This window comes from Ascaphus truei, chromosome 1 (assembly GCF_040206685.1).
Source record: "Ascaphus truei isolate aAscTru1 chromosome 1, aAscTru1.hap1, whole genome shotgun sequence".
Taxonomy (NCBI): Eukaryota; Metazoa; Chordata; class Amphibia; order Anura; family Ascaphidae; genus Ascaphus; species Ascaphus truei.
Window position 1 is genome coordinate 72,700,894 of NC_134483.1, and position 144,179 is coordinate 72,845,072.

The window sequence follows — 144,179 nt, forward strand, 5'->3', positions numbered from 1 at the left end:
CAGCTTTCATTTATGCACTATTAAGTAACTACTACTTGGCAACATTTATACAGCATATGTATTGATATGAGAGTAAGGGAAGTGGTACTACTATTCAAAGGGATACTATTGAATAGATGGTTACTATTTGAAGCACTATTTCAGTGACTTGTATCCATTTATAAAGGCTATGCTGCCTCATGTATGTGACACTATGTGGTATTAACTGCTTAGGATTTGATGGTATCTAGGGTTTAGTATAATTAGTCTCAATGTGGGACAGCTACAAAGAGCTCTTTTTACTTTGTACTAATACCTTTAGACCCGCTTTCATCTGATTGCCTATTACATGTTACATTACATATACAGGCAATGTGTCAATTTACAGCCTAATTATTATGGACATCACATGTTGAATTTACATGCAGGGGAAGATAGGGTTATTCTCTGATAATAATAATATCTAAATAACTATTTTGAATGATATACCCTATCTGTTCTCCACTGCTCCTCTGAGGGGTTCTGTTAACACATATTTTAAATTTTGAGTGTATTAATTAAATATGTATTAAAACTTTTTTGTTTTTCGTCGCCTTTCGCTTTTAGTCCCTGGTCTAGGGATTTTTTCTTTGTGGTCTGAGAATTACATACATGTGGTTTAGAGTACATATAGAGGGGTACCTTTGAACTCTTGAGTTCACTCTGTGTAATATATGTTTATTACCTCCCTTGCACCTACCGTTTTAGGACCTTCTATCCAATAGGTGAGCAGTTTTCTACATAACCTATGTGTAACCTGTGCAATACCAGGAAGAATGGTTTATAATAAATCTGTCAAAATTAGTTGCAAAGTTCTAAGTCTGATTGAAGCTCTTATTAACCTGTACATTACCAGGAAAATCACTCTGTATTAGATTTGTCACAATCAAACTGTAAGCAAGCAAGATCCCCTGAGAGTGGGGATATAACTATATATATATATATATATATATATATATATACATATAACTATAGGGAACCATGTTAAAAATGGTTTTTGAAGCAAAAAGTGGCACTGAGTGCTCATTTGCATGTCATTTCCCAGAATCCTTTGCTGCAGTGGAAGTGCTGTATGCTGGGTGATAATGGTGAAAGGTGGGGTTGCAGACCTGCCTAAGACATGCAGATGAGCATACAGTTGTATTTGCATATTTGCTTTCCTGTGGAGGGTTTTTGTCATTTTTTTTACTCACCATAACTTAACTCAGTATTATGGTATAGCCTATCCCATAGCTTCTTTGCATACCCAGTTAATCAACCCCACACTGATGAGACCTATCAAGGTCGAAACAGCTGTCTGTGGGTATCGCTTCTCGGCCTTTTGGCTAAGATCAAGTGTAGGGTCTGTCCTGTGAAGGATGGCCCTAGTTGCATCACTTGGTCTGGTCATGGGCTGAGAGGGCGGATGCAAAGTAGCCCGGGCTTTTTAATCTTGCACCCCAGGCCTGGAAAACCTGTCGGAGTATCACTTGCTGCACTGTGGTTGGTCGTTTTGGGCGTCCGGCCTCCACTTATGAGCACTTGATCTGCACAGATTTTTTTGCACCGTCCCCTATTTTTCCCGCACTTTGGCCCCCCTTATTGTCTTCCGCTGAGGGGACAAGCCAATTATTTTTGTCACCGCCTGGCCTTGCAAAGGGCCGGGCGTGCACTCGTGCACACTTTTTTGTATCGTCTGTCAGAGCACTTCCTGCACTGCATCACACAGCGCACAGGAGCACTTGCACCATGGATTTTTGATGTTTCGTTTGTTGGGTTATCGTCACCCCTCTCTCCGGAGAGCAAAGACTGAGTGCTGGCTAGTAGTCGCCATCCCTTTGGGGGAAGATTGCGGTGGGTTAGTAGGCGTCAGCCGAACACCCTAAAGACTTGGACCCTCCTGCGGCGTCAGCTGCACTAGGAGGGAACAGGATGGACGTCGGATTCCTCGGATGACGAAGTCGATGTAACAGCAGGACTCCAAGGCTTCGGCTGGAGAGGACTGCTTATGGCACGGACTGGCCTACTCTCCGGAGCGGACTTTGTCACAAGTTTTGAGCACCTGGTCTCACTTGACCACGAGCACGGTTTTTGAGGTGGAATCACTTTTTCACCACCCGGGCTACAAAAGGAAAAAAAAAAAAGCTGTCTGTGGGTATCGCTTCTCGGCCTTTTGGCTAAGATCAAGTGTAGGGTCTGTCCTGTGAAGGATGGCCCTAGTTGCATCACTTGGTCTGGTCATGGCCTGAGAAGGCGGATATGTAGCCCGGGCTATTTTATCACGGCACCCCAGGAGTGGTTAACCTGGTGGAGTCATTTGCTGCTACACTGCACAGCACTTGACACTTGCACGGATAATTTGCACACCCCTACATTTTTCTGCACTGGCACCCCTTATTGCCTTCCGCTGAGGGGTTCGCCACTATTTTTTTACCCTCCAGGCTTCCGGGTCTGGCGTGCACTTGTGCACACTTATTTTTGTTGTTTCGTTTGAGCACCTCCTGCACTGCATCACACAGCGCACTGGAGCACTCGCACCATCAATTTGTTTTCCTTTTTTTGGGGGTTATCAGTCACCTAATTTTCTTCGGAGAATGCAAGACTGTGTGCTGGTCGGTGGTCGTCATCCCTCGGGAGAAGATTGCGGTGGGCGAGTAGGCGTCAGCCGAAAGCCCTAAAGACTTGGACCCTCCTGCGGCGACTGCTGCACTAGGAGGGAACAGGATGGACGTCGGATTCTTCGGATGACGACGTCGGTGTAATCAGAACTTTTCCTGGCCCTCGTGGCTGAAGAGGACTGACTATGTCATGGACTTGCAGCTCTCCGGAGCCTATAGTCACAAGTGGAGCGCACCTGATCTCACAGCGTGGATCACGAGCACGGTTTTTGAGGTGGAATCACTTTTTCACCACCCGGGCTACAAAAAAAAAAAAGCTGTCTGTGGGTGGTTTTCTGGGTATGCACCTTAACTCTAGCTGTGCTCAAAGCTGTGACCATGCAGCAAGCTTAAGCCTATAGGGAACCATGTTAAAAATGGTTTTTGAAGCAAAAAGTGGCATTGAGTGCTCATTTGCATGTCATTTCCCAGAATCCCTTGCTGCAGTGGAAGTGCTGTATGCTGGGTGATAATGGTGAAAGGTGGGGTTGCAGACCTGCCTAAGACATGCAGATGAGCATACAGTTGTATTTGCATATATATATATATATATACATATAACTATAATTTTGGATATAACTAACTAAGTAGCTCTTACAGTCATTTATCGCTGCTATTTACCTCTTTTGGGGTTCAGAGAGACATTGTCCGGACTTTTTCGTGTGACGTCATCAGTCATTTTTGCGGCAGTGATTGCCTTACGGCAAGTCGCAAATCAGCCGCAAAAACTGCACGGAGTTCCGGAGAGACGAGCCTGACGGCGGCTCCAGCGGGCACGGTACCGAGACGTCTCCACAGACTCCACACAGCCAGAAGGAGGGACTCTTAAAGACAGCCCGTGACGGCCTAAGACGGCGGACGATCAGCGCTACCTCACCTATCCTGGTGACACGGCGGTTGCTGTGGTTGTACGGTTCCTGTGCTTCTGGTGGTGCCGGGTAACATGTTAACCTAAGTGCACGATATGCCTACTTTTGTCCACATTGATGTACGCAGATATCATACCTTTTAATATATATTAATCAAATTGAACATACTTCACCATACGCGTTTGCGCTTGTTTTCTTTTGTTTTATGAATTCATATCTTCCTGACTGCTGCGGCCAAGTTTATTCGAGCATTTGCCCGTTCTTGGCCGCAGCAGTAGCCTGGCGCGCGCCCGAGGGTGACGGGCGCGCGCCGAAGCAGCGGAAGAGCGCCCTCCGATCGGGGCGCTCTCCCTACCGCTGCCGGGTCCGCCGGGTCCCCCGGAACCCCCTGTCGCCGTCCCGCGCGTCCCTCGGGGAGCCCTGGACGCGCGTGCAGGGGGCGCACGCTCCCGAAGACGCGTGACCGCGCGTCTATGACGCGCGGCACGCCGAGGGGCGGCCACTAGCAAGCCGGGAAATCTCCCGGCTTGCGGTACCGGCCACACTTTAATAAAGTGTGTCGGTAGTGTGATATGCCATAAAAAATATTACAATTTAAAAAAAACAAGGAGTAAATAGCAGTAACAAAATGTGTTTATTCTTAAAATGATGCATCAGTTCTATTATTAAAGAACGAAACCACCTAGAAAAGTGTGATTAAGCTGTGTGCAATCATAAGTCTGTGTAGCACGTTCACTATCTTTTATGATTTCTCATAGTCCCTCAAAAATATTTTTCATTATTATTTTTCTAAAAAATACATTTTCATCATTATTATGCCGAAACAGCGCAGTTTACAATGAAGTGTGCGATAAGGAGGAATAAGTGAAAGCAAGAGTAGCTGATTATGCATATCTTACACTTCACAAGCCCGTGTTCTGCTCAGTGAACAGCAGTATTAGATAAGACACATTCCTGAAAGCAGCTACTGTAAGTCTGCATATTGTGGGCTTTGCAGGAGGTGAAAGCAGTGGGCCATATTCCCTAGAGAAATGAAATCACTACGTGGGAGTTGATATGTATGAAGCAGCAAGATGCACATGAATACAAGGAGCAAATGGTGGACTAGGGAGATAAACATTAGGTGATTCATAGAGGATGGCAAAGGGAGATGGCAAAGGGGGAGAGAGAAAGAGAGGGAGAGGGAGGGAGAAGGAGAGAGAGGGAGAGGAAGAGGGAGAGGAAGAGGGAGAGAGAGAGACAGAGAGACAGAGAGACAAACAGGACGGACAGTGATCTAAAGAAAGCACAATGTGCATGGTAACCTGAGATATACAGTATAACTTATTTCTGACTGAAGAGGGATGAAATTGAGGAAACTGTATCTTATCCTCATGTCTGGGGACAATGAAAGTATTGGTGTGCAATACAGGCATCTTTGTTTAGCCACATTGATAAAACCATTCTGTATAATGCTGTTACAGGCATAAATACTCTGAGATCTTTCAGTACAAACACACCTTAAATAAGTTATGGTGGGTACAAAAAAGTGACAAAAAACCCTACAGCATACAGCAAATAAAAATATCACTTGTGAGCTCATTCACGTCTCAAACAGGTCTGCATCCCTGCCTTTCACCATTATCTCTTAGCATGCAATGCTTCCACTGCAGCTAGGGATTCTGGGAAATTACTTAAATGAGCACACAGTGTCACCTGATTTGCATGTCATTTCCCAGAATCCCTTGATGCAGCGGAAGCACTGTATGCTAAGAGATAATGGGGAAAAGCAGGGTCACAAACCTGTCTGAGACATGTGAATGTGCTCACAAGCGATATTTTTATTTGCTGTCCAAACACACAAATGGAAATAGTAAGTTTATATAAAAGAACACATACTGTAAATAAACTGTGATTGTTGTTAAGCAAATGCAGGAAATGTTAACGCATCTTCATTTCTTTTATTATATTGTATCTTCTTTTCTTTTATTATATTGATTAGACTTTAGAGCATCTTCATCACCTGCTACCTACATTAATCAATAGCATTTAAACCCTGATGATGAAAAACTTATTAAGCGCTCTCAATACATTCTTATTTTTAATGTCATATATCTTATGTGTCAAATTGTTATTGTGTATAAGCTTGGAGGCTGATAACAGAAGATAAATAAAATTTTTAGGGAAGCTAAAAAAAGAAAGGAAAAGTACAATATATCACAAACAGAGTTAGGCGATAGTGAGCTAGCATTTGGTGGAATGGCTACGTACATTACAAGCTTTCATAAGAAAGTGCGCTTGTGAACATGTTTTTAATATGACAGAGCAATAGAAATAGGTTGAACTGGAAGGAGTTAGGCTAAATAATCTTTTTGGTATGCTATATGAATTTATGTATAAATATTACTTTCCAAAACTAAAAATAATTAAATTAATTACTGGGGGCAGATCTCCTGTTCTGAGTGCACACAATTAGATATTCTCAAAGTCCTTCTTTTTCTCTTTTTCTTTTGATGTTTAATGTTAATGTTGCTCATTTCATAACTTTCATCTTAATTTTCCCTTCACCTTCAACTCTCGACGGTAAGATAGACTTGAGCTTTCTTGAAGCTGTCCATGTTCTGTCATCATGCTGTTACAATAGCTGATGTTAACGATATATATAATCCTAGCTGAGGTGCATAGTACATTCTAAAATGGAGAGCAGTAGTAGTCATGTACAGGTGACATTATAATATCATGAAGGCATGTTATGTATGCCGTATAATATCACAGGAAAGCGCACAAACCTACAGGGTGTAGGAAGAAAATTTTAATTCACCCTCTCACACTGAAGAATTGATTTGATTTCAAATGGAAAAAATAGAAATACAGAATTTAGGCATATTTGTACACAGGCCTCAACAAAAAAACATGGTCGCTTCAATATGACACCCAGTGAAGCTCTGTCTATAAAGAATCTGCGGACAAATACAAGTATTGTAGTACGTGAGGCAGACAAAGGGGGGAAGGGTGTTGTGTTGCAAGATAGAAAAGATTACTGTTCTGAAGCAGAGAGACTCCTGTCTGATCTTAAGTCATATAAAAAATTAAAAAAAGATCCCACGGGTGAATTTCTCCTTTCTCTCAAGGCGCTACTTGATGAGGCTCTTGTACAAGGTATATTGAAAAAAATGGAATATGATTTTCTATATACTCCATTTCCCACTGTCCCCATATACTACCATATTCCAAAGATTCATAAATCTATTATAAATCCTCCTGGACGCCCCATTATATCGGGTATCAATTCATTAACGTCCAATTTATCCCAATATTTAGATTTTTATTTACAGCCTTTAGTTACTGAGTTGCCGTCTTATCTTAAAGACACCACGGCGGTTATAAAATTATTACAACAAAACCAGTGGAAGACAGGCTATAGACTGGCCACTTTAGATGTACAATCATTGTATACATGCATCCCCCATCAGGCGGGCTGCACAGCGGTCAAGTTCTTTTTGGACTCCTGTAATTTGATAGAACCAACACAAACTGAGTTTTTATTATGATCAATAGAGTTCATACTAACTCATAACTATTTTCTTTTTGAATCTGATTATTGTTTGCAAATACTTGGTACCGCTATGGGTACCAAATTTGCAAATTTGTATATGGGCTGGTGGGAAAATCTTACTGTGGCTGAGGTACCTCCTCCACAGTTAATTCTGTGGAGGAGATATATAGATGATATCATTATCACCTGGGATGGTGATGAGATTTCCCTCCTTGATTACATTGCTCAATTGAATGTTAACACATTTCATTTACATTTCAGTGAAGAAAATAGTGATTCAATAGTACACTACCTTGACCTTGAAATTTTCATTGAATCTGAACAAATTTGTACAAAGACCTATTTCAAGGAAACCAATGTGAACTCATACATTCATCCCTCTAGTTGTCATTTCAAACCTTGGATTGCAAATATACCTTTTAACCAATTTGCTCGACTGAAAAGGAATTGTACCCATGAGGGGCAATTTCAAACTCAGGCGTTATTCTTAAAAGAAAGATTTTTACAGAAAGATTATGACAAAGATCTTTTAGATTGTGCCATGGATAAAGTCAACCTTGCCAAAAGAAACAATTTACTAAAAAATAAGAATAAAAATAAAAAGCCCAAGAGACATGACTTTAGAAAGGGAGTAGACACTCAGACAACACAGGTTGTGGCAGAAACTACATCTATATTAGATGAGGTCACACGTGTCAGTCAAACAAAGAGTGGGAATTTTCCAGAGTTTATTGCTCAATTTAATGATCAACATAAGGCTATACAGCAGGCTATTATTAAACACTGGAAGGTTTTATCTTTGGATCCAGTGCTAGGTGCACATATCTTATCCAAACCAAAAATTGTCTATAAAAAAGCTCAAAATCTAAAAAGATTAATAGCTCCCAGTCAATTGCGTTCTGATTCTAGTCATGAGGGTACTATGAGATCGTATTTGGAACTAAAGGGCAATTACAAGTGTAGTAAATGCAAAGTATGTCCCAATATGTTAAATAAAAAAGAGGTAGTTTCTTTTGCTACTAAGCGAAGTTTCAAAATTAACCATTTTATTAATTGTTCCACCACCCATGTGGTTTATTTGCTTCAATGTAAATGTGGGTTTCAATACATTGGTAAAACCAAAAGAAGTATGAAAATTCGGATTATGGAACATATGAGAAATATAAAAAATGTGCAAAAAAGTATTGATAAAAATATGCCTTTAACCCAGCTTTTAAAACATTTTAAAAATTGTCATCAGTGTGACCCTAGTGGAATATCCTTTATGGGTATTGAAGTTATCACTGTAGACAAGCGTTTAGGCAACAGGGAACTACGTTTAAGCAGAAGGGAATAATACTGGATATATACCATGCAATCCAGACATCCTCAGAGATTAAATGATTATATAGAATTGGTTCCCTTCCTTAAAGTATAGAATACTAGTTGGTTTTTACATTTTATGGTGATTTTTCTTCTTTTTTAATTTTTAATTTATAAGAGGTTATACTACTGTCTTCTTATTTAAAAGAGTCTATATTATTGTTTTTTGTACTTTTATGTAAAGGATGGTTTTCAATATCACTATTTAGATTTTTGATATTTAGAGTGTGTTGCATGTTATGTGTTTTTAAACTCAAAATTTTTAAAGATGTTTAATTGTGATTTCTGTATTAAGTTAACACACAAGACATAGTTACCCTGACTGGGTTAAACTTTCAATTGAGATCGTGGCCTTGGCTATTCATGTGGTAGCTGGGAGATCAGAAAGTATGATTATAGCCCAGTGTTTTCAATTGCTATGCACTCAGGCATTCATTGGCTACGGTACGTTATTTAACTCCAGGGACAGTGTCAGCACGTGACCTCCTGATGAAGCACTACGTGCGAAACGCGTAGAGGTCACGTGAGACTGTTCCCGTGGAGTTTGTAGGCGGAGGCTGTGCAGGGCTCTTCGCATTTCCTTGCCTGGCTGGTATGTACATTGATCGGTTCCGGATCCCTTCCTTGTATTAGTGTGGATGCGGTATTGTCCTGCTCTATATCTCCGCCTTATGTTGGTTAAACCCGGTTTTTAACCCCCTTATTTGTAACCCCTTTTTAACCCCTAATTTGTCACCTTTGCTTTTTATGTTTATTTGGTATTCCTCTATTTTTATATTGGGATATATCATTATTAATAAAGAGTTAATGTCCCTTTGTGCGCCTGTCTGCCATTTCTTTTTCTGTCTGTGAGCTCTCTTCCAGGAGCTCACGTTTATAGAGGGCGTGTGGAGTACCTCAGACTGATGGCAGCAAGAGGGACTATATTTACGAACAGCTTTAGCGCGGAGTGACATTTTTGTTCAACAAAAAAAAATTCAACAAATATTTTTTCCCCAGCATTCTGGTGGTATAAATGTTTGAACAGCTCCATTTCATAATGATGTTATTGCATTGTATGCTCTAATGGAAAGGCAATATGCATAAACCTTATGTAACCCCCCTTTCGGATTACTAGGGCATTAAGGGGTTGACTGTGTGAGCTCACACATAGTAACGCCCATTCCCTATCCCATGGTGCTAGGGTGACTCAGCAGAATTTAAGCCCCTCCCCCCTTCTGCCTGGAGAACGTGACATCAGACTTGGATATAAATAGTAAGGGGGAAGCTTCTGGAGCGCAGATCCCTGGAGGAGACAGAGGAGGGATCTCATTGTATATAGTAAGTGTTTATCTAAATAGATAGGATAGGATGGGATAGGATCCCTTTTTTTATTTGACAGTTAGGAAACGTGTCCCATTTAGATAGTGACTGTAGGAGGACGCGCACAGAGGTATGCAAGGGAGACTTGTTCTGGTGAAATTAAATAAGGCTTTTATTGCGCCTGTTTCCTTAACATCAGGAAACCATCCAAACAAAGGGGTCAAACAAAGCTTCTATTCACTTGGGAGTATTTCTAGTGAAACCTATGCAGTCCACAACTCCCTTTAGATAAGCATGTCTCCCAGCCCCAATCATATATCATGAAATGAGCAGATATAAAAAGTCTTATAAAGGAAAGTCTTATCTGTTCCTTGTAGTTAGAGGGAAAGTCTTCTCTGTTCCTGGGTTGCTACCTTTTCCTCAGGTTTATCAGCTTTCAGGTTTAGAAGTTTCCCCTGTGTCTTGCAAGCAGGTCTGCTACAGTATTTCTTCTGCCAGGCTCAAGACATCTGTCCCCATGGTCAGTCTCACGAGTTGTGAAATTCAGGCACAATCTCCCTTCCTGTCTCAAAGGGAGTTTTTTCTAAGGAACCTAATCAGCCAGGTGGTGTTGGTTAATTGACTACCAGCAATTAACCACCACACTGCTGGATTAGAGGCACATTTCCTGAACAGGGATAACTCCCCTGTTACAGTGACCTTAAGAGTGGTTCATTGCTACTCTCTGAGTTCATATGGCAGCAGTCAACAGATAGGGTTGCTAGGTGGCTTCTCCAAAAATACTACCCCCACCCCACCAATACATATAAAAATAGCCCCAACCACCAATACACATAAAAATACCCCCACCACAATACATATAAAAATACCCCTCCCCCCAATACACATAAAAAATACAGACTTACCTTGGGGAGGGTCTCAGGTCTCTGGCCAGGCCCCGTGGCTGCGGGGGGCTCGGCATCTGGCAGCAGTTGCTGCCAGGCCCCTGCTCTCCGCCTGCTGCAGGCTTCTCTCTCTCACTGACTGTGTCCCACGTTGAGCTTGGGACACTGGCTTAGCGCCGGGGCTCTCTGACATCGGCACGCCGGATTAAGCTTGATTTAGCTTCCGTCACGCGCCGACATGAGAGAGGCCCGTCATGAACCAGCATCACAAGCTCAACGTGGGACACAGTCAGTGAAAGAGAAAAGCCTGCAGCAGGCGGAGAGCAGGGCCCTGGCGGCAACTGCTCTCCAGCCACCTGGCCCCCCCATCCACCGTCTTCCACTGTACGTTCTGAGAGGTAATACTGTACACATACATGTCCGTTATTACCTCTCATTTTTTACCGGATGCAGGAGGCAAATACTGGTCTGTCTGGTTCAAAACCGGACACCTGGCAACTCTGCCGACAGAGAGAGAGAGCACAAGGCCCAAACAGGGGCCCTAAAGAGATGAAAATCTGCCAAGGCCACCCAGAAGATAGCCACATTAGGTACATAGGAGATCAAGCTTCAGCACTGATCTAGCATGCCGAGATTGGGGCAGGTAGGGAGAAAGGTTCAGACAGCATCAGGAAGAATTCAGTTATGTCTATAACAAGATCATTGTGTGTTGAGGTAACAATAAAGCTGCTGTTGAATGAATAAAGTTCCTGCACCAATCAATGCTACCACATCACCCAGCTGCACAAATCCAGCACCCTGACAAGGTAATGCACTATTAATAAGAGACTTTGATGTAAACTCCCTAGGATCCGAATAGGGAGGGTTACACGTATATTATTAAAAATGAGCTCATTGTACCTGCATTATATATTTAGACATTGCAATGCACACTGCCATGTTCTAAAAATAACAAATTCATAATCTATATATAGGTATTGAAATATGTCAGTTTGGCTCCTATTGTTTTATTTTAGAATATGGACAAAGGTCAATCTTAACCTATATCTCCAGTAATTTCATTTTTCACTCTAAATTGATTGAGATTATGGATTTCAGTTCTGCCGCGATGATGCTAATATTTCAGAATTGTGATACACAAATGTGCTCCTGATTAAGCACTTCAGTATGACACCGATTTTTCATTGGCTAATCTGCAAAGTTTTATTGCCAATTTTGATATTAATAAAAAAAATTGTCTCAAGTTCCCTGAATCTTGGAGGACACACTATGAAGAGAAGATTTCCAAAAGTCATTATTTACATTTGCTGAAACCACAAGCTCCAGAATGGATTAGGACATTTTAGTGGCCCATGGGTTTCCTTCAGTGCATAATTTATTAATAGATTGGATATTAGATATGTCTGAAGACATGTTTAACCCTATGCATACAAATAGAAATCCACACACATTTATAGATTCAAGGATGTGGATGAAAACACAAAATGTGCTTTAGTCCTTCTAAACATCCAGTGTTCCTACTTTGACCCAAGAAACATATTTCTAAAGTAATTGGGGGTCATATTTACTAAGAAGTATTAAGTCATAATTCACCTTGCGTTCCATTTACAGTACTTCAATGGGATGTAGTATCTTATGACTAGCTCTGCTTAGTAATGACCCTAAATATGTATGATAAATGAAAATAGCTAAAGTTTCCATCCCTCTTAGTAGCTGTGTATTTTTGGAGCTTTATGGATTAGATAATGCATTTCGGTGAAGGTTACCCAACTGACAAAAGCACATTTCCTTTCTGGTTCTATTTATTGATCTGAGGACATGGGGTTGAATTTCCATCATTAGATTCTGTTGTTAAAACCCTCTCAACATAGTGTGCAGAAAATTCAACCAACAGAGAAAAGTTGAGCCACAGACTGCAACCTTGAAGTACTCTATGTAAAATGTGAATTAGCAGAAATGCAATAACTATAACCACTTTGCTTTACACTTAACAGTACAACTAAGGAAAATCAGAGCATGTTTGTTTTATTTAAAATATATGAAGTATTATTTTATATTTGTGTTCGATTTCTTTGTTAAAGCAACAATCTCCTTCTACCCCTAAAATGAGAAGGAACTGGCATAGGCTATCCTCATTATTAATAAAAGGTTATCTTCACTGCACTTCACAATGGAGAAATAATGGAGTCCGTAAACACAATATGGTGGTGGTTGCTCCACAGGGACTGTGATTGTGTATACAGTCAAATACATCAAGTATAGCCACCCAAAACAATAAAATAGCAAAGAACATTACAAAAACCGTACAAATCTATTGTATCATGTGGCAACAAGCCAACATTTTGAACATTAGACAAACCTTCCCCAACTGAGGAGAAATTAACACTAAGGACTTAAAAAGGCACCTGACAAGTCAGTGAATAAGATGAACACGATGCACAGAGCCAGATGTAGACCTGTGTGAGGGACTTTATGACTCATTTAACCTGTTCAGTGCCTTAATGACATATGGTGTATGTCAAGAAAAATGCCAACCCCAGGGGCACTTATGACGTACACCATACGTCATTGTCCTTTGCTAGTTTTTTAGGGGCTGTACACGATCTGCGCTGATCATGATGACACTGAAGGGGAAAGGGGAAAAGAGAGGAAATGGGGGGGAGGGTGGGACCTCCCCTCAGCATCACATCCGGCCCAATGGCCGGGACCCAGTACTAATCACGTGATTGTTCTGAAGAGTGGTCACATGATGCGGAAGTGTCTGGGGGTCAATGGTCACGGAGTTGACATATTACCCTCTGGCACTGGAAGGGTTAAGTGATGGGTTATAAAATGCCTTATGGCTAAAATAAGGCCCATATCGCCTCCTAGGAATCCACTTTCCTTAACCCATGTATACTGTATATTTCCTGAAGGGGCTCCTTTTATGTGGGACATAATAGATTATATAAAATACAATAAATCTGGAAGGGGAGGGGTGTTGATCTAAATTGAATTGCATGAATCCAGGTAGATTGATTCATGTGATACAGTAATTTTCAAATAAACATATCACCAACAAGAGGCATCCAGAGGCACAATGTATACTAGTTAAATAAAATGTTTTAAAATGCAAATGAAATGTAAATGATTTTCTCTAGTGCACAAAACAAAACGTAAAAATACAATGTGTTGTCTGCTTAAAATAGCATGTGCGGTACTGTATATCATATAATGAAGATGCAATTTACACAATATAATAATGATTATGTTTCTATTTTTCTGCCCTTGTGTTGTACTTTGCAATGTCACCTAAATCTTCTGTGCGTAAATATTATTATTATTATTGAAGTATTTAAACTTTATACTTATTACTTTATATGTTTTGTCAATTGGATGTAGCATTGGGCACCCCTGTCTTTTGTTTGTATACATTGGCCACTCAGTAGCACTCTTTTTGACATAAATATTTACAGTTAGGTCTGGAAATAATTGGACACTGACACAATTTTCCTCATTTTTGCTCTGTACGCCACCACAATGGATTTGAAATGAAACAACCAAGATGCAATAGAAGTGCAGACTTTCAGCTTTAATTCAAGGGGTTGAACAAAAATATCGTATGAAACGTTTAGGAATTGCAACCATTTTCATACACAGTCCCCTTATTTCAGGGGCTCAAATGTAATTGGACAAATTAACACAAACATAAATAAAATGTTCATTTTTAATACTTTGTCGAGAATCCTTTGCAGATAATGACTGCTTGAAGTCTGTAACGCATGGATATCACCAAACGCTGGGTTTCCTCCTTTGTGATGCTTTGCCAGGCTTTTACTGCAGCTGTCTTCAGTTGTTGTTTGTTCGTGGGTCTTTCTGCCTTAAGGTTTGTCCTCATGGTCAATCGGATTGAGATTGTAACGCCTGTATGCCCGCAGACCTGGCCAGTCCCCAGTACTGAGGTGGGTAAGGGTATAACACGCACCCACAGCAGAGAGGGCGTGCCCAGAGTGTGGTAGTTGCTTTGCCGGGCCTGGTGAGTAAGGGTTAACGTTATACTTGCTGAGTTCGGGGCGCCAGAGGTCGGAAGGTATTGTCCAAGAGCCAGAGTCCAGGGATTGGAGAGGGCAGCGTAGTGATGTCCGAAAGCCAGAGTTCAAGGGCAGGAGAAGGCAGCGTAGTCAAAGTCCAAAGCAGAGTTCAAGTTCAAACCAAGGGAATCCAAACAGGGGCAGGGACAGGAACCAGAGCTGAAACAGACAAGGGAGCTGGGCATAGACACTGCACACACAGGAGCTACAGGAAAGCTATGGAAAGAGAGGACAGACTGGGGTTATAAAGGAGGGAGGACAAATAGCAGGAAGGGGTGGAGCAGGGGTTTGTATGGGAGCTTGCAGGGATAGGTGTGAGAGAGCAGGGGAGGAGACAGGGAGGTAATCTAAGGTAATAGCCTGCAAGCTCCGGGGGGCAGATCCAGTACCTGGGGAGGGTTGGTAAGTAGAGCGGGTGCGCGCACCCTATGTAACACAGTCGCGCGCGCGACGCATGAGTACCAGGGCGTGGAGGAAGGATCGCGGAGGAGGTGCTCGGCTGGGGAGTATGAGAGGGGAAAGGAGCGGAGGAACCAAGTAGGGAGACGGAGGTACGCTGAGGGGCGTGAGTCCCCTGACGGGAGACCAGGGACTGGGAACGTGCGCACAGTGAGGGGACCGCGCATGTGCGCAGACCGCGAACCGGAGAGTGACCGCGCCGCGAGGGAATGAGGTAGAGATCGGGAAGGCAAGGAAAGGGGAGGGTTAACCGGAGGAACCAAGGTGACAGGGACACGCTGGGAAGAGCGAATCCCCTGATCCGTTACAGAGATCAGGTGATTGACTCGGCCATTACAGAATATTGCACTTATTTGCCTTAATAAACTCCTGGGTTGCTTTCGCAGTATGTTTTGGGTCATTGTCCATCTGTAAAGTGGAGCGCCGTCCAATCAACTTTGCTGAATTTGGCTGAATCTTAGCAGACAATATAGCCCTATACACTTCAGAATTCATCCGGCTGCTTCTGGCTTCTATCACATCATCAATAAACACTAGTGACCCAGTGCCATTGTAAGCCATGCATGCCCATGCCATCACACTGCCTCCACCGTGTTTTACAGATGATGTGGTATGCTTTGGATCATGAGCCGCTCAAAGCCTTCTCCATACTTTTTTCTTTCTATTATTCTGGTACAGGTTGAAATGGTTTCATCTGTCCAAAGACTGCTGTTCCAGAACTGGGCTGGCTTTTTTAGATATTGTTTGGCAAAGTCTAATCTGGCCTTCCTATTCTTGAGGCTTATGAATGATTTGCAACTTGTGGTGTACCCTCTGTATTTGCTCTTGTGAAGTCTTCTCTTTGTTGTAGACTTGGATAATGATATGCCTACCTCCTGGAGAGTGTTCTTCACTTGGCTGGATGTTGTGAAGGGGTTTTTCTTTACCATGGAAAGGATCCTAGGATCATCCACCACTGTTGTCTTCCGTGGACGTCCATGCCTTTTTGTGTTGCAGAGTTCACCAGTGCGTTCTTTCTTTCTCAGAATGTACCAAACTGTTTATTTGGCCACTCCTAATGTTCTGCTATCTCTCTGATGGATTTTTGTTTGCAGCCTAAGGATGCCCTGTTTCACTTGCATTGAGAGCTCCTTTGACTGCATGTTGTGGGTTCACAGCAACAGCTTCCAAATGCGAATGCCACACATGGACTCCAGACCTTTTACCTGCTTAATTGATGATGAACTAATGAAGGAATAGCCCACACCTGTCCATGAAACAGCTTTTGAGTCAATTGTCCATTTACTTTTGGTCCTTTGAAAAAGAGGGGGCTACATATTAAAGAGATGTAATTCCTAAACACTTCCTCCAATTTGGATGTGAATACCCTCAAATTAAAGCTGGTGCGTAAGGTTTCCGGCCTGTGCCTGTTGCCCACTCCCCCCCCCCCTGCTCCCAACGTGGGACGGAGGGGAAGCGCCATGGCGTGCCCATGCGTGCCAACCCAGCTTCCCCCCCCCTCCATTTCCTCATTGTTGCTTTCCCTGTCTTTTCCCCTTCCCCTGTGTTGTTTTCCCACATTGTTTGCATTTAGAGGGTAATTTTTGTACTTGTGTGATTTTCACTTGCATTGTTCCAATTTATATATCTTGTGCTTCTATTATTAAACTTTTTCATTTTTGGCATATTCCCACTTTTTATAGTATTCTATCAGTCAGTGAGTCCTGGAACACAATTTTATATTTTGGTTATTATTTGGAAGGAATTAGGGTCCTCTTTGTTCCTTTTATAACCTGCTTTTGGTTTATTGTCAATTTGAGTGCTGTCCATTTTGTTACTTACTGTATATATATTTCAATGTTGCAAAATGGTTCACAGTACTGTGGTTTCGGTCTAACTATGAGCCCTTCCAATTTTATGGTAGACTCTGTTGGGACATCGGTAACACTAGAGAACAGTGTATGATGGTAATCCTCTATGTCTGCTTGTTCAATGCTTTCTAGGACACCTCTCATACAGATTTATTGGGTCTGCCTTATTATCCAAATCTTCAGTTTGGTTTAATAGAGTCTGTATGTGGTCGTCTTCTTTGAATTCTGTAAATCTTGAGCCTGAGCTAAATCTTTCTGATATTTCAAAATAATCTTCTGTGTGGAATAATTTAATGTACTTCTTTGAAGGTAACACTTTATGCACAGATATTTGTTGTTAAATTATGGTTCTTTATTCTAATTCTTCCCAGGATGAGGATGGAGCGTCTGGATTAGGCAGCTACCTCGCTGGGGGTTTACCCCTCCCAACAGTGTTTTTAAAACCTCTTTGATATGATCATCTTTGTAAATGTTGCATAGCTTGCGTTCTGTAATACAAATCACTGTAGAACAAGGTTTCTCAAATGCTTAACACATAAAAATAACCATAATAAGAACCACCACAGGTACTTAGCTTTATAAATATATTTTTATAGCAGTTTAAGAATACTCGAACTTAGTCCTCAATAGTGCTCACCTGGAAATGATAAAGTAATGAGCACCAGGACACAGCTGCCTACAATAAATTATGAAGGCTTCAGGGACAACCAGCATTCTAGTAATCACGGTTGGGGAATGCCACAATGTCACTTGATAAAGACCGCTAAGGTCAAAACGTTGTGTTTGGCTCAATAAATGAGTTTAGTTATCTCAAGTCCATTGTGCCCTGTGTTCCTTCTGCTACCATATGCATTGGATTGACAACAGGCTATTGTTCAAGCACGGGAGCATCGGTAATTGTATCTTTGGTTATACTTTATTTTAGGTGTGCAGCATTTATCTTACATGATAGAAATGTGAACAGGTGATCTGCGCTCAGAATTCTGTGATTTAAATACCTATGTACTTTGGTTAAGAATACCAATAGCCCAATATTGTGCAAATTATAGTGAAAGTACATACATCAACTATTAGTGATAGTGAGTGTTATACACAATAAGAAGTGCTGTGTTGGTGTAACAAATAATAGATTTTTTATAAAAAGCTGTTAACAAGCAAATGATTATAGGGAGGTTGCTGCTGTGCTCATGGATTGGCTCCACAAACCGTTGAACTATAGCAAAAAAACAAAAAGAGAAAACAGTGCAAAACCTCATAGTGTAGTATATAAAAAGTGTACTGATATATATCAGCAGGTGAGTATTGGACGTACATCAATCAATATAAATATTAGCATGACATGTTTGGGACATGATGCCAAGAAGTCACGGAGCGCAGTACACCAGTGAAGACATGTGGGGAAAGAGCACACACAAATAATACTGCAATTCTGTATAGTAAGATGATGATTATCATAAAACAGCATGTGAAACAGCATAAAAGAAACACGAGTCCATGAGGCTAAGGAGAGGCACACAATGAATAGAGATGCTACAAGAATAAGAGAAACATCAGATATATTCATCAAGCAAAAACCATGGGGTATACAGATGCAATGGGGACTTACAAGAAAGCCCCAAAATCAGGCAATGTGTATGAAATACAGTGTCCGTTGTGGGAGGTGAAAATCTGTGAGTGATGAACTGCTGCAGGTAGTAAGGCTGCGCCAGCGATTCCTCCGCTGCAAGACACCACAGAACTTCTGGGTTTGGTCCCTGTCAGGGTTCTGCTCGCCACAAACCAGGGTCGGACCGCGAGGCTGAGGTGGGGTTGTAAAAGCACCGACCTGAGACCGCGCAGGCTGATCCGGATTGCGCAGTTCGTAGTCATATGTCGCAGGATCAGGATTGGAGAAGACAGCGTCGTCGTTGTACAAGCCAGGGTCAGAACAGGAGACGTCAGGATAAACATTGTCCATGCAGGAGTTCGGCAATAAGGAGATAGGAGAAACCCGCTTCAGCTTAGGAGCGCGGGGTTGGCCTTTGCGCGAGCGACGACCATGGCCCATGGTGCTGGTCACAGGAGATGGTAGGCAGACCAGAATAGCACACCGTCTTGCTGCACGGGTGCACCAGTGCTACAGCGCAAAAGTCCTGAGCGGGCAAGGGAATCCACTGTTAAAGCGCAGGAACCAGGACACGGCCTCTCTAGATTAGGGAAAGAGTAGGCCCCAGGAACCAGGAAGCTGTAGATACAGGGAAACCTCTGCTTCAGTGCAGGAATCCAGGAGACTGCAGAACACAGGGACGAAACCACTACTTAGTGCAGGAATCCAGGAGGCTGAAGGACGCAGGAACGAATCTCTGCTTCAGCACAGGGGAACAAGCGGCTTGAAGGGAGCTGAAGGATGCAGGACGTGACCTGGAATCAGCATTGGAGAACAAACGGCTTGAAGGAAGCTGAAGGACGCAGGGCGTGACCTGGTATCAGCAAAGGGGAACAAGCGAGAGCTTGTGGCAAAACAGTAGACATCCAGTTAGGACTATGCTCGGCAAGGAGCATTATGGGTAAGCAATACTTAAAGGCCAGCGGGCCAATCCCCGGCGGGGGTGTGAAGGTACTGCCCCTAATGAGTGAATGCAAGTATAGTTTGCAATGAAAGGCTGCACAGCTGCAGTAGATACCAGAGGGAGTGTGTATTGCTTTGAGTGAATCCAGGCTGCAGCAAACCTCAGGAAAGCTGTTCCAGAACTGCACCGGTCTGCAAGGTAAGGTAACCAGTAAACCGTGGAGCGGATTCCTTACAGTCCCCCACTCAGTCTTCCGCTCCACGTGACAGCGTCACACTGCGGACAAGCTCCTAATGGCATAGGAATCAAGACTCAACGCGTGGGCACTTCTGCGTTTCGCTGGCGGCTTCGTCAGGAGTCTTTGATACCTGCCATAGGTTGGCTGCAACATATGCGGAGGCACGTCCAATTGGGAATCATCTAAGATGTCATAAAGCCAATCGGCTCGATCTTAGACCTGTCAGCTTCATGTGGGGTGGGTCTAATTTCACAGTGTATATACTAGAGCTGCTCTACAGAATCTAATAACTTTAATAAATTAATTACACAACATAAAAACAAATAAAGAAAAATTCCCTATATATTTAATTGCTCTCAAATCTACAATACAGACATTAAAAAACCATAATATAAAATCAGTCCTAAAGCAAAGAAAATTGCGATTAAAATCCAACATTGAATCACATATGAAACAACATCTCCAGGGGGTGGGGGGGGGAGAAGAATGGGGAGACAGGGCTCACAGAAGACCAATACAGGGAAAAGGGATTTAGTACAAGACTCAATATATGATTATTAAATGAATAAATAAAACACAACATGTTCCAGCAGTCATTTAAATAAAAGAGCCTGATGGAAATATGATAAAAATGCCAATAAGAAAAAGAGTTTATCAGAGATCAATAAAAACCATAGCAGTATTCTTATAAAAATTAAAAAATCCTATAAAAAGGCAGAGATATCAATATCAATATTGATTGGACCATCAGGCTCCAAAGTTTTCAATTTAAAAATCCAGTAGCTCTCTCTCTGAATTAGTGTCCTGTCCCTATCCCCACCTCTCCAATGAGGGTCTACACACTCAATAGCTCTGTATGTTAAGCCTGCAGGATTTACATTGTGTGCTTTCAAGAAATGTTTCGGCACACTATGTGTTAATAACTTCCTCCTAATGTTCCCCAAATGCTCAAGAATACGCGTCCTGAGAGGTCTTATAGTCTTGCCCACATATTGGAGGCCACAAGGGCACTCCAATAGGTAGACAACAAAGCTAGTCCTGCAGTTTGCAAAATGCTTCATTTTGAAAACTTCGCCAGTTTTATTAGATGTAAAATCTGTTTTGTTAGTAGAGGCAAAAGAGGAGGCCTTACAATTAATACATTTATAAAAGCCTTTTGGTTTTGTTAACCACCCATCTTGTGATTTAGTTTTAAAAGCACTTGGAACTAACTTATTTTTTTAATTTGGGGGCCCTTTTAAAAATCACCCTAGGTCTATCTTCAAGCACACTACCCAACACTGGATCTTCTTTTAGAAGGTGCCAGTATTTATTGATGATACCTTTAATTACTCTAGCTTTCCTATTATATGGCGTAATAAATGCTGTCTGGAAACCTGTTTCATTATTTTGTCTCAATTTGGGGTGAAGAAGGGAGGCACGATCTATTTCATTAGTTTTTTGTAATGCTTTTGTTACAGTTGATGCATCATAATTCCTATCTAGGAATCTTTTTTCTATAATTGTTGATTGGCTCTGGAAATCCGCATCCTTTCTATAGTTACGCTTTATACGTTTCAACTGCCCAAAGGGTATATTTCGTATCCAGCCTGGATGGTGACAGCTGGATTTTAAAATGTAATTATTGGAATCAACTGGTTTGAAAAAAGTTTTTGTATTCAGCTGATCATTCTCAATAAAAATCAATAAATCTAAAAACTCAACCTGTAGAGAACTGTAATTACTAGTAAAGCGAAGATTAAGGGGATTATCATCTAAATATTGTAAAAAAACAGTTTAAGGATATCTCATCCCCTCGCCAAATGAAAAAGATGTCATCTATATACCTGTGCCAGAGGACCAGGTTCGCACCAAATGGGTTCTGGGGCCAGATATAATCTAGTTCCCAGATCCCAATAAACAGGTTAGCGTAACTTGGTGCGAACCTGGTCCCCATGGCAGTCCAGACTGGTCCCCATGGCAGTGATGACTTGCTTTGTGAGGATCCTTCAGCATACACTCCTTCTGGTCCACGCAGGAAATCTTAAACCCAGTTGCTGCAAGTATATCCAGTCACGATTTGTAGCAGTCAGTTACATACTGTAGTACCCACAGGGTTACAGATGAAGAAAGCAATGGAGCAAACAGCCATCTACTTCCTGAGTGGTAACATGTACCCTAAACATGCCCTGCTTCTTTGACTAAGTTTTCTTGCACCAACATCTGTTCCCTATCGAGGTTCCTAACGGTTCCTCGAGCGCCGACGGAACTCTCGGAGACACACGTGGAGTTAGTACCTGCGGTGGAGATATACGGAGACTGATCGAGCTTGTCTCTGGGGGCTCTGAACTTGGGACTTAACAAATTCCGCTGCCCTCACCGCACCCCACCTGTGGACTAGCCTCTGTCACTGCGGTGACTTGCGAACTGTCCTTACTTGTGGAACCAGGTGGCTGATGATCCGTGACTGTCCAGGTCTTCGTGTCGGTGTGGCGCATGGGTAATTTGTCCCATGAAATGCTGTTTTAATATTTCCCTGATGTACGCACAATACCTATCCTTGGTTTAATTAATACATTTTAATTTTGATATACGTCACTATGAGCTTTATGCGCTGTTTTCTTTTTGTTTTACCTGTTTTAGCTTTTGGTGGTGCTGAGCCACCCCTCATTCAGCTGCAGACGCTCCCTCATATACCGTTTGACGTATAATTAATTTATTTATTAATATTTGTTGTCACTTACATAGTTCTAGTGCACATTCACACTATAGCACTAATTTTAGCACTATTTATGGTTGCACCCTTATCTAGTCTTTAAGGAAATCAGACCCCTTCTCTCTCAGATGGTTGCTTTTAGGGTCCTGTCGCTTCTGTCGGTGCACGTCTCACTGAGTGGAGGAACACTGCTACCATAGGTGCGTGGTGACACAGGCTCTTCACAGGCACTAGATGTCGGATCTCCGGGAGCACCCCAATGATGTCATCGAGACTCCGTCGCGTCTTATGCAAATTTCGCTGATATAAATGTTCACATAAAATCACTATTTGTGATGCAAGGATAAGTTCTCAATTCTTTTGAGCATAGGCTGGAATGCGCCCTTTTCGTACGCGTTTCGTATAAAAATACTTCGTCAGGGAATGACTGGAGGTTCTTATTGGGCACTTCTTATAGCTATAGCTCTCTCGTGATTGGCTGTCGGAGGATGGGGCAGCCCCTCACTTAAAGCCATTACAGCTGCTGCATAATCTAATATACACACTTTTATGTACACAATCCCTAACTAAAGGGAAAGGGAGAACACTATAATATTATAACATTTTAAATATATAAAAAAACATATCAACTTTATTTAAAACATATAGACCATAAATCTCTAAAAATAAAGAGAAAAAAGATTAGTGCACAATTTAAAAAACTAAAATAACTTCATAGTTAACTCGTTCGAATTAATGAGTGAATATACATGGGAAATTTAGAAAAAGAGAATGGGGCTTTGATTCACAATGTTTGTAACATCAAAAGATGTATATTAGCATATATAAAGCAAAATGAACACAGGAGGGAACTCATAATTTGATATATTAGGGCTAAATTATACCCATATATATATGTATAGGGAGCTCATATGGATTCTAATCTATTTCGATTGTGAAAGTCTATGGCTTCATTTTGGAACCATTATTGTATCTGCCATGATAAGAGATATTCCAAATTATATCAATAAAATTACTAATACATATTCCATAGATCTTATTAGTATAAAATATGGAGAATATATATATAGAAAAAATATATAAAATATAAAATTGAATTAAAATATATATTTTTTTTTAAATGATTAATTAAAATGTATTTATTTATGAATTTCCTATTGTTTTTATTTTCAATTACTGTGGAAATAACGTTGTTACATTCAAGATCTCTAAATAGGATTTTTAGAGTTATAGAGATAATTATTGATTTCAATAGTGACCAGACATCAATCTCCTCGTTGAGGCCTAATGGTGCTACTGTCTGCATTTTATATATCCAAAAGCTTTCCTGTTTGGATAGCATTTTATCTCTATCGCCACCACGTCTCCCTATGGGCACAACCTGGATGCCAATATAGTGTGTCTAGACACAAGATAAAACATAATTGTGATTCTACACTCCTCAGATATATTGGCATCAGTTTGCTCCCGGAGATCCGACATCTAGAGCCTGTGAAGAGCCTGTGTCGCCACGCACCTATGGTAGCAGTGTTCCTCCACACAGTGAGACGTGAAGCGACAGGACCCTAAAAGCAACCATCTGAGAGAGAAGGGGTCTGATTTCCTTGTCTGGCCTCAACTGATGTGACGGGATGCAGTAGCTGATGTGGTAACTTGTCCCAAACATGTCATGCTAATATTTATATTGATTGATGTACGTTCAATACTCACCTACTGATATATATCAATATACTTTTTATATACTACACTGAGGTTTTGTGCTGTTTTCTCTTTTTGTTTTTTGCTATTTATCTTACATGTCTGGAATCTCTTCTGTAGAACACGTGTTTCTATAACCACGTTAGAAGAGTTTCCCAATGATATTACTGCCATTGATGCCGGTGAACCTGATTCAATACCTTGCATCATATAAATTTTCTGTGCTTTTGTCACACGAATAAAAAAATTCAATTGTAAAATCCAGAGAATTTTATTGGTAAAAGTCTACATACATCATTGCCTACAAAACATCTTAATAGGTGTTCCCTGACTCTTGAATCCATATATTACAACTTCCACCCCTGTTTTACACCCTCCTCCACCCAGCATCATATTTGTTCAACAGAGAAAGGCGAGACCTACAGTATTGATTGTAGACAGCAGTATGAAGCTTATGGTAGAGGGTTCATGCTTTGGGGAACAATCCTGAATATACTGTAGCTCACCTGGAAGCGATAGTCATAAGCACCAGGACAGCACTGTCTACAGTAAATTAGTAAGGCATTAGTATCACCATAGAAGTCTTCAGTGACCAGTGGTGTAGTAGTCACAATTTGAGAAACGCTTCTGTAGCACACACATGATTTTATAACCCCTTTAGAAGAGTGCCCTAATAGAAAGGTCACTGCTGCTGTCAGTAACCCCAATTCACTACCTATCATACTAATGACCTGTGCTTTGCCACCCCAAAATAAAGATCTTGCAAAATCTAGAGATGTCTATTGGCAAAAGTCTACATACATCACTCATTACAACCCAGTACCATATTTAAAAAAAAAAAATTAAATTGTAATAGGTGATCAATGACTAAAGAATCTATAATATTTATTCCATCCACATCCTCCTCCACCCAACATGTTTGTTTAACAAATAGCCAAGAACGCCTGTTTGTTGAGACTGCAGTGTGAAGTTTATGGCAGAGGGGTAGTGGTTTGGGAGACAATCCTGCATGTACTGTAACTCACTACATTCTTTAATTTGGACCAAACATTTAGGGTAATTTTACGTAAGTGCTTTGAATATGTCAGGAAGTAAAGTGTTTATTTTTCTCCACCACAGAATACTTTGACCTTGAAAAGGGGATACACCTTTACATTACAGAGCAAATGTGTGCATGGTCCATACTATCGTAAGTCAATAGGGGTTCCAGGAGAATTAAAAAGGGAGCATACAAATATTCAGGACACAGCCCCCCCCCCCCCCCCCAAAAAAAAAAACCCCACCATCAGAATTATAAAACGAACAGGTCAGGTAATGTAAAAAATACAAAAAGCGTTTGTGTATCAATATATTCAACCAATAGATGGCTGGCTTCGTACAGGTTGCAGTTACCAAAATTACTAAAATTGTGTCTCTCCTCCCCACCCCCCACTTTCCTTTAATACCTTATGATGCACCAATTCTACGCCCCCTCTCCATCATTCTATCTCCTCCTGTGAGAACGGACTTACTCTTTCCATCTGCTTTCTGTGTAAACATTATAGGTTTCCGACTCTCCTTATATATAAATACTACATTATCTAGTATCTGTAGCAAAATCAAGGTAAATCCTTACAGTGGAGTCATGCTTTGTTTCCTATGGTACAAGTTTCAGATTTTGCATGGTATAAATTAGAAAGCCATCATATTAACTTTTTAGGTCGTTTAGTAACCTTCCAGATGTAGAGCCAAGCACCATAATCCGAAGGGATAGAGATAAAATGTGCAGCAAACGATCTCTATCAGACATTGTCCTTCAAACAAGGGGAAGTGGGATTGGTGCTTTACATTGTGTAAGGTGCATAATTAAAAACAATACCACTTCATTTGTATTTTCATTTCTCTTTATTGCCAACAATGTATACTTAAAATATTTAAGTCATAAAAGTCATAAATAATACTTCACTTTGGGCTGTAATAAATTATTTTGATAACTAGGAATGCACTTGTCCAGCCACAAATGTGGGTATCTAACAGAAGAAAAAAATAATAATATGGCCATAATTCACAGTTCTGCAGCTGAAATCTGCATTAATCACAGCTATTCCACAATTTCAAAACATTTGTTTTCCTCCACGGTTGACATCCATTCAGGAATTATAAAATGTTCACAGTACAAATCCTCCATAAGTATGCTCTCCACAGAGCTAAACGTAACATCACCCACTGTCGGATTTTGCTCTTTTCCTGCATATGAAGCCTATATGCGCGAGTGATTCAATCTCTTCCACAAATCAAGAGAACTTCATCCATTAACAAGAATCCAACAAAGCAGGATTTTTGTCAGCCTCAGTCTGGTTCCAGCCCAGCACACCAGAAACTACATTTGTTCCACCCCTTATCTTTGACATACCACGTGCCAATGCTTCTTACGGACGTTCTCACAGTGAAGGACATTTATCCTTTAGGTTTCCAACAGGCCTCAACCAAATTAATTACATCTTTGAAGCAACATGTTCAACGCATATTCCATTCTGTTTTTAAGTTCATTTGAGCCACCAGACACAAGAAGCGTGCTCAGATGGAATGTTGTAGACATCCTATCCTCGTTGATGTAGGTGAGTAAATATTCCTCACTTTGGTTGGCAATTATGATCTTTGTATGATCATGGTAAAAATTAACCTGTGGAAGGTAAAATAAATGATATAAATGAATGTGGAAGGTTAAACTGATATTACATAAAAGGTAACAATACTAAGGCCCTTATTCTGTGTGGTGTGATAGCACGTCATCTGTGCTATTACACCTTACAGAATAAGGGCCAACGATAGTTTACCACTTGCCCTTTATGTCTGCAGTCTGATCCCCTCCCACTTAGCCTAGTTTATAATCACACCCATGGTAAATTAAAAATCAAGTGCATTTACCTGAAATGTGCCATCATTGAAGAGCATCATAAGAGCTTTGTCAGATTTTAGCCACTGGAGAAGATAAAGCCTGGGTCTGCACACATCTGTTACACTGGGCAAGTCTCCACCCTTAAAAATAAAAAAAATAATCAAAAATAAGGACCTGCCATGAAACTGTAATTTGCATGGTCATTAATAAGACCTCCTTGGCTCTACAAATAGATCTATATCAGTGCAAACAAAATGGCCACTAGGTAAGGTGCCTGAAAAAAAAACTGCAATTGCGGTGCATGGTAAAGGAAGGCAAGTCCGTTTTGATCACGGCAGTGATCAAAAATACCAGCATAACACAGGAGTAGAATAAAAAAGTGGTATTTATCTGACCCTTAAGGGCTGTTTGCTTGCTATAAAGAATAAATACCACTTTTGTTCTATTCCTGTGTGGTCCTGCTGTGATTAAACAGATATCAAAGGCACAAAATTAAACTTAAAAAAAATAAAAAAACACAACCTCTACATCATTTTTTTTAAAGAAAAATACTCTATAGCTCGATTAGTTGATTTAAAGACAATTTTGCTTGATTTAGATAGATCTAACACAAAAAGGTTAAAATGACTTAAATGCTTTCAATGCTGGGAGAATTGTGATGTATGCATCATCAAAAATTTTGAAAAAAAAGAAAACATGGGGCTATGGCACATTAGAAATGTTGTAACAAGTGAACTGGATACTTACGTCCATCAAATTCTCCTCCATATAATGGGAAAAGTATTTCAGCACTGTTACTTGACTGGTGAATTGTTCAGGAGCCTCAGTAGCTGGAAAAACTGAACACTGTCCAAGCTCAGCATAATAATGGACGGTTCTGTGGGAGAGAAAAAAAAAGCCCCAAACATAAGATAACTAAGCCAGGTAAACATGGAAGTTGAAGTGGAGACATTCTGTAATCACATGGTGCCATCTTGCAATACTCACTTTTTGTCTGGCAGAAAGCTCATGTGTGCTCCATTATTAAACAATACGCCAACTGTGTGATCCGACAACTGGTAACCAAAGCCGTATTTATTGGAGTAGTCAACCCACTTTGTCACCCAATGGAAGGAAGTGCTTATTTGCTCTTTAGGGATACAGTCTGCGTCTGGCATGTTTTCTAGACAACCTCTTAGAACCCGAGCAACTGTATCTGCAACACTTCCCATTGTGCTATCTTCAAGACCTGAAAATAAAGAATGAACATTTTATTAATACATTTAGCGTCATCACCCTTCGATCTTGAAAGTAACTTCAAATCTGGCTACCACCATTCGAAGAAAACAGCGGAGGATTGGTGGGACAGCAGACCCATACAAAAATGTTGGCACTCACCAGCAATTACAAAAATAAGAGAGATGGAATTACATTGTGTAATTTTGTATTTCTGCATTATGTTTCATATTGAATTTTGTAATTTAATAAATATTTTTTATTTTTTGTAATTGCTGGTTAGTGCCAACATTTTTTTTTTATGGGTCCGCTGTCCCAATCCTCCACTGTTTTCTTTAATTTGCTCATAATTGGAGAGACGCCCTCAGGCAGTACTGGTTCATTTGTTTGCACTGCATGCTGATTGAGCATTGCGCCATCAAGGGAGAGATGGTGGTAGTCAGGAGGCAGCTCAGCTCCACACCGCATTGGACACAGGGCTAGACTACACCGTTCAAGGTTACGTTGTGAAGGCAACATTTACTTTCTCAAGTATCTGGCAAATTGGTCTTTATACCCTTAGTGTCTTTTTGGTTCTCGCTGCCCTCAATCATTTCGGCTTGTGTTACAGCATTTTTAATCAAACATGCTGATTGATGGTGTGTACCCGTGATTAACATATTACAGTGGCTTTCCTGGAGCTTACACGTTGCTTTTTTGCTTTGCTACTGTACCACCATTCGAAGCTTTATTTAAATTCCCAAATTGGGTCAAACCTAATGCAACTGCAGGTCCTTTGGATATTAAATGTGCCAAGGGAATTTTAATTTCACAGAAGTAAACTGCATTATAAAGACGGAAAATATTTCTACCAATACACTTACTCCAACATTACATGAAGCTAACAAAATGTCCTTTCTATACATGTAACTGTCTCTAGCCTGCTTTTTGTGCCATTCTATTTGCCAGTGATGTGATATGGTTACTTACATTCACTGCTGCTGCTGCAGCTTCCAAGAGTACCTCTAACAATCATTCGTATAGTGTCACCCATCTGCTGTTTGTCAGGCTTGTCTGGTATAACAATCGATTTGGATACTGTTTTGCTCTCCTAAAAAAGCAAGAACATATAAATAAATATATGTCATGTCAAATAATTAATGTTCCAACAGATTCTAAAAATAAAGCACAATTTCTGAACTTCAAGGTTTACAATTCCCTTCCCACCCTAGCAATTTACGAATTCAACCAACCTCGTCCGTTCTGGGATTCAGAGGCTGGTGAGATATAGAGGTTTTCTTCAGATCCTGTCTCAACTTGTAGATTTCCTCATCATCTTTTGTCAGTTTATCTGCAAACATACAGTCTTGTTAGCAAGTCTTTGCATGAGTCAGTGAACAAAATGAAAATGGTGAATTCCTGAGTGCCGCTATTTAAACAGTGTAGTAAAATAACAAAAGAGGGAGAGGGTGTAGGTGGTATAATAACTACTTGTTGGTCCAATAAAAAAACAGATGTTACTAGCTTTCGAACCTCGGGGTTCATCAGGATTGAAACCTTGTAACAACTACTTGGTGGCCAAATAAATGTTATATCACCTACTCCATCGCCCTCCTTTTTTAAACCTCATCTACTATGTAACTATGTAATTTTATTACATGGAAGGACCAACACGGCTAGCAACTCCACATGTGCAAACATTAAAAGTTGCCCCAGCCATATTCAAAGTGTCTGGAGTATTTATACTTCTTACAGTCTATTTCAGATCAAATCAGCCAAAGGTGAAAAACTAAATTACAACTCTTCAAGTTAACTTCTCACACTTCATTGCATGAAAATTAGTAACCACTAGAAAGGGGGGAAAATGATGCTTAATGCAACTTACTGTGATTATCCAAGTATTTTGCCTTTTCTTTCTTTCCACCAAACAAAGCAGCAGCCGCCTTTTTAAAGAAATTCTTAGCTGGACTTGATAAGTGAAAATCAGGGGCACTGTGGCAGCAGCTTGATGAAAGTCTTTCTGGAGTAAAGCCCTGGAGAACATAAAAACAAGTTAGCCACCAATAATCAGATATGAAATTCAATACATGTAAAAAATGCAACAAATACCGAAACCATGAATTACAAACCTGTGTCAAGAAATCATGCTGCATTATGTCATCCAGGCTGGGTCTATCCTCTGGGTCCCTTGACAACATGCTTGCTATGAGATGCTTTGCAGGAGTCATTAATGAAGATGGCATAGAGTATCTGGCCTCCCTGATACATCTGTACGTTTCTTTAAGATTTGTTGTTTCAAAAGGAGGTCTTCCTAGTAACATGGTATACCTTTAAATGGCATGAGAAAAAATACGTTTTAGTTCACATTTAAAACAAAATTATAGCTCTGCAAATACAGATTAACAGTTTCCCACCATTAATACTATATTGCCTCCTTACACCATAGGCAATGCTTTTAATTAGCATCAAACTCCTATCCTGCTTTGTTAAAGAGTATACAGAGTTCTTTATTAGCTCAACATGTAGCAATTAACACCCTATAACAACAACATAAAAGCACATATTTTACCTGAGCTCATTACTATAAATGCATCTTTTGTTGCTTTAAAAAAAAGATTACAATTAGCAGTCACTGCTTCCCAGGGATACTTACATTACACATCCCAAAGCCCATACATCTGATTCACAGCCATGCCCTTGTTTGTTAAGCACTTCAGGAGAGAGATAATTTGGTGTGCCGCAAATTGTTCTGTAAAAGAATTTAAAAAAAAAAATGGGATTCAGTTTCACGTGACCACTTTAGTACGTTTATAACTAGACCAGAGGATTGTGCAGATACGCAGCCAATGCCTCAGGTTATAATGTTTCAAATGTATCTTGTATTCTGAGCAATCCTACCTCCTCCTTTGTTCCAGAGGTTCCAGTCTAGCAGCCAGACCGAAGTCCCCCACTTTCAGTTCCATGCTTTCATTAACAAAAAAATTTCCTAGAAAAAGAATAAATATGAAATGTGCCGTCAATATTCCGCCAGTAAAATCTCTACAGGGTTTAGTATTTTTCTATTCAAACAATATTTAATCTATAGATTTAAGGCTCTGCTACTGAACCAGTGATTAATGCAAATATAGAACCAAAAGCATAAATCCATTGCCATTAGAAAATATATTTAAATAATCACCTAATTTCAAATCTCTGTGGAGGATTTCTTGCTCATGTAAATATTTTAGGCCAGACACGATCTGCTTAAGGTAGTATCTCACTTCTGGATCTGTCAACACTTTCCTCGTCTTCAGCACATGGGCCATAGACTAGAAGAAGAGCATTTGATTTTTTTCAGATACAGGTAGTAGGAAGCGCTTCAATACAGCGAAAAGCCTCACTGAGAAGGATTAGGAAAGCAAAGCGGCAAATTAGACGATTCTAGAGATTGATGCTTACCCGTCTGCTGCAGTACTCCAATAAAATGTAGATATTCTCTTTGTCTTCAAAGTAGTGGTAAAACCGCACAACATGTCTGTGATTAAGGGTACGGTGCAATTCGATTTCTTTATCAATCTACAAATAAAACCATATCTTATGTTAGATTTTTGTCATCTGAGGTGTACATGTCAAATTGTTGAATAAAATCAAGATAATTAAGATCAGATTACAAAAAAAAAATTTAAAAAAGGGGGGGAGAAGAGCAGGAAAATATAAAAGACATCAAGTATTTACCTTTTCCCTTTGATGAGGTTTGGATACTCTGCTGTGGGGGATAATTTTTGCAGCATATACTTTGTTGGTTGTCAAATCTGTCATTTCATAACATTTTGCAAATCCGCCCTAGAAATTAAACCAAACAAATAAGGTTGAACTAAACAAATAAGATTAACCACAAAAATGTATACAAAGCATTGCACTGGCTGCAAAAAAAAGGTTAAGGGAGATGACAGCATTCTAGCATAAAATGTTGCAATATGAATATACTAACAATGCAGCTCAGGTGCAACGTGCATTGGTGGCAAAAACAGCATGTCCCAATTTACAGCACTGTTTGGTGTTACAGTCAAGTACTATTAACATGGAACAATCATGACACACACACACACACACACACACACACACACACACACACACACACACACACACACACACACACTATTCCGTATTTAGATATACACGCACACACTGGAACAGTCAGCATTATTTCTACTTCTCTAGTTCAAGCCATTGTTTAGACCTAGTGTATTGCTCTGACACCAGCCAAAAACATGAGAACCAAATCCGTAATGTACAATGTAAATGCCTGAAACTGGATTAATAGGTCTGTCTGAATCCACAGCTGTACAACGATTATCAAACCCATTAGCAGTCATTACACTGGGATGATGATGGTGATCACGGCAGTCAGTGCATTGACATGCTAAGTGATGCTCCATCTCACACATTGGCATGCAGCAGGGCTACTACCAGACAAGGTCTACATTGTAGCAAGAATATGACAACAGCAATAACCAGCAAATCCAACCAGGAAATTCTATTCTCGCCAGTAAATGAAGTATGATGGTATATCAAAACACGCCAAAGGATTACGATTATATTCTTAAATGGGAAATAATAACGTAGAACATCTCTACCGAATATATATATTTTTTGGTGCAAGTGTCCAAAGAACTCTGCCTCCATATTTTAGCATAGCACTGCTACTATGAATGCCTCGCTATCCATATATACAGAGCTGAGAAAGCCGGAGAGATCCAGGTCCGGTTACCTTGCCGAGGACTTTCCCTCTGCAGTAGCGCCGGCCGGTGCTGGAGTCGGTTATAATCCTGGAGATCTCAGTGGCAGAGGTAGGACAGGTGTGGTGAATGCGCTCCGCTTCAGCCGGGAACTTCCGCCTCCTACTGGAGTCACAGACCCTGCCCAGCGCCTGCTCGCACATCCTGCCCCCGCTGCTCGGCTGGTAAGCGATAGTCCTCAGTAATTCCATCGCTCCCTGTAACAACTCCCGCCGCTGCTGCTTGCCGAGCGCTCTGTCTGGGATCCCCAGCGCAGGCACCTCCTTATATAAAGAGTCACTGTGCAGGACACGCCCCCTCCCTCTGTGACGACACAAACCAACCTTTCTCTCACTGCAGACGCCTTGTCATTCTCCCCTCTGTAGGTCATTGCCTGGGCATATTCCTGCGGGTTCTGTGATCCTCACATAGAGGCTCACACAGGCACATACCATGAATAGGTGCAGCCCTGCTCAACACTCATGGGAACCCCAAGCAGTGACAGTTTTATGTAGCTACTGTACGTCAATGCCAGAGGGTATTCTATGGCGCTGAGGGGGTTAAGGGATTATAACCGTGGGCAAGGACTGAGCAAATGCTCAGGGAGTAGGGGTGGAGAAGGATGCCACTGTAGGTCTTTAGGCTTTACATGCTGTACTGGCATAATTTGGAGGGCAATTGTTCAGTTTTCTGTGGCAGTATTACCCATTGTAAGTGCTTGGGAAAAACAGGCACTGGCACCTCAAAACAGTGCAGCTTTGATACTGCATGATGGCTGCCGACAATTCAGCTCCCTTTATTCTGGAGGGCTATACACAATTGCACTTGCCTTTAACAAGCTGGTTTGTGGATTTGCACATTATCTCATATACATATGTTTGCTTGAAGCAAAAAATAAAATAAAAAAAATATATACACACACACACACACACACACACACTGTATGTATGTAAATATTATTGTATTGTATTGTATGTCTTTATTTATATAGCGCCAAAAGTGTACTCAGTGCTTCACAAACAAAACAGTACAGGGAATTATAATTATACAATAAGTGCAGCAAAATCATACAATAGGAAAGGAAATCCCTGCCCCGAAGAGCTTACAATCTAAGAGGTTTAATGGGAAACTTACAGAGACAGCAGGTGAAGGAGTAAGTGCTGTAGATGGCAGTGCTTGGTCACCATGTGTGGCAGGAGTGACTGAGTGTGGGACATTAGCCATGAGGGCAGGCTATTGGGATGCTTGATTTGTGGGGTAAAATTTAAGGAAGGTCAGTGTTAAATGAAAAGGTTAACACCATTTACAGGGGAAGAGGTGGCAGGGAGGCATGAGTGAGATCAGGTGTGTATGCCTGGCTCCAGGCTTAGGGGAGATCCCCAGCAGCAGGAAGGAGTAGATAGAGGGTGTGAATAGAGGATTTGTGTGGGTGTTTTTTTATTGAGGGGTAAAGAAGTTGTTGGGAGAGAGGTGTATAAATAATGGTGCAGTGGGGAGTGGGGATGTTGTAGAGAACAGAGATGTTCATAAAGGAGTAAGGAAATAGTAACCAGAAAAAGAAATAGGGAGGGCATAGTGAGATGCAGGAGGAGAGAGTTCCAAGGTACTGGAGGATAAAAGTGTAAAAATAAATCACAGATGTTAAAAGTTAATGTCTCACAGTGGCAACATTGTAATGCAGAGTCCAGATCTTCCTCCAATCTTCAACTCCAAAATTAACTCTTGTAGACACTTTTCATGTACACTTATGATGTGATATATATATATATATATATATATATATATATATATATATATATATATATATATAATATAGCAAATGGAAATATTACTGTATACTCATTTGCATGTTTTAGACAGGTCTGCAACCCCACCTTTCACCATTATCACCCAGCACACAGAACTTCCACTGCAGCAAGGGATTCTGGGAAATGACATGCAAATGAGCACACAGTATAATATATATATATATATATATATATATATATATGTGTATGATCCAAAAGGTCGAAACAGCTGCCTATGGGTAGGTGTACTGGCTATGCATCTTAACCCAGGCTGTACTGAAAAGCTGTGAAATGCAGCAAGGATAAGCTTAAATGGGTCCATGTCCATGGGAGGGGGGGGGGGTGTAGTAGAGTACCGTCTGTGTGAAGTTCACAGTGGCAAGGTTAAGCCCTATAGCAGCTACCCGCTGGTACTTCGAACCGTTCCCAGCATGGACCCTTGATGTCAAGGATTTACTTCCCTCATTCCCGTTGTTCCTGGGCCTTCTGGCTAAGGAGGGACGACATTTTTTTAACCCGCCTGGCCTATTTGGGTCGGGGTGCTCTGGCACGAACTATGCACAAGGCTTGTCACCGTCCCTCTTCGGAAGGAAAACGACAAGGTGATTAGGCTCCGGACGAAAAACAAAAGACTTGGACTTTCTTACAGGCCTTCTGGCCGAAGGGACAAAGAGGACATTCGGAATCCTGACGGAGGACAACACCAAAGACCCCAAAGACCTAGGCCTGCCGGCTGAAGATTTTTTTGGGAAAGTATCAAGGACTTGTTCGACTTCGGGAGGACAGTCTCAAGGGGAAGCACACAGCCACTGAAGTGGCTTGGGTTCAAGGGAAGAAAAAAAAAAAACCTGTCTGTGGGTAGGTTTACTGGCTATGCATCCTAACTCACGCTGTGCTGAAAAGCTGTGCAATGCAGCAAGCATAAGCTTATAGGGGTCCATGTCAAAATGGACTTGAAGCAAAAGGTGGCACTGTGTGCTCATTTGCATGTCATTTCCAAGAATCCCTTGCTGCAGTGGAAGCACTGTATGCTGGGCGATAATGGTGAGGACAGGGTTGCAGACTTGTCTAAGACATGCAAATGAGCACACTAGGAACGTCTCAAGGAGAAAGTTCCCAGTGGGGACAGAAACGTTTTGTCAATAAATAAAGCCTGTCCCGTTTTCCCTTTTTCTGTATCTTTTTGGACCGTATGCACTCTCCCTTTACCTTTATTTTATATTTTGTTTTGTGTGTGCCCTGTTTCTGATTATCTATCTATCTAATTTACTTATAACTAAATGTATTTATGAAATGTAGGTATATACATACAAAGGCACCCTCACCTAGCACCACCTCAAGATAAAAAGCTGTATAGAGCTATTTTCTGGCATTGATATGACTATGGACGCTATCCATTCCCATTTCATGAGAAGAACTATAACACACAAAGGGGCTTATGCAGAGAGGATAGAGAAGGGAAATAGCACCATATTTTGGAGAAAAAACTTCCCAGAGAAGCTTCTCCTGCAGAGAACATGGAGAGATTCATAAAATTCTCCACAGCAGGTTTCTTTACTTTAAAAATTGCCAAACACATGGAGAGATTGGTAAATTCGCCATGTTAAAATAGGGTGGTATGCAGGTAGCATAGATGCACTGCAACTCGCCATTCTGCCCTATATTATAGTGAGTTCAATCTAGCCAGAAAAACTTGGCAATTTTGAATCTCATCAGAAAAATGAGGTAACGGAGCTTTCTGCATACGACCATAACTTGCTCCAATTCTGTGGCTATTTTCTTGCCGTTTTCACATTAAATAACGTTCCTCTCTGCATAAGGCCCAAAGATTGTTCTGCATTCCCCTCTTCATATGTGACTTGTCACATGAGAATGCCAGTGAAACCACTTGACATATGAAGCTGTCTAGGAAACATGAATGCGGGTGGGAGGAAGCAGGAGTGGGCTAGTCACTGACATTAATTGTTTGTTTTTTCCCTGATGTCAGGAGCACAGATCTCCCACAGCGAGCCTCTCGGAGCAGGAAGGACTGCTGCTCGATTATGTGTAATGCCAGGAAGACAAGCTGGGGCATGTCCACACCTCAGCTGTCAAACCAGAACAGTAAAACAAAGGCGATGTCTCTTTGATCTGATCAGAGCATGGACTCTGTGAGAATGTGGAAGCTTAAGTGTATATCAAACCCTATTAAGAAGAAGGGCATGGGACACATTGTGTTCAACAATAAATAATGTGCTGCAAACTGACCTGTCTAAAGGCTGTTGCAGCTAGTATGACATGTAGCACACTGTACATCAATAGCACAAGACAACATGCCTTTTATCCCTTATCCCTGTTGCGTCCAAAAGAACAATAGACATTTAAATGTCAATCCCTGCTTCATAGCCAAAAAGAACTGCAAAGCATTACAAAGCAATTCCAGATGCACACAAGTCTGTTTAGTCCTTTAACGTTTCAACTGTGCAACCCTCTCTATGATTAGGGGAAATACATAAATATTCAAATGAGAAAGAGAAAGCTGCAGTTTAATATTCACCAGTTTCTGCTCAGTCTCGTTTATGATGGATTACCATGTTTAATTAGGGCCTTTGTTCAGAACAGTAAGAGTTTGATTAGCATACATTTTATAGTCTTTTCACTTTATATCATTTTGGATTTGTTCCCCAAAGATTTAAACAGACAAGATTAGCATTTTATGAGAACTAGAGTAGTAAAAAAAAAATATTTTACCTATTATACACAATACACTCTTCAAAGGAAGCTGCAGTAGTGGAATGGGTTTTTGTTTTGATCAGGGTTTCATGTATTTTCAAGATTGAGACAAATGTTTTGAGCTAAGTATCTCTGTTCTCACGGGTAGGAAGAGCCTTTTGTTTATAGAATTTAAAGAAGGTGGTGAACTTGAAAATGTTCCCATCACGTACGTAGGTAGCCTGAAGCAAAAGAAGGAGGCAGACACTGTAATAAACATACTTGTGCTGGCATTTGATGTGGAGCTCAAATTCTTGTTGATTAGCAAGACGGAAGGAGATAAATATCTCCCCACATTATCTTATTGCTAACTCAATGAGTTTACCAAAACAGGCACCAGCAGTTGGGTTACCATTAGACAACATAATACACAGGCCCTCATTCTCTTCTGTTTCCACTATTGTAACCTTCTATTGTCCGGGCTTCCTGCCTTTCGCCTGTCCTACAATCGATTCTAAACGCTCCTTCTAGAATCGCTTTATTCTCCCCTAAATGTCTCAGTGTCTCACCTGCTTAAAACCTCTCCTGGCTTCCTATTCAATTCTGTATTACTCTCAAAATTCTCCTCTTTTTTAAGGCTATACATTCGTCTAATCCTTACATCTCAGCCCTAATTTCTCGCTATACACCATCCTGACTCTTGCGTTCTGCTCAAGGACGTCTTCTCTGTACCCCTTTTATATCTAAAGCCCTCTCCCACCTAAAACCTTTCTCACTTACTGCCCCACACCTCTGGAATGCCCTTTCTCTCAATATCAGACGGGAACCCTCTTCGCTACCTTTAAGGCAGACCTTAAAACACACCTCTTTAATTAAGCATTTGGGTAGCTCCATTGGCTCATACTGTACATCTCATATGCATTTACGATGACTCCTTGCAGATGTACTTACCATAAAATTCCTCCCCCCCCCCCTCCTACTGTCTCTGTACATTCTCCATACATAGCACTTAGATTGGGGCAAAGACTCATGCCACTGCCACTAGTACACATTGCTATTAGTAGGAATTGCCCCTTTACAGCCCTTCATTAGGAATGGGATGTATTTAAAAATAGGTTCTGAGTATGATGTCTTTCTATAAAACTGTAGCAAGTTAGTACCCTACAATCAATGAGCAGCCTTCTTCTCAAAACTTTAATTACTTTAAGAAATAAAATAGCAACATTCTGTGACAATTTAACTTTCAAAGCTTCCATGGATCCCATGACATGTCTATTTTTCCATCTACAGTTCTGTATTTGAAGGATTAGGAAATCATTTTCTTCCCAATGTGCAGTTGCTATGTAACGAGAGTGAAATGCTTTCCACCAAGTCATACCTCTGTGTCATATATCATTCATAAATAATTTCTAACAGACTGAAAAATATCTGTAACGTTTAGATATATTTGTGATGCGACATCTTGTGAGTTGAATAGCAATGAACCTGGAAGATGTGACCTTTATGATCATTATTATTACATTTTCAGCAAGACTTTTAGGGAGATTAATGGTCTAATAAAAAATATACTTTAGGGCCGAACAAACACAGAATATGTACTTTAGTAGTGTACATATTTTATGTTTGTGGAGCCACATAGGTAACACTGCCTCTCTGCCCTAGACCTACCCTTGCTGCAACTGACTAGACCAGTGTTTTTCAACCGGGGTTCCTAGGACCCCTTGGGTTCCTCGGGCATCTCTAAAAGGGTTTTGTGCCATTTTCAGGTCATTCGAAAATTGTACCAAATGCAGAAGGACTTACAATGCAATTGATCGCAGATGCGCTATTAAAAAAAGGGTGGGGTTGCTCAAGAGGATTTGGTGTACAGGGATCATATGTGGTGGACGTGTCCAAAGGTTACTAAGCTATGGAAGGCCACACATGGTATGGCACAGGCAATTCTCGGGTTTGTCTTCCCCTTAGGTCCCTGGACAGCTTTGCTATGCAGACCAATTGAAAATATGGAAAGGAATGAAAATAAGCTAGTGACACAAATGTATACAGCCGCCAGGTGTGAAATAGCTACGGCCTGGAAACCGAACAACAGCCAGCTCTAGATGCAGTAAAAGCGAGGCTATGGAGGGTCTGATTTATGAAAAATTGACGGGATACAAAATGACACAGTTCAGACATTCTTAAAAGTATGGGAGAATTTATATAGGAAATAGATATCTTACTAGGGGAACTCTCCAAATTTGAAAAACACAAAATAGGAGTAACCCCCCCCCCCCACAAATTAAAAAAGTATAACTCTTGAAGTAAACTCAGTGCAATGTGATCCGAACCTGTATAAAACACCATGGTGGACCCGGAGGGTATTCCATATTCCACAAAGGTATGACTATTAATATGTACTCCCTATCTGCCAGAATGTGGAGAAATATTCTAAAAGCAATTACATTGTTTCCTTTTCTTTTCTCCTCTCCCAGTCTTATTAGTTGATTTTTTGTATTAGTTATTTTTTGCGCTGTTCTAACAGTGATGTTGTTAATGTCCTACCCCATTAAATATGTTACATAGGCATGTATACAAATGTACAGTATGTAAACTAAAAGTAACACTATTCTCTCTTATCGTTCTGTATCCCATCCCCCACCTTTTTTTTTTTACAGAAAATTCAAATAAAGAACAAGTTTATAAAAATAAAAAAAAGGTTGGGGCTCCTTACAATGCATCTGATCTCAGACACACTATTAGAGAGGGTTGAGGATACTTACAATCCACTTGATCTCAGACACAATATTAGAGAGTGTTTGGGTTTCTTACAATGCATCTAAACTCAGACACAATATTAGAGAGTGTTTGGGTTTCTTACAATGCATCTAAACTCAGACACAATATTAGAGAGGGTTGAGGTTCCATACAGTGCACTTGATCTCAGACGCGCTATTAGAAGGGTTGGGGTTCCTTACAATGCATCTTATCTCAGACGCGCTGTTAGAGAGGGTTGGGGTTACTTACAGTGCATCTAAACTCAGACACAATATTAGAGAGGGTTGAGGTTCCTTACAATGCACTTGATCTCAAACGCGCTATTAGAAAGGGTTGGAGTTCCTTACAATACATCTGATTTCATACGCGCTATTAGAGAGGGTGGAGGTTCCGCAGAATTTCACCATATAATTATAGGGTTCCTTAACCAAAAAAAAGGTTGAACATCACTCTACTAGACAGCCAAATCACATATATTGCATTCAAATACAACAATTCCTTTTATTTAACCCTACTGGGCCCTCTAGTGGTAAAGTAGTAGGGAGTCATTTGTAAAACATACTCCTGCCTTCAAACTGGTGCAAAAAGACATCTGCAGACTTGCACAATAAATAACGTACTGCAAATTATCTTATATTGTTTTGTGACCTTATAAAAAAAAATCAGCAATGTTTTAATGATTAAATACTATAGTGACACTGGTTACATACCCTCCTCTTTTTAAAACATACGTGCCAATTAAGCGATTTCTATACCAAGACAAATTTCCCTAGCCAATTCCAATCTGGGTTTCGTCCCAAACACTCCACCGTAACTACCCTGCTAAAAGTTTGCAATGAAATCCAGTGTGGAATGGAACGGGGACAACTCACTGGTGCAGTATTCCTAGATTTTGCAAAGGCTTTTGACACAGTTGATCATGCTATCCTGCTTAACAAACTCCAGAGCTCTGGAATAGGGAAACATGCTTTAAACTGGTTTCAGTCCTACCTATCAGGAAGATCCCAACATGTGTCCATCTCAGGCTCTAACTCCAACCCCCTGGATATCACCTGTGGTGTCCCGCAAGGCTCTGTTCTGGGGCCCCTACTCTTCTCAGTGTTCATTAATGATCTTCCCACAGCTTGTAAGGAAGCCTCAATACACATGTATGCAGATGACACAATCCTATATGCACACAGCCATAGCCTCTCTGACCTTCAACACATACTTCAGTCTGACTTTTTGAGACTCGAAAACTGGATTTCACAAAACAAACTGTTTTTAAACACTGACAAGACTGTAACAATGGTATTTGGGACCAAGACTAAATTTGTAAAGCTTCCAGTGACTGAGCTCCTGATTAGAACCAACGCTAACACCACCCTAACACCTGTCACTAGTTTTAAATACCTGGGCTTATGGTTTGACTCCCACTTAACATTCGGGATGCACATTGATACCCTGACAACCAAGACCTATGCCAAACTAGGGGTACTTTACAGGAACAAATCCTCCCTAAGTCTCCTGGTCAGAAAGCGTATCGCACAGCAGATGCTAATGCCAATTATTGACTATGGAGACATAGTATATGGCTCGGCTCCTCAAACCCACCTTAGCAAACTTGACACCCTCTACAATTCAATTTGTCGTTTTGTTCTCCAATGCAACTACAACACACATCACTGCGAAATGCTCAAAGAACTAGATTGGTCAATACTAGAGTCTAGGCGCAAAGTTCACCTTTCCTGTCTTGCCTTTAAATTCTTCATGGGCAAGCTACCCAGCTACCTGAACAAGCTCCTCACCCCTACCACTTGCAGCACTTATCACCTGAGATCAGACTCCAAAAGACTATTCATGGTCCCAAGGCTCAACAAAGTATCCGGACGTTCCTCCTTCTCCTGCCGTGCACCCCAAAACTGGAACAACCTACCAGAGACTCTCACATCCACCACCAGTTTAAGTTCTTTCAAATCTAAGGCTGTCTCACATTTTAACCTGGTCTGTAACTGTTTCATACGCTCATAATATATATTTTCTTTAACTGTGCACGCAATGTGTGGTATATAATGTATACCCTGTTCATTTATGTAACTGTACTTGTAACCATGTATTATTTGTTTTACTCTGTGCCCAGGACATACTTGAAAACGAGAGGTAACTCTCAATGTATTACTTCCTGGTAAAATATTTTATAAATAAATAAATGTTAACTATTATAATTCATCATCATTAAATGTTATTTTCTATAAATATTTGTTTCAAGTGCAAGTCTACCATGATTCATTTTGAAATGTATTATGCAAACCTTGAAAAATAGCCCATCGTTAAAGCTAGTACACATTTTACATGATAAAACATGAGATTACAATCAAGGAAGAGTGAAAATGTGGAATGGTTTAAAGATTGTATTTTATGATGCACAATAACCAGAAAAGCATTAGAGACGATGCATGTCAGATTTGTCTTTTACATTCCAAAGAATATGGACATCTACAGTAGTGAGCAAGAGTGACATCTAGTGGGCAGTGAAGCAGATCTGCCAGGAAAACATTTCAATATGAAATATTCATTGTATGCTATAATTATAGGCTAAAGCAGTAAAACTCCGGGCATTATTGAAAACCCTGCTCTCTGATTGGTTAAAATTCCGGGCATTATCCAATCAGTAATGCCCGGAATTTAAGCAGCTTCAATGTGTTTATTTCCAGCCAATCAGCTTTTAGAACAGAAAAAACTTCTCACTGACGAGAGAGAAGAGACAGCGGGCACTGCTAGGCAAATATTGAAGGCTGGACTACGCTGGTATAAAAAATTATTTATTGACCATATGCAAACAGGGATAAAAAGGGAAAGTCCCCCGTAGTAACTCTAACACGTTTCACCCCTATGGGGCTTTGACGCTGTCTCTTCTCTCTCATCAGTGAGAAGTTTTTTCTGCATACCACGAACAGCATGGAGCACGCATATCCGGATTACCAGATGCAGTAAGTGAATTCATATTCAACATTTACGGAGTGTCCCCAGGAGGATTGGTTTTATGTGCGGTTATATACACTGAAGGGGTCCGGTGCCGGTCGAGAGAGGGAAAGACAGCAAGGAGGGGTGAGGGAAAGACAGCAAGGAGGGAACAGGGTGAGACAGCAAGGAGGGGAGAGACAGAAGGAGGGGACAGGGAGAGAGCAAGGAGAAGAGAGAGCTAGGAGGGGACAGGGTTAGACAGCAAGGAGGGGAGATACAGCAAGGAGCGGAGAGGGAGAGACAGCAAGGAGGAAAGAGGGAGTGACTCCAAGGAGGGGACAGGGAGATAGAGCAAGGAGGGGACAGGGTTAGACATCAAGGAGGAGACAGGGAGAGACAGGAAGGAGGGGGCCGGGAGAGACAGCAAGGAGGGAACAGAGAGATACACCAAGGAGGGGAGAGATACACCAATGAGGGGAGAGAGAAAGGAGGGGACAGGGAGAGACACCAAGGAGGGGAGAGATCAAGTGGGGACAGGGAGAGACACAAAGGAGGGGAGAGCGCAAGGAGGGGACGGGGAGAGGAGAGACAGCAAGGAGGGTTGAGGGATAGAAAGCAAGGAGGGGAGAGAAATCAAGGAGGGAACAAGGAAAGACAGCAAGGATGGGAGAGACAGCAAGGAGGGGACAGGGAGAGAGAGGTTCCATATCAACTTAAGCTCGGAATTTCCAGACTTTTGAAGGGTTTGCTTAGAAACCTTAACTAAGTTTTTTTTTTTTACAATTGAACACACACACACACACACACACACACACACACACACACACACACACACACACACACACACACACACACACACACACACACACACACACACACACACACAGAGTACTGGAATGTTTATATATACTGTACTGCACTTAAATGAGAGAATATGCCTTCTTTGTGCTGTCTGCTCTGTTTTTCTTTGTTTCCCCTATGCTCAGTGTCCCTCTGCCCTAGGTATGTCTCAAGCTGACAGCACCTCATGTGGCCTTTCCTACGTTCACTTCCACATTCAATATTCAAGCAGAAGCTGGAGACTACAGTATAGGAAAGTAATATTCTACTTATTATGACTAGGTGAATATGTCCGTATTTTTCCCAGTATGGTATGATTTTCCTTCTTGATTTTATATAGATGGACACACTATTCATGTCTGTATAAACCTATAGAAATGCATGAGTTAAAAATCTATTGCCAACTTTTGTGTTCCTGCAATCTCTGCTGATTCACTGAAAAGACAAAGAGAAGTCATGCTACAGGATTCTTGAAGATAAGCAGGAGGGATCCAGCAATTAGTGTGCCTTTCAGAAGATAAGCACGCTGAGCTGAATTCATGCTCTAGAGATTATGAAACAAGAGTGACCTCTAGTGATCTAAATATGGAGTGTTACAACTTCATGGTCAACATGGAATATATTCATTTACTGACACTGCAAGAAATATTGCTGGTAATAGCAGGACTTGGGAGTTGCTTGCCATGCTAAAGAGACATTGACATGGTTGGCTGATGTGTTAGGGGAACTATAACTAACACAGCTTTTAGTCTCTTTAGTAGTATGTATACTGTAACAAGGGCTGTTGTGGTTTGCACACACACTGCAGTAAATATTTTGTGATGCCTTATTAGCTGAATACATATTACTTATTGGACTATGTTGTCCATGTGACTGGTATCCAGGTATTTCCCTCATAATCGAAATTAAAGATTTGCCCTGGTACTTCAGTGTATGTAATAGTGTTTATTCACCCCCCAAAAATCAACTTTTTTTTTTGTATGAATAAGCACTATTAAACTATAAACACTATTATATACACAGGAGAGCCTGTATAAAACTATAGGTGCTGCATGACCTAAGCAGTTACTGACCTAAAAGTAAAGATAAGGTACAGCATAACGTAACAGTTATGACTTTAGCCGCATCTTCTAAAATTTTGAACGTTACAGAGGGGTCTCCTTTGGAAATTTAAAGCGGGGACATCAGATATCGGATATTGTGTCAGGGTTTCCTTCTGTCAACTCTACTGTGTGGGGTGATATTACTATTGGGGCAGATTCTCAGGCCCTCTGTAGCTTGCAGAGAGTTATTCTTACCTGGACTTGGAAGGGAGGCATTCCTTCTTTTAATCTAGGGTGGGGTTTGCACCAACAAAATCGCACAATTTGTGAGGGGTATATTCTTTTGCACATTTAAAATGACCTGCTGGGGGTGTAGCTTATGGGATTATCCTACAAAGTTTTATAATTTTTCAGATGTGAACAAATAAGATCGTAGTTAATCCTACTTGTTACAAAATCTATGCATTATTTAAAATATTTGATAAAATGTTTATGCCCTGCTGAATTCAGGAAAGTATATTTTTTATATTTACCATTATATGCGTTTGTGACTGTTTCCAGTTTGAGTAATCCTTTTGTTGCTAGATTGACATACTACATTAATCATTCAAAAGCTAAGTGGTTAATAAAAGTTTAGTAACAAAAAGCCAAGAGCCTATTAAAAAAAAATAACTCCATATTTGTGTACAATATATTACTTTGAAAAAATTAGCACGTTTTGACAGTGCATACTATTTCTATGCCTTCCCAAAAATTACATGGCAGAACTTTGTCTTGAATAGGAAAACAAACACCAATTTTGATTTTCCCGTATAAATGCTTCCATGAAAAAGTGGTGGATTTCTGCATAATCAAGCACACAACTAAAACATAAAAGTGTGTTTTTTGTTGTTTAAAACTTTTGGCTAATAAAAACCTATTTTTTATTTCCCCTAAAAATATGTCTCCTCGTTTAAAACCTCTACACACATCTCTTACGTACATACCGTTATACAGTAAATGCCTGTCAGCTGTGAGTAAAATGTTCAACAAATCAGTATGAAACCATGCCCTTGATACAATGCCATTTGGAAACCCTCTGCCCGTGCCGGACTACCTTGAAACTTTTCCATTTATCTGGTGTGCTGTACTTTAGTTTGACACTTATTGAAATATGTGCTAGTTCCTAAATTAACCTGAACATAGGATTGTGTTTAGAGGGGAAGTTTCTGTATGTTTAATAGCAGAAGTTTGATATTACATTTTATACATGTTGATCCTTCTTCATATGCTTACTTATAGGCGAATTTGCATAGCCTGGGGCAAAACAACATTTCTGCCATTAACCTTACAGTATGCTAACAGGGTAATTGTAATCCTGTATTTGAATGTCAGTGTATTGCAATGTTACTACTTTGCTCTGTGTGCATAGGCTTGCAGATTGAGGACCATAAATAGGAGTCACGGAACATATGACAATAGAATGTATTATAATGTGTGTTTCTGTACATATTTTGTCCTGTTTCTGGTAACCGCAAAACTCTGCCATGTCTGTGCTGTCAAAAACTTTCCTAGCTAAAGACCTGTGTTAAATGTATGAAACATACAATATGCTTTTGATAGGTCAAGCAGAAAAACAAAAATAAACATGTCTATGCATCAAAACTTTTATTCGGATGGATACATAGACAGACCCCTTTGTGTTTATCACATGAATGGACACAATTTCCAGTATCCTTAAGCTTCATCACAGCCATACGAATTAATAATACCATTCTAATTTATTTATCTTCACACATGATGTCTCAAGTTTCTCTACCAGTTTGCTTTAAGATGATAACATTAAAAACACATTAAAAAAATATATATTTTAAGCATAAGATCTCAATTATACCAAGTGTTTAGCTAATCTCTAACTCAACATGTTGGCACTGATTCAAGATATTAAAATTAATAGTTTGTTCAAAAAAGTACATTCAGCGTTTTACTTGACTTCATGTTTATCTATTAGCATTGAGCAGTGCTTTTCAGGATGGTGTGTCTCCTCTTGTTGAGGAACAACATATCATAAGCCCACACCTGGTCCAATCCAAAACCCTCTGTGCATGTTGGTGACCAATGAGGAAATGGAAATCTGCACACAATGATCCGAGCATCATCAGGTAGCTCAGCAGATAGTTTCTCTTCCAACGTTTCCATCTTGAAAAGAAAAATAATGGTTACAAGTGAAAAATGTTATGCTATGAATAAACAGTATTTTAAAAATGTATTTAAAAACAATTTGATAAGCCCTAGAAACCTGAACAATGAGCGCCTATCAAGTAATTAGTACATATCTTTTTAATCATTATGTTCTCTGGGGAATAACTAAAATAATGATGCTGCTTTCTTCAGGTTCCCTGAAAATCATGCAAATAATATTTTTTTTATAAGTAACATAAAAAGGACATCCTAAGTGTATTTCCCACATGACAAAACAAGAATATTTCCTTGAAATGTTTCCATGAAATGCACCAAGGATTGTAAATGCTTTGTTATGGTTCCCTGACACATCCATGATCTTAATTTATTATTTATTATTTATTTATTTATAAAATATTTTACCAGGAAGTAATACATTGAGAGTTACCTCTCGTTTTCAAGTATGTCCTGGGCACAGAGTAAAACAAATAGTACATGGTTACAAGTACAGTTACATAAATGAACAGGGTATACATTATATACAAGACATTGCATGCACAGTTAAAGAAAATATATATTATGAGCGTATGAAACAGTTACAGACCAGGTTAAAATGTGAGACAGCCTTAGATTTGAAAGAACTTAAACTGGTGGTGGATGTGAGAGTCTCTGGTAGGTTGTTCCAGTTTTGGGGTGCACGGAAGGAGAAGGAGGAACGTCCGGATACTTTGTTGAGCCTTGGGACCATGAATAGTCTTTTGGAGTCTGATCTCAGGTGATAAGTGCTGCAAGTGGTAGGGGTGAGGAGCTTGTTCAGGTAGCTGGGTAGCTTGCCCATGAAGAATTTAAAGGCAAGACAGGAAAGGTGAACTTTGCGCCTAGACTCTAGTGTTGACCAATCTAGATCTTTGAGCATTTCGCAGAGATGTGTGTTGTAGTTGCATTGGAGAACAAAACAACAAATTGAATTGTAGAGGGTGTCAAGCTTGCTAAGGTGGGTTTGAGGAGCCGAGCCATATACTATGTCTCCATAGTCAATAATTGGCATTAGCATCTGCTGTGCGATACGCTTTCTGACCAGGAGACTTAGGGAGGATTTGTTCCTGTAAAGTACCCCTAGTTTGGCATAGGTCTTGGTTGTCAGGGTATCAATGTGCATCCCGAATGTTAAGTGGGAGTCAAACCATAAGCCCAGGTATTTAAAACTAGTGACAGGTGTTAGGGTGGTGTTAGCGTTGGTTCTAATCAGGAGCTCAGTCCCTGGAAGCTTTACAAATTTAGTCTTGGTCCCAAATACCATTGTTACAGTCTTGTCAGTGTTTAAAAACAGTTTGTTTTGGGAAATCCAGTTTTCGAGTCTCAAAAAGTCAGACTGAAGTATGTGTTGAAGGTCAGAGAGGCTATGGCTGTGTGCATATAGGATTGTGTCATCTGCATACATGTGTATTGAGGCTTCCTTACAAGCTGTGGGAAGATCATTAATGAACACTGAGAAGAGTAGGGGCCCCAGAACAGAGCCTTGCGGGACACCACAGGTGAACTGCATTAGGCAGTGAGGCATTTAAAGTGAGGTTTTTAAGTGATAAAAACAGTTAGACTACAGTTAATATATATATATATATAGTTAATATACTCACTTTCTTCATGCAAGACCAATAACCAATAACCTCAGCTGATATGACATGGATCTAATTGCATTCTCTTCACAGGTATGTTCCTGATGTTGAAACCCTGTGTATAAGACTGAATCTGGCCTTGTTGAATTGATATATAAGTATGTTCCTGATGTTGAAACCCTGTGTATAAGACTGAATCTGGCCTTGTTGAATTGATATATAAGTATGTTCCTGATGTTGAAACCCTATGAATAAGACTGAATCTGGCCTTGTTGAATTGATATATAAGTATGTTCCTGATGTTGAAACCCTGTGTATAAGACTGAATCTGGCCTTGTTGAATTGATATATAAGTTAGTATGTTTGAATGTAAAAAGTATTTTTTTTTTCCCCTCTTAACTCTGTGCTGTTAATTGACCAAATGGAACAAGCTGACTGATTGGGGAGGGGGAGGGTCATGTGACTGTTTTTTGTGTATAATACTAACACCTTTGCTGCATTGGGCAGGAACTGCATTAGGCAGTGAGGCAATTAAAGTGAGGTTTTTAAGTGATAAAAACAGTTAGACTACAGTTTGACTAGAGGGACTGGATCTACTGCACACTCTTTTACTCAAGACAACAAACGGTAAGCTATTCAGTTCACACTATGATCCCATGCTTGCTAACCTGCATAGTTTAACCCCCCACCCCTTTACAACTTCTTTCACTGCAGCCTCTCCCAAAACTGACTGCACAAAACACTGAAACCCTGAATTGACCCCAGCATTGCAATGCAGCAAAACACTTGAAAAGGTACAGGCCCACCCCTGCTGTTTAGTCTGCACACACTCACTCTGCTCACAACAGCTCCTTGTAGCACTTCCTACCTCTGGCATCATGAACCTGCTATGTCTTCTAACTTTTTTCTTTCTCCTGGCCTCATGGAGATGTTACTCCCTCTATCCACTACAAACTCCTCCATCCTGGCCCACACCCAACATCACCATACACCCTGGACTACTCAAAAGCCTTGCACTATCTACTGAATGTTGGTGGAGAACTCTAAAAACCAGCACACCAACCACTGCTCACTCTAATGGAAAACACCACAAATTTACAACTTGCAAACAACTACCCAAATTTCTACTCATACTATTACTCTCTCTAGCAGGTGATGTTGAAACTAACCCAGGTCCTCCCATTTCAGCTCTGTCCCATGCCCCTGAGAATTCCACCTTTAAATTCCAAAAAGGGCTATCTGTCGCCCATATAAGCATCCGGAGCCTGCTGCCCAAACTGGATGAACTAAGGGCATGGTGCCTTATGCATAAACCCAAAGCCATCGTTCTTACAGAAACATGGCTATCCTCTAAAACCCCTGATGCAAACATCGCCATTCAGGGATACTCCATTTTTAGGAGAGATAGGTCAAAGAGAGGAGGAGGGGTGTTATTTTATATTGCAGACACCTTACAATTTACACTGTTACATTGCCCACCAAGTCCACCCTCTTTTGAAACTCTAGTTGGCAAAATCTGCCTCCCCTTTTCTAAGCCCATCTTGCTTGCTGGCATCTACTGCCCCCCTAAAGCCCCTCTACAATCCTTGACTGATATCACCCAATTTCTTGCCTCCATTTCCTCTCTGAATGAGAAGAGTGAGCTGCTAGTTCTAGGGGATTTCAACTTCAATTGGCTTGACCCTAAAAACCACAAAATCCAGATACAACTCAAGTCACTTAACCTATCGCAACTCATTTCCCAACCCACACGAATAAACCTGAAGTCGCATAACCATTCCTTGCTAGACTGGATTCTCTCCTCAAACCCCAGCAGAATCCAATCCTCTGGCATCCTTCCGGACATTTTCAGTGACCATGCAATAGTGTACTGTGTAAGGAAAATTAAACCGCCCCATTCAAGCCCTAAAGTTCTCCTCACTAGAACATTTAAAAACTTTAACCCACAACAGTTTCTGGATGACCTTCCCAACTGCCCATGGCACAGAATCGATTTAATTCCCGACCCTGATTCTGCGCTCGACTATTTCCAATCCGAGTTCTTAAAACTCTGCGATACCCATGCTCCACTACGTAAAATAAGGGTACGGGGGGCCCACCTTCCATGGGTTACACCTGACCTTATAGCACTCTACCAGTTCAGGGATGCCTTGTGGAAAAGCTACAAAGTAACTGGCACTACCAAGGATCTCAATCACTACAGATGCCTGCGGAACGTGTGCACAAGGCAAACAAGGTATGCAAAAGCACAATATTACTCTGACAATCTCCACCAAAATACATCAAACCCAGCTAACTTCTGGAAGGTTATCAACAATATATTCCAGGCTCCTAACCATCAACAACCAAGTAATATCACTAAGGGGGATATTACTCTGACAAACCCCACTGACATTGCAAATGCAATCAATGATTACTTTGTGGGGTGTGCCACTAACTTATTAGCGAAACGCAGCACAAACCCCAAACCTGAATCTCATCCTGGGAGTACCCCTATAGTCCCACCCCCTCCCAACACAGCCCACAATTTTCAATTTAGCCCAGTATCTGAAGAGATTACACAAGCGCTCCTCAAACTAAAACTAAGCAGCCAATGTGGACCCGACTTACTACAATCTAGGTTCCTACGACTTGGTGCCCCAGCCATTGCCAAACCAATTGCGTCCATAGTCAACTCTATCCTGTCTGCAGGCCATATCCCTAAGACCTGGAAAACTGCCAGAGTTGTCTCAATCTTCAAAAGTGGGGACAAAAACACTGTCTCAAACTACAGGCCAATCTCACTTCTCCCAATTCTATCCAAAGTTATGGGAAAATGTGTCCACTCCCAATTAAGCGATTTCTACACCAAGACAAATTTCCCTAGCCAATTCTAGTCTGGGTTTCGTCCCAAACACTCCACCGTAACTACCCTGCTAAAAGTTTGCAATGAAATCCAGTGTGGAATGGAACGGGGACAACTCACTGGTGCAATATTTCTAGATTTTGCAAAGGCTTTTGACACAGTTGATCATGTTATCCTGCTTAACAAACTCCAGAGCTCTGGAATAGGGAAACATGCTTTAAACTGGTTTCAGTCCTACCTATCAGGAAGATCCCAACATGTGTCCATCTCAGGCTCTAACTCCAACCCCCTGGATATCACCTGTGGTGTCCCGCAAGGCTCTGTTCTGGGGCCCCTACTCTTCTCAGTGTTCATTAATGATCTTCCCACAGCTTGTAAGGAAGCCTCAATACACATGTATGCAGATGACACAATCCTGTATGCACACAGCCATAGCCTCTCTGACCTTCAACACATACTTCAGTCTGACTTTTTGAGACTCGAAAACTGGATTTCCCAAAACAAACTGTTTTTAAACACTGACAAGACTGTAACAATGGTATTTGGGACCAAGACTAAATTTGTAAAGCTTCCAGTGACTGAGCTCCTGATTAGAACCAACGCTAAAACCACCCTAACACCTGTCACTAGTTTTAAATACCTGGGCTTATGGTTTGACTCCCACTTAACATTCGGGATGCACATTGATACCCTGACAACCAAGACCTATGCCAAACTAGGGGTACTTTACAGGAACAAATCCTCCCCAAGTCTCCTGGTCAGAAAGCGTATTGCACAGCAGATGCTAATGCCAATTATTGACTATGGAGACATAGTATATGGCTCGGCTCCTCAAACCCACCTTAGCAAACTTGACACCCTCTACAATTCAATTTGTCGTTTTGTTCTCCAATGCAACTACAACACACATCACTGCGAAATGCTCAAAGAACTAGATTGGTCATCACTAGAGTCTAGGCGCAAAGTTCACCTTTCCTGTCTCACCCTCAAATACTTTCTGGGCAAGCTACCCAACTACCTGAACAAGCTCCTCACCCCTACCACATGCAGTACCTATCACCTGAGATCAGACTCCAAAAGACTATTCATGGTCCCAAGACTCAACAAAGTATCCGGACGTTCCTCCTTCTCCTTCCGTGCACCCCAAAACTGGAACAACCTACCAGAGACTCTCATATCCACCACCAGCTTAAGTTCTTTCAAATCTAAGGCTGTCTCACACTTTAATCTGGTCTGTAACTGTTTCATACGCTCATAATATATATTTTCTTTAACTGTGCATGCAATGTCTTGTATATAATGTATAGATGTTAATACTAATGATATTGACAAACAATCGATGCCAGAGTCAACCAATAGGGAATGTGTTCATTCTAAATTCAAGCCCAAATCCAGCTTTTTCCCAAAATTTGCGAAGGGTAATCACCTGGAAGTTTTCTTTCAGTTAATTACAAAGGACTTAGAAACCTTATGTAGTAATAAAACACGGTGTCATACCAATTTAACAAAAGAAGAAAAATTAGCACTAGATGAACTCTCAGAGGATACAAACATTGTGATTAAGCCAGCAGACAAGGGGGGAGGGGTGGTGATCATGGATCATGACTATTATATGTCTGAAGCTAAAAACATTCTGGGTGATACAAAAACTTATCTTAAATTATCATCCAACCCCTCCACCTTGTATAAAAAAGAATTACAGACTCTCCTGGAGGATGGAAGAAGACGGGGAGTATTGGAAGAACATGAATTTCAATTCCTAAATGTGGAGGATCCAATATTCCCCGTCTTCTATTTCTTACCAAAGATACATAAAGATCTTACACATCCCCCAGGACGCCCAATAATTTCTGGGATTGGGTCATTAACGGCCAATCTATCTGAGTTCGTAGACAGTTACCTACAGGGAATTGTTAAAAAACAAAAATCCTATCTGAAAGACACAAGTGACGTCATCCTTATGTTGAGAGAGATCCAGTGGCAGGACACCTACATCTTAGTCACCACAGATGTCACGGCTCTATACACATCAATAAGACATGATGATGGTTGCAGAGCCGTTAGACACTTTTTAGAAAAAGAAGACAAATTCCCTGAAATACAAATTGACTTTCTTGTGGAGTGTATAAAGTTCATTTTGAGTAAAAATTTCTTTTGGTTCAGTGATGTCTATTATCTGCAACTCTGTGGGACCGCCATGGGGACCAAATTCGCGCCCAGTTATGCTAATCTTTTGATGGCCATGTGGGAGGACCAATATATATGGTCTTGGCCTGGACTGGACGCGAATTTGGTCACATGGCGGAGATATATAGACGACATTATATTCGTCTGGAAAGGCACCCTGGGAGATCTAAATATGTTTTTGGAATATCTGGATATGAATGAACTAAATTTGAAGTTCACATCCACTATTAGCAGCTCTACTGTCAACTTCCTAGATCTCACTATATATTCAGAAGGCGGGTTAATTAAAACCAAAAATTATTTTAAAAATGTAGATGCCAACAACTACATACTACAATCTAGTTGCCACCCTAATAAGTGGATAACTAATATCCCGTATGGACAGTACCGTAGGTTAAAACGTAACTGTACTGATAACCACATATTTGAAGAACAATCAGAAGTACTTTCTAGGAAGTTCGCAGAGAGACATTACAAAGAAGAAGTTGTTAGACAAGCATTGGCTAAAGCTAATGATACTACCAGGGAATCTATGCTTATCCCAACCCCTAAGAAACATATTGAGAACAATACTCTACAAGTACCCTTTATTACGCAGTATAATAAAGATGCTGGCAAAATTAACACTATTTTGAATGCACATTGGTCAGTTTTAAAAAACGACCCTATTCTGGGGGAGTATCTACCCGATAGAGTAAAGATGGTTTACAAAAGAGCAAGAAACATCAAAAGCTATCTATCCCCAAGCGCTCTAAAAAACACTGCAAAGAGATGCCCAACGTGGTTAGATCCCCCTAAAGGCTTTTATGAGTGTAAAATGTGCACTGCATGTCAGCATAGTTCTAAGGTGGTTCAAAGTTTTAAATCAAATATAACAGGTAAAATGTATAATATAAAACAACACCTAAACTGTCGATCAACCTTTGTAATTTACCTGGCAGAATGCGAATGTGGTCTACAATATATTGGGAAGACCACTCGCCCGCTTAGAACACGCATATTAGAGCATCTCAGTAATATAAAAAGGAAACTCACAACTCACAGTGTTTCCAATCATTTTTTAATAGCCCATAATTCTAACCCCGCCAGTTTTACTTTTAAGGCTATAGAACAGGTGATGCCTCACTGGAGAGGGGGTAATAGAGACTTATCTTTGATAAAAAGAGAATCCTTTTGGATGTATGAATTGAAAACCATTGCCCCATTAGGATTGAATCTTGATTTTGACATTAAACCTTTTTTGTAATCCTGTCATGTAATCCATTCTAATTTTGCTTTTATATCTCCCTATTAGAATGCCTCTTGTACCTCAGCAATCTTGATGAACAATTAGTCAGTCAAATGTATTAGTATATTTCTTGTTGTGTTTATTAAATGTTTTTTATTATATATATATTTTTATTATATATATATATTTTTTAATATTGTTGCATGTATTAATAAATTTCTGCATTTTTGGAGTCACACATATGTCTTGATGTGTGACTATGAATTTAATTACACGTATTATCTCTTAATTGATATACCTATGTTATAGCCAGCACCCGATTATCTAATTAGTATAAACCAATGGGTCTGTAGCACAGCGTATATAAGTCCACCAGAACCAGTCAGCAAATCACTCCTGAAGAAACCGAATGCGGAGAAACGCGTAGAGTGACGCTGACCAGACCAGACCAGAGAGATTCCTAAGCGAGTGGAGCCCCTGCAGGCTGATGACGTCAGTTCCGGTTTCCGGATCCGGTGAGACGCACCGGTGACACGCACGCCGATATACAGGGGAGGCAGAGAGCACACGCTTCGTTTGCCGAGATCCAGATCGCAGGATCTAAATGCTTTTTTAAATCTACTACCATGTGAGTGTATCCCTTACCACTTACCTGCTTTTATAAATTGTCCTTCCAGTCTGCACTATGTCCGTTTCTTTTTATATATAAGGTCTCCAGAAGCTCCTGGTGTTAATCATCCTTGGTGGGCTGAGATTTAAAGATACCTTTTTGTGAACAGCACTCACTATATGTTTGTGAGTATTTTGCACACAGACCTTTATCAATATATTAACTCACGAATTATCACGTGTACTGCACCATCAGACTTTTTTTCTGTTTTCCATGGCTTGCGCTTCCCGATGACTTACACCACTTGTATATAATGTATACCTTGTTCATTTATGTAACTGTATTTGTAACCATGTATTATTTTGTTTTACTCTGTGCCCAGGACATACTTGAAAACGAGAGGTAACTCTCAATGTATTACTTCCTGGTAAAATATTTTATAAATAAATAAATATCCAGGGGGTTGGAGTTAGAGCCTGAGATGGACACATGTTGGGATCTTCCTGATAGGTAGGACTGAAACCAGTTTAAAGCATGTTTCCCTATTCCAGAGCTCTGGAGTTTGTTAAGCAGGATAGAATGATCGACTGTGTCAAAAGCCTTTGCAAAATCTAGGAATACTGCACCAGTGAGTTGTCCCCGTTCCATTCCACACTGGATTTCATTGCAAACTTTTAGCAGGGTAGTTACGGTGGAGTGTTTGGGGCGAAATCCAGATTGGAATTGGCTAGGGAAATTTGTCTTGGTGTAGAAATCGCTTAATTGGGAGTGGACACATTTTCCCATGACTTTGGATAGAATTGGGAGAAGTGAGATTGGCCTGTAGTTTGAGACAGTGTTTTTGTCCCCACTTTTGAAGATTGGGACAACTCTGGCAGTTTTCCAGGTCTTAGGGATATGGCCTGCAGACAGGATAGAGTTGACTATGGACGCAATTGGTTTGGCAATGGCTGGGGCACCAAGTCGTAGCAACCTAGATTGTAGTAAGTCGGGTCCACATTGGCTGCTTAGTTTTAGTTTGAGGAGCGCTTGTATAATCTCCTCTTCAGATACTGGGCCAAATTGAAAATTGTGGGCAGTGTTGGGAGGGGGTGGGACTGTAGGGATACTCCCAGGATGAGATTCATGTTTGGGGTTTGTGCTGCGTTTCGCTAATAAGTTAGTGGCACACCCCACAAAGTAATCATTGAATGCATTTGCGATGTCAGTGGGGTTTGTCAGAGTAATATCCCCCTTAGTGATATTACTTGGTTGTTGATCGTTAGGAGGCTGGAATATATGGTTGATAACCTTCCAGAAGTTAGCTGGGTTTGATATATTCTGGTGGAGATTGTCAGAGTAATATTGTGCTTTTGCAAGCCTTGTTTGCCTTGTGCACATGTTCCGCATGCATCTGTAGTGATTGAGATCCTTGGTAGTGCCAGTTACTTTGTAGCTTTTCCACAAGGCATCCCTGAACTGGTAGAGTGCTATAAGGTCAGGTGTAACCCATGGAAGGTGGGCCCCCCGTACCCTTATTTTGCGTAGTGGAGCATGGGTATCGCAGAGTTTTAAGAACTCGGATTGGAAATAGTCGAGCGCAGAATCAGGGTCGGGAATTAAATCGATTCTGTGCCATGGGCAGTTGGGAAGGTCATCCAGAAACTGTTGTGGGTTAAAGTTTTTAAATGTTCTAGTGAGGAGAACTTTAGGGCTTGAATGGGGCGGTTTAATTTTCCTTACACAGTACTGTACACTATTGCATAGTCACTGAAAATGTCCGGAAGGATGCCAGAGGATTGGATTCTGCTGGGGTTTGAGGAGAGAATCCAGTCTAGCAAGGAATGGTTATGCGATTTCAGGTTTATCCGTGTGGGTTGGGAAATGAGTTGCGATAGGTTAAGTGACTTGAGTTGTATCTGGATAGATTAATAGATTTATCTCAAATTGATGAACACATAGACCTTGTCTAAAATGTACAGGCAATATTCCATTATATCATTTAGCATTCAATGATGAATCTAAAGCAGTTTTGGGCCATATTTGCAAAGCAGTACTGTATGCTGCCAAAAGACACATTCTGGTGCTGGAAAACACCTTTACAGACCATTTAAGTCAATAGGCTGTAAGGTGTCTTCCAGCACTGGAAAGGTAAATCTGGGCTTATACAGTATGTTGGAGCAAATGCAAAACCCTTGGGTAGTCAGCACACACAAAAAATGATTGATTGGCTGACCTTAATTCAGCAATGGCAACCTTTGTCATGTTTGTGACAGACCTCCGTGTAAGGGTGTAAAGCCAAATAACATGAAGGCCCATATTTACTTAACAGTCTTCTCCCATAATACACCACCAAGTGGGGGAAGACACTTTAAAGCCCTTTCAAGTAAATAGGCTGTAAGGTGTCTTTCAGCGCCAGAAGATATCTTATGGCAGAAGACTGGTCAGTTAAATGAGCTTGTATGATTTAAGCCAACCATTGGCCCGATCTAACACTCACAGAATTCATCATTATCTACAGAATTCTATAAAATGACTAACATATAGTAAATACTTAATACATGGAATTCTAAGAACTATAGAAGGCCAGAGAGCTACAGATAGTTTGATTAAATCAGAACCTAAAAATCCTACCAGGTGTATTTTTTCTTTCTCAATTTTGATAATGTAGTTCTCAACAACCTATTGGAGTTGAGTTAGTACAATAAAGGCATAATGATAACTGTATGAAATGTGCGTGCTTTACACAGCTAAATAAAAATAAGTACTAAAAACATACATAATTTAACTGTAATAAATTAGAGTTTATGGTCCCCTGACCGGCAGGCAGAAAAAAACAAAAAACATAGAGGGTAAGTTGAACCTGACGGTCTCCTGTAAAGAATCATCCCAATTAATGATACCAGCATTTTTGCTTGCTTAAAATGGGTGCAAATTGGAAGCTGCCAACGAGACATCAATAATGACCTATGAGGTCATGATTCCTATCTCACGGACAAGAAGCTGCCCAGCGGCTATCTTAGAACAGAGTATATGTCTTCTTCATAAATTAGTTGAGTCTGAAAGCAGTTATACAAGAGATACATTTTGAAATGTAAAAAAACAAAAAGAGGAATAGTAAAAAGACAGTCATGTTGAGGGCGATGAAGGTATAGCAGACCCCTTAAAAAAAAATTTGGTCAGTCTTAACAGCTGAAGGTCAAGAAGGCAGGCTACAATTAGGAATATAAATAGAAAGGAGATGGAAACAAGTCCATATACAGGATAAAGTGCTACCGGAACTTTCTAAACTGAAAGTGGACAAAATCGATGGAGCAGACGGGATACATCCAAGCATAATAATATAACTTGGGGTTGTGTGGGTAACACCATTGACATGACCAGTGGTCAACAAATTACCAAAAAATCTACTCGCCACCTAGAGCCGCCCCCAACCTGCCCTAGTCCTGACCCCAACCCTGCCCTAGTCCCGCCCCGCTTTAAAAAAATCAAATAAAATAAATTGAATAAATTCCTGGTAAAAACAACATTAGTTTTTGACATAAGTTTATTTATTGTATTATATTATACTACAATTAGTCCTTGTTACGTGTGTGTATGTGTGTGTGTGTGTGTGTGTGTATATGTGTATGTGTGATCTTACCTGATCCGCAGTCCAGGTACCTCATTCCCGCAATGTTATATGTTGGAGGTGAGGTGTTTCTTACCTGTCTTCTGGGTTAGGGGGGATTCCGATGTCTCCTGTGTGAAGCTTGAGTCAGATCTGGAAGTAAGCAGTATAGGTTATTTCGGTGTAGGTATAGGGCAGTTAAGATATATAGGGTAAGTAAGATATCCAGGTCCAGAGTGTGAGAGAGAGACAGAGAGTGGGTGAGAGAGAGAGAGTGACACACAGAGAGATAGAGCGACACAGAGAGAGAGTGACACAGAGAGAGAGAGAGAGGGCAACACACAGAGAGAGAGAGCGACACACAGAGAGAGAGTGACACAGAGAGAGAGAGAGAGGGCAACACACAGAGAGAGAGAGCGACACACAGAGAGAGAGCGACACACAGAGAGAGCGACACACAGAGAGAGCGACACACAGAGAGAGCGACACAGAGAGAGAGAGAGAGCGACACACAGAGAGAGAGAGAGTGACACAGAGAGAGAGAGAGAGGGCAACACACAGAGAGAGAGAGCGACACACAGAGAGAGAGAGCGACACACAGAGAGAGCGACACACAGAGAAAGCGACACAGAGAGAGAGAGAGAGCGACACACAGAGAGAGAGAGAGAGAGCGACACAGAGAGAGAGAGAGAGAGACACAGAGAGAGAGAGAGCGACACACAGAGAGAGAGAGCGACACACACACATAGAGAGCGACACACACACACAGAGAGAGCGACACACACACATAGAGAGAGCGACACACACACACACACAGAGAGCGACACACACACAGAGAGAGAGCGACACACACAGAGAGGGTGAGAGAGAGAGAGACCAAGTCAGTCATCCTACTCACACACACACTCACACACGCACACACTGACACACACTGACAGACACACTGACAGACAGACACACACACACACACACACACTCTCTCTCTCTGACAGACACACACACACACACTGACAGACACACACACACACACACACACACACACTGACAGACACACACACACACACACACACACACACACACACACACACACACACACACACACACACACACACACACACACACACACACACACACACTCTGACAGACATATACACTAACAGACACACAGACACACACACAGACAAACACACACACTCTGACAGACACACACACACGCACACACACACACACACACACACACACACACACACACACACACACACACACACACACACACTGACAGACACACACACTCTGACAGACACATACACACACTGACAGACACACACACACTCTGACAGAGACATACACACACTCACTCTCTGACAGACACACAGACAGACACACACACACACACACACACACACACTCTGACAGACACATACACACACTGACAGACACACACACACACACACACACACACTCTGACACACACACACACACACACACACACACACACACACACACACTGACACTCTGACAGACACACACACACACACACACACACACACACACACACACACACACACACACACACACACTCTGACAGACATACAGACACACTGACAGACACACACACACACTCTGACACACATACACACACACTCTTACAGACACATACACACACGCACACACTGACAGACACAAACACACACACTGACAGACAGACACACACACCCACCCACACACACACACTGACAGACACATACACACACACTCTGACAGACACATACACACACACTCTGACAGACACACACACTGACAGACACCCACACACACACCCACCGACACACTGACAGACACACACACTACCAGAAACGGCGCCGGGAGTCCCGCTCACCATCGGAGGTATGTTGGAGTCATCTGGAGCTTGCGGGAGACATCGGAGGTTTGAGGGGCTGCGGGGGTTTGCGGGAGACATTGGAGGTTTGAGGGGCCCAGTGGGGGCGTACATCGGCCAATGGGGTTATGCGGGGGCCTGCGGCGGCAATTGAGGGTATGCGGCAACCATTGGGGGTATGTGGGGGCCATTGGGGGTAAGCGGGGGGGCATTGGGAGGTATGCGGGGGCCTGTAGCGGTAATTGGGGGTATGTGGCGACCATTGGGGGTATGTATGGGCCATTGGGGGTAAGCGGAGGGCATTGGGAGGTATGCGGGGGCCATTGGGGGTTAGCGGGGGGCATTGGGAGGTATGCGGGGGCCATTGTGGATATGCGGGGGCCATTGGGGATATGCGGGGGCCATTGGGGATATGAGGGGGCCTGCGTGGGCATACGGCGGCCAATGGGGGTATGCAGGGGCCTGCGGCAGCAATTGGGGGTATGCGGCGACCATTGGGTGTATGTGGGGGCCTGCGGGGGCAAGCGGGGGGCATTGGGAGGTATGCGAGGGCCATTGGGGGTAAGCGGGGGGCATTGGGAGGTATGCAGGGGCCTGTGGGGGCATAAGGCGGCCAATGGGGGTATGTGGGGGCCTGCGGCGGCAATTGGGGGTATGCGGCGACCATTGGGGGTATGTGGGGGCCTGCGGGGCCATTGGGGGTAAGCGGGGGGCATTGGAGGTATGCGAGGGCCATTGGGGGTAAGCAGGGGGCACTGGGAGGTATGCGGGGGCCATTGGGGATATGCGGGGGCCTGCGGAGGCACTCTCTGGCTGCTACGGGGAGGAGAAACGTGCTCAGAGAGGCGGGGGAGGAGGGAGGGCACTGCTCAGGGAGCTGGAGGCGGGGTAAGCTCCTGCAGCAACATGAACCCGTCTCCGGCTTTTTTTTTTTTCCCTCCACCGCGAGCGGTGGAAATTAAACAGCAGCGCGAGCAGGGAAAAAAAAAAAAAAAACGTGTCCTGCTTGGGCCAATAGGAGCTCTCCACTGTGTTAAATCCACTCGCCCGGGGCATGCAGATGTATAGGTTTGTCGAACACTGGACATGACCATGTAACCATGGTCATCCAAACAGGTGCCTTGCACCTAAGAAAGCCTAGATTTTCCCCCCAGACCCACAGTAAGTGTATTTTTAACTGTTTCTTGTGTATTTCTTCTTGTTGTACGTGGGTTTACCAAAATAAACGCAATTTGTTTTTACCATCTTGTTATGCCTAATAAATGATCCCGGTAATCAAAAATGGTGTAAAAAGTACCTGGTCTCCCGTGACATCTATGCAGTATGAATTTACTACAGTAGGTGTAGATCATGTCCAACAAACGTCATTTATTAAGGAAATATTGAGGTAAAGGTCCCCTCAATTAACAAGTGCTGCAGAGCGTAGTATCCACTTAAATAATGAATTGCTGCATCCGGGTAACATAATGTTATAATGAAATGCTGTGTGGAGCTATGTAGATTAACCCCTAGTTGGGACATGGTCCGGCAGGAATGTGAAGGGTTGTCTGGGGGAAGTCCTGAGACCCACCCAGACCCCATACATGAATCAGGCAACTTAATGAACCAGTACACCTGGGGAAGCTCCCACTTAAGAGATAGTAACGAAGTATCACATATGTCCTTACTTCATCCGGGTTTGTGTGCTCCACGCTGTATGCAGACACAAGAAGAAATCACCACCGCCGAGGAGGAGAGTGAATCAGCGGGCACGACATCGCAGCAAAAATGGCAAAGGCTGGACTGAGCTATATAAAGTCTTTATTAAAGCATGGATTTAAAAAACAAGAGGAGGGGTAACAGCCCCCCGCGCCTCTAACGCGTTTCACCCGCTATGGGTTTTCTCTTTGATTCACTCTCCTCCTCGGCAGTGGTGATTTCTTCTAACGTCATTTATTATTTAACATGAGGGTGGAGCAGTAGATGTAGCTCACCTAGATTTAACTATTGCCTTTTACAATGTCCCACATAGAATGATAAATTGCAATACTTGTGTTTAAATTCTTAGGTGGTTGAATGGATTAGATATTGGTTCAAGAATAGGTGACAGAGGTTGTGGTAAATTAAGTAAATTCAGAGGAGTTGAAGGGATAGGTGCCCTTTGATATCTTGATCAATAAAATTACAAATGGTCTGGGAATTTAGGAAAGTATGCGCTTTTGCAAATAACTGCAACAGGGTTGACACTTAAGGGTCTTAAACAAAATGAATAACGATTTACTGTAGGTAGATTAGAGGAGAGGTCAAGAGTGGCAACAACAATTTAATGACAAGTTACAAACAGTGCATTTGGGTCGCAAAAATCCAAAAACAGAATATAAGGTTAATTGCACTACAATGTAAAATAATATAGAAGAAAGGGACCTGGGTGTTATTTCTTTTAGCTGACTTAAAAGTAGGCAAGCAATGTAACAAAGCACTGCAGAAAGCCAGCAGGATGCCAGCATCTATAGTGAGAGCTACAGTATTAGCAGCAGAAAGAGAGAGGTACAGTAGTGATGCCACTTTATAGATCATTGGTGAGACGTCACCCAGAACTATGTTCAGTTTTGGAGACCATACTGTATCTCTACAAAGACATAAATAAGATTTTGCCAAAAGGGCTACTAAAAATGGAGCATGGTCTATAGCATAAACATAATCAGAACCTTAATACAGTATGTACAGTTTAGAGGAGAGAAAGGCGAGAGGGGATATGATTGAAACTTTCAAATACAAGGGTTTTAAACAAATTATAGGAGGGCAGCCTTTTTACAAAGAAAGAAATGCTAGAACAACGGATCACTCTCTGAAGCTGAAAGGTGGAATGCTCCAAGGGCTAATGTGAAGAGGGTGCTTGATTTGTGGACTAGAGGCTAATACAGTAAACAAAAAGGCTTGGGATAGAAATCAGGCTACAGTAAATACAAGAGAAAGCCAAGAATCAAATAGGGTCTGAGGTAATACTGCATATAGGAAAATGGGCAGACTAGGTGGCCCAAGTCTATGAGCTTTCAAGGTGTACGATTGCTGCAGTGATACACTAGGAATCTTACTTGTTCAGGAAAATAGAAGATATTGCAGCTTTAAAAAAAAAAAACAATGTCATCCTATATTAAACAAGCGGAACATTTAATTTGAATTTCAGTAACAAAATGCATCTACTTTCACTGCTTTACAAAAAAAGATTAGGACGTCATTGCTTTGTAACCTTCTTTTCCTGGCAGGTGCTTTCGGTTCAGGCAATCAACAACAAACTGGCTGGTACTTATTGCCCATGTAATTGCATTTACAAACTTAGGAGAAAGTGTAATTCAGTGCTTGTAAATTAGCTGTTACACGCATTCAAGTAACTATTATATTATGAGAGGTTGAACATAAAGTTAATGAAGTGCTGAATTGAACTCTACATACTAGCGATATTATTAACCTTTGTGGAATAAAGTACATGCTTAATAACAAAAATCAATTCGAGGAAAATGCAGTCATCTGTGAACCACGTATTTAATTAACCAGCATGAAAAAGCTCATTGTTTTTACACTTTTCATGGCCAAGGTTTTAATGTACATATGCACTGCACCGTTGCAAATTAGACTATAATTGCATGGTGAAAGGGACTGATTCAAGCTACCATTGGATCTTCAAAAAAAAAAAAAAAAATAAGGACTAAATACTTACCACGCTAGGAGACAAAAAAACAGTCACATTATTGTAGCTTGAAAGATCTGTCTATAAAACAAATAGAATAATTATGTTACTTCTGCTATTTTAAGTTAATTTGTTTATATTTAACAATCCTAATTACTCAGGATTCCAGCAATCAGTGATGCAGGTAATAGGTGTATAGTATGTAATAGGGAGCTACAACAGTACAATATTAAAGTGGGAGACCAACTATAGGAAACAGAGCAACAAAATAAAAATAAGATCTACAACGGTTCGCCACTTTTCTAATAGTACGTCACACAACACATTGATACCTACTCCTATACATGACTTCAGACTGTGTATTAAACGCTCAAAAAGTGTGTTAAGGATCAAAGAAAAAAAGGGAAAGTGAAGACTTAATGGTTTGCGCACTATGTTAAAAAGTGTGTGTGTGTGTGTGTGTGTGTGTGTGTGTGTGTGTGTGTGTGTGTGTGTGTGTGTGTGTGTGTGTGTGTCGATTCGCATGTGTCGCGCATTTTAAGTGAAACGTCTGTCTTTTGTCACACAAATTGTATTTGTGATGGTGATGTTTTTAATTAAAGATCAAAACACAATTTCAGTGACAAAGCACAAAGAAGTGTGACTTAGAACGCACGTGCACAGCACACAACCACTGTTTTAGCTATTTGCACTTCTATATTTATACTAACTGTGAATTCCTCGTGTGTGTTTTTGTGTGACTGTGTGTGTGTGTGTATGACTCTGTGCCTGTTTCAGCACCGGGATCTCGGGGGAGTATCTGTATGCCAATTACCGTCAGATCAGGGAGATCTGTCACACACCACACCCAATCTGGTTCACCGGTAATTTATGACGTTTTTTTTACCCTCAACTGGTATTGATAGACTGCTGTCTATCTACACTATATACCATTTGATATAATCCTGCTAACGAATGGAGGTTTATTTACCCTCTCTCGGGTGAAATTCTCTATTGATATATAAAGGGTTTGAAACCTTCACTGGCATTGTTATATGTGCACACAACAGTGTCAATAAATATGCACTAAGGGATATACATAGGAGTGCACCCACCCTAAAGGATTCTCTCTTTCGCTCTCGTATATATATTGAAACTCGTTTCCCCCATTTTTATAGTATGTGCCACATAATTGATCACCTCCTTGTTGCTGTAATACAACCTTTAATAAACAAAGTCGTCTTTTACTGCCGAATAAGGCGACACCTCACCGACCACTTAAGTCCAGAACGGCTTAGTAAATATGGCCCTACCGTATATCTTATACCTTGAATAAATAATCTTGCACAAATAGTAAGATTACAAGTAAGGTTGATTAACTCTATACATAATAGCATTGATGGAACGTATGCATTGTCTCTAATAGCTCTGCCACTAAGCTCTAATACTGTACACAGTAGCATGTTTTAAATGCACAATTGTAACTCATAAGGTAATTAGGGCAAAACACATTCATGCACAATTGATTTTTTTTCATTGAGATTGTGCTTAGCCACCTTGAATGTTTATAATGCATTATATTTTCCACTTACAGCTATCAAATGCATCGATATAGAAAAATGTTAAATGTTATGTGAAACGGCCTCCACGCAAATAAACAATAATGACTGATTGAATAACTGACAAATGTAGCTACCCACATAGGAACTGAACACAGCAGAACATTTAAAAAAAATGTACACAGCAGCGCACTACCCCCAAAAAATGGGGCAGATGGTAAAAGTGAAAAATGTATTGCCCAATCAATATGACAAAAAAGGAGGTGTTGACTCTCCTTTGCGTTTCACACCAAATGTGCTTTATCAAGGATTATTATCCTTTTTCTGTTACCTTCAGGAGATATAAAAAGGCAAGTTGAACCATTATTTCTCACCTAGTAGTATACCCACTCCTACAATAGAAGCCATTAGCTTCACGATATTCATTATGGATTACTGTTAATTGTATTTCCGGGACTATTGGAACACCCATTCATTCTACAAATTCTGGACTGCCACACAGGAAGTGAGCTGACAGCAATTAGTAGTGAGCCAAGCCATTAGTTGTCCTAGAAGTATTGGACCAGAAACTAATTGACATTGAAATTATGAGAAATACATGATGGATACAAGTCATATTTACATATGTATTTGGGTGTAAAGACATAACCAACACTGACTTTAGTATGTAGAATATTTACTAGTAGTTTAAGTAAGTAGAGGTAAAGAAGGAGGCTTATACACACAATAAATACATACTGTCCAAATGTCCTGCCTGACGAAGGTTGCTTGGTTTTGAGAAATACCTCTCCACCAGGCTTGTGTTTTAGCATAAGTTACCAAGATGGGATTCAACTCATATCCTCTGCTCTGAAGTCCCATTGACACTGCAGCAAAGACCTGGGAAAAAAATATATAATCAGGGGTCATAAATCTAAACAATCACCCAGAAAACTATTCTCCTGGCCTACAATATTTAGAAGGAGATGCTTAACCAAAAATTACCTATTACATGAAATGGTTTCTACTGTATGGGCTAAATTGTTTATAATAATACTAACACTACAGATGAAATGTACTGTATTCAGTAATAATTAAAAACCAAAAACACCTGTGGAATATTTATTATTATTATTCAGAGACTTTTATCAAATTACAGAGACTTTTACAGAAAGGGACTAGACTGTGGTGGCATCTATTAAGTTCAGAACGGTGTATTATACACAAAAGAAGGAGACCTAGAACTATGAAAACACAGAAAAATGTAAAGCGCTACTGTGACACCACAATTATTTACATGTGAATAATTAGTGAAATAAATAAATATATAAACACTGTATGTATATGAATCTGTAGAAATCAAGCACAAAAGAACCCCTTCTTATGGCACACTATGTTTTGAAGGTAACTGACATAAGGTTAAAATAGGAGATGACCGTTCACAATTGATATTCTTAAAAAAGGCACATGAGGGTGTGCCCGGCTCCTCTGTTCACCTCTCAGCCTGCTGTAACAGTTTGCATATGTTTTTCGTTCTTTTGTAACAAAACGACAATTGCATTAGTGATTGATGTCAGACACATCAACATTGCCATTGGGTATTTAAGAGAGTGAAGGAAAACGTTAGACTGAGCCCATGAGGAAGTTGATTTGGCAGTGAAATGCGTAGGGCCACGTCAGATTGCGTAGAGATTCAGATTATAGACTGAGTCCTGGAAAAAGAACTTCCCTGCTCCCAGAAGTGACGCGGAGCACGCAACCACGATAACGGAGTGTTCATGATTTGCAGATGGTAGGCTGCTATTTTGTACTCTTCCACTGGGATACCCATTATTTTTGGTGATTAATTATTTCACAATTTTGTCACCGTGCATGTGTATGCGGGTAATCCTACAGCCGCGGCCGCTTTTATTTTAACACTTCTCGGATATTTTCCGGTGACTTTTTCTGAATGGCACGCACTTCGCCGCGTTCATGAGGCGTTTATGCGACATTCATGTCGCAATCATGCCGGCGACACCCGCGCTTGATCTGTTTAATGAGAATGGTTCGGATTTAATTGGTTGAAATTCTTCGCGAATCCGCCAGGTGGCAGATATTCATGAATTGTAATGAATTCTAACGTACTGTATGCGCATGCGCTTCAGTAATGTGTCGACTTGCATGTGTTTAAAAAATACCACAGTGGTCCTTTGTGAATTGACCTTGGTACTGAAGAAGTTACAACAATGTATCTATTTAGGCGTTTCATATTAAAAACTTAATGCAAAGTGTCTGGTGTTCTATTCCATTGTCCAGAAAGGTCCACAGATGAGTACACCACTGCAGTCCGTGTTCGAAAAACCCGACATAACGTACGCTTATTTAATATGGTCAGTAATTAGTTCAGCAGATGATAAGATGGCCACAGTTGGTCAAATTTATCAATATTTTATTGAAAATTATGACTTTTACACCCGGAGTTACAGGAGGAGGATATTGGTGTGTTGCCCCTGATTTTTCCAGTATCTTTGATCATGGAGAGTTCAAAAGGCGAAAGGTCATGGTAAAACCAACTAAGAATCGTCAGTCCCAGGCAAGCAATGCGCCAGCGCCAGCACCGGCTTCCAATAACGGTCCGACTGTCAGTGAAAGCCTGCTGACCGGCAACCCTTGCTATCTGTCCCTGCCTGGATACCTGCAGCCTGAGCAGGATTTCACGTACAGATACCAGCAAGCTTGCATGTACCAAAACGATTTCCAGCTGTCAACTAAAGGTGTAGCAGGCCCGCTGTCGCCTGTCAACTACGTGTATAATCAAGACTACGGGACTGGCAGTGGCTCGGCGCCAACCGAATGGCAACGTCTATGGTGGGTACAGCTGCCGTATGTAATTCTTTTTTTTACCATATCAACATCAATGCACAGTAAAGCGATTCTCCTGTAATCAATCGCTTTGCTTATGGTTATTTAGTTCTTTTAGTCCCAATTCGCCAAAATGCAATATCATTGACTGAGCAACTTCTACAGTAGATACTGAACAATTGGTGAAAAGAAAAAGAAAAGAAACTTTGTCATCACGCTGAGAACGGCAAATGGAGGGATATCGCTTTTTGTAACGATGCTTGCACACTACTGATTCTGCATCAGTGCCATTTTTATTGATTTTCATAAAGTATACAATACTTTTTACATACTGTACATGTATTACAGTATGTGTTCTAATAATAATACTAATAATGCGTTTTATTACTGTTTTGATGTAATGCGCATGCCTAAAGTATACAGTACAGTACAGTATGCCTCATTGAAACGCAAAATTCTTGTGTTTACTACAGTAACGACTGTACAGTAATCCTGCACACACTTCGACAGTACCAGTTAAACACCCCCCCCCCCCCAAGGAGACACAATGAAACAATTACAATTTAAAACAAGCAGCATTTTTTTATTGGTGGAGTAAGTAAAAAAACATTCATGGTGTACTGTAAGTAAAAACATTTACTGTAAGAATACAATTTAAGACAAGCAGCATTTTTTTTATTGAAGTACAGCAACTGAAAACATTTACAGGTGTATAAAATACTGAATAGTCCAGCACTCCCTATATAAAGAAATCAGATCACTGGTATAGAACCAAAAAGGTAAGTTTTAATATATGCACAAATGAATAAAAAAAGCATACAATAACACACATGGAAAACTACAATAACATAAAGGTAGTACCATGGGGTGTGTGGTGGAAAAAAGTGGAACAAAACAAGGGGGGTGGGGGGCAAAAAAAGGGGGGGGGGGGCGCAACAACAAAAAAGTGGGTATACAGGGGAGTACAGGGGGGCAACGTTTCGGGGATTAACCCTTCGTCAGGCCCGTTCCCCTCAGTCCCAAAAGGGTACTTCCCTGATCCCAGAACCCACAAAACCACAAATAGGCCCCAAATGAAAAAGAATAAACCCTCCACTAATTCTGATAGCAACAATTGGTAAGTCTAAATGAATAAGTAATGACAAATATATCCTCCACTAATCTAAGTGTTCAATACTAGACAGAGATAAACATAGTAAGATAAATGCAAAATCTAAACATAAAGATCATAAACAGGATGCAGCACTAGGCGTTCAAAAGTTATAAGAGGTAGGTAGAATAAATCAAACCACAAGGTTCTTTGCACAATAATCAGAACGCGCCTGCTCCTCACTCACCCCGAAACGTTTCCCCCCTGTACTCCCCTGTATACCCACCTTTTTGTTGTTGCGCCCCCCCCCCCAGTTTTGTTCCACTTTTTTCCTCCACACACCCCATATATGGTACTACCTTTATGTTATTGTAGTTTTCCATATGTGGTATTGTATGCTTTTTTTGATTCATTTGTGCATATATTAAAACTTACCTTTTTGGTTCTATACCAGTGATCTGATTTTTTTTATATATGGAGTACTGGACTATTCAGTATTTTGTATTATTTTGAGAGGGATTGGGTCCTCTCTAGTCCTTGGCACCCAGCATTGTATACTTTATTTCATTAGTGTGAGTGCAGTTTATCGTGATTGTATTGCATTTACAGGTGTATGGTGTACTGTAAGTAAAAACATTGAAGAATACATTTTAAAACAAGCAGCATTTTTTTTATTGAAGTACAGTTACAGCAAGTGAAAACATTTACAGATGTATGGTGTAAGTAAAAACATTGACAGTATGAATACAATCCAATCACGCAGCGAATTCGATCCCCAGCAGATCGTCCTTCCAGGGACGATGCCTTGTATGCCGCAAAATGCCATTTATGGAGTCTCTCACGATTTTCATTAAATGATCGCTAATTGTAAAATAGCGCCGCAATTCCTCCACAATAGTCTTTCTTAAATTTTCGGGAAGAGCCTTTTTGGCGCGATTCCCTTTGTAGTTTACATTGTGGGCCAATCCGCAGTACACCACGTAGGGCACGTGGTGCTTGAAAATGAACATGGCATGTTTCTGGGCTACACCACCACTTGCAAACCTATACTTCTCCCTGACTAACTGGAGCAGGTCGCGCAAGATGATGTCGGGCACCGTTTCAATGCAAGCGTATGTGGGTGGGATTCTGGGAGTGGGTGTGCTTCTGGGAGCGGGTGTGCTTGTGGCGGAGGGCAAGGGTAGGTTGTCTGGGAGGATGCTTTCCTCCTGTCTTGGTCGCCTTGTCAGTGTTGTCTCCTGGCGTGGTCTTGACGGGGTTGTCATGTCATCCTCGTCAACGGCATACATGAACACATATTCTTCTGATGGAGGGGGTGCGCTTGGTGATGGAAGGTTGAAGGTCCCATTCATCCCATCCATGCCACCCTCCTGCTCCTGCGTCAGAGATACAGGGGTATGAACTCCAAGCAAATGATGTATCCCCGCTATGTCAGTCTCTATCTTCTCCATCCGTTGATCCATCTTCTCCATCCGTTGATCCATCTTCTCCATCCGTTGATCCATCTTCTTCATCCGTTGATCCATATTTAGCATGGTCTCTAAAAGAAAATCTATCTTTACCAGCATAGAGTTCCGAGGGATATCGACACTTAACCCATTCAGCATGCGGTCTAACGAGCTGGATCTTGAATTACACGCAGGCGCAGAGATGTGACACCAGGCTCGGGACGATTAAAAACACAAAGCCAATCACTTGAAAATGAATGGTCTATGTCGATAAGAAGTTGAAATCAAATCCTTGAGCCTTGTGTGTGTGTGCAGGGGGGGCTGGGGGGGACAGAGAGGGGGGGGTAACGCTGCATGAAGGATTACCTGTACTGTTGTTCAAAGAAATATTTTCAACAGGTCATCGTAATGTTTTGATCCCCACACCCACACCCCCAAATAAATAAAAATCACATAAATAAAGCATATGCATGACTAGTGTCGCATTAAAAAGCTACAGTGCCGATTGAATATCAGAATATCATGAATTTTTATGCAGGCACTTGTCTCGAAACGAAACAAAAAAAAACACACACAATTGTTTTTCTTCATACTTGAACTTCTAAATAAATGTGAAGTTATACACGCATGCGCAGAAATGTGACACCAGGCTCTGTACGTTATACACGCAGGAATGTGATGACAGGTTCGGGAAGATTGAAGCCAGAAAGCCATAAATTCCAAGGAATTGTGTGGGAGATGTGTACTGTAGATAAGAAGTAGATATTAAGTTGAAATAGTAATAGTAAATAGTACTTTAGAGTTGTGTGTGCACGGGGGCGAGAGGGAGAGCGCTGTATGCGCCGAAAATGTGATACTGTAACACGCCCATGCGTTTCATTTTACAATTACAGTACAGTAGTGCGTGCGCACACAGACTTGCAGAGAATGTACAGCTGTACTGTACTGTAGGTTGAATTGCTATTAGACTTTTAAGACAATAGCTCGCAAACACCCACCTGTGTTTTTAGACGGTATTGCAGTATAGCAGACAGCGCTAAAAATCCAAGCGCTAACATACCGAAAACCGCTCCGAAAAAAAAAAACAGACCACATCTGGCCGCGTCTTGTCAGAGCGACGCGGCTATGGCCGCATTAGGATAAAGGCGGCCGCAGCTGTATATGCTCCAAAATGGCCATTCTGGTAGTTTTCAACTGAAAACCCCCCTCAATGTCAATGGGGGCTTCAGTCTAAAATTTCCAGGTCAGTTCATAGTATATATAATTGCCTAATATATCTATTTACAAACATTTTGTTAAACTAAGTTCTTAGAAATATAGAACCTGTGATATTCAGTATTATATACTAGTTTAAGCATGATGCTTATTTGATGGTTTCTTCCTACTAATAGAACAAAAACTTATTTTAAAAAAAAGAACATTTGTTTGTTTGGGAGTTTTAAGGGAGTGAAGAGGTAAACTCCCTTCCCAGGCATCTAAAGACTGCACGGGTGTCGGATTGCACATCTGAACAGGGAGGTGTGCACAATCAACTCCTGATGGAGCAGAGATAAAAGACAGGAAGCTGTCAGAGACCGAGAGACTGCTTTCCTCCAGAGAGAGGAAGTGAAACTTCTCCCAGCCAGGAGAGCCAGCTAGGACTGAAGGAAGCAGGCCTGTGGGGTCCAGCTGGGAATCACACCCAGGATAAAGATTGCTCCCTAGAACCAGTGTTCCTGATTGCGGTTGGAGCTACACAGAGACCCTGGGATAGGAACCCCCTACATCAGATAAGACTTTCTATATTGCTCCCTAAATAGTGTTTCATATGTTTTGGGCTGGGAACCATGTTAGCTGGCCAGCGCCATTAGCTAGGAATCTGCTGGTGTAGTTAGTTTCCCCAACGGGAATAGGATTTGATTTTATTATTTTGTGATTTGCCTTAAAGGGGCAGTGGCCCCAATGTTTTGGTTGCCGTTTGGTGGCAAATAAACCTAATCCAGTTAAGGTTCACCCTTTGCAAGATGTTTAGATTTTGTCAGTGTCTCGAAACACGCTTTAGTATCCCACAATACGCATTTTAAGTATTTTTTTTTTAAAGGTATTAGAGGAGTTAAGTTATAATACATGGGGGGACAAATGAATGGCCATATTAACTAAGCAGTCTTCTGCTATAAAACGCCTTCAGGTACTGGAAGGGGGCACTTTGATCCCAATCTTCAGAAAGTACAAAGATTATGTGGTCATTGACGTCTATTCAAATTGTTACATTTCTATTTGAAAAATAATGCCATTCTGGCACAAATATACAAAGAAGTAGTAAGTTATTCAAGTTCTATTCAAATGCATGTGCAGCGAGAATTTGGTCTGCTTTGCCATCTTTTAGCTAAAATACATTTGTGTACTTTGTTTACTATCAGTTCTTCATTCCTTTGAAATTTCTATCACAACCCTCTGTCCCTTTTCTAATTTATAGACATTGATTTAAATATATTCCCAAAAAGATGGTGGTGGGATACCGCTCAAGCCTAAATATCAAATAATGTGTATAAGTGAACCTGGTGCAAGGGGAGAAATATATATGGGAAACCACAGAGAAAGTGACACGGTCACAGCAGTCCCCTATTCGTTGCACTCAAGGTAGTGATCATAACTGTATACATAAAGATATAATATACACAGGAGGAACTCATAAGTCCCAATGAGAATGTAAAATAGTACATAAGGATATAATATCCACTAGAAGGCTAGTGTGTCCAAAATAATGGGATACAGGGCAAGCCAGACATCTTAATTTTGTTTTTGCAGTGCAACAACCCAAAATAAAGTACTATAGTAATAGTGGTGTATGTCTAATATTGTAATACAATAAAGAGTTATGTCTGCACACCTGAATGTATATAATAAAGCAATATACTTGCGATTAAGAGGTACCGGTGCTCCATGGTTGAGGGAAAAAACCTGTCAGGTGTGATTTCAGTAGATATGAACAAAGGAGGATCCAGGGCACTACGGATTTGTAGAAAATACATTTATTCTAGGCACACACAACGTTTCGAGCTGTACAAAGCTCTCTCAAGTGACTTGAGAAAGAGCTTTGTACAGCTCGAAACGTTGTGTGTGCCTAGAATAAATTTATTTTCTACAAATCCATAGTGCCCTGGATCCTCCTCTTTGTTCATGTCTAATATTGTAAACACACAAGAATGAAAGATACTCACAATATATAGAGGACCACACTACTTAAACATACACCTAAGAAAATATTAATAAATAATTAAACATAACTTTTTTTTTTATATATATATCTGAATAAACAATATATACGGTGCATAGACATGAAGACATTAAATTAATTAATAAATCCCATAAACACATAATGATTATGTTCAGGGCAGAAAAATGCAATCAAGGCAAGCTGCCACGCAACTGCAATATGGAGTTCTGGAAGTTCTCTTTTAGTCTTGTCTCTGATGTTCCATGTCTCAAAGTCGATCGTATTCCTTCGCTGATTTCATCCACAGTAAAGGTGATCTCACTATATCTGCTGGAAAACCACATCCAAAGGTTAGACCGACTATGTTTACGGCATCTTTTCCATCCCCTCCCCATATTGAGTGAGCAAAGCAGACCATGAAGAGGACTGCTCAGTTGCAATTACAACTGCTGAATTGCACTCCTGCGTCATCCAAGTGCTAGATGACCTTTTTGGAATAGTCGCCTTCATGCCAGTACATGACTAGAAGCTTCCAGTCCTCACAATCCTGCACCAGTCGTCCCTAGCTGGTCGTCAAATGGCTTAAAGAATGTGACAGAAGATGTACAGGCATACCCCACTTTAAGGACACTCACTTTAAGTACACTCGCGAGTAAGTACATATCGCCCAATGGTCAAACGGCAGTTCACGCATGCGCCTGTCAGTACGTTCTGAACAGCAATACCGGCTCCCTGCCTGTACTGAAGCTGTGTGCAAGCGGGGAGACTATAGAGCCTGTTATACATGCGTTTATTACATCAGTTCTGCACGTATATGATGATTGCAGTACAGTACATGCATCTATAAGTGGGAAAACAGGTAGTGCTTCACTTTAAGTACATTTTCGCTTTACATACATGCTCCGGTCCCATTGCGTACGTTAATGCGGGGTATGCCTGTATATCCTTGACATCTTAAAATCATCACCTTCCTCACGGTACTCGACAGAGCTTGACCTGCATCCAATGGCAAGGAGACCAAGACAATTGGAAGTCTCATCCGTTGCAGTCTTTGTCCACCATTGCAGTCATTAAGATCCTGACATCTCCTTTCATCTGCTCTGCTGTTGGGAACCTGTGAACCCATAGCTGAGGGATGGACAGTCTTAAGTGGAACAGTACCCCCTCCATACACTCTATACGTATGTGTCATATACTGTACATATACAGAGTACAGTACAGTAGGTTGCAGAGTGTGTTCTCATGAACAAATGGTAAATTATGAGACAAATATTTACACCGGTATATTTTACTGAGAAATGTTAAGTATAATGTATTATTAGTCTTACCAATCTGCCATCTCCTGATCCAAGGTCAACCAGCCTCCCATTTCGGCCTTTCAAAAGTTTCATTACATTTGCCGTCTGAGACTTGCTGGAAGGCACGAATGGCACCTGTATTACCAAATTAATGTATTAATGGGTGGAAAATAAAATACTTTGTTGAATTTACATCCGGTAGATATAATTCAAAACCTATAATTAATTTTAATTATACACTGCATAAATACGTAGAGCAACTGACAAAAGGAAGTCCAACTGAAATGTTTTAGGTCTTACAATATCGAAAACAATAATAATGTCTTTAGTGTCAGAACTAATGAATGGGGGGCAATAATATTTATCCAATCTCGTCCGACTTCAGGACTCCGTGCACTGTAGTGGGCAATAGTAGTTCAGCTCAAATCTCCAGGTGGGGGAGGTTCACAACCATAGGTAGGTAATACTATTAGAACAAACAAACACAAAGATACCTATTCATGGTGTGCACTGAGTTAAAATTTATACTAGTATATGTATAAAAGATCAGAAAAAGATTGTTTATAATGATGAACCTAAAAAAAATTACTTTTATTAAATACTTAAAAAAAAAAAATTATACACAAAAAAAAAAATCTATAAAACAAGATGTCTGTATCTAGTGATAGGATGAAGGTCAGAGGTGTAGCTATACCCCGGGCAGCCAGGACAAAGCCCGGGGGCACGCGCTCTTGGGGGGCCCGCGGACAGGGAGGGGAGAGCCAGGACATTTGGTCCAGCCATCTAGCCGACCGACAACAGAAGTAAGGGCCCCTTCCTCCTCCGGGCCTCTTAACAGCTGGTTGCCGGCAGGCCCACTCCTGGCGGTGACTTAACTTCAGTCAGTGCTGCAGCCAGTCACAGCACAATATTAAGGCAGGATCGGGCACCCTGAGCAGCTACAGCACAGGTCAATAAGGAGGGGGGGGGGGGGAGGGGGAAGAGGGAGCAGGCCACAGAGGCTGGGGGCAGAACTGAGGCAGAGAGCTGCAGAACTCTGTCGCCCCTGCTCTCTGTGACATCAGGGGGAGTTGTTACTATGTGCTGCTGTGGGAAGGTATGCTGTGTGTACAATATTTGTGTGTCACTTTGCTCTGTGTGTTTACTGTAACTATGTCACTGTGCTTCAGTGTGTCTATGCTGTGTGTGTTTGTGTGTAAATTAGTCAGTTACAGTTTGCTCTGTCGGTGTGCTGTGTGGGTGCCTAAGTGTCTGTCAGTGTGCTGGGGGGGCGCAGTTGGTGAAACTTGCCCCGGGTGCAAAAACACCAAGTTACTCCCCCGCATCTATGCATATTTACATTATCAGGCGCCATTTAAAATGAAACTCTTATGGTTGTGAACTGTCTGCAACTATAATAGACAGAAATTATCTTCCCACCTTCTTCCTCTTGCTTTATTGTCCTGTAAAGAATGTGCCTGGTAGCGTCTTTGCATTAAAGAGCGGAAGAGGCAGCTATGGTTCATGTAAATTGCACCTCAATGAAGAGGGATCTTCTGTGCTAGGGGGGAGAATGCTAAAAAGGCTGGAGGAGATTTTAAACTAGGATGGAGGCGGGAGGGGAATGAAACAGATAATGAACTAAATGGAATAGATGAGGATACAAGGTGGTATGGAGGTAGAATGGGGGCAAGTGCAAGTTTGACAAGAAGTGAGACACCCACAGTAAATACAGATAATACTAGAAAACTTCTAAAGACTAAACAAAGTGGGCGCAGAAAGGAAGGAGCAGATAAGATAATAGTACAGGCTGAAAAAAAACTGAAATGCATGCTTGCTAATGCAAGAAGCCTGACAGATAAAATGGGGGAGCTTGATTAATAGCTGCAAGGGAGCAGTATGATATCATAGGCTTTACTGAAACATGGTGGGATGAAACTCATGACTGGACAGTTAATTTAAAGGGTTATTCTCTTTTTCGGAAGGATCGAAATAGAAGAGGAGGTGGCGTATGTTTATATGTTAAACCGGATCTAAAACCTATTATAAGGGATGATGTCTATGAAGGGAATGATGAAAATGTAGAGACTTTGTGGATAGAAATTAGCAGTGGAGGTTAAAGTATAAAGAAAATGTTTGTGGGAATATGCTATAAACCACCACATATCTGTGAGATTGAGGAAGCTAAAATACTTTTGCAAATGGAGAAGGCATCAAAACTGGGTCATGTTTACATAATGGGGGATTTTAATTATCCAGACATAGACTGGGGCAATGAGATTAGCGTTACAACAAAAGGGAACAGGTTTTTGGGGGTGCTTAAAGACAATTATATGACCCAAATTATTGAGGAACCAACCAGGAGAGGGGCAGTTCTGGATTTGGTCATATCAAACAATGAACAAGTAATAACAAATATTCAAGTCCTGGAACATTTGGGTAACAGTGATCATAACATGGTCTCATTTGAAATAAATGATCAAAAAACAGATTACTTTGGTTAAACAAAGACCTTCAACTTTGGAAAGGCAGATTTTAATAAACTGAGGTCTAATCTAGTAGTAATACAATGGGATGATGTTTTTGCAGGGGAAAATGTAGAAGATAAATGGGCAGTCTTTAAAACATTGTTAGATAAGCACACTTATCAGTGTATACCCTTGGGTAATAAGTATAAAAGAAATAAGCCAAAACCAATGTGGCTAAATAAACAGGTAGGGGAGGAAATGGACAAGAAGAGGAAGGCGTTTAGATTCTTTAAGTCAGAAGGGACAGAGACATCGTATCAGAATTATAAGGAATGTAACAAAAATTGCAAAAGGGCAATCAAATTAGCAAAAATGGATAATGAAAAAAGGATTGCAATAGAAAGTAAGGTCATCCCTAAAAAATTCTTTAAGTACCTTAATAACAAAAAAATGAGAAAAGAAAATATAGGACCCTTTCAGTGTGAGATGGGTAGGCAGATTATTGGAGATAAGGAAAAAGCTGAGGTATTAAACAAATTCTTTGCTTCTGTGTTTACCAGGGAAGAATCAAGTTCAATAGTAGTGCCGCAGGAGGAAGCCAAAACCTCCATATTAATGAACAATTGGTTAACTGAGGAAGAAGTTCCTTTGCGACTTGAAAAAATTAAAGTTAATAAGGCACCTGGCCCCGATGGCATACATCCAAGAGTTCTCAAGGAGTTAAGCTTAGTAATAGCCAAACCATTATATTTAATATTCAAGGACTCCATTTCCACAGGCTCAGTACCACAAGATTGGCGTAAAGCAGATGTGGTGCCTATATTTAAAAAGGGAGCTAGATCACAACCGGGAAATTACAGACCTGTAAGCCTGACTTCAATAGTAGGGAAACTACTTGAAGGTTTATTACGGGATAATATTCAGGAATACCTAATGGAAAATAAAATTATTAGTAATAGTGAGCATGGATTTATGAAGGATAGATCTTGCCAAACTAACCTTATTTGTTTCTTTGAGGAGGTAAGTAGGAATCTAGACCAGGGTAATGCTGTTGATGTGGTCTACTTAGATTTTGCAAAGGCTTTTGATACGGTTTCACACAAGAGGTTGGTGTACAAAATAAAGAAAGTTGGACTCTAATAATATATGCACCTGGATTGAAAACTGGTTAAAGGACAGACAACAGAGGGTTGTCATAAATGGAACTTTTTCAGGTTGGGCTAAAGTCATAAGTGGAGTACCTCAGGGATCGGTACTGGGACCCCTGCTTTTTAACTTGTTTATTAATGACCTTGAGGTTGGGATCGAGAGCAAAGTCTCCATCTTTGCTGATGATACTAAATTGTGTAAGGTAATAGAATCAGAGCAGGGTGTAATTTCTTTTCAGAAGGACTTAGAGAGACTGGAAACGTGGGCAGGTAAATGGCAGATGAGGTTTAATACAGATAAATGTAAGGTTATGCATTTGGGATGCAAGAATAAAAAGGCGACTTACAAATTAAACGTAGATATATTGGGGGAATCCTTGATGGAGAAGGATTTAGGAGTGCTTGTAGACAGCAGGCTTAGCAATAGTGACCAATGTCATGCAGTAGCTGCAAAGGCAAACAAGATCTTATCTTGCATCAAACGGGCAATGGATGGAAGGGAAGTAAACATAATTATGCCCCTTTACAAAGCATTAGTAAGACCACACCTTGAATATGGAGTACAATTTTGGGCACCAATCCTAAGAAAAGACATTATGGAACTATAGAGAGTGCAGAGAAGAGCCACCAAATTAATAAAGGGGATGGACATTCTAACGTATGAGGAGAGGCTAGCTAAATTAGATTTATTTACATTAGAAAAGAGGAGTCTAAGAGGGGATATGATAACTATATACAAATATATTCAGGGACAATACAAGGAGCTTTCAAAAGAACTATTCATCCCACGGGCAGTACAAAGGACTCAGGGCCATCCCTTAAGGTTGGAGGAAAGGAAATTTCCCCAGCAACAAAGGAAAGGGTTCTTTACAGTAAGGGCAGTTAAAATATGGAATTCATTACCCATGGAGACTGTGATGGCAGATACAATAGATTTGTTCAAAAAAAGGTTGGACATCTTTTTAGATGGGAAAGGTATACAGGGATATACCAAATAAGTATACATGGGAAGGATGTTGATCCAGGGATTAATCCGATTGCCAATTCTTGGAGTCAGGAAGGAATTAATTTTTCCCCTTAATGGGGTTTTTTGTATGCCTTCCTCTGGATCAATAAGTATACATATAGGATAAAGTATCTGTTGTCTACATTTAGCATAGGTTGAACTTGATGGACGGAAGTTTTTTTTCAACCTCATCTACTATGTAACTATGTAAATCCATGGTGAAATGTATGTGTTCTGATAATGTAATAAGGCACATTCTGCATTGTTCACATTGCATCAATTTATGTAGCAGAAGTTTATCATTTAACAAGCAGTTGGGGTTACACAAAATAAAAAGATTATTGTTATTAGAGCGTTTTAAAATAGTTTGTCATTCTTTACACAGTTATTTATAGTTAACTGTATTAAAAGAAGTTACTGTGCAGTATACTGTACACCAGTGTTTTCCTTGCACTTGTGTGTGTGTGTGTGGGGGGGGGGTTATTGTGTGTGTGTGTGTAGGTGGTTATTGTAATTTGTGTATTGTGGGGGTGGGGGGGTTAATGTATTGAAGGGGGGGAATTGTATGTGTGTGTGTGTGTGGCCACCGAGCCGTGGTGGAAATGAAGGTGAGGAGGGGAGAATTGAGGGAGCTGGATTGAGAGTGGAAGGGGGGGGGGGGTGTTACTAAGTGATAGCCGAGGGGGGGAGTGGAGAATGTGTGGAAAAAGGGGGTAGTGAGGAAAAGTGAGGGAGGGGGCATAAGAGGGGGGAGAGAAATATATGAGGAGAGAGGGGTGAATAGAGGATAATTAGGACGTGTAAAAGAAGAGGGGGACTTGCAGGGCCGCCAACACACTGGGGGGCAATGTGCAATGGAAACACCTGAATCTACGGAATTGATGCGTGAGGCTAGCCCAGCCTCCATATACATGCAGGCCACTCATCATGACACGGTTGCAGATGAGTAGCACGTCACTAAACTCTCACCTTCAACAGCAGGCACCTAAGGCACGTTCTATAGTGCCGGGCGCGTGCTACGCCGTGCGCGTTCTAAGCCGTGCGCGCGCGCGTGGAATTTTAGTTGGCTGACGTTAGTCAGCCTTTTTAGAGAAGGGCCGCGCGCGCACGGCAGGGAGAGGGGAGCCGACAGACAGCGGCGAAGATGAGGAAATTCATCTTTTCGCGCCGCTGCCTGCGCTCAAATGTATGTATGTGTGTATGTATGTATGCGTGTTTGTACGGATGCCTGTGTGCGTGCGTGCGTGCGTGCGTGCGTAAATAACTGCAGAAGTAAAAAAAAAATATTTATTAAAGTTTTTTTTCTTTAAAGAAATCTTATCTAGGACTTACTTTCACTCACACAACCCATGCACACACATATACTCACACATACTCACACATACATACACATACATACACACCTTACCTGCAGCTCCCGGCACTATATACATGAAAAGCATGCGGCACGTGCACGCGTGTTCGCATAGGAACGCGCGGCCGCACGCTGTATATTACAGCCCTAAGCCTCTTAAGGGCAATCAATGGATCCTCCCTTGCCAGTGCCAGGTGTATATATAGCGTTCTAGTTGCCATGATAACCTATATAGATTCATGTAAACGCATTTCTTCAAACATGTTGGTCCTCATTGACAGAGGTTTTTAAGAATACCTGGAAAGTGGGTAGGGATACATTGAGGAAACTAGAATCGGCTTATAAAACTTATAAATAGATTATGTACACAAATCAATTGGCCAATTACATAGTTAGTAACAGTTATTAAAATAGGTTCAAATGTTGATACATATTTGTCACAAATATTAATGAGACTATTCTGTCAAATAATTCAATATCTGATATCAATCAATTTTTATGTTTGTTAAACATTAGTGGCAGCATATATAAGTTGCTTAGAACAGGGAAGCGTAAAGTGGGGGCGCGTCAGTTACAGAGGCACATTACAGAGGGCGGGGGGCAAGCCGGGGGCGCATTAAGGTAAGTTAGTGCACCCCTGGCTTAGATCATTGGAAGGAAATAAAACAAAATTATATTAGGAAAACATTTGCCAGGTCTTTCTTTGTGTGAGGTTGGAATATGTGTAAGTGATTCAAGAAAGTTTAAAGGAAAGGGCTGAAGTTGAATCCATCATTGAGCCCAAGTGGGGTTAATGTCTTCAATGTATTCCACTGGACTTCCTTCCGTGTCAATTTCTATCCCCGTACGTCACTCTCTTTCTCTTCCTAGTCACCCACTCCCACCCCCATGTTACTCACAACCATGAATGCTTTCCCCTATGTCATTGTCTTGTCCCCCCTGTCACTCTCCCCCTTCACCATGTCATTCTCACCCTGCCCCCATGTCACTCTCTGCCCGGTTACATCTCACACTCTTCCCTCTATATGTTCTACTGACTCAGTTAATGTTAACTCTTTTGCTGCCAGTAGGGGCAGCAACACATTCTTCTGTGGTAGCAATAGCGTTAGGTGCCCTTTTGAGGACCTAAGGACCATATTATATATTGTTACACACCACTGATATGAAGCAATATAAGTAACCACTCTGGTGCTCTAAAATCCTACTATGAATCTGTCACGGTAGTGCTGCTCGCAGACCAGACCCATCCCTGTACTGAGGTGGGATGTTAGTAACACGCACCCGCAGCAGAGGAAGCGTGTCCGGAGTGTGGTAGTATGCATAGACAGGCCAGGAGACTAAGTATGGTAATAGAGGCACCTGTCGAATCCGGAGAGAGAGTACTTGTAGGTGCCGAAGCCGAGGAGAGGTCCGGATGGTAGAAGGTCAAGCCGAGATCGAGGGATGAGAGAAGCAGCGTATTGATGAGGATGCCGGGGTCAAGAGCCAGGAGAGGAGTCGTAAGCCAAGCCGTGTCAAAACCTAAGAAGCACAAACACAAGCAAGAGGGAATCCACACCAGGTAAGCTGAGGCTATGCAGAACAATGACTCCAGGGAAGGACTGGGGTAATAAAGGTGGGAGAGCCAATCAGAGAGGTAGGTGGAGCAAAGGTGTGCCATGGAGCATGAGCTGATAGGTGCGCGCTGTGATCCTGAAGCGGCATCAGCTGGGAAGCAGGGGGGCGTGAGTATGGCTGGAGCGAGTGCTGGGGGCGTGACTGAGCTGCCTGTGCAGTGAATAAATTGTGGCCGGGAGTGTCCCGCGCGCGTCCCAGCCAAGATGGCGACCACGTGTGTCAGCTTCGGCTGCCACGGACCCTGGCAGCAGAGGGGATACCGCTGGGAGGAGGAAGGGAGAGCAGAGGCAGTCCCAGGCAGAGGTAAGGAGTGGGTGTGAGAACCCTGCTTCCTTACAGAATCGTAGAGCTACAGTGGTGAGAAAAAAGTTTGTGAACCCCTCCTCAGAGATTTATTTTGATCGTGACATGACTTGTTTCCACACACCTGTATAGTGAAGACCAAACTCACAAAGTTTCTGATCTTTATATATGATGGGGCCTCCCAAACTCACCTCTGAAGATCTGCTTACTTATTTAAACACCAGATTATAATGATCCCCTTTAATTTACCTTATAAAACTAGGGTTTACCTTGCTTTTGCACATACCCTGACTCTTAATTACTCATGGTTTGTCTAATTCGTGCCTCATTATGTTTCAAAAGACATGGACTTGGTTAATTTAAAGTTATTGTATATTTACTTGTTTTGATTAGGAAGGTTATCGTGGAAAAACTAAGTATGGTAATAGAGGCACCTGTCGAATCCGGAGAGAGAGTACTTGTAGGTGCCGAAGCCGAGGAGAGGTCCGGATGGTAGAAGGTCAAGCCGAGATCGAGGGATGAGAGAAGCAGCGTATTGATGAGGATGCCGGGGTCAAGAGCCAGGAGAGGAGTCGTAAGCCAAGCCGTGTCAAAACCTAAGAAGCACAAACACAAGCAAGAGGGAATCCACACCAGGTAAGCTGAGGCTATGCAGAACAATGACTCCAGGGAAGGACTGGGGTAATAAAGGTGGGAGAGCCAATCAGAGAGGTAGGTGGAGCAAAGGTGTGCCATGGAGCATGAGCTGATAGGTGCGCGCTGTGATCCTGAAGCGGCATCAGCTGGGAAGCAGGGGGGCGTGAGTATGGCTGGAGCGAGTGCTGGGGGCGTGACTGAGCTGCCTGTGCAGTGAATAAATTGTGGCCGGGAGTGTCCCGCGCGCGTCCCAGCCAAGATGGCGACCACGTGTGTCAGCTTCGGCTGCCACGGACCCTGGCAGCAGAGGGGATACCGCTGGGAGGAGGAAGGGAGAGCAGAGGCAGTCCCAGGCAGAGGTAAGGAGTGGGTGTGAGAACCCTGCTTCCTTACAGAATCGTAGAGCTACAGTGGTGAGAAAAAAGTTTGTGAACCCCTCCTCAGAGATTTATTTTGATCGTGACATGACTTGTTTCCACACACCTGTATAGTGAAGACCAAACTCACAAAGTTTCTGATCTTTATATATGATGGGGCCTCCCAAACTCACCTCTGAAGATCTGCTTACTTATTTAAACACCAGATTATAATGATCCCCTTTAATTTACCTTATAAAACTAGGGTTTACCTTGCTTTTGCACATACCCTGACTCTTAATTACTCATGGTTTGTCTAATTCGTGCCTCATTATGTTTCAAAAGACATGGACTTGGTTAATTTAAAGTTATTGTATATTTACTTGTTTTGATTAGGAAGGTTATCGTGGAAAAACTATGGAATTCACGTAATTATCATTGGGGTTCCATAACTTTTTCTCGCCACTGTATGTGTGGCAATTCTACCCTGCATTAAAGAGTTTTTAAGCAGACTGGAATTCGTAAAAAAAAAAAAAAAAAAAAAAGTACTGAACAATGAAATGTAACTGTGGTTTAATGTTAAAACCCAATAAAAATGAAACCAAGAGAGATCTATACTCACTCTTCAAAGAAAAATACTAAATATTCATTGGGTGCAAAAAACTCACCTCTGATCAAACGGCCCATGTATAAAGTAGGGATATGGGTTAGAGAAAGTACCCGGGCGCTATCTCTATATGGCGTGTATAAGATGTAAAACAAAAGGAAATGTAATACAGCCTGAGAGTAATGTTCTTAAGTTGTCCTCCTGTGACTCAGAACCCCAGCAGGATTTATCCAGGACCCTTGTTGGCAATATAATACAAAAAGAGGATGGGGGAGCACAGTTTTAGGAGAAAGGAAGTTAGTATTATGTCCTGTTGGACTGGTAATCAATATGGTGGACGACACCTACGTTATATATATATATATAGCAGCTATGGTGCATGGAAGGGTGATGAAGCAATAACACAATAAACCGTTGCAATGCAATGGTATAATCAAACACTCACACGGGCCAATCTGAGTGATCCCTTATCACGGTATCTTGATGTTTCCCGATTAGGGAGTTAATACAGAATTTCAGATATCTGTGAACATCTGACAAATGGTGATGTTGGTACAGCCTGATATTCGGGGTAAATGGGAGTAAAAAGCAATATAACTTAATACCCACACGGACCAGTGTGAGTACACACTTGTAGTGGTTTCTTTTCACTTCTGGTGTTTCTTGTGAAGTTCCCTTTAAAGTTAAATAAGGAACCTATCTATACATTACCTGTATGGGACAAGCACCTTTTTACCACATATGTGTGTGCCATCTGTTTATTTTTATATATATATATATATATATATATATATATATATATATATGTACTGATCTAATTACCTTTTCATTTATACGAGGAAAAATCCACCTGGAGGGAGAAACAAATCAAACGATGAAAGCTGAAGGAACAAAGAAGAGGGAAGCGACGACCGCAGAAGAAAATACCAGATAAGAAAGAAAACCAATCCAAAGAAACCTTGATGTGACAGAACTTACACAAGGCCGTGTAAGTTTTTCATATATTCTTTTATTTTCCCCACCCATATATACACATTATTGTCTGTGCACCTCCAATATATGGAGTCTGCTACATAGACTGTCGCCTCAAACATAGGTGTTGTCCACCATATTGATTACCAGTCCAACAGGACATAATACTAACTACCTTTCTCCTAAAACTGTGCTCCCCCATCCTCTTTTTGTATTATATTGCCATGTATAAAGTAGCAAGAATAAACAGACTTGCAAACCGGGGGTTACTTTCACAGATTATACTGTAGGTTGGTCTTATTTTCCACCATTTCAGTCCCATTACAGACATTTGTCAAGGTTATGTATTCTTTGAGAGTAACCTTGGTGTGCAACTGCTTATTCTTAATAAAAATGAAACATGGGTAGAAATATATATTTTTTTTTTTGGTCACAGTGTTGAATATCTGTGCAACGCCCAAGATATTCAACAACAATGAAAATAAGAAATAAATAAGCATACCTTTAGTTTCCATGGAACTTTGCGGAAGCCTGGCAAGACAAACATTGCCCACATACCATACACACTTGCTAGAAGACCAGAAGCAAGCCATGGTAACCGAGAATTTGTCTCATCACTGAGAATTAATTTTGTAGTCTTATTGTACAAAATCATATCTATGTTATCTTCCATTGTTCACATGAATGCTTCAAGATTCTACAATAAAAAAAAGAAATTGAATGTTACAATATATTTTATTTTTCTGCCTGTTTTATAAGACAGTTGGTTTATGTAGGCGTGAGCTATTCTATCGCCTCATACATAGTGTTGGTAATGTCTTTCCATCTACAGGCTACACATGCATCAGATGTAAGCATACCAAGGTCTAACCTTTAAAACAGAACATCACAGAAAAGATAAGTCCATATTAATCAAGTGGCGCTATTCCAGATCCTCTTTTTCGTCCCCAGAAGAAAACTTAAAGACCATTTAAGTGAAGTGTCTTCCAGCACTAGAAGGTGCATTATGGAATAGTGCTGCATAATAAATGTACTGTAGGACACAATCCCTATTGGTCTGGTTATGGGCTAATTGGTGAAAAACATCAACTTTTAAGTAACAATCATCATCAGTAGAGATGTTTAATTAATTTGCACGTTTGTAAAATTGTCGAATTTTGGCCATTCACAAACCCACCAAAAGTTTCTTTTTTTCTTTTTAACAAATGTAACTATTTTCTTACATTTGCCCACAAAGTTAACTTTCACAAAATGTGTTAATTTCGTGAGAAACTTTCAGGAGGCTAAAATGTTTTCGTTAAGCCACTGGCAACATTTGAAAATACTGTTTGCTTAGATAACTACACTACAACGAAGAAGCAACAATGTGTGTAAAAACACAAAATGTTACACTGAAACATTACAATACGTCATCAAAAGTAATGCGTAAATAGAACGAGATAACCTATTTCCTTGATTTGCTACTTGTGAAGTTATAGTTGGGAAAAAGAGACTTGTGGTAAGGAATCATTTATTTAATGGTTGCTACATATCCATTAATAAGATATAGTTAAACATAAATCAGTGAGAAACTGAAAAGGACCCTCCCTAGGTTTGTAGCAGGGGGTCTCCAGAGCTGAACCACATTAATTTCAGCTTTGAGGACTCCCTGCTCTCTTACATCGGAAGATAATGCTGTTATATCAGTCCTGTTAAAATGTCCCGCTGCTTCAAACCTAGATAATAATAAAAAATGAGGTATAGCCACTTGTAACTTTATTTTTTTTTAGGACTGGAGCGTTTTACATTTAGAAACATTCTGAATGTTAATCTAGGATTTCTGAGTTATTTTTAAAGTGCATTAGTGTAGCCACAACTTTCTCTTTTACTAGTCTCAGGCTGAGATGGATAGATGGAGTTCCCTCACCTTCTACAAATGTTGCTTCTAAAATGACTTCTCTTCCCTCCTGTGTTTTTAGCAATGGGAGCAGGAAAAGGACAACTAGCTGAGAAGAAAAATAACTACAGATGATGACAAAACTCAAGAACAAAAGAAAATTCAATTTGCATTAAAAATGCAGTCCCACCTAGGAGGACCATAGTAAAAGTGAACAAATGACAGGTTTAATCTGTTAAACATATCGCTATGTGGGTAAATCATTTAAAAAGCTCAGACAAGTATTTTAAACAGCATTTTTTAAGTGCTCCCATGTTTTCACTGTTAATAAGGATTCTGGAGTGTAGAGCCTGTCCCAGCAGGAGGTATGGAGCTGAGATGAGAAATCTGGGTCTGAGTCCTAGCTCCGTCTTTCCGATTCTAATTGGTCAGTTCCAATTTCCCAAAATCCCAAGCATTCCCATAGGGGTTGTCACAGAGTACGGTCACCTACCCCAGCTCTTAGTCTCAGCCGAGCCATCAAGCTCTGATTGTCTTTGTGACACAATCTCTTTCATGATTGGTAGGCACTCGGACTTCCATGTTTCTGGATGGAAGCTGGGGGTCTATCTACTGTAAGTCAAGGCTGATCAGAGGTCCATGGTTACTCTTGGTTGGTCTCGGTGTCAGAGACCAACTTGTACAGACTCTGTATAACCCAAGATGGTCATTCCTATGTGCAGGAATCCTTGCAGGACAGATTGTGAAAGAAAATCAGGGGTAAGCTAGCTTCAGAAGCACCTTTCACCTTGTCAGCTAGGAGTTGCCCTGTATTCGACGAGTTATTACTGTATTCTGTGAGTGTTGTTATACTGTTAGCTGCGGCTGAATAAACTCTGGTTTACGAAATCCTTGTTTTCTGCCTTGTGCTTTGCGATCCCTGGTAGTCCGGTCAACGCCAATCGTGACAGATACATTTTAGAAAAACATTTAGACATGGAATATCTCTTATCTGGATGTTGCCATTCATTATGAATTATATCCTTTACGACCTGGCTTTCTTTTGCAATTCTATAAATACACGATTTACTAGCTTGAGATCTTCCCTGTCTTGTATATTCATAATCTGACGCATACCCTTAATGAGCTTATCCACTGCGTCAACATTAACATTTTCACACACTTCCTTAAATTCTTCAGATTGGGAATCCTTTCTGTATGTCTGAATCCCTTGAGAGAGACCTGGAACTCAGCTGTTTCAAATGTCTCCATAACCAAACTTTTAAGCCTTTAATTTATTTTTATTCATCTGTGTTGGAGCTTCATCAAAAGCAATATTCTTTATACAATGAGGGCATGCCCTCTTGGAATAATTAGGGGGCAATTTTCCATCACAAAGAGCACAAACTACAGAGCAGTGCTTATTTTTAACTACATCTTTTCTGGGTTTAGTAGTTATAACTTCAAAAACTCCAGACTCCATCTTGTGCTCTGGGAACCCCCAGGAGCAGCCATAATATAGCTTATGAAAACAGCAGCAGGCACACACTATACTTGTATCATTTGGAGGGAAAGTGATCCGGTCTGTCTTAAAATCCTCTGATCAAGGGCTTGGACTGATCCTGGTTTTGTAATTGGCTTATGACCTGTCTAATCCAGCCCCCAATAAGGGGTGGTCTATTGCCATAGCTCCAATATATACTTTCAGTTTATCCTGGAAATGTTCAAGAGTTACTTCCGGTTGTGAACACACACTTCCGGTTTTGCTTAACTAGGCCTCCACTGAATCCTCAGGCTCGCTTAGTAGCCCTATTGGAAGAATAAACTGTGCCAGCATGTAGGGACAGGGGTCCGTTGACAGTGGCAGGTCAGGGCGCAGCATCATTGCCCCACGGCTAGCAACTGTAAGCAGTGTGGCTCTGGCGGATTCTGGGAACAGACCCCCGGTAAGATGGCCTGAAGAAATACATCCACGAGGCATGTAAGCAGCAAACCTGTTACCCAGAGCCAGGAAGGACCAAAAATAACTGAGAAAGGGTCTCAGAGGTATTTTTAGGTTGAAAAGATAATCCTACCCCAAGGTAGGAGGAGCCAAATCCCCATTAGTGTGTACTGTCATGGGGACGAGAGAGAAAATGTTTACTCATTAAAGTGCAATAGTGCTGACCGGGCACCACAGCACAGAAACTCCCACTGTCTTGAACGAGAAATATAACACAAAAGAAGCGCAATGTTTCATCAAGGCTTTGATCGGTACAGCAGTCTATTGAGTTATTTACTGCACTATAATAACTGAGACATTATTGGCTAGTTCTTTTGAAGCAGACAAATGTGACCTTCTAGGGGGAAATGAAACACTGGATACCAAGAGAGCGGTTATCTCTCTCATATTGATTATACTCTTTGCTACATGCACTCACTAGCTAAACCTCGTCAGAGGGCACAGAGCCGACTTCTTCGTGCAACCAGCAATCTCGTTCATCCCGACATTATTATATGTCTGTTTGAGGTCCATCATGTCATTAGGTGGGATTGCTTTATAAACCATTTCAGTACATTCTATGACATGTTCTATTTTCGTTTATATATAAATATTTTAATTGGAGTTTTTTTCAGGTGTCAAATATCACATCTATACATTGTCATTTTGCATTGCATAGTTATAATGGTTAAAAAATTTCTTTGACATACGTACATTCATAGGTATTACTTTTGAGAGCAAGAAACCCTAGATGGAAGCAGACACCCTATTGTATAACAGAATGAAATAATCGAGCAGGTAGAATAGTAGGCTTAATATATCACTGTTTACAAACATTTTCAGGATCATCTTAAAATAATCAGTGTGTAAAAAATAAAATCCATAGTTTAATTTTGATGTAATAACCAGTATTTCCCAACTCCAGTCCTCAGGGAACCGCAACAGGTCAGGTCTTAAGGATATCCCTGCTCCAGCACAGGTGGCTCAGTCAAAATGACTGAGCCGCTGATTGACTCACCTGTGCTGGAGCAGGGATATCCTTAAGACCAGACCTGTTGGGGTTCGCTGAGGACTGGAGTTGGGAAACACTGTAATAAACAATGTGTTTGTGTCAACGTGTTCCTTTGAAACTGTACCTTAAATGCTATGTATTACTAATAGCCTTCACATAAATTAATTTTTCTACCTGTTCATTTTATAAATTAGCATATCCATTTTTATTTTTACATTAATATAAATACTGGTACAAAACTGGTGTCATTTTTTAGTTAATGTAAAGCCTGGGTCACTCATTATACAGTGGCGGCCGACCTGAGTCTAAGTCGGCTAGATCCGTGGCTCTCAGATTATCCCGGTTAGGTGCGGTTTTCTGTTTGTTTCGCCCGGAGTGAACTGCGTTATTTTATCACTTTTGATTTTAGCATTTTATTCTCGCCGTCTGCTAAACTGCAATGCCGTGTAAAAACTCAGGGGGCGTTTGCGTGCTGTTGTCTTGGAAGTCTAATACCTTCGCGGTTCAACCTACGTCAGTACACAGTCTGTGTGTGCGCGTGCAGTAATTGTAAATTTGCATATTTAAAGTATAAATGCATTTGCAGTGCTGTGCTGCTGTACAGTATGTCTCATTTGAAAATTGTTGAAACGCATAGGCGTGTACAGTACTGTAACAGTGTCACATTTCGGCATATACAGCGCTCTCCCCTCGCTCAGGATAATTAACTGCACTGCAGGGTATTTCAACGTCTTATCTTCTCTACAATGCAGTACATCTCTCCCACACCATTCCTTTGAACGTGTGTCTGGTTTCAATCACATTCCTGCTTGACAGCAGGTGATTACTACACATGCGCCTGTTACTTCGCCCACCACTGCTTGCTTGCTTGCTTGAGTGAGTGACCAAAAAAAATTAAAAAAAAAATTTTTATTGTAATTTTTTTTTCTCCACAAGCCTGCAAAAACCATCTTACTATATTACGATATTCAATCTGTGCTGTAGCTTTTGACTGCACATGGTTGATTTGTGTGCTTTTTACGTACTGTATTTGGGGGTGTATTATTATGATGAACTGTCTTTTGAAATTAAAGTATGTCTTTATCTTTGAACTTCATGCAGCTGTACCCTGTAGCCCCCTCCCCCACGAACACACACGGCTAGCTCAAGGATTTGAAATTCCACGGAGTCGTTAATTTTCTGAATCTTGACATTGTGTTCTTAATCCGTCCATAGCCGAGCTACAAAGCCTCACTGCGCCTGCGTTTAATCCTTTTGAGATGGGAGCTAGCTGCTTACTGCGCATGACTCACCCAACCCCCCCCCCTCTCCACAGAGTTGTTCATTTTCTGAATCTTGACATTGTGTTCTTAATCCGTCCATAGCCGAGCTACAAAGCCTCACTGCGCCTGCGTGTAATTCTCTTTGAGATGGGAACTTTGAGGCCTTGTTTACGGCAACGCTTTGGAAAATCCCTTCTCGAATTTGATTTGCACAGAGCATCACCTCTCTATGCGTCTGTGTGTAATCCTCTTTCGGATGGGAGCTAGTTGATTCCTGCTCATGCGCCTGTAACTTCACCCACCACTGCTTGCTTGAGTGCCCCCAAAATATTTTTTTTAATTATGATTTGTAACTGTTATTTTATCCACAAGCCTGCAAAAACAATCTTGATATTACGATATTCAATCTGTGCGTTTGCCTGCACATGGTTGATTTGTGTGCTTTTTATGTACTGTATTTGGGGGTGTAGGGATCAAATTACAGTATTATGATGAACAGCCTTTTGAAATTACTGTACTGTACTCTACTCTACTCTATGTAATTTCTTTGAACTGCTGCACAACTAATCCTTCATCCCTCCCCCACGCACACACAAACTATTATCGACAGACACCTCCAGAGTCATTAATTTTCTGAAGTTAGTCGTGTTTTTAATCCGTCCCTAGCCGAGCGTCAATCGCCTCACTGCGCCTGCGTGTACTCTAATCCTCTTTGAGATGGGAGCTTGCTGCTTACTGCGCATGAGTCACCCAACTCCCCTCGTCGTTAATTTTCTGAATATTGCCATTGTGTTCTTAATCCGTCCATAGCCGAGCTACAAAGCCTCACTGCGCCTGTGTGTAATCCTCTTTGAGATGGGAGCTAGCTGATTACTGCACATGACTCACCCCCCCCCCCCCCAACCCTTTGAGGCTTTGTTTATGGTAACGCTTTGGAAAATCCCTTCTCGAATTTGAAATGTAAATCTGATTTGCACAGCATTGTGAGAATTGAGAGTTAAAAAAAACATTAACTGCTTCATGTTGTTTTGTCATTCATTCTTATTCATTGGTATACTGTGGGTGTGGGTTGTTGTCAATGATTATGATTAGCAGGAATGTAAATAAATATTTCTTTTATTTTATCAGGAACCAAAAAATACAAATAATACATAATGCAGTCTTTATTAAGTTCTTCTGGCAGATTGAAATAGGATAAACATTTAGAAAACATTTGTAAAACATGGATAAAAATGAATAATGCACATTTATAAGAATATTATTTAATAATATATACTGTAATGTATTATATATATATATATAGTAATATTATTTTTTACGTCTTTATCTTGTTCCTCATTCTGTGTACAGTACAGTAGTTCATTGAGAGAGGAGAGTTTTTTTGTACATCATTACTGCTGTTTATATACTGTACATTTGACTGTACAAACAGATTAGACTGGACACAACACCCCACCTCCCCCCAGGTCACCATTTTTTCCTGAAACGACAAGAAAACAAAAAATTAGTGCAGTTATGTGCGTACTGTATTATGACATTGTGTGATGTGTAGTACTACTGTACTGTAGATGTCTGGTGTTGCTTTCTCTGGAAAGAAAAAAATTGAGCAGTTAGTAGGCAGTTACTGTACTACTGTCAAACTAGTCTATACTGGAACTACTGTATACTCTGACTACTGTTAAATACTATGTAACCAGATGGCTGGTGCTGCTCTCTCAGTAAAGAAAAAACTGTAACTACTGTATACTCTGACTATTAGGAACGAAAAAATCTGTGCCATACTTACCTGTATCATACTGTACTTACAATACTACAGTACAGTACAGTACTACTTTCCTGATGCTTGCCCATTACGCGCGATCACAATGGGCAACACAGTCGCAATATGGTCTATATATTTATTGCAGCGTTCCACGGTGAGTACATCGTTCCAAAAACTCATTATGACTTTCAACAACTCATCCTTTTTGGAGGGTTTCACCACTTTCCAGATATGATCCTTCAGCTGATGCCAGACCATTTCGATCGGATTGAAGTCTGGCGATCTGTCATTGGAAAAAAAGGACAATTAGTTTAAGAGATACAGTACACAGTAAAAACAGTGGGGAAAAAATGAGACACGGTTACCGCACTTACTCCGCTGGCGTCTTCAACCAGTTGATATCGCGCTCAAGGATATGCGCTGTTGACGCGGTGTGCTTCGGTTCGTAGTCCTGGTAGGAACGGTGACCATACGGGAACTCGCGTGTGATGAATTGCACTATCTCAGGGACAATGTTGTCTTGGAAGAAAGCTTTATTTATAATTCCTATAGCAAGAAAAAAAAAAGTGCTCAAAAAACTGCACAATAGTACAGTACAGTGCATACAGTGAGGCTACACTAGGAAAGTACAGTGCATAAGGCTACATTATATTTTATATATTTTACCTTCAAAGATGACAATGCATCCTGGTCCACGTCTAGAGATGGCACCCCATACATGCAGCTTTACGGGGTGTTTTGGCCGTGGCTTCAAAGATATGCGGCTTTTTTTGTGGAATGCAAAGGTTGCAAATATCTCCAGCGACACAGTAGACTCGTCAGTGAAGATGCAATCCTGGAAAGTTTCTCCACTGTCGATCCATGCCTGGGCCTGGACCACTCTTTTTTTATTTTGTTTACGTCCCGTATCATAGGGTACGCTCTGTAATGACAAGGAATAAATAATTTTAGCGGTACAGTAGTTTCCTAAACAACACTTTTACCTCCTGTACTGTCCAGTACTAACCTCACACGTCCATATTTCCATCCAATGCTACGTCTCATCTTCTTTATGCTGGTCTCGGATACAGTGAGATTGTGATTTTCCTGCAGAGTGTATTTGACCCTTAATGCACTCTTCTCATCATTCTCCTCACTTATTTTGTCCTCCAGAAGAGTTGTCTCCCTACAATGTAAAGAAAAACAATCCGGTAAGCAAACATATTAGAGACAGTAGATAAACAGGACACAATATATTGTTCTATTAATATGCAGCAATATAAAAAATATATATACTGTTGTAATATAAATATACAAAATATATATACTGTTGTAATATAAATATAAAAAATATATACTGTTGTAATATAAATATACAAAATACATATACTGTTGTAATATAAATATATATACAGTACTGTTGTAATATAAATATACAAAATATATATACTGTTGTAATATAAATATAAAAAATATATATACTGTTGTAATATAAATATAAAAAATATATATACTGTTGTAATATAAATATAAAATATATATATACTGTTGTAATATAAATAGAAAAAAAATATATACGGTTGTAATATAAATCTACAGAAATAACAAAAATATTAGATACAGTACTGTAGATCTACAGTACATTATTTGATATAAAAAAAATTAAGTTGTATAAATACACTTACGCGTTTGTTAAACTTGGTGCCCATTTGCGTTCTCTGTTTTTTCCGTGTGCATGATAGCTCACGGTGGTTGTTGGCACAACGAGGCCAGAAGTAGCTAACCAGCGTTGGATAGCAGCAATTTGGTGTCCGCTCGTGTACATCTCTTTAATTCGCATGCTGAGATCCTTGGAAATCTTTTTAACAGGCATTGCTGCGAGTAGAAAGAAATACAAACACAAGAATGTATATTCGATGTTTAGTCGATGTAGTAAATCCACAAAATTGATGGTGTATTTATACGGTAATGACTCACATTAGAGTACGTCCACTTTCAACACCTGTACCTCGCCGCCATGCATAAAAGGTTATACACTTTGCATAGCCCACCACTCGATGATCTTTATCTGAACTTGCCCTTGTCCAGATACTGCATTATGTCATCTGCTTCCATGGATCAACCCCAATTCTACGGACGCAGGAACCCACTCGTCTCTGCCATGCCTGTCATGCAGAAAAAGCGAAAGGCGGTTGCCGTTTCCACGCCAAGGCAAAAGCGGCAAGCTAAGGCCAATAAAGAAAACCTTCTGCTGACCCCAAAGGCTAAGGGTTTTCATAGACGTCAGCCTTATTATGTCAAGAAGAAATACGGTGATGTACTCTCGACGCAAAATGAATGGGAGCCAACCCATCGAACCCGCAGACCACTTCCTCCCATACACTTCGACGACTCTGCCGCCGCTGTCCCGGAAATCTTCAGCCCGTCTTCTCCACCCCTCGTCCTCGACGCTGCCGCCGCCCTCCCGGAAACCCACAGGCCATCTTCTCCAGTTCTCTCCGACGACGCTTCCGCTGATGCCTCTGAAATCCACGGGTCTCTTTCTACTTTGCTCTTAAACAACTCTGCTTCTCGCCCGGAAATCCATAGGTTACTTTCTCCATCCCTCTTCGACGACGCTGCCGCTTCTCCTCTACCGGATATCCACAGGTCACCTCCTCCACCCTTCTTCGACGTCGCTGCCGCTTCTCTCCATGGAACCCCCATCTCATCCTCCGTTGTCCACACGCCATGCACAAGAAGCAGCTCGTTAGACCGGATGCTGCATGGGATAACTGTGGATATCCCCGGGAACTCTATTGTGCTGGCAAAGATAGATTTGCTTCTGGAGACCATGTTAAATGTGGAGCAACGGATACTACATATGGATCAACGGATGCAACATATGGATCAACGAATGGAGAAGATAGAGGCTGACATAGCGGGTATACATCATTTGCTCGGTGTTCATGCCCCTGTTTCCACGACGCCGGAGCAGGAGGGTGGCATGGATGTGCTGAATGGGACCATCGACCCCCTTCCATCACCAACCGCACCCTTCCACCAGAAGATGTAGTGTACATGTATGCCGTTGAGGAGGACATGACAACCCCGTCAAGACCACGCCAGGAGACAACACGGCGACCAAGACCGGAGGAAAGCCTCCTCCCAGACAACCTACCATCGCTGTCGCCTCAAGCACACCCGCTCCCAGAAGACCTACATTCGCTCGCATCGATACGGTGCCCGACATCACCCTGTGCGATCTGCCACCGACACTCAGGGAGAAGTATAGGGTGAAGAGTGCTGGTGCACCCCACAAGTATGCCTTGTTACTTTTTAAGCACCATGTGCCCTACTCGTTGTACTGCGACTGGGCCTTCAGAGTGAACTACGAAGGAAATCGCATAAAAAGGCACCTTCTGCCAATTTAAGAAAGACCATTCTGGGGGAATTGCGGCGCTTTTATACAATTACAGATCCTGTAATGAAAGGCGTTCGAGACTGCATTAATGGCGTTTTGCGCCATGCAAGGAATCGGCCATGGACGGACAATCTGGTGGACTTTCTGGTTTAATCACGGGTACTGTAAGACCATACTGTTGTGCTGAACTGTACTGTACATGTTTTGACCTGCTGTACTTAAATAAAGGAGATGTTGTTGTGTTTTTTAACTTGTATTTATACAGAAATGTTTTAACTTGCTGTACACAAACACAGGACCTGCACAATTCCAGTCCCTGAGGGCCGCAAACAGGCACGGTTTTCAAAGGTTACCCTGAAAACCACGCCTGTTTGCTGCCCTCGAGGACTGTACTGGTGCAGACTATTTTGCACACCATCCCACTGTATATGTTTTGACTTGCCGTTCTTTAATAAAGGCGATGTTGTGTTTTGTATATTTTATGAATAAAGAATTTGTTTTTAAAACATGCGACTGTAAACCATACTGACTGACTGTAAATGTTTTTACTTTCTATACATAAATGTTTTCACTACTGTAGCAGTAAACCATACACCTGTTGATGTTTTGAATTGCTGTGCACTTAAAATGTTTCTACATTGTACAGCAGGCCTGCACAACTCGTAAAGCAAGAAGGGCCGAAATGCTCCAAGGAAAAAAAATTTGTGCCGCACGGGTAAAATCATCATCGTCATCATCATCATCTCTCCTCCAGCACCTCTCATCATCATCCTCATATCTCCCCCAGAACCCCTCACTATCAACCTTTGCGATACTCCTCCATCTATCTCTCACACCCCCACCTCTCCCCCTCACTCACACACATAATACTCCCTCTCCACAAACACACAATACCCCACTGCACACCACACACATCCCACCCCCCCTGCACCTCACATCCTTCTCCCCCCTGCACCTCACACCACTCTCCCCCCCTGCACCTCACCACTCTCCCCCCTGCACCTCACACCACTCTCCCCCCCTGCACCTCACATCGCTCGCCCCCCCTGCACCTCACATCACTATCCCCCCTGCACCTCACATCACTCTCCCCCCTGCATCTCACATCACTCTCCCCCCTGCACCTCACACCCCACTCCCCCCTGCACCTCACACCACTCTCCCCCCCCCTGCACCTCACACCACTCTCCCCCCCCTGCACCTTACACCACTCTCCCCCCCCTGCACCTCACACCACTCTCCCCCCTGCACCTCACACAACTCTCCCCACCTGCACCTCACATCACTCTCCCCCCTGCACCTCACACCACTCTCCCCCCTGCACCTCACACCACTTTCCCCCCTGCACCTCACACCACTCTCCCCCCTGCACCTCACATCACTCTCCCCCCTGCAACTCACATCACTCTCCCCCCCTGCACCTCACATCACTCTCCCCCTTGCACCTCACATCATCCCCCCTACACCTCCAACCACCCTCCCCTTCACCTCCAACCACCCTCCCCTTCACCTCCAACCACCCTCCCCTGCACCTCCAACGACCCCCCCTGCACCTCCAACGACCCCCCTACACCTCCAACGACCCCCCCTGCACCTCCAACGACCCACCTGCACCTCCAACGACCACCTTGCACCTCCAATGACCCCCCCTGCACCTCCAATCACCCCCCCTTCACCTCCAGTGACCCCCCACACCTCCAATCACCCCCCACACCTCCAATCACCCCCCTGCACCTCCAATCACCCCCCCTGCACCTCCAGTGACCCCCCACACCTCCAATCACCCCCCCCCCTGCACCTCCAATCACCCCCCCCTCTTCACCTCCAACCACCCCCCACCCCTGCACCTCCTATCACCCCCCCTGCAACTCCAATCAATCACCTCCCCTGCACCTCCAATCACACCCCCCCTGCACCTCCAATCACACCCCCCCTGCACCTCCAATCACACCCCCTCCTGCACCTCCAATCACCCCCCCTGCACCTCCAATCACCCCCCCTGCACCTCCAATCACACCCCCCCCTGCACCTCCAATCACACCCCCCCTGCACCTCCAATCACCCCCCCCCACCTCCAATCACACCCCCCTGCACCTCCAATCACACCCCCCCTGCACCTCCAATCACCCCCCCCCCTGCACCTCCAATCACCCCTGCACCTCACATCACCCTTCCTGCACCTCACCTCCCTTGCACCTCACCTCCCTTGCACCTCACCTCAATGCACCTCACATCACCCCCGGCACCGCGGGGAATCGCCACCATTTTTAAAAAAAAATTAAGTTTTTTTTTTTTTAAATCTCATCGCAGGCCGCACAGAGAGGCCGGGTGGGCCGCATGCGGCCCGCGGGCCGTATGTTGTGCAGGCCTGTTATACAGTATTTGTAAATAAATGTTTTTGTACTTACTCCACCAATAAAAGAACATGTTGATTTGTTTTACATTGTTCCATTGGCTCCTTTGCTACTGTAAGAAAATACAGTGTTTCTAGAATGTACGCTACTGTCCAGGCATACTGTACTGTATACTGTAGGCATGCTCAGTACAAGAGTATTAAAAAAAATAGAAGACACATACTGTACTGTACGTACTGGCACTGTATAGAAGACACATACTGTATGTACAGTACTGTAATACATGTAGAATAAATGCATAGTTTTTATTTTTTCGGGTTTATTACACAGTATACGGTATATAAAAAAGTATTGTATACTGTACGGCCGGAAAACATCAGCATACTGTTTCAGGTACAGTATTCTATCCTAATCAATAACAACGGCCACTAAACTGTAGACTCCGGTACGTGGATTTTTAAATCCGATTCAGCAGTGTGCAGGCATTGTTACACAAAGCGATATTATCCATCGAAATCCCTCCATTAGCCGTTTTCTTTTCTGAGGAAAAACAAAAAGAAAAGTTTTACTGTAATGGTCAGCCCCCTAAAGAAGTTCCCAGCCAATCCCACCAATAATTTTCTCGGGGGGCGTCTCCTGTTCACATGCGAATGCGCCTACCGTCGATGTAATGACACACATATGCGTTTCAAGAAGGTTCCAATGCGCATGCGCCTAGCGTTCCACCAATTGTTCAGTATCTGCAGCACAGTACTGGAGAAGCCGCTCAGCCAATAATATTGCTTACAGGAGAATCGCTTGACTTTTGAATCGCGCCGATATTGATACTGTATTGTCAAAATAAAAAAAACACAGAAAATAAAACGGGAACAATACTCACCATTGAATTTCCCATTCAGCTGGCGCCGGCGCCGGGCCACTGCCAGTCCAGTGTTCTTGATCATCCACGTCGATAGTTTGCAGCGGGACACCTGTAGTGAGCTGATGAGGCTGGAAATTGCTTAGGTACATGCAAGCTTGATCGAAACTGCACGCGAAATCCGGCTCAGGCTTGCTGGATAGACAGCAAGGGTTGTCACTGACGGTGGGACCGTTATTGGATGCCGGTGCTGGTGCATTGCTTGGCAGAGACTGTCGTTTATTAGTTGGTTTTAACACGACCTTTCGCCTTTTGCATGATCATAGATACAGGAAAAAGCCGGTGATACACACCAATACCCTCCAACAAAGTGGGGCTCAATACGATAAAAACAGGAATCGCTACATAACCTTTTCCTTATTGCACGCTTCCACGTATGAGGAGCTGGCGAAAATTTGTAAAAGTCATAGTTTTCGCTAAAATACTGATAAATTTGAACAACTGTTGCCAATTTATCATCTGTTGCATTAATCGCGGCCCATATCAAATACGCGTAACTTCTGTCGGGTTTTTGTAAAACGGGCTGCACTTGAACACTCATGGCGGGCGGGTCTCTGGAGAATACTGTAACAGAAACTGGTCTTTGTCTTTATTTAATATGAAAAGCCTAAATTGATACATTTTTGCAAACTCTTCCTTCAGTCTCAAGACCAATTTACAATACCACACTGTGGTATCTTTTTTAAACGAAACACCTGCAAGTCGACACATTACTGAAGCGCATGCGCATTACAATGCATGCATATCTGCCAACTGGCGGACACGCGAAGAATTGCAACCTATTAAATCCGAACCATTCTCAATAAACGCATGACCCGCGCATGACCCGCGGCTGAGAACGCAAAATGAATGCGGCATGCTCCCGGTGAAGTGCGTCGCATTCCAGGAAAAAGCCAGGGAAAAACCGGTGATGTGTTAGAATAAAATGAGCCGCAGCAGTACACATGTGCCAAAAATCATTGTTTTTATTTCTGTATCCAGTACTACCATATATAATTCAAAGTAAAGGTATTTGGACTAGAGACTGAAAGCCAAGATACCCAACAGAGAGGGAGCATTATTTAACAGGAACCAATGCTATTAACATTCTACTCTGTACTCATCAACCAATGACGACAGGTAGAATTCTGCAGGAAAGTGAACATGGATTAAATCAGGTCTTCAACTAACAGAACTCGATAATATTGTCAACTTCTGCATTTCTCCTGCTGTGAAACTTTAAAAGGAGAACTCTTTTAGTTTCCCAACTGAAAAGTCATTCGTACTCATTTACGAATACTGTAGTTAAAACACGTTAAGCTCACGATGGACGCTTTCAAGTTGTCATTAAATACTAAAGGACTGCAGGTTGATAACAGGTGTAGAGAGAGCATATTATAAGCACCATATTCTACTTTTATTGAGCACTAGCTGATATACCCGGCGTTGCCCGGAGGCAGGGAGGGGGGGCGTGAAAGGCAGGGGGCGGGGGCGTGAAAGGCAGGGGTGGGGTGTGAAAGGCAGGGGGGGGTGAAAGGCAGGGGGGGGGTGAAAGGCAGGGGGGGGCGTGAAAGGCAGGGGGGGCGTGAAAAGCAGGGGGGGGCGTGAAAGGCAGGGGGGCGGGGGCGTGAAAGGCAGGGGGGCGGGGGCGTGAAAGGCAAGGGGGGGGCGGGGGCGTGAAAGGCAGGGGGGGCGTGAAAGGCAGGGGGGCGACACACACACACAGTGTCACACATACACACAGTGTTACACACACACAGTGTCACACACACACACACAGTGTCACACACACACACACAGTGTCACACACACACACACACACAGTGACACACACACACGTCACCTAGAGCGACACACACGCGACACCTACCTCTACTTCCGGGCGCCGCCATCTTCTCACTCGGCACCGCGAGGGAGGAAGGGGGTCCTTCCGGGCGCCGCCATCTTAGGCGCCGCGAGGCAGCTGCAGCCTGCCTGGCCACTGCCTGTTCCCCCGCCGGGGAGGGAGATGAGCGGAGCGCCGGGAGGGAGAGGTGAGCGGAGCGCCGGGAGGGAGGGGTGAGCGGAGCGCCGGGAGGGAGGGAGAGATGAGCGGAGCGCCGGGAGGGAGAGATGAGCGGAGCGCCGGGAGGGAGAGATGAGCGCCGGGAGGGAGAGATGAGCGCCGGGAGGGAGAGATGAGCGCCGGGAGGGAGAGATGAGCGCCGGGAGGGGAGAGATGAGCGCCGGGAGGGGAGAGATGGGCGCCGGGAGGGGAGAGATGAGCGCGTGTGTGTGTGTGTGTGTGTGTGTGTGTGTGTGTGTGTGTGTGTGTGTGGCGCCAAGGGGGAAGAGAGTGGCAGTTGGGTGACATCAGACCCATCAATCTGATTGGCCAGAGGCTGAGGACCAATCAGATTCACCGCAGCTAGTACCAACCATTCGATTTTATATATTAAGATTAACTGAATGTACAAATGATCTAACCAAGCTTAGTCAATATTTATTTATTTATAAAATATTTTACCAGGAAGTAATACATTGAGAGTTACCTCTCGTTTTCAAGTATGTCCTGGGCACAGAGTAAAACAAAATAATACATGGTTACAAATACAGTTACATAAATGAACAAGGTATACATTATATACAAGACATTGCATGCACAGTTAAAGAAAATATATATTATGAGCGTATGAAACAGTTACAGACCAGATTAAAGTGTGAGACAGCCTTAGATTTTAAAGAACTTAAGCTGGTGGTGGATATGAGAGTCTCTGGTAGGTTGTTCCAGTTTTGGGGTGCACGGAAGGAGAAGGAGGAACGTCCGGATAATATGACAGGTGCATGATAGTGTCAGGAAGATAAAAGTACATTTTATAGAAGGTGGATTATTCATGTTAAATAATGAGATTAGACCGTTACTTTTGCCAGCAAGGCATTTCTATACGATGCAGATTCCTATGGCAGCAGTTAAAAAGTTATTTCTTTTTTTCAACTGTACTTCATGTGCCAGCCTGAATTGTATGTTTTATTATTAAAATTATAAGTAGTCTTAGTTAATGTACACTTTTTACTTCTGCACTATTTCATTTACAAATCAATAACCTGCCGAAGAAAAACATTTTAAAATCAACATATGAGTTTGTCTTCATTAAAGAGTGTTTACATATTTCAACTAAAACAGTGGGAGTCAAAAGCAGCAGACCAGCTGATAATTGTCCACAGATATTTCAGGACCTATGTACTGTCTATGTATTATCTATGTACAGTACTATGTAAGATCATATTAAAATGTTTTTTGTGCGTCACAATTTTAGTGCTAAATAGTACACCTTCATTAATCTGCGTCGTACAGTATGTATGAAGGCTTCATGTATGATGCATCATTTGTTGTTTAAAATGACTTTTGATGCATTGCGTCATGTTGAATACATAATTAATGCACTTTAAACAGATTTGTATATATGTTTTACTTATAACTAGTATTAGTCAATATAAATGATGACTAATATTATTTATAATATCCATACTGTGAAAATAATTTAAAAAAATTTAACCTATATGTTAAAACACCCGTATTGCGTTGAATACATTTCTGGCTTTAGACCATACAATTCAAATCTGTATGCCAAAGTTATTTTTTAATGCTAACGGTGCAGACCATGGCATTTCAGGTGAGTACATAGGCCAGGGGTGGACAATCCCAGTCCTCAAGGACCACCAACAGGTAAGGTTTTAAGGATATCCTTGCTTCGGCACAGGTTCCAGTTTTCGACAGTCACCTGTCCTGAAGCAAATATATCCTGAAAACCCAACATGTTGGTTCTTGAGGACTGGAGTTGCCAACTCCTGACATAGGCGCACACCAGTACAATTTAAAAATAGATTTACGTGTGCCAATTTTAAGCAAAAAATGCTGTTTGTGGCACTTATTATGTAGACCCCCTCCTTGACATATCTTCCTCAGAAGCGATAGCAATGTATAATCAAGATAACCAAGTTTGTCGACATTATGAACACGTGAAATGTAGAGACAGAAACAGGACTGGATATGTGTTTTCTGCAATTTCACTGTTTCCTTTTCGAATTTCGATTCATTACACCTATCAACCTCTGGTCTATTTTTAATATATTTTAGCCTACAAAGTGTAGAGTGGATAATAGAATTATCTATTTTAGTACATGTTTGCCTACAGTGTAGAGAGGATTTGTAATGTTATAGAAAACAGAAAAGGTAGTACAACTGGCAAAGCTGGAAGATGGAGCAGTGAATGGAAATGGTGAAGATGCAACAGACAGAATAACAAAAAGCTAACAAAAAAAAATCAAAAATCTAAAACCTGGCTGAAAAACACATACACAACATGCAATATTTTATTATTCTTAATATTTTTTGAGTACAATGAATGTCAACATTGTATAATGTTTACTATTAGAATGCAGAGCATTTACCCATTTATAATGAATAAATATTGAAAGCATCAGCAGCCAATGGCAGATTCCAATTCACTAATTGTAACCCAAATTCAGTAGGATTGCTCCCCATCACCAGTGTGGGTCACCCACACATTGTTCCACAAATCCATTGCACACCCATATAAGAGAGTCCAATCTACACAGAGGTTATATATATATATATATATATTATTGTGTGTGTGTGTGCTCTCTACAAATACACCATTTAAGATACTAGCCTCTGAAGTGGCAAGTATAGGTTCTGGATCATACATCCCAACACAACAACTGCGACTTGGGAGATGTGGTATGGGAGGCCAATTTATGTCTCAATCTTTCACTGAAAAGCATTGAAATTTAGGAATGTTTATTGGTTTCCACCAAGTGAGGGAATCTTCATGGTTTAAAAAATAGGGTGAAGAGGTGTTTTTCACAACTCATTGTCATGTCCTGTGATTTTGCAAAAGTCCCTTCACTACAGGTACTAAATATTATAAATCTCTCCATGCAGAGATTAAAGATGCCGAAAGAATTCATGTTTTTTTTCCTTCAGAATATTGACCTTTTAACCAATGTCCTTACCATATTTATGCAAAGTCTTTAATCAGGTGTGAATATTATATTGAGTGTATATTTTAAAAGATGAAACCCATCATAGGGTACAAAAACAAAGAATAGCAGTGACCTGTTTAATGGGTTAAATCTGGGTTATTAATCCGTCTGTAAACATGTTGAGATGAATATTGGTAGGGGTTAGGCTTCATTTCCAAACAAGAACAAATGAGTATAATTTTTTTTTTTTTTTAGTTAACTACTTACATTATACGTTGTTACAATGCTTCCAAGCGCTAAGTAGAACCACGCATTTAAAAGAAAAATTTGAACCTTCAATTTACTTATTCATAGCACTTTTACAAGTGTGCACCACAACATACTGCAAAAAGTTTCCTTATAGCACCTTTATTACACTGCAGATCAAGGAGGGGTCACCAATACCTTTTGCAGCCGATAACGTAATAGCGTCACTGGACCTGCTGCACTGCAGCGCTCTGTATCACACACATGTGCAGCTGCCACTGCAGCGCCCTGTATCACACTCACATGTGCAGCTGTCACTCACCACATAGGCCCCAGTGTAAACAAGCACATGCCCTACTGTGACGTCACAATCGACGAGGGTTCGAAAGGAGGTTATCTCTATCCCAGCTATAACTACCAACCCGCAGATAATGTCTTGCGGCATCCATCTTTGATTCGGGCAGATTCACAGCCCCGTCAGAAACTAGATCAATGCGATATTTTTTTTAAATGACTACATTACAATCCAATGCAATAACTTTTGCCTACCCTACTGTTTGTAAAAAAAGATTTAATAACTCATATCAGATTAAATATATTATGTAAAACATGATACTATGCTGGGAGTATAACTAGGGAGAGGAAACATTTTTTTTAAGGTTTAAGATTTGTTTTTCCCATAACAAAGATGGCGTCCGGGGGTCTCATGGTTTCACTTCCTGGAACAGCCACAGCCGGGGTTTCCTTCCTTTGTGGGAGCGAGGCTGGCGAGGCTTGCAGTGCAAAGTAAACCAGGATCTTGCTGCACGTGTTTCTCTTTATGCAGTGTGGTTGTGTTTGTAATGACTGGGCGAGGGGATTCCCGGGTTAATCCCATGATTTTTTTTTCAGAATATTGCCGCATCGTGTAAATGGTTCCTTAACTTGACAGGTTGAGAAGTCTATTTGCTCTAGTGATACATCCCCAATGCTCAATCAACAGCGGGGGGAGAGGGGTAGTTACACCCTGCAACGCGTTGCTGAGCAATCTGGCCGGGAAAGTGTTAATAATGTTAAAATAATAATAATTATAAACATGAGTTCGATAAACCATGGTAAAAGAGTTCAAATGAAAAAATATATCAACTTTAAAGAATGAGGTTGATTCGGGTTTATGTGGTTCCGTAAATATGGATAAATGTATTAGTCCCACACATTAGTCCACATCAATACTGATGATGCATAATATAAATCCACAGAAATGTGTTGCAAAACAAAAAATCTACCCCAAAAAATAAAAAGGTTTCATGTTTTTGTGTATATTTATTTATTGACAGAATTACAGCAGAGATATAAAACTGCACACCTATTACAGGAAACCAGTTATTTTAATGATTACAAAGATCATCTGTGCCCAGGGCATACTTGTAAACGAGAGGTAACTCTATTATTTCCTGGTAAAACATTTGATAAAATTTTTTAGAGAGATCTTTTTTTTATTAGGTAATGTTACCCTTTAGTTTTACCCAATACCCTGAATCAAACAACCAAATGGTAGAAAACAACATGGCATCTGATTGCATATACAAATAAAATGATAAAATATGCTGTATGCAATGAAAAAAGATGAAATCATATGATATTCTTAGGCTGCGTCCGTAGATAGAGCAGCCGTGTGGAGGAGTGCGGACGCGCGCGGAGGCTGAGGGAAAGCGGGTGCTTTCCCTGGCCTTCGTTCGCGCGCCGTCCGGGGGCGTGTCTATGGGCGGGCCAGTGATGTCACAGCTGGTTCGCCCTCATTGGGCGAACCACTCACGTGACCGCCCGATCGCGCAAAAATTCCGTTTGGACTGATTTTACGCGCATCGCGCGCCCCCTCCCGCTTTTGCGTGCACGCGCCCGCACGCTATATAGACGCGATCACTGCCTTAAGGCTGTCTGAACGCACAGCGTGCAGACGCATCAGCGCGATCTTCCCTTCTATTGACGCAGCCTTACCTGGGTAAGAGGAATGGAATATGTATTTAGAGATAAATAAAATATCTAAGTTATATAGGTTTTACTTTTGACATGCAGTATACATTTATACAGACTCCCATAATTGTAGCGCCACAGAAGGGAAAGGAAATATTGACTATGTCTAATAACCAAGTTTTGAATATTGACCGCTCGAGAATAGGTACTGGAGAGAAAAAACAACAACCAGTAAACAACAGATAACTTGAAAATGTGCTACTTTTAGCAGGTAGTATTGGGGAAAATAAAATTATTTAAGGCCTTCAGTTAAGAAAAAGTAAAAATATCTTTCAAAGTATTAGGGTCTAGCTAAGGGGTGCGCAAAGTGGGGGGCCGTGAGATTTTCTGGGGGGTGGTGTTACAGAGGCCACACGCTTCCCTAAAATAAATGCTGGGGATCGCGTGAGGCCTCTGTAAACTTCTACTTACCTTGGTTCCAGCGACACGTCTCCATGGTAACTGGCATCACATGACCCTGTGACGTAATTTGACGCCGGAGCTGTGAGGAGTGGGGGGCGGGGCATTAAGGAAAGTTTGCGTACCCCTGGTCTAGCTTATTAATGACGCTTTTCTCCTGAAGTTGTCATTAGGTGCTGAAGGTAGAAGAAACTGTGCATACATTTTTGTCTTTATGGGTCTGGCCAATGTTTTTAAAAGACAATTGTCTTTAAAGATAAAAGGAGCTAGTTATCAAGCCTATAAATACAGTATGTAGCAAGCTACAGTATGGCTGAGTGATTGTAACTTTTCTTTACATCAATACCATTTCATAGTGAAATAAAAACTGCCACCTTCAGTCTAATTTAATGCACTGCAAAGTATTTATTAAATCCATTTTGCTTGCGAGTGCTTATTTTCTGCTGTAGCTCTACTTTACTAACTCATGCTTTTTTTTCTCTTAAGTGCAAATGACAAAGATAAATCAATGCATGAAACCTGATTTTGAGGGACTTTCCTCATGATTGCAGCTAAAGGACCAATCCAAGCAATTTTTTTTGTATGTGTTTATCCTTTTTTTGTGAATACAAGATTGAAGCATGGGGTCTCTCGAGCTAAACCCAGTTAATGTCAGCTCCGGGGACCCCCTGCTTCCAGGGATACTTACCTCTGATGGGCATGCTGGTATTGCCTGCAGTTTAAAGCCCTCCGGTACATGGGCAATAGGAAGCTGCACCAGATGACGTCACGGCTTCCTATTGGCCCGCAGGTCCCGAGAGCTTTGAAAACAGGGTTCAGCTACGGAGACCCCCTGCTTCAATCCTGTATTAAAAAATGAAGATAAGAAGACAAAAAAACAGCTTGGATTGCCTCTTTAAGATCAACACTTTCTGCCATCCTTATTCTAGCCAATGCTGGTTTAAAGGACGAGTTCATTCCAAGTGCTTTCTTTTGAGATCCATATTGCTAGATAGTCTTTTGGTACTCTGGAATCTGTACTCGATTCAAGATTGAACACCTCTACTGTAAAAGCAGTGCTACGAGTACTGGGTTTGGAAAACATGGTTATGCATAGTGTGGGGGAGCAAACAGAAAGCTGGACTCGCAGGCACAGGGCTTTTAGTAAAATGGTAATTTGGGGCTGAATCTATCGGAGAAAACGCCACTAGCCCATGCTTTTGGAAAGATAAAAAAAGCTCAAGTATGTATGTGACAGTAGGGGTAGATTTGTCTGCTTTTATATAAAGGTTAAGCCCGCCATTACCCCTACCTGTCAATGATATGATGTAGATATTTATGTATGTACAGTTTATTGTAGCAGTCCTATTACATGTTCCTCTTAAAGTGTGTGAAACAGGGATGTAAAGTTTTATTCAAGAGTGGGGGCCTGAAGGGGTTAACTCTCTTACAAAATGAGCTGTAATCATATCCGTGTTTGGTATTGAAGGCCTGGACACACTGATAGGATTAGGCCCATTGTTGAGAAACCAGGAAGAGGTCGACCACCTGCTGAGTGGACTTGCTCTGCAAGACAGTTGTAAGCCCAGTGGCTGTATCTGTATGGTTGGTCTGTGGAAGGGGATTGTCTCAGCATTTTCCTAGACCACCTTCAACCCCAGTAATCTCATCAACCTGGTCTAGGGTCATATGCAGAGACCAGGAATATTGTTCCTACCCAGACAAGCTGGCATCTCCATGATTGGGATGGGTACAAATACGCCTTCTCCCCAGGCTCAAGAGAGTCATTCTGGACTTGATATTCTTGGTGAAGGCTGTATGCTGGCAGGGGACTGGCATTGTCCCTGTAAAGGAAGAGCTGACAGAGAGTCAGCCAAAGGAAACTGAGGCGACCCAGTGCCGGGGTCTGGAGCATCCAGTGTTGCTGCGGTCTGTGTGTGCAGCGTTGGCCGGAGCTGTTTGGAGTGAAGCAACGGCGGGGAATGTAAAACTGCTAGCCAGCGGAGAGCAAGGCAGTGCTGCCCATACAGTGTATGTGATGGTGAGGGGTTACCCAGGCCAATAATAAAGGTATTATGCCCGGCGGTGTGCCCCTAAGCCCTATTGGGGAATTGTAACGTGCCAGCTCTGCAACCCAATGATGGCAGAAACACTGCAATTGTAATAAAAATGTATGTGGTTCAGAACATCTCCCACCAGGTATAAGGTGGCGAGAGTAATGTCATTTATATGTGTAAAATGTATAAATGTAGCAGTGTTTTAAGTGTTCATGGAAAGAAAAAATGGTTTTAAAGTCTGGCGCTTGGCAGCATTGAAAGCGGCTTTTTGCTAACTTTGGCTTGGAAGCTCATAGAGCGTTGAGATTTGCTGTGAACGCTGTTCGGTTAAATCCATGAAAAGTTATAGAACACGATTTTTATACATTCATATAAAAATTGATTAATGAAAGTCTCCCTATTTTAATTGTACCAATATGTTAGGCACATAGGGATTTTCATTTGAAACGCCATAGACAGAGGAAACATAATCACAGTCGTTTAGAAATGCATGGCTGGAAATCCCTGCAAATGAGCGGAGCATCTCCAGCCCCGGATTTCTAAGACACCCCGCTGGCGTGCTGCCAGGATGTCTGAAAGAGTCCGCAGTTGAAAGACTACGAACTAAGTTGTGAAGTGGGGAGGGAGAACACAAGTACCCCCATCTTAGTGTAAAGTCCGGCAGTCTAGCAAATGGTGACTCGCCCAGACGGAGTCAACAGGTAAAGAGGTTGGGTCTCATATGCTAAGCGGCAGAGGTGCGAGGTTTGCGCATGCCCTTAGCAGAATGAGAAGCCACCTCTGAAAGGCTTGCAAGGTATTGGCAATTCCGGGATAGATGGGGAAAATTATTCCCATGGAGTGATTGGCTGCACAGGTTAGGTATAGGAGGTTTAACCTTATAAGAATCCCTGCAGCCCATCGGAAACCAGATTCACATGTAACAAGATTCATCTAAGCTTAGTCTTCAAACTTTGTAACACCGTAACAAGATTTAAGGGTTCGTAAGAACTAAGGTTCCAAGATCCAATACTACAGCGGCAGAACGAACGAAGCAGCTCCGGCAGAGTAACAGTGGTTGCGAGCAGCGCCACTGACCAAAGACTGTTTCCAGCTCTGTTTGCGAGCAACTCCCGCTCTTGGGAAATTGCTCCTAGAGACATTGGTTTTCAAGATTTCATTTTGTAAATAAGTTTTTCCGTTTGCCCCCGTCCCAGTAAGTGTATTTTGAGTAATTGTGTAACATAGTGTGTATGTCAATTATGGAAATAAATTACAATTTATTTCATCTTTTCGCTTTGCTCAATCAAAGGATCCGGGTATTAAAGTGTTAAAAGTGCTGGTCTCCAGTGACACCATACTACAGAGGACAGCAGCACAAGTTGGGAACACATATCGGGGTAAGCTTACGGACGGAGGTCCCCACAGCTAGGACTTTAGGTTGCTCCCCTAGTTACCCCAGTTGGGTGTGTTTTATGGAAACAAAAAATGATCGAGTGGACTACTGCTTGCTATGAAAAAAAGTTGGGGAACTCACCAGATTTGAAGATTAAAAAAGTCTTTAATGAAAACTACATAAAATGTCCTTGACAAAGCGCCATAATGGGCGTGAAACATATGGGAGGAGGAGTTTTGTCATTTTATGTAATTTTCATTAAAGACTTTTTTAACCTTCAAACCTGGTGAGTTCCCCAACTTTTTTTCATAGCAAGCAGTAGTGCACTCGATCATTTTTTGTTTCTGTTGCTGCCTGGATCAGAGGACACCACCGGTTTCACCATTGTTGCGGGAGGAATGGATTAGTGGTGACACCTTTTGAGCGTGCGGCTCTACACCACTTCATTTCAAAGGAGACGGGGTAAGGTGAAGCTTCTCAGGGGGTCACACAGCCTGGTGGGAATCCAACCTCTCTGTAAGTACCCCGCTTGTTATACCTTGCTTAACCCCTTGGTTTTTCTCCCCTCTCCCTGCATCTATACTTATATGTACCGGACTTTGCTATTATCAATTTAAAAGACTGTTATTTGATTTCACTTACCTTTTTGCTTCTGGAGCTGATATTCGTTATTTTGCTCTGGGTGTGTTTTATGTGCTGGAAGTTTGTGAAAACTTTGCAATAAATTTTTTTTGCTTCAACTCTGCAGTTCTGTGTGGTGTATTGGTCCCTGTTGTAAATTGTCGGGGTCTGCCATGACAACGTGGACCACAAATTACTCCCTTTTCAAGACTTTTCTATTGATCTCATTGGCACTATTGAGAGGTGAATTATCACTAAATTTGAATAATTTATTTTAGTGTAATCTATTGGGTTACGAAGTCATATTTGTTCTTTTCAATGCATTTAACTTTTTGTTTCATAATACCGCTACTTTATATACAGCCGAGGTATACATTTTCAGATTTATTGGGCTAAATGTAAGAAAACTTAAATTAAAAAAATGGGCGTTACAATTTATTTTCTGTATTCACAATGTACATATATATAGTTTCACTCTTTTTAATCCTTGGCCTTATGGCCAGAAATGAACAAGAAAATCTTATCTTGCATTTCGTTTATTATTTTGTTAGCAATTCGTATCCCTCAACCTCGCGGTTTTCCCCACTCATGGCTTACTGTTCGCCCCCTTACCTATCTCTCCCTTTCTTTCTTAATTTATCAAGAAAGGCAATGATAAAAACCAGAAAGTGGACTATTATGGTTATTCTGCAGATTTATTGGAGTTTATGAGAGAATAAGAATGTTAAAGGTTTAAGCACTCCTAGAAAATGTAAAAAAGCAGTTCAGAATTTTCTTACGCACAATTATGATTTTCTTGCAAGAGACACACTTGAGAAGTTGAGATTAACCCAGGTTTTCAGATAGGGTTTACTAAACCACTTTCTTTGCATTAGCAGCTATGAAAAAAAGAGTAGCGCTTTTAATTCAAAATCAGTACCATTCCTTCTACCGTATATGTAAGTAAATCAGATAAAGAGGGATGATACCTGATAATTAAAGGTAGCATTGGCACCACAACAGTAACACTATGTAATATGTAGGCACCCAACGAAAGGCACTCAATTCTTTCAAAAATTATTTCCTTTGTTAGAATTCGCTGAAGGAAAAATTATTCCGGGGGGAGATTTTAACGCAGTAAAATAATTGTGATTTCTGCTTATAAAAAAGACAAAGGGAAAAAATGATCTCCAAAGTTTTAACCAATTTGGGGGCAGGAGAATCCTACAAATAAGAATTACCAAAGAGTTCCTAAGGGGATCTGAGACTCCTTCATGTAAATAAAGCTAAAAAGGCCTTAAAATGGACAAAACAGCTATATTTCCAAAAAGGCAACAAAGCGAAAAGGCTACTGGCGCAAACACTACACACAGAGAAAAACCCGCACAGCTAGTGTTAACCACAGTGAGGTGCTGACTGGATGGAGACTGATTGTATCATATGGGAGAAAAAAGAACCCAGTCTTCCAGCACTCAATCACAACAAATGTAGAATTGTAAATTTAAAATACTTTATTAATAACCAAGAATAAAAAATAGGTTGTTAAAACGTAATTAAATGGTGTATTTCAACAGCACGTGACTGTATCCTTTATAACCCACCTGAGACTAGGTGGGTAGATGTAATACTAAGATCCCTTATAGATATTCGGGATCAAAACGCTATAAGTTATAGCTTCCTTAAAGGTATAGGAAAGGAGCCTATGAGAGCTCACCAAGAAGGTAATCTCAATGTTAGTGTATCCGGGCGTGTAGTGCGCACTCAATTGATACACTGTTAATGTACATATTCTGTGGCATAGTATGCGAAAGGTCAGACCATATCTGACCCTGCTTGAGGTTGCACTGCTTGCTAAATAGACTTTACAGCGCTGTCAGTGCTAGGTCTATTGTGAAATCATATTTGGCCCACACAGTGGAATAAGGCGCAGGCTAATAGGCAAACACTCAGGTAAGGTATATACTAGTCGGCATTCCTAAGGCATATGATATAGTTACCAGAATACCTATACTGCAAACAGATAGTTGATGTAGAAACACCATAGGTGACACTAATAATGTAGTGGTGTTTATAGGGGTGCTGTAAACCAATAAGGCACACCCTCGCTTCTGTCAGTATGGTAATTTGTCAGTGTGAAGCTCTTCGTGCATTGTAGTTTCCAGTCATTGTTTAGCCATTCTGTTAGAGGCCACAGAAGAGAAACCCTGCACACACAGATAGTCACCCTTCACATAGCAGGGTGATGTAGTGCGCGGGGTGAGGCGGCTAGTGTTCAAGCAACCTCCACTGTGTTTGTGGTGGCTACAACTGATGTCAACACTGGCTAATGAGGCTAGTATATGCACATGACAGCTGTAAAATGCTGAGAAGCTACTCAGCAGATGTCAGGTAAATGCACTTGCGAAATGCCAACAGTAGCAGCTGATATGTACATCGGGTATATGTGGGGTTAATGATGGGATAGTCAGTGTATGATCACCCCACCCCCCTTCCCTGTATAGCAGCTATATACCTAATAGCAAATATAGAGGGGCCGGTCTAGCTGTTAGTCGCATGGTCCCCTATATCAGCGCTGATCTTGGTTATATCAGCGCTGATATGCTCGAGGACATGCCTCTCTATTATGTGAGTGAATCAAAAAAAACCTTGAGGTAGGAGGATCCCGCGGTACAGTTGAAAGGCGCGATCCAAAATAAGGACAAAAAAATCCAAAAAGTAGGACAAACTTGGGAGATACGAAGAGTTTGTTGTCGGGAATCACCAGGTCCTTAGGAATGCATCTCTGAGAATATACAATCTTATCAAGATTCTTGAAAGTAGATGTGGCGAGAATTCTCTCCTGTGGTAGGATGGTCCCCAAGGGCTCCTCAGGTCTCTCCTCTGAGGAATGTTGCCTGGACAGAGCATCTGCCTTAACGTTTTTAGTTCCCGGGATATATGAAAGATGAAAGTCAAATCGGGGAGCCTGTCGTGGGCCAAGGCGTTCTCGATATAGAGAAGGTTTTGTGATCCGTGAGGATAGTAAACGGCTCTTTCGACCCCTCCAAAAGGTGTCTGCACTCTTGAAGAGCCATTTTCACGGCCAGGAGTTCCCTGTTACCCACGTCGTAATTCCTCTCAGCCGATGAGAATTTCTTGGAGAAGTATGCGCAGGGATGTAACTTGTTTTGAGGTGTAGGTCTCTGAGACAGGACTGCCCCTGCGCCGCAATCGGAGGCGTCAACCTCTAACACGAAGGGAAGGTTGATGTCCGGATGGCGGAGAATCGGGGCGGATACAAATGCTTCCTTGAGTACCTTGAAGCCGGACAGACCCTCGGGAGACCAAGCAGAAGGGTCTGCCCCTTTCTTCGTAAGGGCTGTAAGGGGAGCTACAATAGAAGAAAAATTACGTATAAACTTACGATAGTAATTCGCGAACCCCAAAAATCATTGAATGGCTTTGAGGGTGTTAGGTCTAGGCCATTCCATTACTGCCAGAAGTTTGCCAGAGTCCATCATGAAACTCTCGTCTGAGATGATGTAACCCAGGAAATGAGTAGAGGACTGATGAAAAGAGCACTTCTCTAGCTTGGCGTATAGATGGTGTTCACGAAGACGAGAAAGAAAGTAGGAGGTGTGACGAATGTGGTCCTGGAGATTTTTGGAAAAAATCAAAATGTCATCCAAGTAAACAATTACAAATATGTTGAGTACCCAACGAAAAACGTAATTAATAAAGTCCTGGAAGACTGCTGGAGCGTTACATAACCCGAAGGGCATTACCAGATACTCGTAGTGACCGCTACGTGTGTTCGTCCCCCTGTCTGATGCGCACCAGGTTATAGGCTCTACGAAGATCCAGTTTAGAGAAAATCATAGCCCCCTGTAATTTGTCAAACAGTTCGATAATAAGGGGAAGGGGGTAGCGGTTTTTAACGGTGATGCGATTCAACCAGGTGCTCAACGGATCCACAGTAGAAACACAAACCCCGGCGTGACGGAATTGTCGTATGGGTGTGCGTTGTACACCCAATTGCATCGGCTCAGGTAGTTCCAGGGCTGGACGGAGAGTAGTAGTAGCGCTTGCCAGTGCAGGGGTATTGTCTGGAGTCGTGAGGTTGAAAGCTTGACAATTAGGATAGCGAGGGCGCTGGCGCTCGGAGCGGCGTACCTAGATACGTTGGTCCATACGGATCGCTTGCTCGATGAGTACCTCCAATTGATCCGGCCTGGGTTGGCGACCGATGTCATCTTTGTTGGAATCAGCCAGGCCCTGCCAAAATACAGATACTAGCGCCTCCTGCCCCCAGTAAGTCTCGGCTGCGATGGTCCGGAACTCTACAGCATACTGCGTCACGCTTCGTCGTCCTTGAGAGATCTGGATAAGATAAACAGATGCCATCTCCCGGCGTGTGGGGGAGTCGAACACTTGCTGGAACTGAGCCTTGAAGGCTCGTAATCTTGGGTGAGGTCAGAACGTCTCTCCCAGACCGGGGAAGCCCAAGCCAGGGCGCTGCCCGTCAGGAGGTTGTAAATGTACGCTACCTTCTTACGCACAGTATCGAAGAGGTGAGGAGCCATCTCGAACTGTACCTCACACTGGTTGAGGAAGCCCCTGCATTCTTGCGGTTCACCAGCGAAATGTTTAGGAGGCGGGATTCTTACGTCGGAGCTGCTAGGTGCGCTCGCGGACTGGGGGTTAACACCAGGAGGGGAATTGGCCGGTACTCGGGCTTAAATTACTGCGACCTGTCGGGTTAGAGCCACAATTTGATCCGCCATGGCCTGGTTTTGCTGAAGCAGATCAGAGAGGACCTGGCTTAGTTCAGTCTGGTCTGCGTCCTGTGGGCTCGACATAATGTTACGCCGGCGCTGCCTGCAGACCAGACCCGTCCCCTGTGCCGAAGAGGTTAGTACGGATACACGCACCCGCAGCAAAGGGAGCGCGTCCGGAGTGTGGAGTAAAGCGTTGCCAGGCCTGAGATAGGTTACATAGACAATACTTGCCGGTACCAGGTATTGGAGTAGAATTGTGGAAGCCTTGCCGATGTCAGGGAGCGGAGAGAGGAGAAGCGTCGGGGTCCAAGCCGTGATCGAGGGGTGCCAGAGAATACGAAGTCCAAGGAGAGCCGAGGTCGATAGCCAAAGGGGTAGTCGTACGAGCCGTGTCAGAATCTGTGGAATCACTGAGAGAATAGCACATTAGCTCCATGCATGTTGAGTGCATGGAGTGAGGGCTCAGGGATGCCTGATAAGTTATGAGAGACCAATCAGGGGTGGGGGGCAGAACAGGAGGACTGCAGGAAGCTCCTCAGGATAGGTGCAGCTGAAGATGCACAGGTGAGCACTCTAGAACTCAGGAAGTGTCCGTGCGGTGTAGGGGGGCGGAGACTCACAGCAGGAGTGGAGGATAACGGACGGGTACAGGCGCGTGCACTGTAAGCGGGGTGTGCACGCGGCCCGTGCCGGAGGGAGGCGCACGCGCGTGGGACGGAAAGACCGCCTCTCCTGCCGAGAAGGAGGAGCGGCCGAGGGAAGCAGGACCGCGGCGACGGCCGAGCTGACGGCCCGCGGGAGTGGCTGCAGGTAGGGGGAAGTTCCACTGTGCGCCCTGGGTAGTCCGAGGGTTGCGCGGACGGTGCAGAGGCACCGGTATTCTAACACAAATAGACTTTGGAATAAGATAAATATCACAGGCTTAGTTAAACGGTCCAAAGAGTACGAGACTGCATTATATTTTATTTATTTATAAAAATGTTTTACCAGGAAGTAATACATTGAGCGTTACCTCTAATTTTCAAGTATTTTATTTTGGATTCTATTCACTTTCTTTTATCACACAACTATTTTCTTTTTGATGGAGTTTTCTATCTCTAAACACGTGGAACTGCAAATGGGGACAAGTTTTGCTCCATCATTCGCCAATCTCTTTATGGGTTGGTGGGAGCAGTTCCACGTGTTTGGAGCTAGAAATCCCTATAGGTACAGTATCATCATTTATCTTTTATAGATGATTTGATTTTGGTGTTTTTTATTTTATTTATTTTTTATTTATAAAATGTTTTACTAGGAAGTAATACATTGAGAGTTACATCTCGTTTTCAAGTATGTCCTGTGCATAGAGTTAAGATGACAAATATTACATGGTTACAAATACAGTTATATAAGTGAACAGGGTATACATTATATACAAGACATAGCATGCACAGTTAGGGCTCGTTCAGGGAGGCAGCTGAGGACTCGGAGGGGGGGCGTGCGGGAGGCAGTGCTGGGAGTTTGCTGGCGACATGTGATTATCCCCCAGCTGCCTTTTCAGCGTTGGGGAGGGGGCGGGGCTACAGGCTGCAGGGTTAAAGTATCCAAGCTGCAGCCATGAAATCATTCTGAAGAATGATTTCATTGGCTGCCTTGGTCCCTGTGACGCCGCTTCAGCTCCAAGAAACGAAATTTTCGTTTACTGAGCTGTCGTCAGCGGCAACGCCTGGCTTCGGAGGCAGGGCAGTAGCTACCTTGAAAACAAGTATTCAAATTGAATACTTTGTTTCTCACTGCAGCAAGCACGTCAGCACGCCCTCCCTCACAAGCCAGCACCCTGAACGAGGCCTTAGAGATAATATATATTATAGGTGTTTTTAACAGTTACAGACCAGATTAAAATGTGAGGCAGCTTTAGTTTTGAAAGAACTTAGGGGCTTATGCAGAGAGGATAGAGAAGGGAAATAGCACCATATTTTGGAGAAAATACTTCCCAGAGAAGCTTCTCCTGCAGAGAACATGGAGAGATTCATAAAATTCTCCACAGCAGGTTTCTTTACTTTAAAAATTGCCAAACACGTGGAGAGATTGGTAAATTCGCCATGTTAAAATAGGGTGGTATGCAGGTAGCATAGATGCACTGCAACTCGCCATTCTGCCCTATATTATAGTGAGTTCAATCTAGCCAGAAAAACTTGGCAATTTTGAATCTCATCAGAAAAATTAGGTAACGCAGCTTTCTGCATACGACCATAACTTGCTCCAATTCTGTGGCTATTTTCTTGCCGTTTTCACATTAAATAACGTTCCTCTCTGCATAAGGCCCTTAGACTGGTGGCGGAAGTGAGAGTCTCCGGTAGATTGTTCCAGTTTTGAGTTGCACAGTAAGAGAAGGACGTGGTGAGGAGGACAGTAGTGTGTGTATTTGTTGGCAGTCTGGGTTAGGCAGCAAGGCAGCATGTCCAAGGTAGATAAAGAACCTGTCTACATCATCTAGCTTTACTCCAATTCCAATCATTAATCATGTTGTTTACCCCATGTTGCACATCTTTGTGTCGTCACCGAAAAGGCATACTATCATTTCAAGGCCATTTGTAATGTCTCTTATAAAGATATTAAAGCACTGTCACTAGGACAGATCCCTAAGCTACGTAAAAAGGATACAGTGCGCAACTAAAATAAACCACTAATACTATGAATTACTTTTTCGAAAAAGCGTAGACACGCGACACGTACGTCAGGTGGAACGCTTGGGCCGCAACGACTACAGGAGCTCCCCGCTGTTTGAAGACCCCCGAGTCCTGCCAGCCTAACCCATGACTATACACAAAAGACAGCGTAACCCCCCAGTGTTAGATCCAGAGGGAGAGACTGCTGTGAAGCTCCGGTGGCGTCTTCCATACGATTTGAAAGAACCGGATGTGACGTATCGGCTCCAGCAGGTTGGAGGTCGGAGATCGGTGGATGCGGCAGCAGTGTACGGGGATTCCGAGAACGCGACTCGGCGAACAACTTTACCATACACCAATGCTGTTAAACATCTGATATCTCGTAAGCCTCCAATTTTATCATTGTCGGATAAAGTTTGGCATTTTATCTTTTGACTCTGTGTCTCTGTCCTGGACGCACTTTCCTCCTGCTCCTTGCCGCTAGCCTGTGGTTACAGTGTTACCATCTAGCGTCTTTTTTCTCTTGAGAGAGATCTGCCATTTTAGTGTATTTTGTTATTACGTTTTGCACTATGGTTGTATTTATTTTTTCCTATAGGTAATGATGCTCCCCTGATTTCCTCTATATTGAGCCTAACCCATGAGCCTGAGGAGCCTGCTGATGCCCCGCTGAGGTGCAGATTATCCTGTTGTGGAGGAGCTGATCTTGATGCTGCAAGTTCTTCGGCTGGCGGAGAGTATCCGATTTATGCTGTGCATCCTATTGCGAGCGAAGGTCTTCAGTTCCAGCTCTACAGAGATTCCTGACTAGTGTGGTTCACTTAACAACCGAAATGCCTATCTATCCTTGCCGAATGTGAGTTTATTACTTGTTGCCTTGACGGTCATTTGCAATATCACACTATTGTGTTTTTTCTCCCCTTTTTTCTATATATTTCCTCATTTGATGAGTCTGTGCGCAATCGGAACTTCACCCTTCTAACAATCACAAGTGGCTCTGAACGAACCCATTTGCGGTCCGGTGCGGCACCCATCAAGGGAATTTTATAAGTTGGACTACTACGTATCCTTTGAGTTCACAGTTTTTTTGCGCTTGTTTTCCTCCCTTCAACTATTAGACTGTAGTTTGACCCTTTCTTTTTTATGAAATGCCATGCAGCAGCGCATCTGAACCACCTCCTAGCCTTCCTCGTGGCCTGGCACAGGTCACCTAATGCAGTAAAATGGGTGGAAATGAAATATTTGGAAATCCCATGACAAACCATGGATGCACTCCCCTGGGTCTCCAATGATAAGAGGACCAGAGAAGCCTATAAGCACTTGGTAATTACATTTACACTAGTTGTATGAGACACATGGGTCAAAAGTAAAGACCTAAGAGGACACCTATAAACATATGACCGCTCTGGAGAAATGAAGATTTTCCTCCAGGTTTGCATCAAGGGGTTAATAAGATATGGATTAAAAATAATACACTCAGGGTCCAAGATGTTCCATCCTTGAACAGTCTTAAAACTTTTGGGGAAATACAGGAAATATATAAAATCCCTCAGAGCTATGTAAATACAATCAAAACATGAAGTGACCATCTACAGTAAGAATTAGATGGAAGTTGTTTTTCATAGGCTTACAACCATAAGCTTGTAGGAATAGATAGTTAACTAGGAGTGAAACAATTTACAGATCGGAAGCTAGAATGCGATCTTTGAAATATAACAGAGTTTTTATATTTATAAATATATCCGGTGTATAAATAACTTATGTATAACTCTTTCTTGCGCTTCTTGTACACTTGTACCTTCCCTCTAACCCTTTTTTTGTTTATGCACCTTCTCCACACATACTGTATACAGTTTGAAAAATAAAACTATTTGTGGGGAGGGAGCAGAAAGTGAGTGATACTGCCTAAAACAAATTTATTTTTCTTTTAACAAGTGGAACATTAAGCAAGTAACAAAACGTAGTGGTACTGTGGACCTGTATAATAATAATAAAATAATTTAAAAAAAAGTTGTGGGCTGCCCCAACTGTACCATTTGAAGAAATTCCCTCAGATGAGGAACAAAGTGGCACTCCAGAGGACTTTTACAACTGTGCAAGTCCTCTGGAGTGCCAATTTATCCCTCATATGAGGGAATTTCTTCAAATGCTGATCGCACCTGGCTGGTGATGTGCGTGCTCCCGAGGCATAACTGTTAAGTCGCGTAAGTGCACCTTTCTCCCTACTCCCAACTGTACCATGACGCTATGACCACAGGCTAAGGGTTACCATGTCAATCACTTGCTAGAAACGAAACTATTTTATTGTGCCAAATGGTGGGTTTCCCACAAAATTTGAGGGACCCTTTACATTTTGGTTTTGGGCACATTTTTTGCATTAAAACACGATTGCAATAATAATGATAATAATATTAAAAAAACTAGTGGAATGGCACCGAAACATGAAATTAGGTGAAATATCTATCTATTAGGTGACCAGCAGAGGTCGCTTGAGAGCTAGAGTAATGAAAAAATGAGCACAATTTGAGGGAATAATTGCTTTTCCTGCCGTTTAGGAAATAAACAAAAAAACAATGAATCATTCTTCGTACCACAAGCATGTTTATTGCAAACATATACAGGTTGTACCATTTATAAAATCTGCTATATTATAACACAACAAGTACATAGGGATGTTTATTGTAGTCATCTACAGTTTATACAGTGCCATTTAGGGAATGTATTATTGGATTATTGGAATGTATTAGGGAATGATTTCTGTAAATACAGGAAATATATAAAATCCCTCAGAGCTATGTAAATACAATCAAAACATGAAGTGACCATCTACAGTAAGAATTAGATGGAAGTTGTTTTTCATAGGCTTACAACCATAAGCTTGTAGGAATAGATAGTTAACTAGGAGTGAAACAATTTACAGATCGGAAGCTAGAATGCGATCTTTGAAATATAACAGAGTTTTTATATTTATAAATATATCCGGTGTATAAATAACTTATGTATAACTCTTTCTTGCGCTTCTTGTACACTTGTACCTTCCCTCTAACCCTTTTTTTGTTTATGCACCTTCTCCACACATACTGTATACAGTTTGAAAAATAAAACTATTTGTGGGGAGGGAGCAGAAAGTGAGTGATACTGCCTAAAACAAATTTATTTTTCTTTTAACAAGTGGAACATTAAGCAAGTAACAAAACGTAGTGGTACTGTGGACCTGTATAATAATAATAAAATAATTTAAAAAAAAGTTGTGGGCTGCCCCAACTGTACCATTTGAAGAAATTCCCTCAGATGAGGAACAAAGTGGCACTCCAGAGGACTTTTACAACTGTGCAAGTCCTCTGGAGTGCCAATTTATCCCTCATATGAGGGAATTTCTTCAAATGCTGATCGCACCTGGCTGGTGATGTGCGTGCTCCCGAGGCATTCCTGTTAAGTCGCGTAAGTGCACCTTTCTCCCTACTCCCAACTGTACCATGACGCTATGACCACAGGCTAAGGGTTACCATGTCAATCACTTGCTAGAAACGAAACTATTTTATTGTGCCAAATGGTGGGTTTCCCACAAAATTTGAGGGACCCTTTACATTTTGGTTTTGGGCACATTTTTTGCATTAAAACACGATTGCAATAATAATGATAATAATATTAAAAAAACTAGTGGAATGGCACCGAAACATGAAATTAGGTGAAATATCTATCTATTAGGTGACCAGCAGAGGTCGCTTGAGAGCTAGAGTAATGAAAAAATGAGCACAATTTGAGGGAATAATTGCTTTTCCTGCCGTTTAGGAAATAAACAAAAAAACAATGAATCATTCTTCGTACCACAAGCATGTTTATTGCAAACATATACAGGTTGTACCATTTATAAAATCTGCTATATTATAACACAACAAGTACATAGGGATGTTTATTGTAGTCATCTACAGTTTATACAGTGCCATTTAGGGAATGTATTATTGTATTGTTAAGCAGTTTTCGGGCTTGTATTGAAAAAGCATTTTGCAATATTAAAAAAAGAAACAATACTGAGTGAAATGATTTTACATGCTTGTGGATATTAATGGACCTCACCTGATCCTGATGCTCTTGTATCACCTTAGAACAACGGTAGAGACATTTTTATTTTTGGGGAGAGCTCTGTTGGTTCCAAGACTCTGCTGTGTATGTTTGTTGTTGGTAAGGGGCTTAGCTCCCCAACCCATATATATACAGGGTGTATGCTGTTGTTTAGTCAGCGCTCCCTATAGGAGCTACTGTTGATCTGTTTTGTTTAACCTTTTTGTTATGGAAAGAAAGCGCAACCTCAGCGCTATACCCAAGTACTGTGATACAAAAGTGCGTATACGTATAGTGTACGTATACGTAATAATAGTGATAATATATCAATACAAACACAAATAATAATGCGTATGTAAGTGCAGGTGTATTCTGTGACCACCTCTACATTTGAAGTCCTGCAGCTAGGAGGTCACCAGGATTGTCCAGATCCTTTGTTAGTCCTTACAGAGAAATTGTCCTCCTCTGCGCTGTTCTTCACAAATCAGTGCTCAGTGTGATATATATATTAAAAAACAAGAAAAAATAAAACTGTGTACAGACATACCCTGGTTTAAGGACACTCACTTTAAGTACACTCACGAGTAAGGACATATCGCCCAATAGGCAAACGGCAGCTCGCGCATGTCCTGAACAGCAATACCGGCTCCCTACCTGTACCGAAGCTGTGCGCAAGCGGGGAGACTATAGAGCCTGTTACAAATGTGTTATTTACATCAGTTATGCACGTATAGGACAATTGCAGTACAGTACATGCACTGATAAGTGGGAAAAGGTAGTGCTTCACTTTAAGTACATTTTCGCTTTACATACATGCTCCGGTCCCATTGCGTACGTTAATTCGCGGTATGCCTGTATAGTATTGTAACAGGGACTTATCCCTGTTTGGATAAAGCTGCCTCAGAACTCTGAATCCAGCATGGAGCTGGTTAATTGCAGTCACTCGATTAGCCAGTCTCCACCTGGACTAATCAGAGCTCTGAAAAAGCCTCATGTGAGACACAGGAGGGGGATTTTTCCTCAGCACACAACGGTGCTGACATGAGGAGGGTCTTGAATGCACAGGAGGACTCTGTATTGACAGCAAGACACAAGGGGAGCAGACCTCTTTTCCTCGACGCAGGGGACCCAGGAACCTGCCAGAGGCTGGACCCTAAAGCAGACGATGACACCTGGACACCACTGACCTGAAGGGCCACCTGCTTTAAGGTACCGCTGAGACTTTGGGGTGGTAGGCTGGAAAGGGGATTATCTTCCCAGTCTAGTAAGAGAGGGACTGGGGAAGTAAGTTATCCCTTACACAGGGATAGGTGTTTGTTGTTTTTGTATATTTTGGTTTGCTGTGCTGTTTAAAGGGACAGGCTCAATAAAGCCATATGTTAATTTCATCCTAAACGGTCTTCATTTGCATACCTCTGCACAGATCTCTTACAAGTATCATACAGTGTAATTATTCAATAATTTCAATTGGTGGATTTCCCAATGATTTAACAAGGGGATAACAGTGGATGATTGATATAAATCAGACTGCAACTGTTAACGACACCAAACATTAGGAGATAGATCTTAAGTATATAGATAGACCTCAGGAGAGGGGCAATACTGGATTTGGTAATATCAAACAATGTAGCAGTCATAGCAAATATTCAAGTCCTGGAACATTTGGGTAACAGTGATCATAACATGGACTCATTTGAAATAAATTATCAAAAAACAGATTATTGGGTTCAACAAAGACCATAAACTTTAGAAAGGCAGATTTGAATAAACTGAGCACTAATCTCCAAGTAATACACTGGGATTATGTTTTTGCAAGGAAAATGTAGAAGATAAATGGGCAGTCTTTTAAAACATTGTTAGAAAAGCACATCAGTGTATACCTTGGTAATAAGTATAAAAGAAACAAGTCAAAGCCATTGTGGCTAAATAAACAGGTAGGGGAGGAAATAGAAAAGAAGAGGAAGGTGTTTAGATTCTTGAAGTCAGAAGGGACGGAGGCATCGTATCAGAATTATAAGGAATGTAACAACAATTTCTAAAGGGCAATCAAATTAGCAAAAATGGATAATGAAAAAACGATTGCAATAGAAAGTAAGATCAACCCTAAAGTTATGTAAGTACCTTACTAACACAAAAATGAGAAAATAAAATATAGGACCCTTTCAGTGTGAGATGGGTAGGCAGATTATTGGAGTTAAGGAAAAAGCAGAGGTATTAAACAAATTATTTGCCTCTGTTTACCAGGGAAGAATCAATTTCAATAGTAGTGCCGCAGGAGGAAGCCACAACCTCCATATTAATGAACAATTTGTTAACTGAGGAACAAGTTCATAGGCAACTTCACAAAATTAAAGTAAATAAGGCACCCGGCCCCGATGGCATACATCCAGGAGTTCTCAAGGAGTTAAGTTCAGTAATAGCCAAACCATCACATTTAATATTCAAGGACTCCATTTCCACAGGTTCAGTACCACAAAATTGGCGTAAAGCAGATGTGGTGCCTATATTTAAAAAGGGAGCTAGATCACAACCGGGGAATTACAGTACAGACCTGTACGCCTGACTTCAATAGTGGGGAAACTACTTGAAGGTTTAATATGGGATAATATTCAGGAATACTTAATGAAAAACAAAATTATTAGCAATAGTCAGCATGGATTTATGAAGGATAGATCATGCCAAACTAACCTTATTTGTTTATTTGAGGTGGTAAGTAGGAATTTAGACCAGGGTAATGCAGTTGATTTGGTCTACTTAGATTTTGCTAAGGCTTTTGATACTGTTCCACACGAGGTGTACAAAATAAAGAAAATTGGACTCCGTAAAAATATATGCACTGGTTGAAGGATAGACCACAAAGGGTTGTCATAAATAGAACTTTTTCAGGTTGGGCTAAAGTCGTGAGTGGAGTACCTCAGGGACCGGTACTGGGACCCCTGCTTTTTAACTTGTTTATTAATGACCTTGAGGTTGGCATCGAGAGCAAAGTCTCCATCTTTGCTGATGATACTAAATTGTATAAGGTAGTAGAATCAGAGCAGGATGTAATTTCTCTCCAGAAGGACTTGGAGAGACTGGAAACTTGGGCAGGTAAATGGCAGATCAGGTTTAATACAGATAAATGTAAGGTTATTTTCACGCTGTGCTCAACACAAACAAGACGGGACCACGGTGCTGAGGTGGGAATGGATATTACGCCACCCACAGCCACAGGGGCGCGTCTGGAGTGTAGAGTTGGTCAGGGTAGCCGGGTTGGAGTTGGAGAGGTGCGGATGGTTGATATACTTGCCGGGTCAGAGGAGGAGAGGTACGGAATGTTACAGGTACTATTAGCCGTGTCTGCGTCTGGAGAGAGCAGAGTCGTCGTAGTCCGTTTGCCGAGGTCAGGTTTGGAGAAGAGCGGATGGTTGTGGAAAGCCGAGTCGGTACACAGGAAGGTATGCAGCAAGACAAGACAAGACTGTAGAGGCAGAGAAGAGGTAAATCAACGCAACTGGAACTATGCTCAGCCAGTGGGGCAGCTGAGCATATGTAGGAGAGAGCGTCCAAAGAGGTACCTGCAGCGTTGAGGTGTGTGCAAGGTGAGGACTGCGGTAGGGCAGGGTGCAGGTGCCGAGGACCAAGTTGAGTGAGGAGGTGGATCTAGTTAGAGCGTGCGTCCGCGTTGCACGCTCCCGTGATCGGCACTATTCAGAGAAGCAGGCGCAGCGGCAGTCGCCCAGCGTGGGAGGAGGTGAGAGCGAGCGGTGCGGAGAAGCCTGCGGCGGTGAAGGTGAGTGGCGAACACGCCAACGGCGGCGTGGCTCTCTGAGCCTCACAGTTATGCATTTGGGATGCAAGAATAAACAGGCGACTTACAAATTAAAGGGGGATAAATTGAGGGAATCCTTGATGGAGAAGGATTTAGGAGTGCTTTGCTGCAAAGGCAAACAAAATCTAATCTTGCATTAAATTGGCAATGGATGGAAGGGAAGCAAACATAATTATGCCCCACACAAAGGATTAGTAAGACCACACCTTGAATATGGAGTACAATTTTGGGCACCACTCCTTACAAAAGACATTATGGAACTAGAGAGAGTGCAGAGAAGAACCACCAAATTAATAAAGGGGATGGAAAAATCTAATTTATGAGGAGAGGCTAGCTAATTAGATTTATTTACATTAGAAAAGAGGCGTCTAAGAGGGGATATGATAACTATATACAAATATATTCGGGGACAGTATAAGGAGCTTTCAAAATAACTATTCATCCCACGGGCAGTATAAAGGACTCTGGGCCATCCCTTAAGGATTGAATTTAGGATCCCTTAATCTCCTAATTGGTGGAGATCTTATTCTCTATAATCCCTCCTGTCTTGGACAACTATGGCACCTCCCTACAGTTATGTATTTTTGTATGAATTAACAATGAATTAACAATGAAGAGAAAACACATATAAAAAAGCAATGTTGCTGTGACGGTGAAGGGGTAACCAGGCTCAATAATAAAGGTTAAGCCCACTTGGTTGCCCGGATCCGTGTTTTGGGGTCCTAGAGTGTCAGCTCTTGGACCTGGCTGTCGCACATGCATTACTGTGACTGTGTGTAAATGATGCAACAACGAATTTTTGTGTTTTTTGCCTTTCCAGGAGTGCCTGCAAGCAGAGATTGTTTGACTAGGAGTTTCAGGGTGGGTTTTGCGGAGGAAGTCTTTTCTGAATGTGGCTATGTAGCGGCGTCCCCAAGTTACAGGATACCCCAAAGATGTACCCGAGAATCAGGTGTGATTCCGGATACATTGAAGCCCGGTGATCCAGTCAAAATCCTACCCTGGAAATGTTCTTGCAACTCACTGCCAGGAGTCCCTGCTTCAGCCCAGACCAGAAAGGTAAAAAGGGCATAGGGGATCAAGGTATCCCCAGAACGGTACCGGGGTCCCTAGTATAATGGGAGATGCCCAGTTCATGCCAAGTCACCCTGACCCTGGTATAGTGGTTCAAGGGGTGCTCCAGCTATGTGATAAAGCTGTGAGGGTTTTATTTGTGTGCCAAATGTAAAGTCAGGTTTCTACAGTGTGGCAGGGATTAGGCTTGTAAGAGTAGAAGGTATATCTTCTTCTATCCCTGACACCAGAAAAGGGGACATTTTTAGCACCAGATACAGTGTAAAGGTATATTTTATTAAAGGATTATATTTAATAGGTATTTATGCTTGTAACCTGTACCTGAACTGTGGGATTTCCAAGTCCCGGGTTCCGAGAGACCAGCTGGCCACCAGGCATAGTGCCACTGTGTTTGCTCAGGTCCCGGACTTGAAAGTCTCAGGAATGCCAAGGTATTAGAACAGGCGGGGTATTGGAGTTACACTCAAGTACCCATGTCCTGGTATAAAAAAGGGCTATCCAGCCACCATTTGCCCAGCCCCAGACTTTGAGGAGCCTGGCACAGTGGGAGGTTCAGTATGCTAAGAGACACAGGTGCCAGGTTGGCGCATGCCCTTTAGCAGAATTGAAATCAGTGCCCGTCCAGTTTCAGAATACCGGCATATCGGTGATACAGCAGGCTGGCAGAGAAATTCCCACGTGCTTATTGGCTGTAGTGGTTTGTGCAAGGGACTCCAAAACCTATAAGAAGTCTAGCAGCCAATCAGGACCTCAGATTCTAAGCGCCAAACCACCAACAGCAAATTCAAGATCCCAAAAAGATGCTCTGGGAGAAATAGACACGAGCTGGCTTCAGAGATTTGAAGGCAAGAAATTTTCGAAGTCCCGCTTTTCAGGGGCCAAGTTCTGAAAACGTAACGTAGCGGTCACGGATGGAACTGCATGCCGAATTGAGTTCCAGGACGTTTGTGAGTACCTCCCGGTCATTGGAAAGTGCTCATACAGACTTCATTTTGTAGCCATTTGGACTAGGAAAGTTTAGTTTGTTAGCCCAGATCCCCAGTGTTTTCTATTGCATATTGTGATCCATTGTGTGTATGTCTTTTCCTGGAATAAATTTCAATTTATGTTACCGTCTTGTTTTGTTCAATCATATGATCCCGGTATAAAAGGTGTAAATTACCTGGTCTCCCGTGACAGTTACACCTCAGCGATCACCTGTAGCCTATATCTTCTGTAAGATGTGGTGGGCACACTGTGCTTTCGGGAGCACTCATGTTGGCATTTCAAGCCATGTACCACATAGGCCATAGTTGTGAACCATAGCGCCCGGCTCACATCTGCACGGGCTGGATGTCCCTTAGGGGTTAAGCTCCCTCCGCATGTGGAGGTCCAGCATCATCATCATCTGGCAACCGAGTGGGTAAACAATACTCTCCGTAGCTGGAGGCCTCTGGGCTCGGGGGGTGGGAGGGGGAAAGTCCTTTTTTTCCCACTATACTTTATAGCTTGTGTCGATGTTAGCAAACTCACAAATACGGGTTCGCTTGATAATGAGAAGTTTATTGCCTGCTCGTACAGCACAGAGTATGATCATACACGAAAGGTGTCCATTAGACACTCTGCTAGGGGAGGGCCCGAGTAGGCTTTAAATACATTTTAGATTCCTTTGTTAAACATAGGTTACTAGGCAGAATATAATGACATCACATCACAGCATTCCCTGTATACGAGGGGATAATCCTCTTCTAAACCAATCAAGTTACAGACCTTCTGATCTATCCCAGACTAACTCCAAAGAACAATTCATCTACCCAAAACTGGTTCCTTTTAGCTAACCAAAACACTTGAGTATTTGAGCAACAAGGTACAGTCCATATCCCCCCGTGGAGCAAAGTTTATTCTTGCATCAACATGCATACTGACATATAACACACACAAAGACAAGATGGATTCCGCACACTGTATTACTACTGTGAAGCGCAATGTACATTTATGGCACTATATAAATAAAGACATACAATACAATACTGCTAACAATTTCCTCTCCATAAAATCCCCCAGTCCTTTTCAGTAATTTCGACAGTATATTCATTTCAGCATATTACTTCGTCACTTGAGATCCAAGTTAAGGACCAGAGAGCCCAATGTACGGTATATATTATTTAATTTGGCCGTGCTGGGTCAAGACCATGGCGAAATCAGTGTCTTTAGACATCCTCGTCCTAATATCCACACGTGGCACCCGAGCTCATGGAACCGGGCCACTCCTGCAGGATGATCAGAACAAATAACTTTTTTTTTTAAACTAGCAAAAACCTTATAGTCCTGGAGATGAGACCCCAGCCCTGTGCCCCTGCCGATCTGACTCTGGTCCACATCTTGGAGCTGGGGCCCTGTTCTGGTGTCGCTGTCCCAGTTTAGCCGAGTCTAAGGGACGGAGGCCCAGGCACCCGAGGAATCGTGGGGCCTCTGCTGGATCTTTAATTCTGATCTGTGATCCCTCTTTCAGCACTACTTAAAGAGGAAGTGGTTTAAAGAGGAAGCCCCATTTATACTTCGCTCCTTACGGCCTGCATAACCGGCCTTATGTTGCATCTTCTTTGCAAGGTGGCGGGTGAGAGATCCGAAAATATTTGGATGCTGCTGTTTTCAAAGGTAATTGTCTCTCTGGCAAGTGTGTTTTACCACCTACCCATCTATATCTCAATACATATTGTTATTCCTAGGGTCATTCACACTGGAACTGTGTTTTTTTATATACAATACAACTGTTATGTCTATTTAATAGCTCTTAGCACCACACAATTTTTCTATTTTTGTCTCTGTTTCTGGCTGTCGTCATAATCCACTCCTTTCTCAGGAAATAGTGACATCGGAGGACAACGTCGCATGGGCGATGAGAACCCGAGAACTTTGGACCCAACGCCCTATGAGATCTGTCATGGGGAGCTGTGCATCCAACATATCTGGGCAGAGGTCCAGGAATAGCCGACCGAGATAATAATTGAGGTCCTCTGTGGTTTCGGGTATGCCCCTTACTCTCAGGTTGTTTCACCGCTGTCGGTTCTCTAGGTCCTCTGCAAGATCTGCCACCTAAGCCGTCAAGGTCTGAATCTGCCTCGCTTGGGACCTTTGGTATTCCTCGACCATGGTCATTTTATTTTTGACCTTGTTGGTTCTCTCGCAGACATGTTCCACCTGCCCTCTTAGCTCTCTAACGGCCTGCTGTATTTCGGCCTGGAATGCAGTTTTGAGTCTTATGTAGAGATCATCTATATCTTTTTTGGTTGACACTGAGTCTGTCTCTGGCTCCAAGTCAGAGCCTCTTCGTGATAAAGGCGCCATCTCTGATCGAGCCCGCCGCCTCTGGTTTCTTTTTAAAGAAATCCTAGGACTCCCGCACCAGAATTTTCTTAGTATTCGGCATGCTGGGGTGCTTGAATATATGGTGGGTCTTGTGTCTTAATTTAGATATCAAGATTGTGCATTTTTATAGGCGGTTTTTCCAGATGGGGTGTTGTTCAGGTGCGGAGCGTCGGCAGCCTGCATTCCATGCAGTTTCACTCCCAGGTCACGCCTCTGAGCGCATGCTTTTTTTTATGATTGTGTGCATGAGTGAATGTTTTTAAATAAGTCTGTGCATGGGTGAAGACTTACTTATGTGAGTGCATGGATGCCATGTAGACAACATGACAAAAGGTCATGAGCTTGGTAAACAAGGATCTATGTGGTTGAGCATATTTTAAAGTTTGCCTAGAACCCCACTGCTCATCCCTTTCATTGAACACTTGTTCTGTTTTAGTTCTGACCACACATATATTAAAGTGCTAAAAGTGCCACTGACCTAAAAAACATAGATCCTGTCTGATCAATTTTTCACACCTGAGCAATAAATTTGAGAATATTAACCAACTCACTGTACATAAACTTTCTAATTTGTCATTAAATATCTCCTGCGTCCCACCACCCTCAATGTACAATTGTAGAAACAGTATTACATTCATGTCTCCAGTATTTAAAATCTGTTAGTCATAGCATCCTACCTCTTTTCCCAATCAGACTTTAATATGATCTTCTATTTATGCAGTCATTGTTTTAGTAATCCAATGGAATAAGTCAGTGGGGTTCATTCAGTAAAGAGTGACAATGCTGATTTAGCACTACGGCACAGAAAGTCCCATTGGTCAAATAGACTTTGCTCATGATAGTGCCCAATCGGCAGGGCCAGCATGATGTCGGTGCACCGAGCCCCGTGGTTACAGAGGCCCTGCGCTCTCCCCCATGATAATTAAACTGATTTCTGGGGGGGACAGCGCAGGTCCTCTGTAACTCTTATCTCCACCAGTGGCATCATCCGGTATTTACTCCTGCATAGTCCCATCATCATGGCTCCACGACATCAAGTGCCGCCGCGTTGACATGACAACATGACGTGGTGTCGCCATGCGGTGTCACATTGCCTGACAACGGGATACCCTATGGTGCCGCGTTGACACAATAATGTGCCATCTCATGTCGGTGCGACATCACGTGATGTCCCATTGTCCTGCAACACTATGCCAATTGATGTCGCAGAGCCATGATGACTTGACCATGCAGGGGGAGGTGCCAGGAGGAGATGCTGCTAGATGTCGCTGCAGAAGGTAAGACATGAGGCACATTTCCCTGCACCAAGCCTCGCAAACATCCCAGCCAGCCCTGCGCAATCAGCAGTACCACACTTTATTGAATAGGCCCCATTGTCTTTGCCCACAGTTACTTGCTAAAACTTGTGTCTGATTCAATAAACTATGAAGCAGCTAACCACACTGGCGGTGTGTTGGATTATCTAATTTCCCAATGTAGGCTAAATGTGCACCTTCGTCTTTCCTATCTGATGTAGACCTTCATTTTCTGCACGTGCCATCTAATTTTCTTCTATTGTTAAATGTATATTTTTATATAGAGCTAAACAATACTTACAGTATGTACTTGAATGTTAACAAATAGGTTACATGCAATATGAATCTTGCACAATAAGATATATAGTGATCAACAATTAGGATGCATACAGTTAACTTTACTATCAATGTTAGATAAGAAGACCATTTCATCATGTTATTCACCAAAACTATATGCATGGGGTGGAGGAATGGATGAGAAGAAAATAAATTCCACCATTGCTATTGATAACAATAATACCCTCTCCATAGAATAATTATTTATTTTTCTAATGTGGCAAGATTTTTTAAAGACAATTAGCCAATTGTCTATACTTAGCATATTATTTAATTTTCATTTTTGTAAAATTATCCTTTTTGACAAGTTAAGCTCGCCAATAGTATTTATTTAGCATTTTGTATTCAGTTGCACAATTTCTAAAATCCAAGAGCCTCTCTGTTGATTAATTAATATTGTTCCAGTCTTCCTCTGTGATATTTTGGGTTAAATCTTTCTCCCATTTCTCTTTTCTACGAGTATACAGTTTTACTTTTAAGGAACACACACACACATACACACACACACACACACACACACACACACACACACACACACACACACACACACACACACACACACATACATATATATATTTGATGTAGTGTGATAAGCTAAAGATAACCAATGAACGGTATTCTATCAAGGGAATGTCTAAAAGAGATTAACATTTTCTTTATGTACTGTAGATTGTAATGGCTTTTGTAAGGAATGTGCAATTTCTTATTTTTTAATTATTTAAATTAATTGCTGACTGTAGTCTTAAAATGAAATGATATTATTGGTATTAGTTCTATCAGAAAGAGAACAGTAATAATGTTATTTGAAAACCTAGATACCATAAGACAATAATACACTAATAATAATAATAACAATAATACGGTTATCATTAATTCTAAAACATGGGTTGGACTCAATGTAAGATTCAACATTTAAATTAGGGAAGATATCTAATATTTAACATACATTTCCGATAACAATTTACTATTGTCCCTTTGCCGACTCCTTGACATGAAGAGCTGGCTCGTCTCCTTCTAGCATCAACAATATCTTAAGCACCAACATTTTTAATGTACTGTAAGATCTTTAAACCAAGGGTTGAAAGAGGCATTTCACACGCAAGCTGCTTTATATATTGCTTGTTTCATTAAGAAGCATACCGGTGACAATCTCTTGGATTAAGTGAAAAATGTCATTGAAAAAAATGGCTGATCCTTGGACTATCCTAAATTGTCATCATTTTACATAATGGAGCAAAACATTATATGTGCCCTGTGATTTGGCGACTTTGAACACATTCCTTGTTTTGCATACACTATCAACGATCATATATATTGTTTTCTGAAACATCATTGGTCTCTACATGAGATGGCTGTTGCACGAAAAATCTTAGGTTATGTCTGGCAACAGCTGAAGCAAGAGGCTATATCAAGTTGGAATTCCACCATCTACATGCTTCACCAACTTCAGGAGCAGCAGCAACCGCAGCAACCGCAGCAACCGCAGCAACCGCAGCAACCGCAGCAAGCCATCATCAGTTACACTGTGTAACAGAGAAAGTTCTCTTATCCAGAATTATAAGATTAATACATACTTGTAGTTCGGTACTGACTGGGAGCAGAGCTCAGGTGGACTTCAGCTCACTAATCAGTGCTGGGTCTGCCTAAAAGCTGTGTTCAGGTGTACTGCAACTCGACGATTTAAAGCCTTTAAAATAGCTTCTGGTAGATATTCCATGTTCATAGCCTTTGTTCAGAAACATGGACTATCTGCTACAGCAGGGGTGCGCAAACATTTTAGTCTTTGCCCTTCTGACTGCTATACCCCATGCTTGCGCCTCCCCCCCCCCTACCATGTCACCAGCGTTTCTGACATCACAACGTCATGTGATTTCAATGCGATGTCATGTTACCCCGCGGCGTCATTTGATGCCGCATCGCCAGCATCCGCGGGAAATCAGGTAAGGGAGTTACAGAGGCCTTGAGTGATCCCCCGGTATTTAATTTAAATGCTTTGGGGAAGAGCGTGGGGCCTCTGTAAGCACTGCATCCCCCAGAAAATCTTGTGCCCTCCCAGTTCGCCCACCCATGTGCTACAGTGTGAGCCCTGCTGCCAAAAGTTGTGCCTATGCACTATATAAACTGCTGTATAATTGGGTTGGACTGTTTTGCTTGATTTCTGCTGGAGAAACCTCATTTTGTTGTTGTGGATAATCTTTTATTGTGCTGAATAAAAGCCATGATTTCTCTTCATCTCAGCTCCTGAGTTCTACCTCTCTGTGTCCTGCTTTACACAATGCATCCCAGGAGATAGGGAGGGGAGGGAGTCATCTTTGCCAGTACACTGGAAAATCCTTGCAGTTTTGTGTGAGCTACCTAAACAATGTGAGTTGAGATGCGAGTTGAGTTCAGACAGTTTTAGCCTTAGGTCATTTCACTCATTAACCTTCTGAAAAAGCAACTGGAGAAGCAGAAGGACTATGTGACAATTGATGGTTGGCATTGTTTATACCCTAATTTATGCCTTGGAAGACCAAAGTGTTTCCACCATATTGAGATATATGTTTTGGCAACCATGTGTGACCCTCAGTTTAAACCAAATTTACCTTCTTTCCTTCTACCAGTTACAGATTTACACACCTGCAGAAAGCTCCCTGTGTCAGATCAAATGTCACATAATTGACAGTACCTCTTTTTTTCAGGTAGTCCATCTGAAACGGTTGTGTCTCCTGCTTTTAAATTATAACGTTGAATAGTCTTTCCTTCTAAATGTCTGCCGTCTAAGTTGCCTACATCTAATGTCGTCCTTATTCACGGAATCTTTGTGATCACAAATTAGCCAATTCAGGTTATATAAAATGATTTTAAAAATGACACTATTATTATTATTGTTTTTGCTAAATAATAAATTGATGCAACTGTGCTACAAAAAAGGGTGCAGTGCGTCAAAACAAAATGTTTCTATTTCAAAATTGCTTTAATACGTAGCTCACTTAATTTTATAGCACAAGGATAGAATTTTCAGGTCTTCCTGACTGACCAACATAGAGTTAAAAGTTATCAAAGAAGTCCTAATAAAAGTGTTAACTTCAGAAATAGGCTCAAACGGTGGTATTTGGGTGCTCAAGTAACCGGATCAAGATCGATCAAATATTCAGTATAGTTATCACAAAATGAAAAAATTAGCAGAGAACTCCATAGAGAAGTGGGTGACTTAAGTATTGGAAATATACACACATCTTGTACACAGTGAGAAGTCTTGAGATGATCTTGATAAATGAGACAGTTGTCCCCTAAAAGCCAAAGGCAAGTGAACATTAATCCACACTTCTCTAAACCTCATTAGGGATGTCTTCAGGCATATCTTCAACAAGGAATATGGAAAATAGCTGAAGCGCTCAAATGCAGGTATATCTCAAAATGATAATAAGCCAAACCACTGTACCAGGGTACTAACAATTGATATAGTACCTATTGTGTCATATAATGGGTACTATCCTCCTGAAGACAGGTGGTGTGTGGTGCAACCCACTCACCATATGTCTCATTGGCAGGTTCCCCTGAAAAATATGCAAATACTCACATCCTGGTAGGGCAGGCAGGCAAGCTGTGCAGCTACTCAATGCAATACAGGGAAAAGGGAGACCAAAAAGCGCACCAGCACAAACGGAGCAGGAAAAAACCAGAACAAAAAAATGATTAAAAGGGCACTTTAATGTGGCAAAAGACCCATCCAATGCATTTCGAACGTCGCAGTGTTCTTTTTGAAAAAGAACGCTGCGACGTTCGAAATGCATTGGATGGGTCTTTTGCCACATTAAAGTGCCCTTTTAATCATTTTTTTGTTCTGGTTTTTTCCTGCTCCGTTTGTGCTGGTGCGCTTTTTGGTCTCCCTTTTCCCTATATCTTCAACAAGACATAGTTTACTCACAGTTTCTTCATGAAACCTTCAGTTTCCTCACCCACATCAGGAGAAAAAAACAAAAAAGAGCAGCGCACAGCCAAAGGACGTATTTTTGGCTATGCGCTGATCCTTTTGGTTTTTTTTCTACGCTTAACTTCAGAAATGCAGTTATATCTGGTATGTAACCACCGGGGGGTGGGGGGAGGGTTCCCGGAGTGGGGAGCATCATTGTTGAACTTGGTGGGACCCCCTAATTCAATTAATGTAAGGAAAGAGTTTGGGGTGGGGGATTGCTATAGTACTTAAAATTAGCAAACTTCAGCACATGGTAATCAATCCTCATCTACATGTTCTTATGTTACAAATGTCAACATTTTCTCCAGGCAAAAAAATAGAGGGCAAAAAGAAGGAAAAGGGAAAAAAATATAGTGTAGTATTTTGGGGAAAAAAAATGAATTTTGATGTGAGAAATAGTTGCACTCAAAAATATTCTGGTGTTTAGAAAGCATGAAGCAATGTACATTCAGGTAACCCCCTCAGGAGCCCTCCATAGATGGAATCACTGCATGTTGACCCTCATATGGGAGAGAGACAAGGAAGAGAAAATAAAGAGTGTCTTTATTATTTTTGTCGTCCCAACTTATTCTGCGGTGCAGTTCATTGGGGCGGCAGAGTGACATACATTACATAAACAGAATGACATACCAAGTAAGAACAAATAGATACAGACGGGAAGGAGGGCCCTACTTAGGAGGGATTACAATCTAGATATTAAAACAATGGACAATGTTGAAATAAAAGGTAAAATGGAGTATGCCTCATGAGGGCGTTTGGTCCAGCCACACAGCTGTTCCCCTTAAGGTTGGGGTGTGAATGTTAGGAGGTGTTAGCATGGAGATTGATCCAGTCACACAACTGGTCCCAATAGGGTTGGAAGAGGGGGGAATAGATGTTAGGGGTATGTCTGATAGACTTCAATATAAAGGTGAGATTTCAGGGAGTTTTACAATTCTGAAAGCTGGGGCCGTGTCTGATGGTTCTGTACGTGGTAGGGAATTCCAGAGAGATGGTGCTGCACAGGAGAAGTATTGTAGGCAGAGGTGAGAGGAAGTGATAAGGCAGAAGGAGAGGCGGTCTGGAGCAGAACAGAGGGGGCATTTAGGGATATATTTGGGGTTGAGAGCTGAGATGTAAGGGGGGCAGCATTGTTGACTGCTTTGTAAGTTAGAGATAGGGTTTAAATTACATTCTAGAGTTTATGGGAACAGAAAGTTAGTGAATAAGCTCCAGCGCTGGATCCATTTAATTCATGAAATATAAATGAGTTCATGGAATAGGGCTAGTGAGATAATATTGTCTTCTATGGGGCCAAAATATCCCTGAAGATGGGGTTAGCAATGAAGCCCCTATGTAATCCTCAAAGGGATGGTCCCCTGGTTAGCAATATGACAAAATGAATAAACATTACTCACATGTTTGCCCAATCTGATGTCCTGTAAAACGTGCTGCCAAGTAGAAATGCTGGTGCAATGTGGAAAGAAGAACTGGCGCACAGTCAAAGAAGTGGGTCCCAGGGTAGATGAAGAATAATCTTTTATTTTAATCCATTAAAACAAACGGAGGTAAGCACCTTCCTACGCGTTTCGTGTACACTCGTACACTTTATCAAGGAGTATATCTATAGCCATTGTGTGGTTCTTTATATACCCTGTCTGAGACCCAAATTCACGTCAAAACCGGCGGTGCGCGGGTGCCTCAACGGAGCGTCATCATCTCTATGTGACCTTAATACACTGTGCTCCTTCGGGACTCCACTAGTCTCTTCCTTAATGCATTGCTGGACTTGGTAGATCTGGGTGTCACAACTAATGTACTCTCCAAAGCTAAGGTGGAATTCATTGTTTATAAAAATCCGGTCATTGCCATTTTTCACCATCTCCCAAAGATCCATAAGACATTGGTCGATCCACCTGGTCGGCCAATAGTCTCAAGCATTGGATCTTTGGGAGATGGTCTTTCACGGTATGTAGACAGATATCTACAATCATTTGTTAGGAATTTGCCATCCTTTATTCCCGACTCAGATGACCTATTGAGACAGGTTCAGGAAATTACATGGAAACAAACGTACATATGGGATACGTTAGACGTAACATCTTTGTATACCATCATAGAACATGAATCAGGTTTGGCAGCTGTAAGGAATTTCATAGAGGGTCCAGATACCAAAGTAGGAGGTTATGGAGACATTCAGAGGCTGTATGGCATTGGGACTGTCAATAGACATGTTAAAGTTCCAGGATGACAGTAGGTGTGTCAGATGAGAAGTGAAAAAGTCAGGTTGCAAAGTTGTATAGAAATTGACAAACTGGTTCATTGGGGCTAATAGATGACTGCAACACAGTGGAAACGGGGGGGTGGGCGGGGAGATATGGACAGCATGAACATCGAAGGATGAGAAATCGAGGGAGGGAAAGGGGGGTATGATATGAAATGTGCAGCATGGGAAAGTTTCTATAATGGTTAGAAGCTTGAGAGAGTTTAAAATGAAGAGGTCGTGTATTGCTATGAGATTGTTGCAGACAGATTGTGCATTCCAAAGGGCACAGGAAAAGGGTAGGGAAGGGAGAGGTGCAATGGGGATGAGGTTGGAGTGATCAGAAGTGTGTGGTGAGAAGGAGACTTTGCGGCAGGGTATGGGACAGGAGAGCATTGGTACAGTATGTGGATAGGGAGACGTTGCCACGGAGTAGAAGTAGTAGTGACAGAAGAAGAGAGAGTAGGATAGGTTTTTTTTCTTTTCTTTCTTGTTTGGGATGATGGGGTGGAAGCAGAAGGAGATGACAGCTGCAGGGTGAGGGAGATGACAGTAGAAAGTGGGAAATTAAGTACGAAGGTTTGCGGGTAAAAGTGGGAGCTAGAGGCAAAGTGCAAGTGAAAGAGCAGATTAATGGTAGTTCAAAGCTGGATTTGGCTGAGGTAATTATTTAATATGAGGCTGCAGTGCATTCAGCTGGCCAGTGCACTACACAGATAGCATGTGGTATGTGCCCTTTTGCTGCTGCCAGAAGCTTGCATTATGCAGTGTTAGGGTGTGTTTAAAGGGGTTGCTGAGGGAATTAGAGGCGGAGGTAGTCATGGGAGTATGATGTGATGAGTGAGTGGATGAGGAGAAGTTTTGGGGGAGACTGCAGTAGGTGAGGGGGGGGCGGAGGAAGTTAAATAGTGCTGGCCTACAAATGTAGAACATGAGTATAGTAGTAAGGTACGTCAAGGTACTGTATAACCAAAATTGCAGGTTCTAACACTAAAATGTGAACCTTTTGTTGTATACATTTGCCACGCTTACTAGAACTCCTTTTGACACACACACACACACACACACACACACACACACACACACACACACACACACACACACACACACACACACACACACACACACACACAACCACACACACACACACACACATTTATGACAAAAGACAGGGGTGCCCAATGCTACATCCAATTGACAAAACATATATGGTAATAAGTACAAAGTTCAAATACTTCAATAATAATAATAATTACTTGGTTATTTAGTTAAACCCTTTGGCCAAAGCGTTATAAGCCTGCATACCAAACGTCAAAGTATAAACAAAAATGCAGGTCCTACACTACACTGTGAACCCTTCCTTTTACCTCTGTATGAGGGGAAAGAACCATAATAGGTCCTGTTCTTGCAGCAGAGTGAAAGACCTCCCAAGTTAAAAAGGTGAGGAGGAGTGAGCTCTGGGGGGAGGTGCCACCTACCTCCATTACAAAGTATGATGTGATGAGTGGATGAGGAGAAGTTTTGGGGGAGACTGCAGTAGGTGAGGGGGGGCGGAGGAAGATAAATGGTGCAGGCCTAAACTGTGAACCTTTTGTTGTCTTTTGTTGTATACATTTGCCACGCTTACTAGAACTCCTTTTGACACACACACACACACACACACACACACACACACACACACACACACACACACACACACACACACACACACACACACACACACACACACACACACACACACACACACACACATATAATGTGGTGGGTGTTGGAGTTTGAGCTAACTGGGAATGTGTGTGTTAATTTAATTCCTAACTGGCTGTTGCCAGTTGTTTGGAGGTAAGTGGCCGCTCCTCCCAGAGCTCACCCCTCCCCACCTTTTAACTTGGGAGGTTCTAGCATTTTGCTGAATGGACAGGACTCACTGTGGTTGTTTCCCCTCATACAGAGGTAAAAAGGAAGGGTTCACAGTATAGTGTAGGACCTGCATTCATTTGGTTATACCTTGACGTGGTTACGCGTAGGGTGAAGTCTTTGTGATACGACGTGCACGCATGTGAGGAGGAGAACGGGAGCTTGGGCAGTGACGTCATCAGAGGGGGACGAGGCGCTCCGAGTCGCGGCCACGAAGCGGGGCTCAAAGCCAAGTCGCACCTCCATCTGCAGCTTCCCGACATCCTCCCACGCAAGCGGACGGCACATTGTATCCTGTGCATAGGGACTGTATACATGTGAGTGCATTGTTTTATAGCCCTGTAGTTTTTGTTGAGTCGTTGCGGTATCATACCATTGGCTTCATTTCCTCATTTTCCGGTATTGTGCTGGTGGGAGACCTGCATCTGAACGGAGGGGACATCCCGCCTGGCAGCTGTGCTGAGATTAGACAACAGGGAAGGAGGACAGAGATGCCTTTTGAGGCCCTTTTTAATCTATTTTTGAGTGGGTGGCTGGCAACGGTGTGGGAGTTGATGTTTGACCAGAAGTACTGCGCAATGGTTGTTTTGTTTTTTGTACCATCACAGATCTGATTCTACTACCTCCAAGGACCTCCAGTGTGATCGGATTTCGGATCTAATATCCCTATCAACAAGGACATATGGACTTCTTTTTCTGTCAGGTTGTATACCAGATAGTGCGCCAAGGACTTATTTGTTTATTGCTTGTTTGATTTTCTGTCTGTATACCATTGCTGTACATTCCTTGTGGATAGGTTTTTGTTGTTTTTTAATCCTTAGGCAGCCGCTTTCTCAGTCTACCAGCTAGTCTGCAGAATTCATTTCATTTATACTGTTGGTTCTTGTAAAGTAGATCCAACATTTAGAGCACTTATTTATCACTTAAAGGATAGTTAAGTTAGGTCAATAGGTTGAGCGCTTAGTATATGTTTTAGTTTAATTTATATCACCATACTTATAGCAGCCTGCTTTTGGATCACTAAGAAAGTGTGTACCCACGTAATGTTCCTTTTTGTCTGCTTTGATCAGAATATCCTTGATATTTTCTCCTCTTTGATAGGCAAATCTAGGTTTTTCCTTACATACTGTATTTGTCCTAATATCAGATCTGTTTGAAGAATCTTCCAGTGTTTTTGTATAGTTTGTTTAACAAATCTACTTGCAGTTGTGTATTTGCTAAAAAGGTAATTTTTTCTTCAATATCAACTGGCCTATTCTCTTCTAGTGGTTCCTTTCTCAAAGATTTTTCCACTATAGATGCTTTGTGTCCTCTTTCTGTGAACCTTGTTTTTATTTCTTCTATGGTTCAAGCCAAGTGCAGAGGCCTGTCAACAATTTTTCCCGCCCTTATTTTTTGTGACTAGGGTAACATTCTCTTTAAAGAGTCTGGATGAAAACTAGATCCATGTAATGTAGAATTTCTATCTGTAAGTTTCCGGAATAGATCTGTATGCAACTCATGTCCATTATATGTGATCAGTACATCTAAGTATGATATCTGTGATTTACTCCAATTTTTAGTAAATTTAACTGGCGTAGGTAATTCTGCCAAGTATGTAAAGAACTCAATTAATTTGTTTTCAGTTCCCTCCCAGATGATAAAGAGGCCGTCTATATAACGGCAGTAAAAGAGCATCTTACTAAAAAATTGTGTGCCATAGATGTGTTGTTCCTCCAAATTTGACATGTATAAATTGGCATAAGATGGTGCTACGTTGCAACCCATAGCGGTACCTGTCGTCTGCAAATAAAAATTGGTCTCAAACGTAAAATAATTTTTGTGTAAAATGAAATGTAGCAGGAGCATGATATAATCAGTTGGTGGACCTTTTGTGTGACTCCTTTCTAATTTTTCCCTGA

At 41.8% G+C, this 144,179-nt stretch overlaps 2 protein-coding genes across 5 annotated transcripts; both read right to left on the reverse strand.

Annotated features, from left to right (window-relative positions):
• Window positions 1-26,030: 26,030 nt before the first annotated feature.
• PLK2 (polo like kinase 2) lies at window positions 26,031-33,264 on the reverse strand. The gene is made up of 14 exons (XM_075589521.1): window positions 32,988-33,264; window positions 31,952-32,059; window positions 31,676-31,792; window positions 31,416-31,545; window positions 31,136-31,223; window positions 30,891-30,986; window positions 30,367-30,565; window positions 30,123-30,270; window positions 29,491-29,588; window positions 29,228-29,348; window positions 28,031-28,271; window positions 27,791-27,920; window positions 27,073-27,183; window positions 26,031-26,827 (listed from the first exon to the last, which is right to left on the reverse strand). The coding sequence occupies exons 1-14, from the start codon at window positions 33,204-33,206 to the stop codon at window positions 26,636-26,638; spliced, it is 1,998 nt and encodes a 665-aa protein (XP_075445636.1). The 5' UTR covers window positions 33,207-33,264; the 3' UTR covers window positions 26,031-26,635.
• Window positions 33,265-46,665: 13,401 nt separating this feature from the next.
• Window positions 46,666-106,868, reverse strand: LOC142489184 (adenine nucleotide translocase lysine N-methyltransferase-like). Of its 4 annotated transcripts, none has more exons than XM_075589540.1 (6): window positions 106,733-106,868; window positions 87,175-87,369; window positions 76,257-76,361; window positions 67,110-67,250; window positions 64,864-64,914; window positions 46,668-47,230 (listed from the first exon to the last, which is right to left on the reverse strand). In XM_075589540.1, the coding sequence occupies exons 2-6, from the start codon at window positions 87,343-87,345 to the stop codon at window positions 47,039-47,041; spliced, it is 660 nt and encodes a 219-aa protein (XP_075445655.1). In that variant the 5' UTR covers window positions 87,346-87,369; window positions 106,733-106,868; the 3' UTR covers window positions 46,668-47,038. The 4 variants fall into 4 exon arrangements, with proteins under 4 accessions (XP_075445673.1, XP_075445663.1, XP_075445655.1 ...); XM_075589532.1 differs by having other exon boundaries at window positions 106,609-106,862; XM_075589558.1 differs by lacking the exon at window positions 76,257-76,361 and having other exon boundaries at window positions 46,666-47,230; window positions 106,609-106,867.
• Between the last annotated feature and the right edge of the window lie 37,311 nt (window positions 106,869-144,179).

What these genes read in the sequence shown, in the direction of transcription:
- PLK2 (XM_075589521.1), bottom strand. Translation starts at nt 33,206, where the DNA reads ATGGAATTACTGAGGACTATCGCTTACCAGCCGAGCAGCGGGGGCAGG. An exon ending in CTGCAGCAGCAGCAGTGAAT is followed by an intron (nt 28,272 to 29,227) that starts GTAAGTAACCAT and finishes CTTTATTTTCAG; the next exon opens with GTCTTGAAGATAGCACAATG. An exon ending in TCAATGATGGCACATTTCAG is followed by an intron (nt 26,828 to 27,072) that starts GTAAATGCACTT and finishes TACCTTCCACAG; the next exon opens with GTTAATTTTTACCATGATCA.
- LOC142489184 (XM_075589540.1), bottom strand. Translation starts at nt 87,345, where the DNA reads ATGGAAGATAACATAGATATGATTTTGTACAATAAGACTACAAAATTA. An exon ending in GATCAGGAGATGGCAGATTG is followed by an intron (nt 67,251 to 76,256) that starts GTAAGACTAATA and finishes TTTTTTTCCCAG; the next exon opens with GTCTTTGCTGCAGTGTCAAT. An exon ending in TCAGGCAGGACATTTGGACA is followed by an intron (nt 64,915 to 67,109) that starts GTATGTATTTAT and finishes TTTGTTTTATAG; the next exon opens with ACAGATCTTTCAAGCTACAA.